The sequence below is a fragment of the Panthera tigris genome, chromosome A3, assembly GCF_018350195.1.
Source record: "Panthera tigris isolate Pti1 chromosome A3, P.tigris_Pti1_mat1.1, whole genome shotgun sequence".
NCBI classification, from domain to species: Eukaryota; Metazoa; Chordata; class Mammalia; order Carnivora; family Felidae; genus Panthera; species Panthera tigris.
Genome location: NC_056662.1, coordinates 130,590,812 through 130,712,707, shown reverse-complemented (window position 1 = coordinate 130,712,707; position 121,896 = coordinate 130,590,812). Strand labels below are relative to the sequence as shown.

At 51.6% G+C, this 121,896-nt stretch overlaps 1 protein-coding gene across 3 annotated transcripts; it reads left to right on the top strand.

Moving 5' to 3' along the window:
- The first annotated feature begins 1,662 nt into the window (after positions 1-1,662).
- Positions 1,663-82,748, top strand: LPIN1 (lipin 1). Of its 3 annotated transcripts, none has more exons than XM_042982478.1 (21): positions 1,663-1,954; positions 30,044-30,244; positions 30,991-31,086; positions 34,464-34,771; positions 36,601-36,726; positions 39,073-39,180; positions 42,424-42,553; positions 43,852-44,161; positions 45,277-45,370; positions 46,006-46,196; positions 47,893-47,986; positions 48,648-48,717; positions 52,076-52,168; positions 55,217-55,296; positions 60,479-60,605; positions 61,604-61,752; positions 62,230-62,316; positions 72,131-72,283; positions 78,591-78,705; positions 79,488-79,591; positions 82,506-82,748. In XM_042982478.1, exons 1-21 carry the CDS (start codon positions 1,910-1,912, stop codon positions 82,663-82,665), a joined length of 2,841 nt encoding a protein of 946 aa, XP_042838412.1. In that variant the 5' UTR covers positions 1,663-1,909; the 3' UTR covers positions 82,666-82,748. The 3 variants fall into 3 exon arrangements, with proteins under 3 accessions (XP_042838412.1, XP_042838414.1, XP_042838413.1); XM_042982479.1 differs by lacking the exon at positions 1,663-1,954 and adding an exon at positions 13,964-13,985; XM_042982480.1 differs by lacking the exon at positions 39,073-39,180.
- The last annotated feature ends 39,148 nt before the right edge of the window (positions 82,749-121,896 follow it).

Here is a 121,896-nt window from a genome sequence, read left to right as displayed (position 1 = left end):
GGCTTTGGTAACACCCCTTCTGGTCTCAGAAGAGTACTGCACCCTGGAGTACACTTTGGAAGATGAGAATCACAACTCCAGGAGCAAGTGAATATTTTTTAGCCCCCAAATTTTCATTAAGGAAGAGTTGACAAGATCTGGAGAAACTATAGAAAAGGTTAGTAAAATAAAATACAATGGTTAAAAAAAAAGAAAGGAAAACTAGTATTTAGTTGAAAGGATTTGTAAATATTTTATGTACCACTGCTTTCCACTGCTTTCTCTTACCCAGGACAGCTGAACTTGCCACGTTTGCGCAATTCACTAAAAGGTGCTGCATGGCATAAGGACAAGTCAATAAAAGCGATGTGCAAATCCCAGGTGGTTACCAGAACCTACCACCCTTTTGACATTAGAACATTCTTTTTAGGACTCTGCGGTAACCACAAAGCTATCCAAGGCACCAAGAGCTGGAGGCGGAAGAAAAAAATTCTCTTCCTTGTAAGAACTCATCCTTCAAATGTGCCTTTTCCATTAAGATTCAAAAGCACCATCCAAAGAAGACGTGGGCAGGGAGAGGCAGGTTTCAGAGGCAGACGTCTGGGAGACTGAGAGGGCTGGCTCCCACTCTGGATTTTCCTGAAGAATGAGGTGGCCAGTGGTCCATGAATGGGTATTTTCAAATTTCACCTTCTACACTGATGTGTAACATTTGGTAGTAAGAACAGAGAACCCCACTTCTTTTTTTAAAAATTTTTAAAATTATGTTTATTTATTTTGAGAGACAGAGAGACAGAGCGCGAGTGGGGCAGAGTGCGGGAGGGCAGAATCCAAAGCGGACTCCAGGCTCCGAGCTGTCAGCCCAGAGCCTGACGCGGGGCTCGAACCCACAGACCTTGAGATCATGACCAGAGCCGAGGCTGGACACTCAACCGACTGAGCCACCCAGGCGCCCAGAGAACCCCACTTCTAATCTTAAAACTTTGGGCTCTCAGGGCCCCATCTGAGCAAAGACTTTTGATGCTTGCGTGGAAGTCATGTCTTAATTTCGAAGGATTCCATTCTGACTGTGGAATAACCTTACATTTTACCACCAGTTTAAAACTACCTTTAGTTGATTAGACAATAATTCAACACTTGTATCTTGCCACCATTCATAATTCCCCCCATGAGTTAGGCTTCATATGACTTAAGAGTTCTTACATAGCCTTAAATTTCTAGGGAATTGATTTTTTTCCCCCTGCAACAGTATCTAATACAAAAATCTCTTTTCATAGATGTACTAGATAACTCCAAATTTTTCCACGCTTGGTAAAAAAGGGGTGAGTTATTTTCCTCCTTCAGAATATCCTCAATTTGTTGGAGGACTGCTTTTTTGCAAGTCCCCTCCCGTTAGCCCGTTGTGAACTCAGAAATCGGCAAGGCAAAATCCGATTCCGTGAAAAAAAATTGGGTGATGCTATGCTCCCAGCTTCCTATCCGCCCCAGTGTGGACCAGGCTCTGCTCTGAATCCAGGGCTGGGCTCAAACCTGCCCCATGGAGCAGCCCTACTTCGTCCTCATTCATCTCTCTTATCTCTCTCCTCATCTGGGCACCCCCAAGTACTGACATCATAGCCCCAGCGGTGTCATCATAGTGGGCCACCTAACAATGAGCTTTTCCTGGAGCCCTTACAAAGGAAAGGATGATGAAGAAGAAGAGAAAATAGGAGGGAGGAGGGCTTCGGGGCAAGATGAGGAGGAAGGAGAGAGAAGCGCAAGACCAGGGAGGAGCCAGCCATGCCTATTCTAACGAAGGCCAGTAAGGGGCGGCCATGCCAGCTGAGAACTAGACAACAAGGAGAATGAGGAAGGTTGACCAGCAGGCCAAAGCTCCCATGAGCAGGGACCTCCGTGCGAAGTTAACGAAGTTGAATGATGTCCTGCCAATATGTCCTTCAACTTGGAGAGAGAAGGCTTTTTTCTAGCAGCTAAGGTAAATGTCAGGGAGGGAGGGTGGGGCACAATGAGGTTTTAACGGTTTGCCTATATTATATGTCAAAATCTACCCCATGCTGGCTTCTCGGGCCCAGAGCCCGAGCCCGGAGGATGGAATCAGTTGACTGACATTCAGGGACCCTAAAGCCTATACCAAGGCTCTTGGCATTTCAACTCTACCTTCCGTTAGTTGGTTTGCTCCGGGGTTTTATACAAATCCCATCATCTATTAAGTGTAAATGCCTTCTCATGGAGTCCTTTTTTCTAAAAAACATTTTTTTAAAATGTTTATTTATCTTTGAGAGAGAGAGAGACAGAGTGCGAGCGGGGGAGGGCAGAGAGAGAGGGAGACACAGAATCCGAAGCAGGCTGAAGTCACATTCTACATGTTCTTGAACTCTGGCCCAGTTTATTATGGGGTAAGCCCAGTCATTTAAAATCAGAATGGAATTTGTAAAAAAATTCGGGCAAAGCCTAACTTAATTCTTTTTTTTAATGTTTATTTATTTTTCAGAGAGAGAGTCAGAGAGAGGGGGAGCGAGACAGAGCACAAGTGAGGGAGGGGTTGAAAGAGAGGGAGGCACAGAATCCAAAGCAGGCTCCAGGCTCTGAGCTGTCAGCACAGAGCCCAACATGGGGCTGGAACTCAGGGACTGCGAGATCATGACCTGAGCCGAAGTCGGACCCTTAACCGACTGAGCCACCCAAGCGCCCTCTCATGGAGTCCTAAGAAGGATAAACCATGGCCATATTATAAAATTCTAATTTATAAAAATGATCTTTCCAATATTTTATCTTATTAACATGGGAAATGCAAAGGAAATGCCATTTAGATCTATGTACTGGCATCTGACATGGAGTGTATTTTCAGGAAGTTCTCCATGTCGGTGCCCAGCTCTTTCTCACAGACTCCTTGGGGCTTTGGGTCTTTACTAACCATTTTATATTAAAAACATGTGGCAATGTTGGACGAGCGATCCATTTTTTAAAAACAAAGCTGCAGAATGTATTCAAATTTCACCAGTTTTTCTACCAGCTGCTTTTCCTGTTCCAGGATTGAACCCCAGATCCTCAATGGCACTGAGTCGTCCCGTCCCCTTGGTCCCCCTCAAGTCTGTGACAAATCCTCAATCCCCGTTCTTTCCTGAGCTCGACTCTTTTGAAGAGTTGCCTCAGTTGCTTTGTTAGAAGGTCCCTCAATTTGGGCTTGTCTAATGTTTTATTCCATGATCGTGTTGAAGTTGTCGTGTTATTGGGAAAAAGGTAACAGAGATTACGTACCACCCCAGTGCGTCCTACTGGGGGACACGTGACGTCACTGCTCATCGCCGAGATGTTAGCCTCAATAGCCTGGTCGACGCGGTGTAGGCCAGGACTTTGCACGCCGAGTTCCCTTTGTAATTACTAAGTATTCTGAAACCTTGTAAATATTCTCTTCCTGCTTTTACCTTTGCGCACCAGCCTTAGCTTCCATTGGTGGGTCCTGCCCATGGCAGTCATTACTGGGGTTTTATAATGGTGGTTTTCCTACTTCCCCCATTTTTCTAAACTTATTAATTGGAATTCTTCTTTAAGGAAGAGTTACATCATCATCATTCACCTTTTAATTCAGTTATTACTTATATCCGTATGGATTCGTAAACTTTTTCGAGTTATTTGGGTTGTAATCTAATAGTGTTATCTTGTTGAACAAGGTCCAGCTTCGGCCATCGGGAGGTCTTCTGGGTCGGTTCCTGTACTCTTCCGACATGCTTGCCCATCTTCTTTCTTTTTCTTTCTTTTTTTCTTTTTCTTTTTCGTTTTCGTTTTCTTTTTCGTTTTCCTTTTCCTTTTCCTTTTCCTTTTCCTTTTCCTTTTCCTCTTCCTTCCTTCCTTCTTTCTTTCTTCCTTTCTTTCTTGGCACTTCCTTACTTTGTGGTCTCACAAGACTCTCTAGGAGCTTTTGCTATTTCCCCTGCTTAGGCCCTGGAATCAGTTCTCCAACAAACCCTAGTTTCTTTGATTGGAAATGGTATTTACTTATTTTTTTAACTTTTTTTTAGTGTTTATCTATTTTTGAGAGAGAGAGTGAGAGACAGAGTGAGAGCACGGGGAGGGGCAGAAAGAGAGAGAGAGGGAGACACAGAATCCGAAGGAGGTTCCAGGCTCCGAGCTGTCAGCAGAGAGCCCAACATGGGGCTCAAACTCACAAACCGTGAGGTCATGACCTGAGCCGAAGTCAGACACTTAACTGACTGAGCCACCCGGGCGCCCCTGGAAAATGGTATTGAAAAACCAAGACCTGGGTGTGTGTGTGTGTGTGTGTGTGTGTGTGTGTGTGTGTGTGTGTGTTCATTGCTACTGGAGGGTCACTGCTTCTAGTCCCTCTCAGTGGAAAGAGATAAAAATATTTGCATGTATAGTAACCCATGCTTAGACCACATGCACATTGATCGATTAGTCAATCGGTCATCTATCCATCCATCTATCCATGCATACATCCATACATCAAATAACAAATGAGTTCAGATCTGTAACTCTTACCTTGTTTCTCTGTGTAATTTGTCTTTTCTCTGGCTGTCTTTGCGATTTTCTCTGCTTTTATTTTCACGAGTTCAAGTACGGCATGCCTGTGTGCACATGTGTGTGATATTTATCTTGCTGGCTTGCTTGGTGTTCTTTGAGGATCTTGGATCTGTGGTTTGCCGTCTGTCACTAATCTGGAAAATCCTAGGTCATTATATCCTTACATATTTCTTCTGCCCTGCTCTCTCCCTGTCTTCTCCTGCGATTCCATTAGATGAAGGTTAGACCGTTTGATATTGACTCAAGCTCTCAGATGCCCTGTTCTCCATTTTCATTACGGTATGTTTTCATTTCTAGCGTTTCCATCGGATTCCCACAGTTTCCATCTCTCCAATGAAATCACTCATCTGACCTTGCGTAACGTTTACCTTACGCATTACAGACTTTCACCTGTTTGTTCGTTTTAGAAAAAAAAATCCACATCAGATAGTTCGAACATCTATGTCATACCTGACTGGCTCTTACTATCGCTGTCTCTTGGGAGCGTATTGTTGTTGTCATTGTTTTCCTTACCTTTTCATTTGCTTCATGATTTTGTCCTTGGAAGCTGGACATCTTGGTAGAACCGTAGAGACTTAGACGAGTTTTGTTTTTATCTCCAGAGAGGGACCTGCTCTCCCTCCTGGTGGGCCTTCGGTGTGGAGGCATGAGCTACTGTGGTGGTCACCCTCAGTTCCCCACCTGTCTGGTTCCTTTTGGCACACTTTGTGTTGCAGGGTAGGGGTGGGTTTATCGGAGATATATGCTTTAGACCTTCCCTTTGCGCTGAACTTCAGAGAGGGTTCCTTGGCATGTTATTTTTTTCTCTCCTTGGCTCTTCTCGTTGCCCTGCGGTTCCCGTTGGCCTGACGGTGTCGGGTGGTGAGGGTAGAGGGTCTCTGTTGTTTTGACTAAACCTCTGTGGAGGCCGGCCGCCTGTCTCCGGGTCTTGGACACCTGACTTCCTCGTGTCTCCTGTCCCCGAGCAGCAGATCCAATAGCAACCGTAATCTTGGAGTAGTAAGGAGCGTCCACGATATTTTGCGGTGTCTGCCCCCGCTCTGACGTGGCACGAAGATGTCCGTGAGGTTTTTTTGCGGGTGTGGGCGTTGGTCACAGGCACGGTTAATACGACCGCGTTTGTTGCAGACCCTCACAATGCAAGGAGATGCGAGTAAATTTGAGTTAGAAGTCAGTGAGACGAAGACTGAATTTGTTACCACGATAAGTTCATGGCTTTGTGCTTTCTATCTGTGGACCCTTTGGACTCCTACCTAGTACCCTTTGAGGGAGAATTCACGGGATGAGGCATGGAAGACAGTAATCACAACTCGACCTTGACCTGTGACCACAATCAGGTGGGCACCTCATCTCTCTTGAATTAACATTAGCTACCCTGTACTGTCAGCCTCGACCAAAATCTCCCCCTCCCCCAGAAAACCTCACCACGAAGCGAGAGAGAGAGAAAAAAAAAGAAGTGTGCCGAATAAGCATCAAACCGGAACAGGATGCGCATCACAGGCGACCGGCTGAGAGATTACGGTGAGGGGAAGAAGTCTCATCCCTCTGTCTAGTCAGGCTGATACAACGCGCCGCACAGTGTTGTCACTTGAAATGACAAGTGGTTGTCAAGCAGGAGCATTGACAGCACCGTTTGTCACCCGCACCTGGTCCCAGCTTACCTGGTAATGGGGCGGCCATCTTGTCGGCTCATGGCCTCCACCCAAAGGCAGAAGGAAACTTCTGGTATCCTGTGCGACAGGGGCTAGTTCTGCACCCCAGAGCGAGGCAAGGCCAAAGTCAGGTGCTCACCCTCTTTTGAGCCCTGGGAGAGACCCAACGCGCTTCTGAGTTGCACAGGTGCTCAGAGGTTTATCTCCCTTTTAAGGAGATTTACTCACATCCCAAAGGGGCAGAGAAGGAATTTATAATAAGTGTTGTATAGTTAGGGCTCTAAGGAAAGGGGGGAAAGGAAATGTTTCTTTCTCTCTGAGTGCACCAGGGAGGACTGCATTTTTTTTCTTGATTCGTATTGACCCTTATGCCGTTGGAGCTGCGATTGGACAGTGCCCTTCACCAGACTTGGGAGGGATGACGGCTGGAGAGAGAGGCTGGAAGGATACTGAGGAAGTGTTCCCCTGGACGCTGAGGCAAGGGAATAGTGCTCTGTCATCTTTGATATCCCTTACAGGGGCCTGCCGTCTTACTTCTGTGTGATATGAGTGCTCTGCCTTGGGTGAAAGGAAAATTTAGCTCGGCTCTCCTGAGTCCAAGGAACCTGTGCGTCAATCCAGGAAATCGACTTTCACTTTCTTGAGGGATTCCTTCCTGGGCTAACTGAACCCAGCCCATCATTTGGGCGTTTACTCAGCATGTCTTCTGAGGCCTCCCTCTGGGCCCAGCACTCACTGGACACTGGGGGAAAAGAGGAGAAGAATATGAGTGTCTTCTCACACTCAAACTGAGGAGGCGACCCCACATTTGCAGCACAGGACGTTCAGAGCTCCCCATCCCCCCCACGCCTTTATTGTGCCTTCCCGCGGGACCCGTCGTCTGCCAAAAGTCTTCCCCATCCTGAGGCCCCAAACCTGATACTGTGTTTGTCAGCAGGCTCCTGAGGGTTCATCGCAAATAAAAATAATAGTGATTATCATCGTTATTACCGCAAAGCTCACAGAGTGGACCGTGTAGGGTGAATCAGACATCACACTAAGTGCTCTAGATCATTTATTCCTCCAAACAGCCCCGAGAAACAGGTGTTTTGAGCCCAGTTTAGTAGAAAAGGAGACTGAGGGTCAGGGAGGGCAAATGTGCCTTCCCTGAGATCAAATACCTAGCAAGAGGTGAAGCAGTCCCGGCTCAGCTTGGAACCACGCCCAGGGCGCCTCCTATCGGCCTCCTGGTGGACCCTGCCTTCTCTGCTTTTCGCTAGCGCCTCTCTGTGGCTCCTTTGAACATGTCTTGCTGCACACACACACACACACACACACACACTCATGCATACATGTGCGCGCGCACACACACACACACACACACACACACACTCACTCACTTTGCTTGAGCTGGCTTGTATGGGTTTCACTGTATGGACAATTGGAAGAAATGTACGTTATGCGGTGGCCCTCGGCATGGGGGGCTGGGAGAGGGGAGGATGGGCTTTGCTAGAGACTGGCCGTGGCCAGGATACGGGATGAAGGGAAGTAGATTCTTAGAGCACGAGTTCTTACAAGTGATTGGACCGGAGAATCTCATGGGGGAGTTTTGCAACATAACCGATGCTGGGTTCTACCCTCAGAAACTGTGGTTAATGCATGTGGACTGTAGTCTGGGCATTCAGAGAGTTTTTAAAAAAATTTTTTTTTAGGTTTATTTATTTATTTTGAGAGAGAGAGAGAGAGCGTGGCAAGAGACAGGGAAAGAGAATCCCAAGCCCGATGTGGGGCTCAATCCCATGACCCGGGGAATCATGACCTGAGTTGAAATCAAGAGTGGGACACTTAACTGACGGAGCCACCCAGGCACCCCCCACCGGGGGGGCACCGAGAATTTTAATAGTTTCCCGGGTGATGCCAATATGTGGCGAGTTTTGGTGGGAAACATTGCTTCAGCATATTAGGTGCGGGTTAGAATATCCAATTCTAGCAGGACGTTGTTTATTCTATGAACAAGAGACGAGATGAATGGCTTTTCATGACTTGAAATCCTCAGAGTGTAGAGCTACTTTCCTCAAAGAACCCCAGGTTCTAGGTCAACAATTAAAGAGGTTGTATTTAGGCTCGAGGCAACAAGCAGGTGCCAGTGTGGGTGACTGTAGGCCGAGCAGCAGCGTTTGAATTCTGTGTGTTGACAGATGTTATCAATTATTGGCAAATCTAGTCAGTCCTTGTCTGCTTTGCTAACTGTTTGTTTAGAGCTGACAAAGGATTGTATTCACTTAGCATCACAGATTTTATCTTAACTGGTAGCAAAGTCCCATGCACTGAAAAGCCCAGTAGGCGAGCAATTAACCCTGAGGTTGGCCCTGACCTCACCCCACTGTAACTAATTGGCTTGCACAGTGTCTTCTTGGAGGGAACCTGATTTCTTCTGGAGCCATCTGGATGTCACGGAAGTCAGTCGCTGAGGTCAGAGGCTGAATCGCTGTGCTTAGCTGTGTGGTCTGGGTTCCTGGAGGGGATCTACCTTCACCACTTCCCCTGAGCCTAACTACACCACCCGCCCCCCCATCTCCAAATGCCATCCCGCTGGGAATTAGGGCTTCAACATAGAAATTTGTGGGAAGGGGAGGTGAACATTCAGTCCACAGCAAATGCATCTCTCAGTGGAACTCCAAATACGTTTCCTTCTTGGGTAGATGCACCTCGGACACACTCATATGGCCTTGCCAGTGGTTAAAATGTTGGAAGTTCCGAAATACTGATTATTGGTCATTGTCCCCAGTTCCCTAAGTGGCCTTGTTTTATTCCTGCCACCTCAACTGCCCGCTCCCTTCCCCTCCTCACCTCCCTAATCCAGCTGGACTCTGCTCTGCCGCGCCTGGTGTCCATTGTGTTTGGCACATGTTCGGGCCATTCCAAATAGTGTGACGATCATTCCCGGGGACTGGCAGAGACTGTTCACCGTAAGGCTGGGGAAGAGCCGGGAAGGGTGAAGTCCGTAAAAGTCCGCTCAGACATACTCACCTGGAGTTTCCGTCGCAGGCCACGACTTCCAAGGTGTGTGGGCTACTTTGTAGAGGTCAAAAAACCAAAATTCAACGGAGTGCATTGGAAGATCTAATTGGCCTTATGAAGCCATTCCCGTCTAGCAGGTAGAGAGGGGCCACACAAAATACTGTGGTTTTAACGGGGAGGAGGGTTGGGGCAAGAAATTAGCAAAAGAAAGGAAAGGATCGGTTCAGGCTAGGCCACCTTCCCTTGGGGGAAGGACGGGGAGCTTTTAGTAGGTGGCTGATCTCCTCTTCCCTTAGGGGGTGGAGAGGGTCTGTCTGTCTGACAGATCACCTCTTTGGTGCTGACCAGAAAATTCCAAATTTATTGGCTTAAAATTTCCACTCCTGGAGAGGTTGAAAGTGCAGTTTCCTTTTGCTCTGCTGTTCTGGGGGCAAGGGATTCCATCTTGGTCTGGTGGCTTTCTTTTTAGCAATAGAGACCTGGGTCCTGGGTCCTGCAGGCCTCGAGGGGACCGGGAAGAGGGAAGAACAAGGTACTAGTCCCGGCAAAAGTATCTTTCTGGCCCTAGCCTGGCTCATTAGGAATCATCCCCATTTGGCTAGAGGAGAAAGGATGTCCCAGCCCCTGTTGATAGCAGGGGACACAGGCCAGGAGCTCTGCCAGGCCAGTCATGGGACTTGCTGTGGCCCCCCTCACCCAAGGGAGGCCAGTCAGGAACTTCCTTCACCCCTGCACACACCAGCCTGTCCTGCACACGCGGTTCCCACGCCCACAGTTCTGTGCCTCCACACCTGGCCTAGATTAGCCCACGTGAGCGCCTGCTCAGGTCACCAAGGTCAGTTGAACCCTCTTCCTCCGCGTTCGAGCAGGTCAAATCCCGTGGCAATGTACCACCCTTCAGTTCCTGGCAGCCCTGAGCCCGGCGACAGTGTTTCATGGGTTTTTGTGCCATTGGCCGTGATCACTACCCCAGACCGTGCGCGCACCGGGGACGGCGGCTCCGTCTGGCCTTGCGCCCCCGTGGAAGCCCCAGCACTCCACACACGGCCTGGCGCAGGGTGGACGCTCAAGAAATGAGCGTGCGTGTGCGTGGGTGGTGGCTGCTGTAGAGGGAGTGGGTGCGGGCCCCGCGGGCGGGCGGGCGCATCTCCCTCTGCCCCAAGCCCTGGGTTTTCCTTGCCTTGCTCTGTGTGCCTGGGTCCTGCGACCCCTTCAACCGCTGAGCGCCTGCCTGCCTGCCAGCCCAGGGCCGGTACTGGATGCTGCCCAATTCCTGTATCTGTTAGGGTGAACTGGGGGGCGTGGCCTCCAACGTCCAGGCGTGGCCAGCTGTCAGCCTCTCCCCTTTCTCTCCCTGAGACTTCTTTTGCTCTCTTGGGTGCCTCAGCCCTAATCTGTGACCCTCACTCCAGTTTGGGGGGGGGTGGGCCTTTGTGATTTGGTTGTAGACATTTGCTCCCCTGGTTCACCATCCCCCTCCTCCTCCTCCTCCTCCTTGTGGGACCCGGGGCCTCTCCCGCCTGCCTCTTCCCCCATGAAACTTGCTGTGGTCGGTCTGCCCACCTACACCCAGGGGACCCACTCGGTCTCCGGTGGATTTCCAGGCTGCTCAGTCTCCCGCCCTTTGAGGGGGTGATGTGCCACTGGGTGGTTCATGATTCCCTCCTGATTCTTGAGGCCCCCACAAGGGAAAGTCCATGAAGCCCCCTACCTCATCAGGGCCCCCCCAGCCAAGGACTGCCCTTGGATCCCGAGGAGGTCCCCTCCCTTCCTGAGAGCCCAAGTCGGCCCTCTGGGGGGAAAATGCATTGTTCTCTCTTTAGTATCCCTTTTGCCCTGGGCACTTACTGAGCTAACTGACCGATGCTATTCTCAGTGCTGTCAGGAGACCAGTCATCTGTATACCTACTGACACTGTTTCCTGGGGTCCCGTGAAGAGGGGCATTCACCCCTCCTGCCACCCCCCCCCCCCCATCCCCTGTGCAGAGCCCTTTCCGTTGTGTGGGTAACAAATCTGGAAAAGTTCAGAATTCCCAGGACAATACAGTTGTTATCACTGGCTAAACGCCCGGAGGTTTCCAGCTAGAACAGGGCCGATTTGATCCCTCTCCTCGCAGACTGCACAGCGAAACTGCACCATTTGAGGAACTGTCCTTCTTTGGTGCTCTCTGCCTGTCCCTTCTAGGAGGGAGCCCAGCAGCCTGCTGAGTCCTGGAGCTGAGTGAGCTGGGCATTTTCTCTGGATCACAGAGGGGCCGAGCGAACACATCCTTCGGGGCGTCGCCACTCCCTAATGTATGGGGTCTTCAGAATTTAAGAATGTTTTGGGTCAGCAACTGCCCTCTGAATTTTACACGATGGACTTTGCCATCCTCAAAGTGGATCTGCTTCCCATTTTCCAGATTTTGAAACTGAGTCTTTAGAATCAAGGATGTGTATGTGTGTGTGTGTGTGTGTGTGTGCGCGCTGTTTGCCCTGGCTTCACTCAGCCCTTCCTTCTTCTTCCTCATCCCTGTGGTTCCTTCTTATCTTCCGAGTTGGGCTGAAGACGGTAGGTGCTGGGATTGGCCAGGGGGATCACCTCAGCTCTCCTGGCTGAGTCACAGCTGGGTCACCAGCCCCAGGAGCTGACAACACAGCAAGGGCCCTCCCAGGGGGACTCCAGACAGGGCACGATTGCAAAGTGAACCGTGAAATGGGATCCAGTGCGTAATCCTCTCTTCTGGAGGGCTTGTCTGAGAAGACTCCCCCCTTAGGCATTTGGCTGTTTAGATGTTGTGGCAGTAATGGGAATAGCAGGGGAAGTTCCAGGGCTCACTTGGGGTGACTTGGGGTGAACCCCAACCCCACTCTGCCTCCAAGTCCCTCATTTGCAAAATGAGTGCTTTGGACTCGATTTTGTTAGGCTTTCAGACCTCTAAGCCTCTAAATTTTAATAATTCAAGATTTATTTTAAGCAAGCTCTTCACTGAAGTGGCTTGGAGTTGGGCCTTCCTTCCAGAAAGCCTTTCCAAGTAGCCTTGCTTCTTGACCCCAAGGCCAGAAGCTCTGGGAGGGTGGGGAGTATACGAATGCTTCCTCCTGGGGGTCTGCCTGCCGCGGTGTGCATTCCTAACCGCCGTCTCCGAGACACATCCCTGTGGAGGAATCTCATGTGTAATCGATGATCCCCTTCGTAGCCCCCTCCTCCCAAATGCCCCTGGCAAGGGGTCACCTGCTTTCCTGGGGACAGGCTGCCTAGATGGGAGTCCCCCCGAAGGCCAGCAAGAATGTATCCACAGGTGGCCAGCTGGAAGAAGACACATCACCTGGGCAAAGCTTCCAGGGCAGAGGACCCCATCTTCCATCTAGAGCCAGCCTGACTTCTGCAGTGATGCCTTCCCGACACCTCCCCTGGGATGGCTGAAAAGCGTCTCAAGCTTCGAGTGGCCAAAAGCGCAGCCCTGAATTTCCTCCCAAGGCTGCTGCTGCTTCTTCCTTCTGCACCTCAGTAAAAAGCAGCATCATCCCTCGGTTGTTCAAGACCCAAATGGGGATTTCACCCTTGACTTGCCACACCCACCCCACCCATACATCGGTGGATCCACGAGTTTTACCTCCCAAATATATCTGAAGTCTTTCCACTTCTCATAACCACCCCACCCCTCACATCAGTCTCAGCCACATCATCTCCTCTGGTTTCCTGTAGTTGTGTGCCCGCTTCTACTCTGGTCCTGTACACTCTATTTTCCATAGAGCAGAGAAGCAGTTTTAAAAAATGTAAATTAGATCATATAATTCACAGGTTTAAAGCCCTTCTTGGACTACCTAAACTTCTTAGTTGGGCAACAAAATCCTAAATGTTTGGTCTCTGCTATCCCTCCAGCCTCTCACAGAGGGCTGCCTCAGGACCTTTGCACTTGCTGCTTCTGATCTCTAGAAAGCTCTGCCTCCACATCTTTGTAGGACACCGGTGTTTCTTGTCGTTTACGATTTCTGTTTAAGTGAGCCAGCCTGTGATCATCTGATCTACCTCTTTTTGCCACCCGATTATTTATTTATTTTTCTCATTATTTGTTCCTTGCTTTGTCTCCTTGTTGGAGAATGGAAGTTCCAAAGGGGCAGCGTCCTGTCTCTTGTTCTGAGCAACATTTCACGGTGTTTGGAACAGAGCTTGACAAGTATGCTTAGTGAATGGACGCAGCAGGGGTGCTTGTTCATTGGGAGAAAGGATGAAGGTGAACTTAGGTTGAAGAGCTAAGTATAAATTGCAGTATGGTCAGTAAGGCTGACTGCCGCGACATGGTTGTAGAAACTAAGGATCTGGGTCAGAACAGTTAAGGGACTTGCTTAAAGAGTAGGTCCGAGATGGCAGCCGCCAGGCCCTGGAGGTTTTTGGAACGCTTTACCTGGCTACCGCGACAGCTGATGCACGCCCCCTGAATTCCGAGGCTTCGGGAACAGGTCAGTCTAGCCCGGTGAATTAAAATATGGGACTGTGGCTTTGGGGAGGATCATCAGAAACGTGGCCTAAAGTGCCGTGCCCACAGGAAAGCTAAGGTGGGCGGCGCAGGAGGGGCTGGCGGGTGCCAGCCTTCTTCCGAGGGAGGAGGCTCGGATCCCCGAGGCCAGAGGGGCCCTGAAAGCAGCAGAGCCGCTCGCGCGTCACGAGGGCCCTCGCGCGGCCCCCTTCGCCCCGCCCCGTCCCTCGCTCCGCCCCCGCCCCGCCCCTCGTCCCGCCCCCGCCGCCGCGGGCAGTCCTCGGTGACAGCGAGCGCGCGGCAGACAGAGAGTGTTTGCATACAAAGAAGGCCACGCGCGCGGCGCCGCAAGGTGAGTAGACGCCTCCGCGCCGCCCGCCGCTCGCCCAGCCCCAGGCCGAGCCTCGGAGGAGCTCGGGCCGCTACCGGGAGGGGCCGCACCCTCGGCCGGCCGGGCCGGGCGGGGCGGAGCCCGGCGGAGAGTGGGCGCGCGGCGACGCCGGAGCCGGCCGGGGGACGGTGGTGACCCGATGCCGGAGGACCGTGCTCGGTCCCCGCGGCCCTTTCTGGGGGACGTGGTTCGGGGCGAGAGGCGGAGAAACAGGCCCGGGGCCCGGCGGCCTCGGGAGCATCCCTCGGGCCTTCCCTTTGGGTCGCCCGCAGGGCTGACCTTGACCCGCCTGGCGGACCCCAGGGGCGGCCGGACCTCGCTCTGTCCAGCGACGACGGGTGGGTTCCATCCGTGTAGTGGGCAGCCCTGCCGTGCGCCCGGAACTTTTACGAAAATGTCCCCTGGGGCTTCGGATTCTTGCTCTGCAGTTGAGGAAACTGAGGCTCAGGGAAGTTGACCTACGTGCCCAAGGTCACACAGCTGCTAGGTGGCAGGTTGAACGGGGCTGGAATCTGGTTCTCGGATTACAGTTTGGTTCCTCCTCTGCCCGGCCTCTGTGCATTTTTCCTGCAGCCTATGGGTGCTAGGCCCAGTCGGCTCTATCACATGCCCCTGCGAATAATTTTATTTTGGGGAAGGCCAGGAACATGTAGGATGCAAAGTAGTGGCTTAGACATAACTCTAAGTGCCATAGGCTAGAGTGTAGACAGCTGGCACGTAATTTATGTGCAGAGTAGTCGCTGAAGAAACCAGATGTCAACCCAGTGTTTGACCACCAAACAGGAAACTTGAATTAAAAACAACGGATTAAGTCGGACAGTTTTTAGAACCTAATAGTTTCCCCAGGATAGTAGGAAGTATCTTGGAAAAGATGAGCTTGTAAAAGTTTTTTTTTTTTTTTTTTTTTTTTTTTTTAAATCAGAGAAATGGCATGATGCATGCAAAATTTACAGTTTATCTTTTGTTCTATAATTTGGGTCTTAGGAATAAAAGTAAGTGAGGAATGGATAGTAATTGAGAAATTAAACACACAGTTTTTTTTTTTTCTTTTTTACCCCACGTTGGAAGATCTGTTTGTTTTACAGTTCTGTATTTTGATAATTCTTCATGTTTGTCAACATTTGTATCCTTATCAAGCACATTTGCTTATGGATGTGTGTTTTGGAGCTTTTATTCCTGTTTGGATGTAGGGCTGTGTGGTGTTGGGGAGGCGAGCCAGGCCGCTGGCAGAACTTTGTGGATCTGGAGGCACAGGGTGCCCGTGAGGAGGGCTGTTTGTAGGGTTGAGACACTTGGGCCCGATGCTGGCCTCTGGGCTGCAAATCATCACTCTGGGCCCCCCCCCCTCCCGCTCGGCCACCCCTCTCCTGTTGTGAGTTGGCATCTCCTGGCTTCTCCGTCTTCTGGGTTCAAGGTCGCAAAGGAACCCACAGGGGACAGACTGATTTGGGCCAGCATTCAGATGGGGGGACAGGGGAGGGTTGTAGGGAGCTTTTTCCGGGGGAGACCTGGTGGGGCGGGCGGGGGTTGCATCATTTGGGGCCACTTTTGGAACACTTTCGAGAAACACCGAGAAGGCCGCAATCCAACTGGGACACTGAGGCTAGTGCCTTGACCTGTTTGTACCTCCGCATGACCAGGGCAGAAGAGTTTGGAGCTGTTGAGGTACTGATGAGGAACACACGAGGTCCAGGTGGATCCGTGGTGCACTGTCAGCACTGGGGCGAGCCCCCTGGGAAGGGTGAAGTCCCACTCTACATGTTCTTGAACTCTGACCTGGTTTATTATGGCGTAAGCCCACTCACTTAACATCAGAATGGAATTTGTGAAACAATTCGGGCAAAGCCTAACTTAATTCTTTTTTTTTTTTTAAAGGTTTATTTATTTATTTTTTAAAATTTTCTTTTTTAAGTTTATTTTTGAGACAGAGAGAGACAGAGCATGAACGGGGGAGGGGCAGAGAGAGAGGGAGACACAGAATTGGAAGCAGGCTCTAGGCTCTGAGCCATCAGCCAGAGCCCGACGTGGGGCTCGAACTCACGAACCCCAACCGCGAGATCATGACTTGAGCTGAAGTTGGATGCTTAAGCGACTGAGCCACCCAGCCGCCCCAACCTAACTTAATTCTTAATTTATGGAAGCCTCCAAGGGCCCATTTGCTGGCCATTTCTGAAATGGGAGCTTTCTAAGCTGTGAGTGGAAGGTCTGGTGAGTGAGGGGCCCAGCGTCTACTTTTGCACCTGGCAGCGGGTCCAGGGTCCAGTTCCCGGGACACCAGGGCCCAGGCCCCTTGATGAGGGGGGCACCAGGGCCCTGAAGGCAGCCCCAGCCTCCTGATGTGCCCTTGGCCGGGCCCCTCCTTCCTGCGTCCCCTACACTTCCCTGGGTGCCTCTTCCTCTTCCCTCCCCTCTCCCCCTCCCCACCTTTTATTCAGCAAATGAGAAGTGAGCCTGGGCTGGGGCTGGGCTGTGTGCAGCTGGGGTGTTGTGAAGAAGAGCTTCGGCCTCCCCAGAGCTCTGGGTCTGGGCATAGGCCAGTATTTGTCACACCACCGTTGGTGACCCACTGGTCCTAAAAATCAGTTTCGGTGGCCCACAGACATTGAAAAAAAGTGAAGTAGGACAGAAAAGAAGATAGATACTGTTTTGTGGAACTTGTTTTAGCTGTGGGGTGTGTGTGTGTGTGTGTGTGTGTGTGTGTGTGTTTGCGGTCCAGTGGAGAGAGGGAAGATGGGGGTGTGGGTGTGGTTGTGTGTGGGGGGGGAGGGACCGCACCACCCAGCACTGGCTTCCTCCTGGCCCACAGAAGTCCCTGCTTGGGGGGCGGGGAGGATGTGCCCAGGGTGGCCGTGCTTGTGCACTGCCCCGCTGAGACGTGGGGAGGAAGGAAGGGAGCAGGCCGGCCCAATCTGGAGAGGAGCAGGGAGCTTTTCATGCCGGTGATCATGGCCACATCTCTCAACCCACCGACCAAGTTTTGTGATTCTTCCGAGAACTTAGAACTTCTTGCTGGTACTGAATGCTGGGGTTTCCAGAGCAAAGCAACAGGCGGTTAGAACGGTCGTGGCTCTGTGTCAACTGCTCCCCGAGTGTGAGGTACTCTGCATTGCTCACAAAGCCGACCACAGACCCTATGATCGAGACACGCCTGTTTGCTGGCTGCTTCTGGGACACCGTGAGCGCATTTACACCGCGCGCCTTGTTCCCGCAGGTCCCGCCCTCTCCTTGGATACGTGTACTTTCTCTTTTTTGGTGAAATCTTTGTCCGCATTCCTGGATCTCCCTAGGCATACCCTTTGGTTTACAAACGACAGGATACAGTCAGTCAAGATCATGGGATAACAGGGCACAACCGCCCAACGAGACGTTCTCCTTGGCCACTGTTCTTGCCAAGGATTCTTGCCAGTGAATTCTACCTAATCACAGAACGCTGCTGCCCAACCCTGGGGTTGCCTTTGTGCTCAGAGTTGTGGACAGACAGAAATGTACTACCACCCTAGAGTAATACCCTTCTAATAGATCTGTGTGGATCTTAATCTACCACATTCTTTGGCCCGGTCTTTTTTGGGAAGGTGCGATGTAAATCGTTAAGGCATGAGCCTTAATTCAGAGTCCAGGAATACTTTGTGGCCACAGGATTAGCGCCTGGCTTTCATTCGGTGTATGCGCTTTGCAAAGTACTTTAACGTGTACCGAGGACGACTAATCCCGTGAGGCAGACGACGTCAGTCCCTTTTTACAGATACGAAACTGAGGCTGGCAGAGAGGTTAGTAATTGGCCCGTGGGCACAGGTTCGTAGGACCCGGGATCTAACTGACACCAAGCACCTGCCTCCAGGACGCCTGCATTCTTATCCCCTGAGCTGTCGACGGCACATTTGAACGTCAGGTGATACTTAGCCCTTCCCGAACTGCTGGGGTGGAGTGGGTGGGTGTCCTACAGGGATAGAAGTCGCAAAGGCAGGACGTCCTTTTTGACCAACACACAGATGTAGACGGAGAGCATTTGGAGGTGCGTCAGGAGAGGATGCGAGCCCCGTGCTTGGTCAGTGAGTCGAATGGTTAAGAGCCAGAGGATCAGGGTCTACGCCTGGAGCCGTCTTGCCCGGCACATGGGCCGCCCTGTAGTTTAGATGTCTCCGTCCCCTACTGTCTGGGCCTTTTGTGCTCCTTGGCAAGGACCCGCAAACACTCATCACATGGGTTATAAGATCCGGGTGTTGCAAAATCCCAGCTGGGGAGGAGGAGCTGAGTGGTCGCCCTGTGACCTTTCTGACCAAAGCAGCTCCCCCCCGCCCCACTCACTCCCTCATGTCTCAGCAGGTTCACTGACTGGGAGACCCTGACATTGAGTGGGCCAGGCTTTTCCATCCCTCACCCAGTTCTCTGACGTCATTAAGAATTAACGTCAAAGTAATACCTATGCGTTTAAAGAACACCCCCCAGAGGTGAGCCTGTGAACCTTATTTGGTGTGTAAATCCATCCAGAGTTTCTTTGGTTGTGTGCATCTCAGAATATGTAGGAATGTAATTCTTAAAAAAGCGGATTCATGTTATAAATGTTTTTGTCCTCTTTCACTCAGTTTATACCTTTTCATGTTAGTATTTGGGGAACTGCTCCCTTTGTGTGTGCATGTGTGTGGTTTTTGTTTGTTTGTTTGTTTTTAAGCAGTCGTAATGATCTTCTGATACATGGTTTATTTAACCAGAGTCCTAGAGATATTTAAGTGGTTTCTGATTTTCTAGATTACAGTCAACACTGCCATGACCGTTTGGTACATGGACCTTACAGAAGTAGGGTTGCTGGGGAAGTATGTGCATAAAATGGCAGATGGGGCCCCAATGTTCACCCCGCTTATTACCCACCAGCAGTCGGTGATCACTTGGTTTCCCCTGCTCTCACCAACCCTGGGGTTTTTACGAAATGCTCGAATTTTATACCATCTGAAAGACCTCCTTTGCATATCTTAAATTATGAATGGGGTTGAGGATCTTCTCATGTGTCATTGACCAGACGGATCTCTTTCTCTGTGAACCCTCTCTGTATTTTGTCCATTTGTTTTTCTATACAGTTAGCGTGAGGCCACCTTCAACGGACATTAAGATTCTAGAGATGGGTGGTTATGAATGGGTGTGGCCAGGGGTTTTGCATTTTGGCAGACGTTCCAAGAAAGCAGAGTGTCTTGGCAAAGTTGTGCGGTCCGGAGAAAGATTCTGTCGATTGTGGGTGAAACGTTGATTTTCCTGATGTAATAACTAGGCAAGAAGTTCCGAGACCTCCTGCTGACCACGCGTTAGCAACGGCTGCTTTTCTGGAACCACGTGAGACGGGCTGACTGATGCTTATGGGCATCTGTTGCGTGCCAGGAATTGTACAGAGTAGCTCCAGTGGGGGGCGCACCTGCCCGTGGTGGGGGGCATCAGAGGAGGAGAAAACTTCCCGGGCCTTTGCTCTATTTCCTGCAGGGTATTAGCACCCTCAATCCAGACACGCTCCGCACACGTGCCCCTCCCGCTGCGCCCTCCTTCCCGTGGGATCGCCTGGGAGCCGTCTCTCCCCTCCCTCTGGTCCTGCAGCTGAGCTGTGATGATCGAGGGCTCCGAATGATCCGCCTTAATTCAGAAAGGGTCCTGGTGGGGGGACGCTCGGGCCAGCTGGCTTTTCCGCCTCATCACTTTTGTCAGCAGGTACTCGTGGTCCGACCTGCAAGCTTTTTAGAAGCATCTCCAGCTTTTCTGGCGAGTTTTCTTTCTGTGGTGGGGAGTGTTTCCTGATGGATGCTGGCATGCCAGTAAAGGCCCCGATTCGCCTTTCATCAGTATGGACACACACAGGACTTGACGCTTGTTCAAGAAGCTTCTCGCAGTGCCAGGCTCAGTCCAGGACTGGCAAGGAGGGAAGAGGTTGGCCGTGGAGAGTGCTGCCAGAGTGGTGGGGCAGGGGTGAAACATACGGATCTCGACCTTGGGGCTGGTATTCTTTTCTCTGCCTCTTTTTTTTTTTTTTTAATTTTTTAAAATATTTATTTATTTTTGAGACAGAGAGACAGAGCATGAACGGGGGAGGGTCAGAGAGAGGGAGACACAGAATCCGAAGCAGGCTCCAGGCTCTGAGCCATTAGCACAGAGCCCGATGCAGGGCTCGAACCCAGGGACCGGACTGCGAGATCATGACCTGAGCCGAAGTCGGACGCTTAACCGACTGAGCCACCCAGGCGCCCCCTTTTTCTCTGCCTCTTGACCTTGGGGCTGGTATTCTTTTCTCTGCGTCACACTGCCACCCAGTCACACCTTCCTTTTTGTCGTTTATGTGTAACTTATCACTCCTGCTGATTGATAAATATCAATTCACCAGGCTCTGAAAAAAGACTTCTGTGTGGTTAATATAAATCACAAGAGGCAGACACGCTATTTATAAGCCAGTGTCATTTTCTTGCAAGCCTTATTAGTCATGAGACCGTTTTTAGGATTTCTTAGAAATTGTCTTTTTTTTTTTCCCCCTTTTTTAATGCTTTGGGTGAAAATGCGCCCTCAGCTCCTAACCTCCCAGGTGAATGTGATCTTGGGCAGCCCCAGCTGCAGCACAATGTTTGTGTTTTCACAACGAGCTGGTCAGGTTTGGATCCTGGACATGGAGACAGAATGTGCTCAGAGAACAGCCCGGGTGGTGAATGGAGGCCCCCCGACTCCTCTGAGACCCGGCTGGGGTGCTGACAGCACCTTCCTCGCCTGTTAGGTGCAGGGGGCGCAGGGGGGTAGTCACGTAGCTGTCCTCACATGGCCTCAGGACAATGAAGAATGAGACATCCCCAGGCTTCAAGGACCTGTGGGGGAGAGAGCCCCAGGGAAGCACATTTGACTGTATCTTTGAGGAACCGCAGTCCTAACTAAAAGCCACATGACTTAAATACTACACAAGGGTGCTCACTCTCCAAGGCAAATTCTGCAGTTTTCAGAAAAGTCCTAAATGGGCATCCATATTCAGTTGTTAATTACTGAGCCAATTAAGATCTAAGACTTCCAGCTTCTCGGGGTTCCCCGGGTGGCTCAGTCGGTTAAGCATCCGACTCTTGGTTTCGGCTCAGGTCATGATCTCGCGGTTTGTGGGTTCGAGCCCCGTGGTGCTGACAGTGTGGAGCCTGCTTGGGATTCTCTCTCTCTCTGCCCCTTTCCTGCTCACACACATGGTCACATTCGGAGAGCAAATAAACTTCAAAAAAAAAAAAAAAAAAAGAAGGACTTCCAGCTTCTCAAGGACAGGGCTTAATCTTACCTGGTGTCAAACCCAGAGCCAGGTACACGGCGAGCATCTGCATCCTCTCTGCCTCGTGACAGGAGGAATGATCCGTGTGTGTGGGGGGGGCGGTATTGGTTGGTCACTCACCTGTCCTCAGGGACACCTTTCTGACATTTAAGGTGGATCAGGATAAAAGGAGGAGGGGGCGATTTTATCCGTGGGTATTCAGACTTGACCAGTAAAATCTTGCCCCTTTTCTCCTTGAACTCAAACGGAAGGAACCCCTTTCTGGGCTCCCGCTTCACCTGTGTGCCCCCCACCCCCGCCACCGCCCCGGGACATGGCAGAGGGTGAGGCTGGCCTGCTGCTCCTGGACCGACTGGGAAGCACAGGTATATCTGTGGAGCAAGCGGACCAGTCTCCCAACCGGGCACCAGCTTAGGAGAAGGCAGTGACCTACTAGGACGGACCGCCGTGGGGAGCTCTGGCCTCACCATTGGAGAAGCGGACATATTTGCATCTACTGCGCCTTATAACTTCCTGCATATGTCCCTTGAAGTCTGCGTGTGCGTCTCTGTACAGAGATACGACTGTCCAGTGTTTTGGGAGGGTTGTATGGTGGTCCCAAAGTTGGATACAGACTTCTCCTGGATTCGAATGCTCCTTCCGCCCCTTACCTGCATCGGGACCCAGAGCAACTTACATACATAAACTCCACAGTTCAGTTTCCTTCTCTGCAAGATGGGAAAACTCTTGTTTCGCACCATTGTGAGGAAGGGATACGTAGTTTAAACTCTGTTATTATCGCCGTCTGGACAGCGTACCAGCCTTCATGGTAGGTGACAATGGACTGTGGTTTGTGCCACGGCGGTTCACTGCTGTACTGTCTTTGCCTGGTGTCGCCAGTACATTCTGGGTATTTAGGAGCCTCTCAGGTGGTTCTCCTTTGGCCAAAGTAGCTGGCAGGCTGGGGGCTGATTAAATTGTCAGTGTCCGTTGGCCCTTGAGAGCAGCAGTTCTGTGTCCGGGTAGAACCTGCTGCTGCTCAGAGGAACAGGAGCCCGAGGCTTCACCCCAGGCTGATGCTGGGTCGGTTCCCAGTCACGAAGCTCCCGGATGTACCGTGAAGCCAGATTCCACAGGTGTTCCTTGGGCACCTGCCACGACGATGCGTGTTTGGCCTGTGTGCGCGGGCAGTGGGTCAGGGGCAGGCTGGTGCCAGGAAATGATGAATCATTCTGTGGGGGAAAATGCTAGAGAAGTCTTCCGACAGAAAGAAAGGTGTTTTGACCTTCTAGTCCTTGAGGGCCGTGGGGGAAGGCTTAGAATTTACCTCCCAGGAGACCCTGAGATGAGGTAGCTGAAGAGGGTGTGAATGGCGAAAATACCCCCTTGAGAGCCAACCGCAGAGTCCGACTGGTCTAGTGACTTACTCAGGGAGGTAGTGACAATGAGTCACGTTTGCCACCTGTCCTCTAATGGCAGAGGGTTTTCCTAAGTTATCTTGTTTCACGCTCATGATGGTGAGGTTCCATCAGAGATGTGGTGTTAATACCTCACTCCCAAGCACAGAGCTGACAAATTTTGCAGGGGGACAATCAAGTCCGACCATCTGACCCTATATTTTGTGCAGTTCCTATTTCTCAGACTTTTTCTTTTCTTTTTTTTTTTTTTAATTTGAGAGAGAGAGAGAGAGAGAATGTGAGCAAGACAGGGGCGGTGGGGGAGAGAGAGAATCCCAAGCAGGCCCCATGCTCCACGTGGAGCCCTACGCGGGGCTCGATCCCAGGAACCGTGAGATCCTGACCTGAGCCGAAATCAGGAGTCGAACGCTCAACTGATTGAGCCACCCAAGTGCCCTTGTTTTTCAGACTCTTCTCCTTCCTGTGTCATGGCCTGTTTGTGGACAAGAAATGTCTTAAGAGCCTGTTATTTGAATGCATTTGCAGTGAATTTTGTTTGCAGCATTGTCTTCATGAACTTTATGTACCTGGGAGCCCACAATTCTCATTCTTTATTTCTTCTTGTTTGTAAATTTTAGCACTTTCCCCCTCATTCCCAGGGTTGTCAGGCTGCTGCAGAGGCGATCTGCCCGGGTGGAATGTTTTTGTGATGGGACAAAATGAACAAACAAAAACAACCCAAACCCCTACCCCCCCCCCCCCCCCCACCCTTGGTTTCTTGCTTGGAGTGAAGACTTGATTTCATGGTGTTGCCGCGAGCAGGTCACAGAATCATCAGGTTAGAGCCCCATCAAATTCTTGAATTGTCTCCACAACGTTTTTGCCACCTGGTGGTTTAGACTCTTTGGTGAGACCACCACTGATGGTGAGCTCAGTCCCTCTAATGAGCCAGTTTCCTTAGAAGCCTGGTCTCACAGATTGTGCCCCCCGGCTCTGGAAAGTCCTGTCCGTAATTCTGACTTTAATTGCAATCTATGATCGTCCATACAGCACTGGGTACCCTGTCCACCGGGGCTGAATATTACGTGACATTTAGATCTGTTTTTCTAAAGCCACGCGGCCGATTTTCTTTAACTGGGCCTCACCCATTTATACCGGTTTCATGCACCGAGATTGGGAAGCAGCACTACGTGGAGGAGAGCAGGGGAGTCTTGGGGTTCAACTTGGGCTCCCGCCCTCACTCTGCTGCTGGCCGTGCTACTCTGAGCGTCTCACCCACCTGGTGCCCTGGGTTCTGCATTAGAAACGGGGTAACTGGTGTTACCCATTGTTGTTGTTGTTTTTTTTTTTTGTCTTTTCGCTTTAATTTTTTTTAATGTTTATTTATTTTTGAGACAGAGACCCCAAATGTGAGCGGGGGAGGGGCAGAGAGAGATGGAGACACAGAATCCGAAGCAGGCTCCAGGCTCCAGGCTCCGAGCTGTCAGCACAGAGCCCGACCCATGAGCCGTGAGATATGACCTGAGCGGAAGTCGGACGCTCAACCGACTGAGCCACCCAGGCGCCCCTATGCTTTTGGATTTTGTGTTTTATCTGTTTGGCTCTAATATAAGTACCACAGTAGTTTCTAATTTAGGGAAAACTGTCTGGAAAGACGTTATTCCCATAAGATGTCATAGCCTCAGAATATCTTCTGGAAAGCTAGAAGATGCCCTGTTTAAAAAAAAAAAAATATATATATATGTATATATATATACATATATATATATACACACACACATATATATAAAATATATATAAAATATATATAAATATAAAATATACAAATAACATTTAATATGTATTTATCTGTATTTATACATTTATGTGTATGACATCTTATATGTTTCTTAACCTCCGAAAACCCACAGAAGAGTCTGGAGAACCCTCGTTTGGCCAGACGATGTTTATGTGGGGTTTGGCTTACGTCTCCTCAAAATACCACTGAAACAGGCTGTGGGATCCTGTTTCACGTGATACACGAAGCCCTGTCGGGTGAAGCAGCTATCTGCCGAGTTTTGAGATGAAAACCACTAGACTTCACAGGGATTCGGTCTGGGGTGAGTAAGGAGCAGGTGTCTCCAGCGTGCCCCTCTGTCCCACTGGATGCGTAAGCATTTTGTTTTGTGTTTTTACAGGTGGTACTCGGGTTATGCTTGAGGTAGTTAAGATGCTTTGTTCTTCAAAGCGTTCCCCTCGCTGCCCGACCCGGAGTGGTAGTGACCGTGGGGAAGGAGGACGGTAATGAGATTGACGAGCCGGTGAAGGGACGGAGTCCATCTCAGGCTGGCTGGTCTGGCTTCCTATCTTGAGGGAAATCAATTTACCTTCTTCCTTGAGCCCTTTCACTTTGAACAGATCCGAGGAAGTGAGATTGGCGTCCAGCTCGTCTGTTCTTGGGTTCGCCCAGTATTTGCCCAGCGCTTATTTAGAGGAAATCCTGGAAGAGGAGAGATAAAGAGCCATGGACCTCCCCCCCCCCGCCCCCCGACTTGCCTGCACCCCTCACTCAGCCAAGCAGAAGCCGGGGGTGAACCGGGCGCCCCCCTCCTCCCCTGAAAGGCTGTCCCGTGCCTCCTGGGTCCAGGCAAACATTATTCATCTTCCTGAAATGACTTCTGGTTGGTACAGTGTTCTCGCTCACCCCCTTTTAAAATTGTGGTGACGTACACGTCACAGAAAACGGGACTGTCTCAGCCATTTGCAGGTGTGCAGTTCAGAACCTTCGTATGAGGACTTTCACCCCGTCGGCGCGTCCATCCCTCCCTCCAGCTCCAGCTTTTGTTTCTTACTGACTCCCCTTCCCTCCTCCCTGAAGCCGAGGGTAATAATCACTCTTCTACTTCCTGTTTCTAGGGATTTCCGCGCTCTAGGGACTTTATGTGGGCGGAATCGTACATAAGGCATTTGACCTTATGTGATTGGCTTATTTCACTTAGCGTGACGTCCTCAAGGTGTATCCACGTTGTAGCGAATATCAGAATTGCCTTCCTTTCTAAGGCTAATACCCCATTGGGTGTATACACCACATCTTGTTTATCTGTTCATCATCCATCAAGGGACACTTGGGTGGTTTCCACCTCGTGGAACCATCGAGATAACGCGTCTGGGAACGTGGGCGTGCAAGAATCTCTCTGAGACCCTGCTTTTGGTTTTTGGGGATCTGTACGTAGAAGTGGAATGGCGGGGTCATACGGTAATTCTGTTTTTAATGTTCTGAGGAACTGTGTTCTGTACTGTTTCATACACCGCGCCGCACCGTTTCGCATTCTGACCAACAACACACATAGATTCCAGTTTCTTCCCAGCCTTGCCAACCCGTGTTTTTCCCGTGTTTCAGATAGTATTCGTCCAAGCAGTCCCCTTCCTAAAAGATTCTCCGTGGTTGGTTAACACAGTCCCTGTAGACACTGAGGAGCATATTCCCAGGTGGGGCCACGAACCTGTCATTTGGAACAGGCTCCCTGCTTCCAAATGGAGATATTTTCCGATCGGCAAATACGTTATTCAATAGAAGGGGCAGCTGAAGATAGCAAAGTAACTTCCAGTTGTTTGTGGTGGGAAAATTACACCACGCACGAAGGGAAGATCGCAGGACCAGGAATCAGGCTGTCGGGGTCCCGCTCCGTCTCTTGGAGACGGGGAGCGCTGCCTGTCACCTTCCGTGTCTGGGCTTCTTTTCTGTCAAACGAGGTGTCGGAATAACAACCCAGGGTCCTGCCACCTTCGAAATCTTCGGATTCTGCACAACAGCCTTGAGTTTGCTCGCTGACACGGGGGAGGGAAGGTTTGTTCTTGAGGTCGGGAGAGCAGAGCACCATTTAGTCTGAATTATTGAAGATGCCCTTTCAGGCTTTATCTTCAGGCCCTTGGACCTCGCAGTCCTCGGACCTCGCAGGTCACCCAGGCGGATGTCCTCGTCTCACAGATGAGGAGCTGGGATGCCGACATGTGGGAGTACCATCCAGTTACGAGCATTCTCTTTGTTGGGAATACGGCATGCTGGCCAGTGGGTCCCCGGCCGCGTGAGCAGGGGCAGGGGCTGGGGCGCGGGTTGGGGGCCTCGATGCAGGGAGGCAGTCGCCTGTCCCTCAGGGACCAGCAGGGCCCACGGCTGAGGGTGATGAAGCCGGAAGGGGCCAGGGAGAAGGGAGGGGGACTGACAGAACCAAATCAGAGGTCGCCTCCGAACCCAGGCCTGTGACCTTGGGCGTTTGCCTCGTTGCACCTTTGCTTGTCCTTAAGTTTCCTTGTCTGAAAGGCCTCGTGTCTACGGCGCTGTTGTGAGAATCACTCGAGCACCTGGTCATGTGAGAGAAATCGTACAAAAATGTTCATGCTGCTTACACTTGGCTATAGAGTTAGAGGTTTACCCCTCTCGGTGAGTCCTGTATGTTAAACTCTACATTGAACATCGAGGTGGTGCGTTTTTTTTTTTTTTTTTTTCGGTAAAATGATTCCCTAGAAGAAATATCAGGGTTCTTGGCCCTGGGTGGCTCCTGCGACTCTTGATCTCGGAGTCATGAGTTCGAGCCCCACCTTGGGCATAAGCCTTCCTTAAAAATAACCCTTTAAGAGAACAAAACAGATGAACCTAAGGGAAGGGAAACAAAAATAATATAAAAACAGGGAGGGGGGCAAAACAGAAGAGACTCTTAAATATGGAGGACAAACTGAGGGTTGCTGGAGGGGTTGTGGGAGGGGGGATGGGCTAAATGGGTCAGGGGCACTAAGGAATCCACTCCTGCAATCATTGTTGTACTATATGCTAACTAATTTGGATGTAAATTATAAAAAAAAAAATTAAAAAAAGTGAAAAAAATATAAATAAAATCTTTAAAAAACAAACAAATAAAAAAACCCTAAAACAAAACCAAGATGTATCAAGGTTCCAAGGAATCCTTTTTTTCCGCATTGTTCATCTCCAGGAACGGTCCCCTCTCCCCTGTTACACGAAGTCAGTTAGCTTGCACGGCTACACAGATTTAGAAATCATGCCGTTTTCTATTTTCGCGTCCACGTGACTTGCGTTAGCCGTGGGTGCCGGGCCGCGTCACGCAGACCCCGTCTAAGGGAGGCTGGCCCGAGCGCGTCTCCGCATGTGTGCACGGAAGGGTCTGCTCGTCTCTTTCTGGGGGAGACGGGTGGTGGCGATCGAGAGGGTGCCACTTAAAATTGTACAGTGAGCCAGTCGGGGCCTTCTTGCGCTCTTTTCTCTGGAGGTTTTGTTCATTGCTGTTGGGGTTCTGGCCTGTTCTAAGTTGGCCCTAAATCAACAGTTCGTGTTTGCCCCCTGCCTGCAGGGCGTTTGGCCAGCCAGCATTGAGCCTCGGTTTCCTCATTTGTAAAGCGGGGGGTTGGGGTGCTGCTCTCACTTCCACACGTCGCAGGAGTTGAGGTGAGGCTTATGAAAGGTAGTTTTTGGTTTTTTCACTTGAAAAGAGAAGGCTTGGTCCTTGGCCTCCGGGACAATCTGGCTTCGCCAAGTGACAGGAAAACCACAGGGCTAGGTCAGGGACACATCAGGGCGAGAAAGTTCATAGAACCGAACTGCGCAAACAGGTCAGGGACAGGCGTGCGTACTCAAGGTCGTGGTCGCCGGGATCATTGTCAGGGACCCGAAGATGGGTGGGCTCAGCGTGGTCCCTCACACCCCCATGGAGGGCGGGTGGTCACCTTGACGAATCGGGGCGTGATGGGTGGGAGGGAGGGTGAGGTCTTGGGGTCCAGCGATTGGAAGTCACAACGTGCAAACCCTCCGTGCTCAGGTGGTGAAGCCACGTGGCCTCAGGAGGCCCGGTCAAGTGCACAGAGAGGAGAGGGGAGTGCAGGTTTGACCGGGCCTTCGCTTGAGGTCAGCAAAGCCGGGGAAGAAGGGACCCGCAGGCTGGCAAGAAGGGAGCCCCAAGGGAGCTGCATCCTGAGGACAGGTACCCCGGGTGGGGGTGGGGGGGGGCGCAGTCACCTCTGAGAGCACGAGGCCCGGGGAGGCAGAGCCCAGGAGGAGTGGATGGCAGACGATGGCTGCAGGGTTGGCTCCCGAGGGCTGTGGGCCAGTCTGTGAGTCACATCGGGGCACGCGACGGGACCAGACCGTGGAACCGGAGGGTGGGCTTTGCCGAGGTGGGCAGGTGGGCCGCTGAGGACCAGCACTGAGGCGGCCGTGGAGCCCGAATATGGCACCAGCTCACGGCCGGGCCCCTGGACCCGAGCACGTCCGGCTGCCTCTTCGTGGCCTCCTTTCGGGCCGGAGTCTTGTCTGCACCATCATCAGCAGCCGCCACTTAGTCTTCCAGCCTCTGGCTTTTTCTGGCCAGTCTGCACGTCATTATCATGACACTCACTTGAAATCATGGATCGAATCATCGTTTTGTCGTTCCCAAATCTGCGGTGGCTTTGCGTTGCCACCTAGAAACGTCTGGACCTCCCAGTGGGGCTCAAACGCTCCATCTTTTCCCTGCATGTCCTCTGTCACGGGCACAGCACCCCCTGCAGGGCTCTGGTCCACCTTTTCCCACCTCCCTGCCCTGGCGTGGCCCCTCCGCCTCCCTGGGTCATGGCCCTTAGCGTCTGCCTAGAACAGACATAGCAGTGACATATTCTAGTTCCTTGTGTTTTACTTCTGTCGCCCCCATGAGCCTGTGGGTCCCTTCAGGGGACAGGGACTTGGTCTTTTTTATCTCTGCGTCCCCGCCACCAGGCCCCTTGTAGAGGAGACGCCCGGGTGTTTGCTGACCGGACTTCAGTTGATCAGCTGGGCAGACAAACCAAAGTGGTTCGGATGAATGTCTCCTGGAGTCATGGGCCAGAGTCAGACGGGCCAAGACCGGGATGGAGGTTGTTCTAAATAAAAGTCATTGTTTTTCCTTCTCGAGTGAAAACAGCCACTTTTTTCAACTCATATTGTTGAATATCTGTTCTCTTTGGCATGGGGGGGGGGGCGGATAGATACGAAGAGGTAGCAAATACAGTCTCTTCTCGAGAGTCTTAAGATTTCGTGTGTGAAACCTACGTGTGACGACAGAGTGAGGCTGGCAGGGGCCGTAAGGGTGCCGTAAGCAAGAACCGTAGGCCCAGAGGGGAAGAGCCCAGTGCTACCAGTTGGGGTTCCTGGGGCCGCTGCCGTGGAGGTTTGTGGGCTTGCTGACCGGGTCGGGGGTAGACGGATAGCGGGCTCATTCCGGTGGACCGAGATGATGTGAACAAGCTGTGAAAGTCCCACGTGCAAACACATGTGTTTGACGTGACCATGAGCCCGTTTGGACTGACTCTAGAGAGATAGCCTTCTCTGAATTAATTGTTTGTGCGTCTGTGTGTGTGTTTGTGTCTCTGTTTTCCAGACTCAAACCATGAATTACGTTGGGCAGTTGGCGGGCCAGGTGTTCGTCACCGTGAAGGAACTCTACAAGGGCTTGAATCCTGCCACCCTGTCTGGATGTATTGATATCATCGTCGTCCGCCAACCCAACGGGAGCCTTCAGTGTTCCCCTTTCCACGTGCGCTTTGGGAAGATGGGGGTCCTGCGCTCCCGAGAGAAAGTGGTAAGAGCGTAGGACCCGGTGACCTGGGGTACAGTTTCTTTCTTCAGAGAAAAATCATCGTATTTCTGTCTGTACACAGAGCTTTGGACCTCTGGGATCGTGGCTTCACACTGCAAGGGGCTGGTCACTGAATTGACAAGTATATTATCTCCAACTGTGGTGTTAAATTGCTCCAAAACGTAGTGGCAAAAACCAGCTACTTATTAAGCTCGTGGGTTCTGTGAGTCAGGAATTCAGACCGAGCGTGGCCAGGCTGGGGTTTCTCTGCCCTCTGCCTTCTGGAGCCTCAGTTGGAGGACCCACTCCAAAGATGCGGTCACTCACATGGCTGGTGGCCCCTCGGCTGGGCTCTCAGCTGAGAGCGTTGGCCAGAATGCCCACATGTGGCCTCTCCATGTGGCCTGGGTGGCCGCACGACACGGCGGCTGGATATAGGGTGAGCATCTCCAGAGGAAAGGAGCCAGGTGGACCCTGCCTTCTTCTGACCCGGCCTCGGGAGTTTCACAGAGCCACTTCTGTTGTGCTCTGCTTACTGGGCACAATCGCAAGCCTTCCCGGGCTCAGGGTGGGGGGGTGGGGGGTCAAATAGACTCCACTTCCGATGGCGGAGAGCACGTCTGGATGGATTGATTGAGGTTTGGAATTGTGAGATCCTTCGGGGATGTATGTGATTCAAATATGTGTATGTAGAGACACGGCATCCCCCATGAGGTTTCCTGTGGCGGTGGGGTGTGTTTTTCCTTCAGGTTGACATAGAAATCAACGGGGAATCCGTGGATTTGCACATGAAGTTGGGAGACAATGGAGAAGCGTTTTTTGTTCAAGAGACTGAGAGTGATCAGGTAAGGAAGGCTGGGCGGTCAGTGTTACTTCCTAGTTTTGAATTTCGAGCAGTGCTTATCTAGAGGACGCAGCGGAAGTTTGTGTGGCGAAGTAATGCTCGTGCTGGGCGGTGTAGACCATCACGGCAGAGAAGGGCGGCTGTTTCCCTGTACCAGGGGTTTTTGCGCCAGACGGGTGGGTGTGTGCTATGTCCACACAAGGCTCACTGGTCCTGCTTCCGCGTGCCCACCGTGTCCAAGGAGACGGGAACCAAAGCACATGCAAGCTGTTGTCCAAAGCATACAGCTTTGACACTGGTGTGTCAAATCCCAGAGGGCTGACTGTTCTAATTTCTGTTTAGTGAGTGACCGAATCCCTTGCATTTTTTATTAAAGACTTTAACAGCTCTGTTAAGATACAGTTTGGGTACCAGATGATCTATCCATTTCTAGGATACGAGTCCGTGGCTTTTCAGTATTGTCTCTTGTAAGGTACGTGCAACTGTCACCAGTCAATTTCAGGACATTTTCATCACCCCACAAAGAAACCCTGTACCCGTTAGCCACTACCTGCCTATTCTCAAGCCCCCATTCCTGCCTGAGCTCTAAGCAACCACCCTGCCTTCTGCTGGTATAGGTTTTCCTCTTCTGGACTTCACACGAATTCAGTCTTACAACATGTTGTCTTTTGTGCCTGTCTTCGTCCACTTGGCATGTGTTCCGAGTTCATCCATTCTGTAGCCCGTATTGGCAAGATAACAGCCCGTTGTATCCATGTCCCCCATTTTGTGTATCCCTTCGTGCGCTCAGGGACACGTGGGATGTTTCTACCTTTTGGCTGTGATGAGTAATGTTGCACCTTCGTGTGGACATACGTTATCATTTCTCTCGGGTGTGTACCCAGGAGTAAAATTGCTGCGTCACGTAGCAACTCCGTGGTTAGTGTTTGAGGAACTCCCAGACCGTTGTCCAAAGCTCTGCGCCGTTTTACATTCCCACCAGAAGTGCAGGAGAGTCTTGATTTGTCCACATCCTCAGCAACACTTGCCGGCTGACCGATTCCAGCCGCCCTGGGGGGTGTGGAGGGGTGCCTCGATGTGGTTTGCATCTCCCTGATGACTAATGATGTTGAGCATCTTTTCACGTGCTTATTGGCCGTCTGTATATTTCCTTTAATGTCGATTTTCTAAGTTTACTTATTTATTTGGAGAGAGACGGAGACAGCGCAAGTCGGGGAGGGGCAGAGAGAGAGGAAGAGAGAGAATCTCAAGCAGGCTCCGCACTGTCCACGCAGAGCCCGATGCAGGGCTCGTACCCACAGACCGTGAGATCATGACCTGAGCCGAAACCAAGAGTCGGACGCTTAACCGACCGAGCCACCCAGGTGCCCCTGTATATCTTCTTTAGAGAAATGTCTACTCAGATCTTTTTTAAATTGGGTTTTGGTCTTTTTATTATTGAGTTGTTGAGAGTTCCTTATATGTGCCTATTCGCTTCCTTGATGGTGTCCTTTGGAGCACAAAACTTAAATGTTGATGAAATCCAGTTTATCTCTTTCCGTTTCCTTTTGTTACTCCTGCTTTCGGCGTCCTAGCTAAGCATCCTTTGCCAAATCCAAGGTCATGACGATTTACCGCTACGCTTTCTTCTAAGACAGACCACTTTTCAACGCTTTCCTTCATCGAGAAAGCCACCTTGAGGGATCCTGTCGTGATTCCTCAGTGCAATCCACCTAGACGAGTTCCTTTACAGGAAGATAGCAGCTTTATGGGAAAGGAGCAGATCTCAACAGCTCCAGGCTTTAACGCGAATGCCCGTAATTTCAGTTTCAGAGTAAAACCGTCCCAGGCTCTGTCCCCACCCAAAGGTGTGACATGAAAGGAGGACCAGCGTCCTCATCCCATACCCTTCATCCCTTAATAACCCCAGGCGGCGGGGGAGGGGGGGGGTTGGGAGGAGGGGCAGGAGGGGGGAGTCCCTGCCAATCTTTACCTTCCTATTCAAAGGGAAGGCTCTGAGAAGCATTAATTCGGAATTACCGATTCTTTCCATCTCAGATGGATACTTGCATTTTACATTTCTGTTGTCCCTTAGCTCTGGACATATTTTACACTGTGAGAGTTGAAGACGCGTTTGGGGCGAGGCTGTCATGGAAGGTGCAGACCCGGGGGCCTGCTGTGCTGGCCTTGAGGGTGCCTGTGGGTGGGACGGGGCTTCAGAGGCCAGAGTGCGTTCTGCCCCTTATGCCTGCCTCTGGCGACCCCTAGAAGGCCGCCGGAAGTCCGGGAAGCCTGCGTCCCTCATCTCCGGATTGCCCCAGGATGCGGTCTCCCCCCTCAACCTGCGGCAATCTTCCTCTCCCCTATCCAGCCTGTGGACCCTTCTTTGCTCTTAACCCCATCTCAAGGCCGTCCACATTTCCACTTTGGCCCACTGCGCGGCTGACTGAGATGACCTCTCCCCTCCCAGCCTGAGGCTTCGGCCCTGAGATGTTCATTGTATAGGTGCAGCACATCGGATGTTCTCTAAACCTCTTTGAGAGAGAGAGAGAGAGACAGAATCTGAAGCGGGCTCCAGGCTGTCAGCTCAGAGCTGGAGGTGGGGCTCGAACTCACCAGCTGTGAGATCATGACCTGAGCTGAAGTCTGATGCTTAACCGACTGAGCAACCCAGGCGCCCCTGTGTATGTTCTTTACTTCTTGTTACCGAGTGTCGCATAATAAATAAGTCATTCGTTAATACAGTGATCTTTACAGTTTTTTAAAAACTGCCAAATCATTGTTAAACGACTGTTAAATTGACAGGCTGTGTGTTTTTCCCTTTTGCTTTTAAGAAGAGAGTCAGTATCGAATCATCAGCTATGTGCCAGGATGTGCTCTCTTTGTCGGCAGGTTTGGGGATGGCGGCTGTCAGGTGTTTTTTTCCTTTTTTTTTTTTTAATTACTGTCATCTTAATTCAGTGCGTATGAAAAAATACATACACATTCTTTCTCCCTTTTGCACACAAGCATGCACGCACACACTTACCCACACTGAAATACAAAATTGAGTCCAGATCTCAGGGTAATATAAATGCCTCAAAGCCCCTTTTCTCCTCTTTGCTTTAGATATTTCAAACACAGCCGGCTTTTGGTGGCCTGAAGTCACTAAGTACCTTGCTTTGTTACAATTAGGAAAACGCAGGATTCAGTACAAATGGCATTTAATGCCTCGTTGACTTTGTGGTCGGCTATCAGGTCTGGCCGCCGCACCCCCCAGACGTGGGGTCCAGCCGGCCTGCCCCGCGCGGCCCTCGCCAGGGGCGCTCAGGCTCCTACAGGGACCCTGGCCGGCCTTTGGCAGCATCCTGCTCCTTATGCCCAAATTCATGAGACTCTGAAAACGATTTTGTCCCGTAGGAAGTGATCCCCATGTACCTGGCCACCTCCCCTATCCTGTCGGACGGAGCCGCCCACATGGAGTGCCAGCTGAAAAGGAGCTCGGTAGATCGGCTCCGAACCCTGGACCCCAGCACGTCAGCCCAGGCCTCACCTCCCAGTGAGACCCCTTCGAGCAGCTCTTTAGTGAAGAAGAGAAGAAAAAGGAGGAGAAAGTCCCAGCTGGACACCCTGAAAAGAGACGACAACATGAACACATCTGAGGACGAAGACATGTTTCCCATAGAGATGAGCTCCGACGAGGAGGCCGACCCGCCAGACGGTAGTAGGTAAGTGCTCTCAAGAGGCAGGACCTGTGTTCGAGTTGGGCGCATTGACTTTTTAAGATGATTCTTACAAACTCTTTTTTTCTCCAGAATTCCTTATTCTTATGGTAATGTATTTTAGATGGAGTTTAAAACACATTTTTGTTTCAATGTTTTTTAATTCGTTTTTGAGAGAGAGAGAGACAGAACGTGAGCAGGGCAGGGGCAGAGAGCGAGGAGGAGACACAGAATCCGAGGCAGGCTCCAGGCCCTGAGCTGTCAGCACAGAGCCCGACGCGGGGCTTGAACTCGTGAACCGTGAGATTGTGACCTGAGCTGAAGTCGGCCGTTTAACCGGCTGAGCCACCCAGGAGCCCCATTTTAGATGGAGTTTTAGAATTCTGTGGACCCAGCCTTAAAGTAGCATAGAGATTTGAGGCAGCTGGTAATATCAGACCTCCTCCCTTGTCTGGTAACTTCGACCTCTAGGACAGAGCCAAGGAACAGAGAACTGAGCAAACTGATACTTCCTGCACCAAACCATAGTTTCAGAACCTGACCTGTGTACTCTTTATTTTTTTTAGTTTTTAAATTTTTTTAGCGAGAGAGAGAGAGAGAGAGAGAGAGGCTGAGAGAAAGGGAGAGAGAATCCCAAGCAGGCTCTGTGCTGTCGACGTGAGATCATGACCTGAGCCGAAATCAAGAGTCGGACACTTAACCAACTGAGCCACCCAGATACCCCAGAACCTGCCTGCTCTTATCTGGATGCCGGTTGTGTTCCCGGCAGTCGGACTGGCTTCTAGCTAGGGCCTGATCTGTGATAGACTTCAGGTTACAAGTACGTGTAGAACATGGCCAGTTTTCCCTCCAGACAAACTTCCCCGTTTTCAATTTTGATTAGGCCCAAGGTTTAACGGTCATCTTGTTTGGCTTTGCTTTTGACAGTGCAGTGACATTGTGCTTCTGTGTGTTACTATGTTGGTGACGACCGCCAGTTTTCAAAGAGAAAAACTCCTTTGTAAGGGAGCTTGATGGTTCAGACTTTTATGTCATTCGGTATCATTTTTGATGACTGTTTTTGTGTCTTGTTAGCATCAACAAGGGATAAGGGACATCAGGCGTATCCCTCTGCTTCATTATTCAAAATAGGACGTTATTTTTTTTCTTGGCTAAAAATACAGGCAAATTGGCAATGTCCCTTTTCCTAACTATAGCCTCTAATCTGCTGCAGGCTCAGAAACTGATGGCTGGGCTTATTATAGTTGCCATGCCTGTGTGGCTTTTCATTCCAGAACTTGGTTGGTGATAGATACCTCAGGGAACAGCAAACATACGGACAGATGGCCTCCGCGTGAGGGAAATAGTGCATCCTATTTTTTTAATGAAGGCATTCTACCTGAAACGAGACAGATCTGCAATCATTTTGCAGTTACAAGATTCCTTTGGTCTCTATCACGTATTTGTTCTGCTGGATGAAGCATCATCTGTGTGTGGTCATTCAGTTATTCGGCAGCCCCACCCGTGCACAGCGAGACCTTGACAGCCTCCTGGGTCTCGTTTTGGTGTCACAGTGTATACAGCAGGCTGTGTAACCATCACACACGTCCGTCAGTCCAGGTGCTTGAATACAGTCACTTTACATTTGCAATTCGGCCAACGCACGAAACACATTTATATGTGTCTCTGTCTCACTTTTTCCCTCTCTACTGCCCGCAGTATACCCGGGTGGTAGAAGGAGGTCATGTTACTCCATAAACAATTTAGAGATAATTGGTATGAAATGGAAACTTGCCTTTAGTGTGAATCTATCACTTATAGTTCCTTGACTTTCGTCTTTTCTTTTTTTCCTCCAGAACTCTCCCTAATGATCTATCTGCATTCCAAGAAGAGGTTTCTAAGGAAAACCCTTCCCCCATCGTGACTTACCCTCAGTCAGCATCGTACCCTAATTCTGATAGAGAGTGGTCCCCCAGCGCAAGGTAGGTTGCTGGGGGAAAGCGTGTGCATTCGCGCACCCTCGTCCAGAGGATTTGAAGTCAGTTATAGGAGGTGTGTTTAATAAAAGAGTGAAGTAGACGTAAACAGTGAAAAAATGCAGTTTAGAGTAGGAGGTACGGATCAGGACCGAAAAAGGCCATGGGCAGACCATCAACTTCTATCCGATATCCCAGTCAAACTGCCATCGTGGCTCTGGGGTCCCCATAGGTGACGTTGAAGGAAAGACCACGTAAGTTACTCAGTGCTATGTGTCAGTGGGAGAGAACAGGTGACAGCCTTTCCTGACACTTAGCTCTCAGATAAGGTTCAGGAGCACAGCTGTCGCTCCAGGAGCCCCCGAGGTGGTTCTGGGCTGTTAGAATGATGCCCTGTCCTCATGCTTAATGCCTTCTGCCGAATTCAAGGGTATTTATTTCCCTGAGGAGAAGTCTGAAGTCACCCTAGAATCCGGTATAAACTTGGAGGACCAGACCTGCTCCCTGTGCAGGTTGCCCTCCCGAAGACTCCAGAGACTTCTGTCAGTGCCAACTCGGAGAGCACGTGAGCCCATCTGAGCACTTTTCAGAAGAACTGGGGAGGGGACAGATGGAAACCGTGTGTCCTCAGCAGGGATGGTCTCACCCCCACTGAGACCAAAAAATTGGCTCCTGGGCAGCAAAGACTTCTTAGATGTTATAACGGCTCGTGGCCTCTGAAGGGCCACAGCACATAAGCAGTTGCACAGTCTGGCCATGGGGCTGAAATTTCACGGTGGAGGGAGGGCCACTGGGGGAAAAAAGTCTCAAATGTGCGAACTGATGGCTTCCTTGGATCGTTCTTGTTCCTAATGTGTTGGAGGTACTTCTCGTTTCTAGTGAAAGTGTAGGAGCCCCTGTCACAAAGGCTTCCTGCCTCCCTGCCTTCCAGAGTCTGCCAAACACACTCCTGGTTCAAGTTTGACTAGAGTGACCTTGCTGATGCCACAGCACGGTCAGCAGCATGCACTGGGGTCGAAGTCACAGAAAAATAGATGTGTCCCATACCTGGTTTCCAGCCAGGATCGTGACAGTGAGTGTTAGTCACCAGGGTGGGGCTGGGGGGCCTGTGAGGCGTCCCTGTGGGGGTCTGTCTGCAGACCAGCCCCGTGCAGTAGAAGCATAAGGCCAGCTCCGAATGTCATTTATAATAATCTAGGAGCCATCCTTAAAAGGTTAAAAGAAACTGATGAAGTTACTTTTTGTGTATTTCCTTTGACCCAGCATATCCAAAACATCATCAAATAACTAGTTTTCAGAAAGTTATTGACGAGGTATTTCGCAATGTGTAAGATCATTGTGAATTTCACATGTGTGGACCATCTCAGTTGGGACGGGTCCTATTTCAAGCGCTAGGTAGCCACGCGTGGCTTGTGGCTGTCGTGATGGACAGTGCAGATGTTAGACCTTTCTGGAACCTCCTCCATTGTCCCCCTAGATCTGTGGAGATGAACCCTAAGGGAAAAGCATGGTACTTTAGAAAGAAAACTATGTGGAAACCACTAAGGTTTCTAAACTTTAGAAACCACTAAGGGGTTGAAAAATCTGTTGAAACGCTCTACATTCATTTTAAGAATTTAAAAGAAGTGTTTTATTTTATTTTTTGTTTATTTTTGAGAGAGTGAGTGAGCGGGGGAGGGATTGAGAGGGAGGGAGACAGAGGATCCAAAGCAGGCTCCAGGCTCTGTGTTCATAGCAGCGAGCATAATGCGGGGGCTTGAACTCACGAACCATGAAATCGTGACCTGAGCCGAAGTCGGTCGCTCAACCGACTGAGCCATCCAGGCGTCCCAAAACAAATGTTTTAAACTCAACCCTGGGTATGTTTCTCTGTCTCTCATGTTTTCCTGTCTGAATCCAGAACAGCGACCATGTCAGATCATGTGGGTCTGACTGCTGTCAAATGCAATTACAAATTAGGATAAATAGATACATTTCCATACTTGGAATTATGCATTTTCTTTTCTTTAAAGAGACAGCTGGCAGCAGAGATGATCAAGTCTTTGGTGTATGCAGCTCGATCAAGCACTAAATTCTGACCAGAGAAAAACAATCTTTTATGGGCAGAAGGATGAAAGAGAAAGTGAAATGAGTCTTTTGGCAGTTTCCTGTTCTTGTGGTGCAAAAAATTCGTGTTGATTTCCTAGTGATTTCAACAGCCAGTCCCCTAGTCCTCTGCGGTAGTCGGATGCCTAAGCATGTTCGTTTTCTTACAAATGTTATTGTGGAGAGTTAGTCAAAGAATTTATATGAAATGTAATTTAATTGACCTATGATTTTTCTTTCTTTTAATGTCTATCACGTGGTATCCAGCAGCCTGATAGATTGCCAAGGGACTGCCCCCCGCCTGGCAGTTGTGGCCGAGGGAGGCCTTTCTAGCTCTTGTCCTTCACAGCCTTCCCACTTCTATGCTTCGGAAAGGTAGAGGGGCTTTTTTCCCCACTCGGATGTCTTCCCTAATAAAAATTGTGCTCTAACTCTTACGTAAAAGTCTGTTCACCATTGACCAAATTACTTATGCAGAAAACCCGTAGAGGTCACGCAAGTGAAAAGTTTGATCTAACGCTTACAAATCTATCCGACTAACCGAATTACTTATGAAGCAAATACGCAGAGATGATTATTTTCCTTCGATGTTTTTAAGCATTTGTAGATTATTAGATGTTTTCTTCGCTACTAAATTTGATTCTCTGCGCGTTAGTAGTGATTAAGCAGAGAGTCCTTCCTAATTTTTGTGGAGTGCTGTGCAAAACAGAATAATGAAATAAAAGTTGGGAATATGATCCTTCTTTTGTCTCGAGGGTTGTTCAGCAAATAAGTTTATAAGATCTTTAGTATAGGGGAAGTTATTATAACTCCTTTAAATAGCTTTTTAGACTTCCTGAATAATGGAGTCATGTTTCCACAACATTTCTAGAATGGAATTTCAGAGACTAGCACAGGGGGATCTTAAGGTTTCGGATTTTATAGGTTTGTATATTCCTCGGATGCCGTGGTCTGCGATTTCGGCCTCCTTCCCTCCGTGTCGCCCATACTCGAAGCTACATGGTGGACCTACATGGCTTACTTTATAACCTTGAACGGCGAAGCTATGATTAAGTTCTATGTGGGAAACTGTTTTTCTTCGTGATTAAAGAATCAGGTCTCAGGAGGTGCTTTATTTGGGGGTTACACGTGCGGAGGAGAGACCATTTTAAAAAGAGTACGCTAAGCGGTGAACGGTTAAAACTGACTTGCCTAACTGGGGCTGCCAGAATCCTGAAAACTATTAACGTGGCTAATAAATAAATGCATTACTTACGAAGATCAGTCACTGACCTTGTAAGCCTCCTGCTTTGAACAACCCTTGATCTTGAAAGCCCAGTATGTGGTGGTGGGAAACTTTGGAGCCACCGTTCTTCTCATCAGTCACCCTCGGCGTTGGGAGTCTTCTCCCCGGTTCACCTTCTGGGAGCCTGGATCCCAATGCTTTGGACAAAGGCCGGTGGTGCCTACGTGCCGCCATTTGTGTGGCGTGTTGAGCGGGAGAGACGGGACTCCTAGCTTACGGCTTCCACGCCCGGTTTGGTTCTCTGTGAATGCGAATCTGCAGCCCTGGATACTTCTCGGGAAACCTATGGCTTGTGGCGTCCATCAGAGGATCAGAATATCAGGGATTCGGGAGTTGGTGCCGCGAGAGAACGGTGGTCAGCATCTGCCTTCTTCCTAGCACAGGGGTTGGCAGACTGCAGCTGGTGGGGCCACCCGCGGCCCTCCATCCGTCCTCGGGGTGTTGTGGGCACGCGGCCAGTTCGTTCCCGCGTCGTCCGGGGCCGGTTTGGTGCCACGGTGGCAAGATTGTGCAGTTGTGACAGAGACCGCGTAACCCACAAAGCTTGAGCCGTTTGCTCTCTGGCCTTTCCCAGACAAAATTTGCTGGCCCCCTCCTCCTCTAGGGCAAGTTCAGTGGCAAGGGCTTCACTTCGTTGAGCGCAGCGGGTAAGACAGTTCCGTGTTCCACGGACTTTGTAACAAAATAGAGATCATATTTTGTGTGACAGAATCGAACAGCAGGAGCTTGTTACGCAGACGATGTGAGATTTGGGTGCAGTGGTGTTGAGGACAGGGAGCCGATCGCAGCGCGCTGTTTCTGTGATGACGATTGTGTAGGTACGCTGGCGGCCACGACATCCCCTCCGCAGATCTCACGTACGCTGAATACGTAATTGTGGACACACCGGTGCCCGAAGACCATTGGCCCTTCGGAGAAAAACGTAATTGTAGGACCAGAGGGAAGCAAGAGAGGTAGGAGGGCGATGAGCACGTTACCCCTCAGATGTAGGGAGCGCTCCGGCTTCCTCTTGTGGGACCACTTCCCAGAGGGCAGAAGAGGGTGTGTTGGTGTGTTGGGAGACGTGTCCCGTTGTATACACTCGTCCAGTACACATGCCGCTGAAATAGAGCGTGAGGGCTGATGGTTTGCTGGGTAGTGGGTGCCATGGGCGACGAACCAGCCTATGAGCTCCTCAGTGTGAAATGGAGGAGGGAGAGAGAGTGGTTAGTCTGGTCCAGATGGCTTGATGACAGAGCTGGGGACCGATTTGGCCATGAAGGGTCCCTGTTGGTTTGATACAAGTTGGGTTTCGTCCACGACCGCTCCTCGTCCTGACGGGAAGGTGTATTCGGTTGGAGTTGAACTCGAGCTCAGGTCCGCGAGGCCAAGCATGGCTGTGAGTGGTGGCTCACAAGACTAGAAGGTCTGGGGAAGAGGGTCATCCCCTGCTTCGTGCAGTATCATCGTTTAACGCTGGGGGAAATGATGTGGGAGAATAAAGGCAGGGAATGATTAAGTGAGTTATGTTTTTCTCCTCCGGATGTTGTTCAGGATGCTGTGAGAAGTTTATAGATTAAGGTGATTACTCTTGGCCGGTCACTCTTGGCTGGACAGAGGGAAGGCTTCGTTCCTGTCCAAAGAGTAGAGATACAGAAAATAGAGGGATGAGAACACAAGTTCTAGCCACTTAAAAGCTGGCCTGAGAATTCAGCCTCAGGCTGTGTTGTTACAGAACGAGCCTTAGCCAACGGGTGGGTCTTTGACGGATTCCTGGAAGATCCCGTATTTTGTAAAAATCTCCACGTAGAGGCTCCTGCCACGCTACGCGAGTGTATTTTTGGCATCCGGCATTTGTGGCAAAGTTGGCACGCGAAACAGGTCCCTGTTTTCGAAGCCAGCGCGGATTCGTAAATGTGTTAAATGTAGAATCCGATGGGGGCGTGTCTGAGAGAGGCGGGACCCCTCCGCAGCCGAGAGCTACCAGACTTGGTTTGGACGTAGAGAACGAACGCAGGGGAGGTGAGCTCAGGGCGAGGTGGGGAAAGACGGGTGGTTGCGAGGTGAGAACCAACTCTTTTTTCCCCCTTTCTATTGTCATCTGCCTTTTCCTCAGTTCTCCTTTCTAAATGCCCCTTCTCCTCTTGGAATTCGCCAGCAGGGCGGGCAGGTGGCCCACGTTGGGAGGCGCCTTCCACCTGCCGCGCGTTCTGTGGCCCCCTGGTGGCCACAGGTGGGAATGTCATGAAGCTTGTGTGCATTCTCTGGGCTGTTGGAACTGTAGAATTGTGGACCGAAAACATCTAAGAAAAGTGTCTCTTCCCAGTCTAATCGTGGATTTGTGTTTCCTTAAGTCCTTCAGGCTCCCGACCTTCAACACCTAAAAGTGATTCGGAATTGGTCAGTAAGGCCGTGGATAGGACGGTGCAGAAGAATAACCTAGAAATGCTCTGGCTCTGGGGAGAATTGCCCCAGGCTGCAAAGGTAAGTTTCTCCCCCTGCCTCTGTTCTGCCATACACCGAAGGTGGTTTCTAAGAACGTGAAATGGGCATCATAATCCTTTCTTTCGAAAAATTTTGTTTCATATTCTAGTCTACTAAAAGAATCTTGAGAATATTCTTACAAATTTTTAAAAAAGATCGTAAAGCCTTTAGAACGTGCTAGAGCGTCTTGTAACCCCAGTAAATATTTGTCATATGAACGAATGAAAGAACGAATGAATGAGTGAACATTGAAAGCACTCCTGTGAAGAATCCAGACCAACAACCCTTTGCAGGAAAGGTCTATTGGGGCAAAGTTGTGGATTCTTTCCTTTTCTGGGTTTATATTTAGCTCTCACAGAAAAATGCTGATTTCACTGCCCACAGGCTATAGTGCTGACCTAGCCAAGCATCTTTACAAACTCGTGTCATTTGTTGCTGGAGAAACGGCGTGAAAATGCTAACCCATCACTTCTTCTGGCAAAACGCTTCCAACCACAGACGTGCTGTAGTGTTGTTTTCATTTGTGCTAGAAGCTTGTGAGATCGGGTCCAGAAACGAATACCCTCCCTTCTCTCTCTAACCCATAAATTGCATTTTGGTTTTTGTTTGGATAAATCTTTTCCAGAACTAGAAACTCCTTGGAGAAGTAGAATCAAATGTTAGTTTCCCACTCAGGCGAACCGACCGCCAAATCTTTACTTATTCACTCACATTTTGGGGGTAAAACGTCATTAAAATATAACCTGCATCCAGAGAAACGCCCAGATCATAAGTGCGCAGAAAATAAACTTTCACACTACGAATGTATCCACGGGACTTGCACCCAGACGGAGAAGCGGGGCTTAACCAGCAACTTGGAAGCCCCACCCTTTGTAGTTACTATTCAGATTGACCCCCCAGAAGGATCAACAGCCCCCTGCTCTAACAGCAGAGGTTGGTTTGACAGCCCTCATCATGTTGTTGTGTGTAGTTGTAATTCATCTCTTGTCATTGCTGCGAAATACCCGCCGTATGAATATACTTCCTGTTCCTGTACTAATCCCACTTACTTCTCTTTGGCAGCTGATGTTATATATGAAAGTTCATTTGCTACGGATAGTCTGGTTTTTCTAGAATCTTTTGGCAGGTATGGAAATCGCCGGGTGGCTCCCGAGGCTTAAATGTCCGTCAAACGGGCAGACAGTTCTGCAGATCTTTAATTGGTTGATCGTTTTTCCCCAGCTGACTCTGTTTTCCTGTTTGCCCACGCTCTGACCATTGTGTCCGTCTGTCTGTCTCTCTCTGCCCTTCTGATCTAGTCTCCACACAAGGTGAAAGACTGCAGTCCATTGAACGGTAGGAAAGTCTGTGATAAGACACACTTTCAGACTGTTCAGAGTGAATCTTCAGATGCGTTCAGTGACCAGTCGCCGACGCTGGCCAGGCCTCCCGTGCCGCCCGGTTTAGAGTCGAGCAAGCCTCCAACGGACATGCAGTGTGTGAACGAAGAAGATGTCGAGGCCTTAGGAGCCGCGGCCCCGCCTTTAGCCGCGATTGAAGACCCCAAGCCCCTGTCTGCCACCGTGGCCCCGATGGCGAGCAAGACAGATTCTCCTTCCAGGAAAAAAGGTGGGAAGGCCCGCGTGTGCTGGCTCCTTGTGCGTGAACTTGGTGTTCTGTCTGCACGCTTGGGTTCCTTCTCTCGGTTGTTCCGAATACGTCAAGGTGGGTGCTGGACCGGGACAGCCGTCGCGTTCAGTTTGTGCCCTTTTGCTGAAGGTGTTAAAGTATCAGAATTGAGTTATAGACAATCAGACGAAAGGATCCGTTGGGGGCGGTGCAGTGAGCCCCCTCACTTTGTAGATCGGGGTGCTGGGATCCACAGGGATGCAGTCTTTTTCACACACTTGGGGCTACGTAGGAAGTTGATTAGGGAGCTCATCCTGGTCCCCTCTCCCCCTGCCCTGGGTTTCGGTCTAGCACGTTGCCCTGGTTTCATTGCCGCGAGCGCCGTGTTATCCCTGCATCCGATGAGCATTTGGGTGTTGGCCCGTTTTTGCTGGGAACGCCCCTCCTCGCGTATACGTGCTCCGTGAGACCAAGACTCTTCTGGTCTGGTTTCCTTTTGTGTCCCCTGCGCTCAGAATGGCGGCTGGCACACAGTCGGTGCTCCATAATTGCTCTCTTAAGACACACCCAGCTGCCTACCCGGAGGCGCTGACGTCACGCCTGATCTGGTAACCGCGCAGCCTTGTGCGGTTTTCCGGACGTGTGTGAGCTGGTGACGTGACGCCCTGGCAGAGGTGGGCAGGGGGTCTGCGGCCCTGGTGCGCCGCGACCGGCCCTGCACCGTTTTGGCTGCCGTCCCCGGGAGTCCTGGCCCAGAGAAGGGCCTGCTTCATGAGTGCCTTCATCATGTGATGCTAAGGAGGATGATGACAGGAATCGCTTCAACACTCGGAGCACCTAGTACCCTTCAGGCGCTTCGCACGCGGGGGGACAGAGACGCCGCAGGGCGACAGAACTTGGTCAGGGTCGCACGCCTGGCGGTGATGGGGTCACGTGCGCACTGGGGTCGCTCAGCGTCTGGAGTCGGGCCGCTGACTTCTGACCCTTGTGCTCTTGGGCCAGGGGGCCGCTTGTGAGCACAGTTGCACACTGCGCCTTAAGTGCCATCTCGTGCGCCTCAGAAGTCCGCGCTTCTGGAAGGTCGCTGTTCTGACTTGGCCCGTTTGCTCTTGCAGACAAACGAAGCCGACACCTTGGTGCCGACGGCGTCTACTTGGACGACCTCACCGATATGGACCCGGAAGTGGCTGCGCTGTATTTTCCCAAAAAGTAAGATTTATTTTCACTCCTCTTACCGTTGTCTAGGTGACTCTGTGTGAGTCTGGTTTCCTCCTTCATGGCTGACTAAGGAGCGAGGGAGAAAAAGGCAGCGGGAGGCTCAGATTTTACTGTGAGAAGCAACCGGTAACGACAGTGGGCTTCCCCTGGAGACGCGCGTGGGGGTCTCCGTGCGGCTGGCTTCCCACCTTCGGAACAGGAACGCAAGCTCGCGGCTGGCTCCCGCGGTGACACCCACGGTCGTGTCGCAGCGGGCAGTGTGGCCCACACCCTGAACCGGTGGCCAAGAGCGGGTAGCCGCCCCCTCGGAGAGGTTCCCTGCCCAGGAGAGGTTCTCCCGTGGCCCTCGGGGCCCCTGTTCGGTTCTGGGATTTGCAGGGAGGGCTGGCCCCTGGGCGGTCCCGTGGCCTCTTAGGACAGCGTGCCTTCTCCTCAGTTCATTTCCCATGGGTTTGGGAGGGGACCCCAGGAGGCTAAAATAATTGTTTCCCTCCGAAGGTGATTCGTTGAGCCTGGCTTTCTCTGTCGTGGTCCTGAGGTGACCTCCCGTGCTCTTTCGAGGGCTGTCGTGTGGCGGGAGTCGTTTGATGGCCTCGATGTCACAGCCTCTCCCCCTGTCCTTCCAGCGGAGAGCCTTCCGGGCTGGCCAGACACACCAGCGACAACGGCGCCCGGTCGGCCAACCAGTCCCCGCAGTCCGTGGGCAGCTCTGGCATCGACAGCGGCGTGGAGAGCACCTCGGACAGCCCGAGGGACCTGCCGTCCATCGCCATCTCCCTCTGCGGAGGCCTCAGCGACAACAGGGAGATAACCAAAGGTAGCGCGGCCCCAGAGCCTGGCCTCGGAGCCCGTCTTTGAGCCACGGGCGCCCCCTGGTGGCCACCGGCCGCAACGTCCGGAAGCTTGGGCTTCTCTAGTTCCGTCCAAGGTCGCCTTCCGCTTGGCTGCCTCAGGGGTAGGGCAAGTGACTCATTGTCGCTCAAGGCCCAAATGTTGCCGGCTTGCAGTTGGCCGACCGGAGGGCTCTGTCGTTCACGCCACTCCTCCTACCTCCACTGTTCTTCTTCATCACGCCCCACCCCGCCCCCCTCCCCGGGGGTGGTGCTTTCCGGCAGGTGAGGGTGTGCACTTCAACCCTTGGCGCTCAGAAGCCATCATCTTCCCTTCCTGCCCCGAGAAGCCATCCTAGACTCCTGTCTCCGTCCTCACGTCCCTTCAGGGCTTCGTGAGTTTCTCCGCGAGGCTGGGGCCCTTTATTCTGGAACCTGAACCAGCGGATCCGGCAGCTGGTGATGGACTGAAAGAAGTTGCTCAATGTGACCCAGCTGGTCGGGTCCATTACAGGAAGTCTTTCTCAGGCCCCCTCCCCCTCTAATAACCAGCCACACTGTGTTTCCGAATCTCGGGCACCGGCCACTCTGAAGCCCCGAAGCGGGGAGCACTCTGTGGGCGGGGAAGGAGTGGGAGGAGGCTGGTGTCGGTGGTACCCCCTCTCTGGTACACTCGCCCCCACCGTCATCTCACGGGGGTCCGTACAGATGAGGCCAGATTCCCATGGCCGGGAGTCCCCGAGGAGAGTAGCTGGTGGTATGAATCAGGATTCCAAAGATCCGGGTCGTGGGCACTCCGAGTTGGCATCATGACCAGGGTTTTTTTTTTTTTTTTCTGCTGGACAGGGGTGACTCTCAGTGTCCTGGGTCTCCTGGGTCCTGGTTTCGTTCAGGGGATACGGGACCCCCCCGAGGGAAAGGGTAGGAACAAATTAGGGTTACAGAGGTGGTCAGAGCCCTCATCTAGGCTCAAGACATGGCCCAGCTGAATGGGGGACCTCGAGTGGAAGCCAGGGCTTTGGGTCAGAGCTCGTTCTAGAAGCCGGAGTCAGGGCTGAGGTCCAGGGCCTCCTGACCCGGTGGCCTTCCCGCCTCTCGGAGCGCGGTGGGCCTGGGCGGGCGGGTCTCACGCCGCCTCCGGCACTTGCAACAGGTGACAGGGATCAGCACCGGGGCCCTGACTCTGAGTGAGCCCTTCAGGACGCCGTGCTTTCCGTGCACGACCTTGTCCCGCCTCATAGCCCCCGAGGAAGCAGGCGTGGTTCCGATCCCCACGTTACAGACGAGGGAACCGAGGTTTGGGGGGGTGAAGTACGAGCTCACCACAAGCTCACGCCAATAAGCGTGACTGATAAGCTGAGTGGCCTGGTTTCCGAGCCCGCTTACCGTTCAGCTGCTTCCTCGGATGCGTATATAAAGCGTCTTTTCCACACACCTGCTCCCAGCCGCGCTGCCCGCGGGTACGCTTCCCCGACCCCTCCGACTGCTCCCAGCCTCCCTTCGTTTCCGCACAGGCCCCGTCCCCAGAACTAACTGAAGCCCCTTTCCAAGCGCAGTGGAAGAATTGTCTGTACGGCTGGAAGACACTTGCAAGCGAGCGAGCGAGTGAGTGAAAAGCGAGCCTACTTGCCTTAACGAACGTTCCTTATATTTTCTCCTTATTCCCTACGATTGCCTTCACAGATGCATTTCTGGAACAAGCCGTGTCGTATCAGCAGTTTGTGGACAACCCAGCTCTCATTGATGACCCCAATCTTGTGGTGAAGATCGGGAATAAGTAGGTTCCTCTGGGAGGTCATTCTGACTGTCACGCCACGCTGATGGAAATGCACTTTTTCAGATGCAGAGATGGTGACGGCGTATAAACCTCAGCGATGTAAAACGAGGTCTTCGTTCCAGTTTATTATTAGCTCCTCACTAGCGGCACAGTCCTGTGGTGTTACCTAGTTTTATTACGGAACGTGTCCAGTCTCAGCACTTGGCCCCTGGGCCTCAGGCCTGTGTAGTACGTAGGCGGGAACAGAATAGACCGCGTACCTCCCCCGGCTTGGGTGTCTGAGGTCACGGGACGTGCAGGTGTTTTTGTAGCCAGTTGGCAAGCTTTCCTCCCTGAGGGGAAGTCAAGGGTGTTTAGGTATTAAGTTGGGGTACCTGGTTGCCTTTTTTATGAAACGTGGCAAGAAATGCCACAGGCACGTTGGTGGCACCGTGGCCACCGCGCCTGCCTGGCTGTGCTTGGCCCCTGGGACTGGCTGCTGTGGGGTCAGCAGGACGAGGGGCCCTGCCGGGGAGGGGCGTGTGGGGGAGGGCTAGGGTGTTGGCCTGTTGGGGACCCAGCTGGAGTTCCAGAACTTTCCATGACTGTTTTCTCATGACGCTCGTAAGACCTTGCAGCGTGAGCCTTGGTCTTTGACATCTGTTTCATTTTCTCCCGTCAGGTATTATAACTGGACAACGGCGGCCCCTCTGCTCCTGGCGATGCAGGCCTTCCAGAAGCCTTTGCCAAAGGTGAGCTTTAACACGAGGAAGAAGAGGCGGCCCTGCAAGTGACGGGGAGACTCCTCTGGGTGGTTGGAACGTAACCGTTCTCGTAGCACCACAAAGTTCATCACATGACGTCCTTTTGGAGCTCGTGGAGTCCGCCTCTCTCGCACGCTGAATGGCCTTCCCCTCCTTTATCAGGGCGAGACCTCCCAGTCCTGCCGGTTCCAGATCAAATCCTGTCCCCAGGGTTCCTCTCCCGACACCTGCCGCGCTAGGGACACAGCGGAGGGTGGGCAGGTGGATGCCCGGATGTCAGAGCCCAGGGATGACGAGGGGACGAGAGAGAAGGGCTGGAGCAGGTGGCAGTTTGGGTGCAGGGAGACGGCGCATCAGACGCTGGGGGTGTCGGTGCTGCTCAGCCAGGAAGCAGGCCCCGGGGCCGAGCGGCCCAAGCGGGGAGCGGGCAGGGTCTGGCAGTTCCTAAGCCACCCGAGGCAGCGTGATGGCCGCAAGGAGGAGGCAGGGTTAGAAGGGCTGGTGGCCTGCCGTGGCCCAGCATGCTCTCACGCTCCCCTCGGGACCCGCTGCACACTGGGCTTGGAATTGTTCAGTTTTCCAGCGTTGCGTCTTCCTGCTGGATTATACATTCTTCGTGCTGCCAAGACCGTGCCTCCCCTTGTCTCCCTCGTCCGCTTAGCAAGTGCTTTGTGCCATTTGGTGTTGTAGCAGATCAGCTAGTTCTGATATCTGAGGTTCTCGAAAAGTCTCCTCTGACTTTGTTGAGTCCGTGCCCACCCCTTCCTGCACACGCACGTGCCTGCGTGGGGAGGCGTTTTGGGATTTGGAGACTGCGACCTCGTCGGTGGTGGTACTTTGTCTGAGGTCACGTTTCCCTTGCTGGTTTTGTTTTGTCCCCGCCCAGTTCCTTGGTATCCGTGGCCCAGGATACATTAAAAAAAAAAAAAATTTTTTTTTTTTTTTTTTTACATTTATTTATTTTTGAGAGACAGGGAGAGACTGAGTGCGAGGAGGGCAGGGGCAGAGAGAGAGGGAGACACAGAATCCAAAACAGGCTTCAGGTTCCGAGCTGTCAGCACGGAGCCCGATGCGGGGTGCGAACCCACGAACCGTGAGATCATGACCTGAGCCAAAGTCGGACGGACACTCGACCGACTGAGCCACCCAGGAGCCCCGGCCCAGGATACGTTTTTATGTTACATTTCTCAGCTCTTGCACAGCAGTAAGAAAAAGGACCAATGCAATCGAAGTTTCCTTTACCTTGAAGGAGTTAGCTCACAGGAGGAGTGCACGTGGCCCCTAAACTTAGTCTTTGTGATACACATCCTAAGTCTTTTTACGAGCTGTCAGTAAGTTTTCCGCCCTGCTTATTGTGTTTGTTAATATAGAATTCATTTTACATGTAGACTTTGTCTGTCTTTTATGGTCTCGTATCACCCTCGAATGGCCCTGCTTTCTCATTTGCAAAACTTGGGAAAATAGACCATCTTGTTTCCTAGTACTTTCTTAAATCTTTGACCGGGCTGGGTTTTATTCTGAGAGTGAGAGGGGTATCGGGAACCCAAATCAGTTTTTTTGCTTTTTGTTTTTTCCAGTGGGTTATCGCATCAGGATGCTTTGCTTGTAGAAAACAGAATGACTACAAGTAGCTTAAATAATAGGCGTTTCTTATCCGACTCAGTAAGAGTCTTAGAGGTTGGTAGTTTCAGGCTTGATGAATTTGGGTTAGCTTCTCTGTGATTTTCTTGGCTTTCCCTTTATGTTCACAAGGCGACCGTCCCCCCACATCGTCTTCTCAAACGGCCACGTCCCAAACAGGAAGGATGGAGACAGATTTCTCACTTTCCACTGGCTACCACTTGGTCACGGGATCACCTCCAAAGCAGTTGCGGGCAAAACAGTGACAATGACTGACGTAGGCCAGCCGAGGTCAGAACATACTGCACCTGATTCTCGAACAGGGTTTTAGATTTGTTGGCAAGAAAGAAAGGGGATGATGTGCCCAGAGCATCAAGTCACCGGGTCTGGCGTAGCTACCTAAGTATCTCAGTACCTTTTGTTAGAGGACTCTTTCCCCCACTGCTAGGCAGTTACGGCTACAAGCATGTATTCCGTTTGTTTATGGATTTAGGTTCATTTCCGGACTCTGTCTTCTGTTCCATCTATATGTGTACTCACGTACCAACGTAACACTCTTTTAATTACTGTAGCTTTTAAACATATTTTAACATCCAGTGCGGCTTGGACCTACTTAATGCTCTTCTGTCTACGAATTTTCTGGGATCTTTTTGTTTTATAAACGAACTTTAGAATCGCTTTGTCTAGGTATGAAGATAATCCTGGTAGTTTGTTTTTTTGTTTTAATTGGGATTTTGTTACATTTATGGATGAATTTAGGAGGAATGGGGAAATCAACATCTGTACGAATTATCCTCTTTGTGACTAGGTTATGAAGGATTTGCTTTTTGGTATATTAGGAGTTTCTTTTGTATCAGGTAGGGATCTTTAAGTGACCGAAAGAAGCACGCTTCAGGCGAAACATGTGAATGATTTCTCTTTCTGCTTACCTGCAGTCTGTTTGGCTGAAAGACGTAAACTGTTTTTTCATTACTAGCGGGGGTGATGATTCCCTGATAGTTCTGTGAACCCTTTCCCTGGTGCTGGGATTTGCCTCAAGGTTGATATTTTCTTCTTTGCAAATACTTACAAAATTATGAATTATTATTTGATCTTCCCCCATTAAATGCTCATTTCTTTCGGGCAAGAGTATGAGTTTTCTTGTTAATACGTGAGGTTTTGACCCCAGTGCATCTACTCAGGTTCAGTCGGTCAAAATTTGGCAACTTACATTCACTAAAGAGATCCTGTGCCTTTTATTTATTTATTTTTGTTTGTTTAAAAACGGTTTTTTACCCTATACGTCATGTCGGTCATTTCATTTTTTATTTTATACTCATCATGTTGAGAGTAACGGTATGTTAACCCGTAGATCACTTTAATTTGCAAACTTCTGGTCGTACTAATCACTAATGATTTTCAATGCTTTCTTTTTTTTTGTTGTTGTCGTCATGTTTTTTATTTTCATTTGTTGTTTGTTTATCCCTTCACCATCTTCTTAAGTCTTCGTGCTTAAGTTATCTTCATGTAATTTTGGACGCCATTAGGTTTTGCTTCTCGGAAATTTTTCAGCCACGAAGAGTATGTCGTGTTTTCTCTGATTTTCTTTCTTCTTCTTCTTCTTCTTTTTTTTTTTTTTTTTAATCTTCCTTTGGTTTGCATGCGTGCGTCTTTTGGTTTGACTGTGCTGAGTGGATCTTTTTTTTTTTTTGGTTCCATTATTTATGTTCCCATCCGTTTAAAACAGGCCACTGTGGAAGCTCTCGTGAGGGATAAGATGCCCAGAAAGGGCGGAAGGTGGTGGTTTTCATGGAGGGGAAGAAACACCACGATCAAAGAGGTAAGCACGGGCCACCAAAGGGTGCTTCTACTTAGCCCAGACGACTTTGGGTCTGTGGAGTGCGTTTTCGTGCTCCGGACGGGAGCGGAATGTGCCCAAGGCGCAGTACTGGGTTTCTGGGAGCCAGCCCTGCCGAGAAGCAGCGAGAGGCCTCCCAGGGTGTGGGGGGAAGGGGCCGAGGAAGGGGTGGTGTGGCCAGAGAGCCTCGGTTCACCTCCTGGCCCTGCGACCTGGCTGGCGGGGGGATACTGCGGGCAGGTCACTGCCCCTCTGGGATTTCTGCATCTGTGAAAAGAAGGGGTTTGGTCTGAGAGTTTACGTTTCTGTTTAAAGTTAAGCAGCCCTCTGCTGCTTGTGAGTCTAGTTTGAAAGGGGCCACACTCCTCGTGGTAGACCGATTCCCGTTAGTCATGTCACTGAAAGGGCGCGTCTCAATATGCATGGCTTTCGTTTCCCTTTCTGTAGATGCCTATGCTTTTTTCCCAGCTCTCTGTCAACCTCTCAACCTATTTCTTGAAGGTTCCATGCCTCTGTGTCCACCCGACTTCCTTCCTCCTAAGGCTGTCCCCGCTCTGGCTCCACGACCGTGAGGGCGGCCGGCGGGGGGCGGGGGCGGTCATCGAGGGTTGTCTTAGGGCCTCCTTTTCCCCGGGCAGCCCCACCCATGCCCGTGCGATGCCTCCTCTTATTTGCAAACCAGACGTTGTTTTGTGTTCCATGGTCGCTTACCAAGTAGCCGAGTACGTGGCTATTCCATGTGAATGTTCCGAGACACTTCAAAGCTGGTCATTTCGAAGACTGGCCTCACAGCTTGCTTGTGAATTCTTCCTTTGCCGGACCCCGGTCGGAAAAACGGTGCCGGTGCCCCTCCATAGGCTAGACCCTTCCTTTTTCCTCACGTCTCACATTTAATTCATCGTCAGGTCCCACCAATTTCCATCTTAAATATTTCTCACATGTACCCACCTCGCTCCAGTCCCACCCCCACAAACGTAGGCTGGCGCCGTCCCTCCCAGGATTGCTTCCAGTGGTCGACTGGTCTCTCCTCGCCCTCTCTTCTTCATTGTCTGTACCGTAGGTGCATTGGTCGACTTAGGAGACGGGTCCAATTTATATTATTCCTTGCTTAAAACCTTCTGGGATCCCAGGTCTCTCCATGGTTGAGACCAATATTCTTAACATGGCTTACGACACTTGTACCCTAGCCCCTGCGTCCCTCTTTAAACTTTTTTTTTGTCATTCTCCCCCTGCTTTCTCTACTGTAGCTTCACTGGCTGAACATACACTCTACCCCAGGACTTTTGCATATGCCATTTACACTGCCTGGTGTTCCTGGGACCCCTCTCACTCCCCTTCACTTAATTGACTAGTGTCTCAAAAAGCCCTTTCTTGGCAGACTAGTCTGGGCTGCTGTTCTCTGCTCTCATAGTCCTGCCTGTGAAACTTTGCCTTCATAAATTTTGTCAAGAGTTTGTAGTCATATTAGTGACTATTAACATCTCTTTCTCCTCTAAATCCTGAACTCCATGAAGGCGGAGACCCTGTCTGGCTCTGATCCCTGGGTATCCTGGGTGCCCACATTGGACTCAGAGCAGGGGTTTGGCAAATATTTGAGGGAATGCTGATTACTTTTGGAATATAGTGTAGAGAAACCCCAAGGACAGTAGTCAAGTCGGTTGTTACAATACTGACAGAAACCCCAGTGATCTCAATTTGTTTATTCCATGAGTTCAAAGGGAAAAAGTCTGATGGAAGGTTTTGTCAAGAGGAAATTGTTCTTTGACATTTTCTTTCAGCATACCTGAGTGGTGGTGATTATTCCGTTATCTCCAAGGGTATGAACAGATTAGAGCAAACATATACTTTACTTTAGGTGACTTAAAACATAAAGGGCCTTTCTAGTTCCCTTCCTAGAGAGTAGAATGTTCTAGAATTTAGGCAGAGGGCTGGTTGCTATTTCAAAGGCCTATTTATTGTAGAGTATTCCCATTGGCACCAGTTTGAATTAAGGGGAATGCCAGCGTGAAGGAAATCATGAAGTTGTGAAATTAAGTATTTCTTAAAAAAACTGAAATACATTTTTTTCAGGTAGTTAACGTATTTTTGAACTAGTCTAATAAAGGATTGTTGGCAGTGGTGGCCATGTTACCTCAATAAATAGATTAAAAGTTACTGGGCATGTTATCACATCAATTTTATAAAGAGCTAACGAATATTTGGATATAGTTTGTACTCATCTGATGATACGACGGTCACCCTGATGTTTACGTTGCTCATTTTCTTATTAACACTGAAGCCACTAACCTGCCTCCTGACCAGATGATCGCAAATAGTGGGATTCAATTGTACACCCTTTGCCCTGGGTCCTCCCATCTGATGACTCCTGTGACGTGTGTGGGGGCTGGTGGATGTCTTCTGGTCCCTTGCCTGCTGCAGGCCAGGCTCTGTGTGGGCACAGCATCTCTGTGGACCGCACGGCAGCGTTAGGACGTAGATGTTATCATCCCCCCCCTTTTACCGGTGAGGAGACAAGGCTCTGGAAGCTTCCATGACTTCCCCCAGCTTCCCAAGCAAGAGAAGCAGAACTGAGCCCAGATCTCTTTAGAGTCCCAGAGCTCTTTCTGGTACATCGGAGGAGCATTTTCTATGAGGAGTGTGTGGTGTTGAGAAGGAGAGAAGCATTTTCCCAAGCAAAATGTGGTGTGAAAATATTTTCAAGCATTTCTATCAGCAATTATAAGAAAATATTTTGAAAATATTCGGGTATCCAAGCAGCCCTTGATAAAGCATTTGCATAAGCTCCGGCGATTATGAAGTTTGGTTTGGTGCCACCAGCACTTCTGGAAAACAGACTCATTTCTGTCAAACAGTTTTTCTCAGCTTCACTCAAGGCATCCAAGCAAAGCACTAATCAGCACCTGCCATGCGTGGGGCGCGTATCACTGGGGACGGCATTCGGGGCTCTGCCCTGGGCTCCGGGGAGCCCGTCGTGGCACACCGGCCCTTCTCTCTGGTACTCCCCTGACTCCTTCTCGTCTCCTTCTCCAGGAAAGTAAGCCAGAGCAGTGCTTGGCTGGCAAGAGCCACAGCCCCGGGGAGCAGCCGTCACAGCTCGGCATGGCCACCAGGTACGGGGCGCGTTGGCGGGGGCCCTTGCGGCCCCTTTCTGTGTCCAAGGGCATGACGTGTGGCCGTTGGGGGCTGCTGGGGCTCACCGAGCATACAGGCCTGGGACCCAGGCGGACCGGGGTTGCAGCCGTGGGCGAACTGGAACAGTTAACTGCGTTTCCCATGAATCAAATGGTGGCAGTGGTGCCCTTAGATACCTACCTTGCGAAGTGAACGTGAGACTCCGGGCACGTCCTGTAACTAGAGCCCTTCTCGTGGTCTCGGTGTTTGATGGCCCTGGATGTGCAGAAAACAGCAGCGGTGGCGATGATGGTGGCCAGCACCAGCATTAACAGTAACGTGGAAATCAGTTTCCTTCGGAAGGAAATTGCTTTTCCCTATCATCTAAATACTTCCTGGGACTTTTGCTGATACTTTCCTAAGTACGGACGGGGGTTCGTATTGGCAACTCACACGTACTGTGAATGTTCGCCGTCAGGTTAATCTGTTCTTACGGGATTTGAGGGCAACTCTGATCTGAGGGCAATGCCATCGTGCACCAGTTAGGATGTCGATAACGTACGTAGATAGCGAATGAGCCAACCTAACGCCCTTTACGCGTCACCTTACCTTTAGAGTAATCCCGTGCTTAAGAAACTCAGGATTGCATGTTCCTCATTTAGCAGGAAGAAAAAAGCGAACAAATTAATGGAAGGCAAGACGCAGATCTTCATCATTTTTGTATCCTGGGGGCTAAGCTGATGCCTGACACACAGCAGGCGTTTCATAAATGTTGCGGAGCTATTGCTGACTTGATAAGTTTTACCCAATATATTGTTGATTCATAGGAGGGGCAGGCTTAGATCTCAGGTTCTCAGCCTCCCGGCCGTCGCTCTGCATCGTAAACTATCTTGTTTCTAGAATTCGCTGTGGGAAATAGAAAATATAGGCGGAAGTAGGAAAACCTCCCCGGAAGGGAGAAGGCAGGTGTGCTCAAGGTGCAGCGCAGGCCGAGAACGTGCTGGCCTCTGAAGGGATAGAAGCCGGTGGACTTTCAGCGGGTCGTTGCTTACGCCTGCGAGTGGCCAGCCGCGGGCTGCGAACGGCAGACCTGGAGTCGGGCGGGCCTGGTTTGGGGTCCTGGCTTCGGGCAAACTGGTCTCCATATCCGAGCAAAGGGGCAGGTGTCGTGTCCAGAGCAGCGGGGGAGGCAGCCCGGGAGGCAGCACGGTGACAGGGGACACAGACGGAGCGCTGGCTCTCCTGCCTTGAGCATTTAAACCAGTGATTTAGCTCCACCAGAAACTTCCTGCTCTCCCGTTCTTTCGAAGAACCTTCTCTGTCCTAGCCATGGTTTCCGAACACGAGAGGCAGCGTGAGCAGGACGGAGAGCCGAGGCTGTGTCGGCCTGCCGTGCGATCCTTGGTGAATCGTCAGCCCCGCGGTGTCTCCTTTCCGTCTGTGAAATGGGGAGAATGATGCCAACCCCACATACATCGGCTCGGGCGGTTCCCTCCATGAGGAGGGAGGTCCAGAACGCAACCCCCACAGGGCCGCACGGCTGGGGGCGGGGGGTGCAGCTGTAGCAGGACAGTCGGGGGGTAGCTCTGGGGTGGGCCCGGCCGGAGGGTCCAAGGCACAGAGCGTGACGACCGCGGGCAGTGTGGCATGCAGCGGCTCTGATACTGTTCCTCTCTGCTTCCCAGGGGCCGCGTGGAGGACTGGGGACGGAGCTGGGGGGCGCAGGGGGCAATGGGGGCCCGAGGGGGGCGCAGGGGGCCGGTGGGGGCTCAGGGGGCCGAGGGGGACCAAGGGCGATGAGCAGCGTGACCCTAGGGTGGCTCCTGCCCGCTAAGCCGGAGCCTCAGCTGGTACGGTTTCTCGGAATCGTTGCAGGTTTTCTCACCGCCTGACACAGTCCTCTTTGGACGTTGCCGAAAATGCTGTTCGCGGCCAAACAGAACCCATTTAAGAGCCCGCAGCGCTCTGAGTTCATCACGCTACGCTCGTTTATTAACCCTGAAAAACGAAGCGCTGACTCTTGCGAGAAGGGATCGGGAGTTTGAAAGTTCGTTCGAGAAGGGGAAACGTCTTAGGCCTTCAGCCTCCCCGCTCGATTCGTGCCGTTGACTCAGAGAAGGCGTTGGCGCCTTGCCGTAACTGACAGACTTGATTGACAGAACAGGCCCCGAAGCCGCCTCATTGAGCAAGCTGCTTGTCGCCATACGAGTCGTGAAACTTCCGCTTGCAGAATGTACGCGGCGACGGGCGCTAACCCGGGTGTTGTTCACAGCTGCTCCGCGAACACAGACTCTCCAGCGGGCTGAGCCCTTTTGTGGCGTCGCTTCTGGCCGGTGCTGGGAAGCGGCCCTGCTCCCGGGCCCTCGTGAGCCCCAGCGGACTGTGGCGGGACCCCCGTTGCGCGGGGTGGCGTCCTCGCCCCCGGCCGCTCTACCGGCAGCCAACTGGATAGCTGCGTTCCAGAGTCTGTGTCTGTTTTCCCTCCAGCACGGCCAGCCGCACGGATTTAGTGGGTTTTTTGCTGTTCGGTTGCAAAGCGGCAGATGGAAATGAACGGTGATTCCGCCTCATTCGTGTTTCCACACCCCACGGGCAGAGGCGCACATCAGTCTGGTGTCGTGCGAGCTTTGGTTCGCGTTTGGATCTCATTTCCCTCCAGGCTGCTGGGCTGGAGCGTAAACAGTCTCCGATTCAGCGAGGGGCCTGCAGCTCGTCTCTTTCTGGGTTGCCAGCTGGGTGCTCCGGGACTGTGCCTGACCCATCTGGAAATCTGCGGGCCGGTGGTTCAGAAGAACCAGCGTTGTTCACGGGACCCACGGGGGCCGGGACTGGAAAGGGCTGTTGTCAGAACATGTCACTTTACAGACGAGCCAGGGGCCCAGAGAGGGGATTCTCCAGTTGTGAGGCCTCATCGGGGCTTGTGTCTCCTGGGCTGGTTCTGTCTGTCTGTCGTCTGCCTGCATCTTGAGTGTTTTGGTGGGGGTGGGGGGGGGGGGGATGCTGTTTGTTCCTCTACATGTGGTGATGAGGAGATCAGGACTGAAAGAAAACGAAGCGATTTGTGCAAACGGCCTGATTCCCGTGGACTTCCAACACGGACTTCTCCGGTTCTAACCCCAGTGCCGTCTGCACTTTACCTAGAAACCGGCCACAGATGTCACTGGTTAGATTCATCTGCACGTAGCCCAGCCCTGCCGTGGACTAGCCTGGAGTCTAGCCTCCATGCTCTGTCCTTCTAAAATTTTTTTTAAATGTTTATTTACTTTTGAGAGAGAGAGAGAGAGAGAGAGAGCAAGCGGGGGAGGAGCAGAGAGAGAGGGAGACACAGAATTCGAACCAGGCTCTGGGCTCTGAGCTGTCCGCGCAGAGCCTGACGCGGGGCTCGAACCCACGGACTGTGAGATCATGACCTGAGCCAAAGTCGGACGCCCAACCGACTGAGCCACCCAGGCGCCCCCACGCTCTGTCGTCCTTTGTGGACCCAGTGGCCCGTTCCCATGGCTTATTCCCCACGGTCCCGGTGTCCTGGAGATGGCCAAGTCTGCTTTCCGATCATAGCACTTAAAGCCATGCTGTGTTGTGACTGTTGAGACAGAAAGCCCCGGGAGTGCGGGGGCCAGGCTGTTTGCCGAAGCGACAGCCGTCGGTCGCAAGCACTGGATGGATGAGCTCCAGCCCCCCAGCCCCGAAGCCCTCAGGCTCCCTCTTGTGGGGTCAGGGCGTCAGGTGCTCACGGAAGCGCAGCTCATTCTAGCTGCGGAAGGAGGCTCCTCCCCACGAAGAGGTAGCGGAAGTAACAGAAGAAGTAACAGCACAGCTGGGTCCGGTGACCTCCCTCAGGTCTCTCCAGTTCGGGGCAGCCGTGGATTGTAGGCGTTGCTCTGGGATGCACACACGGGGTGGGAAAGCAACAGGCCACACAGGAGTGGGAGGGGAGGCGGGGAGAGTGGGGGGCCAGAGGACAAGGGGGCGTTAGCGAGGTCCGAGCCCTTGGAGATAAAGAGAGAAGACGGAGCTCCCAAGTGTATGAGTCTTGTTCCCAAGCGTATCAGGCTTGTTCCCGAGCGTACCAGTCTTGCATAAAGGGATGTCCCGAGCAGGAAGCTCTGGAGGCAGGCATGAGGATGGGACCTGCCTGCTTGGGGCCACTCAGCCTTTCCCACTTAGCCTTAGCCAACATTTGTTAACTTCGTACAGTGTTAGGACGTTTTTGGAGATAATGGTCCCCGGATGCAGGAAGCGGCGGGAAGCCGCTGGGTTGGGGATTATGCCATAGCGGGATTTTAATCCAGGGAACAAGTAATTACTGATAGGCTTTACATGAGCTGTTTAAAGAAAACGAGCCTGCTTCCCACCCGCACCTCCCAGCCCTTCACCAGACGGAGAAGTCTGGAAGAGTCAGGAGCATTGGCCTGTGGGTTCTGCGCAGGCAGACGAGGTGTGTAGGACAGCCGGCTCGGGGGGTTCTGGAGAAGGACTGATGTCTTCCCTGTCTTCACCGGCACCTGCTGGGTTATTTGGGAATGTGTGTTTGGTGGGGCGCCTGGGTGGCTCATTCGGTTGAGCGTCTGACTTCGGCTCAGCTCATGATCTCACGGTCCGTGAGTTCGAGCCCCGCGTCGGGCTCTGTGCTGATCGCTCAGAGCCTGGATCCTGCTTCGGACTCTGTGGCTCCCTCTCTCTCTGCCCCTCCCCCGCTCATGCTCTCTCTCTCTCTCTCTCTCTCTCTCTCAAAAATAAATAAACACTGAAAAAAAAAAAAAGAAACGTGTGTTTGGAGAGGTGTGAACACAGAACTGATCCGTCAGGGTGTGTGGAAATTCAGAGTTCTCGTGCTTGGCCAGCAGCCTCGGGGAACAGAAGAGAATGTTTCCCTCGGCAAGGACGGAGCTTAACCCTGTTTATCGGGAAGAGGAGAGTTGGTGGAAAGTGGTGTGACGATAGCGAGTGAGTAGGGACGTGAACGAGGAGAGGCAGCCCCGGATGAATAATGCAGGAGGCGTATGAATGGGAGTTAGCGGGCCTTCACGGGGAAATGTCATGGCATATGGTAAATGACCCCCCGAGAGACGGCACTGGGGAGAGACCCGATCGACTCAGCCATTGATTCTGGCCTAATGCATTTTTCACGGCTGCCCAGATGCATGTCCTAAGTGGTGGTTACGTCACTGTGTGTTCCAGGATAAAGCATGAGTCATCCTCCAGTGATGACGAACACGCAGCTTCCAAGCCCCCAAGTGCGGGCCACCTCCCCCTGTTGTCCAGCGTCAGCTACAAGAAGACCCTCCGGCTCACTTCGGAGCAGCTGGTGAGTGTGTCCTTCCTTCGTGTTCGTGCGCCCGGCCGAGGCGTGGCCGCCCAGACTCAGCGTCTGGCTTGGGCGTCTGGGTGCCCCTCCGGCTCCTGTTGCCAAGTGTCGGAGGAGGGAAGCCTGACAAAGCCAACTGATCCTCAGGTTTCAGTGACTGATAGACTCGACTCTCCCAGGCTCTTTCCACTTTGCGAGAGCTGTGCGTCTCCTAACCTGGGGGAGGTCAAGCAGTTGCGAGGGCCGGGGGGGGCGGTTCTCGAGAGCTTCGGGTGGCAGGGGGCCGTCACGGTCACAGTGTCGTCTTCGGGTTTCACCAGACCCTTCCTTCCCTGCCCCTTGTTTCCCACGAACAGCCAGCGAGCCAGTGTCCCCACTCTTTCGCTTCTGTCCCGAGAGTTAGCGGGGGGCCGGGCGTGGTGCTTCATGGGAAATAGCAGGCCCAGACTCCCGCTCAATGCCACCAGCTCGCCTGGCAGTCTCTTGTGCAGTGGTGTGGCACCGGGCTCGGGCCAGCGATGCCGGGGGGACCCTGAGTCTCCACCAGCTGGTGTGCACCTGAGGGTCCCAGCACTGAGATCAAAACCTGCAAAGGGTAACCGTGCTTTCTGAGCCTGCTGTGAAGTCCTGGGATCTGTGGTTATTCCGGGAAACGTCTCCCCACTTGGCTTCGTGTCCCCTTTCATATTTAGTCGCGGAGTAGTGAGTGGGTCCTATTCTGAAGTTGGAACGATGAGGGCAAGGCTTCCTGCCCGTCACTTCCCGCCCCCTGCAGAGAGTGGGTGAGCTGCCTTTCAGGTGGGCCTGGGGTTCGGGATGGCCGGACCCCGGGAGGAACCGTCCTCACGGAGAGCGGGACAGCGAAAGGAGGAGTTGTACGGTGGCCTAGGGCAGAGAGCTCGAAAAGCGATCCTGACGTCGCCCCTCCTGGAAGAGGGGCCAAATAGCCCTCAGTCTGGGCTTTCCCCTCAAGCGGCCCCGCGGCTCATGTTTTTCAGAAAAGCTTGAAGTTGAAGAACGGCCCCAACGACGTGGTCTTTAGCGTGACCACACAGTACCAAGGCACGTGCCGCTGCGAGGGCACCATCTACCTGTGGGACTGGGACGACAAAGTCATCATTTCGGACATCGACGGGACCATCACCAGGTGGGCCCGGCTGTGTCGGGGCCCTGGGGCCTGCAGCCGGCATTTCTGCTCGCGGTCTGTGGCACCGTGTGGGGCCCGTACGGTTCGGTTCCCGGCGTGGTCCTGGGGTCTTCGCCCCTCGCCTTAAACAGCCGCAGTCCGGGCTCGGTGCTCGTCTCCATCGGGGCTCCCGCCTCCCTGGTTTTGTTGTTCTCGTGGGTGTTTCCGAAGCGCGACTTTCCGAACGGCCTTTTTGCTTTGACTTAGCGAGTCACGGCCTTGAGGCGTGATAGTTGGAAGGTGCCCTTTCGTGTGTTAACGTATCCCTCCGTGAGCGTCCTCATGTGATTTCTTTCGTTTTGGGCTTTTCCGGAAAGTAAGTCGCGGGTCCTGTTGGCGCCCCTCGTGAGGTATTTCTGGTACAGTGAGCTGGAATGGGCTTTTGCCCCCCCTTTCGGCATGCCCTTTTTATTTTCTTTTTCTCGTTTCTCTGTTTAGGTCAGATACTCTTGGCCACATTCTGCCCACCCTCGGGAAGGATTGGACCCACCAGGGCATTGCTAAGCTGTACCATAAAGTGAGCCAGTAAGTACCGGGCCCTCGCCCCCATCACATCATGGCACGGGCCATGACTGTGAGAGTGGCTGTGAAGAGGGGTGCGGGCGGCTCAGGCGGGCGGGGTCCGGGCGGGGGGGGGGCGGGTGGAGGATTCTGAGTACACAAGTGAGTCCCCATCCCGCCGGCTCCCAAGTGTGAGTTCGGTACCCAGAGACGAGAAAGGAAGTGATAGGAGGCTCGAAAATCGTTGGCGGAAGGAGGGTGCTTGCGTTGGCGGGGGGGGGGGGGGGGGGGGGACGACCTGCCGTCCTGTGTCGGGCACGCGTCACTTCACTTACTAGCCTTTCAGAGTTACTGTAAGAATTGATAGCATTAATTCACCGAGAGAGAAACTCGGAGGGTTGAAGTGGTTTATCCACAGGCCCCCGGCCGCTAACAGGAGGTTCAGCCGCCCCGGTCTGCTCTGGTCTGTCTCCAGGGTCAGGGCCCGTCGGGGTCTCTCCCTCCCCACACGGCTCGTCGCTTTCTCCATCTTTCTGTGGACTAGAGTCTCCCTCATCAGTGAAACCTCTCCCTCCAAGGCTTTCTGTTCTCCAGCCTCTTAAAAAAGATTTTTCTTAATGTTTATTTATTTTTGAGAGAGAGAGAGAGAGAGAGAGACAGAGACAGAGCGCAAACAGGGAAGAGGCAGAGAGAGAGGGAGACGTAGAATCCCAAGCAGGCTCCAGGCTCCGAGCTGTCAACACAGAGCCCGACGTGGGGCTTGAACTCACAAACCGCGAGATCATGACCTGAGCCGAAGTCGGACGCTTAACCCGCTGAGCCACCCAGGCGCCCCTGTTCTCCAGCCTCTCAGAGCTGGAAGGTGCCTTAGGCCAACCCAGGACAGCCCCACCTTGCCATGGTGGTGGAAGGTGAGGAATCACAGAGTTAGGAGATGTCAGGCCGGAGAACCAGGCCGTGATTCCCAGGCTGAGCCGCTCACCTGTGGCCCGTTGTAGGTGACGATGGGGTGGGGGGATGGGCACTCAAAGCCATGCCGGTGCTCTGAGCACAGATGAATGGAGTAGCCTTTCCTGCCCCTCATTCATTCGTTCGTCCAGCATTTACTGAGTGCCTGTTGTGTGCTTAGCCCAGGGACAGGCACGGGGGATGTCATGAGGCGGACACGATCTCTGGCCTCCTGAGCCTGACGCCGCGGTGAGGGCGGGGTGGCTGGGAGGCGGCCCTCAGCCCCTGGTGGGTTGGAGAACTCAGATTTCTCGGATGCCCGGCTCATCGGTTTGAGCTTACTTCTCCAGATGTCACCCCCCGCAAAAAATCACAAAAGTAATACATGGGTCTTTAAAAAATGCAGAGAAGTAAGAAAAGTGAGAGAAATTGGAGAGTACAGAGCTTGTGTCTTCTTCCTCTCTGCTCCGCACCGAGCTGATCCGCTCCCCAGAAACGGAGCCACCGTGACCGGTTTTGTTCTGTCCCGCTGTCCTCAAAATCCACGCGCGCTGTCCCCAGGCCCCTGAGACGCACGCGTGCGTGCGTCGTTTAGTAATACATCTTTCCGTCTCATGACCTGTGAGATCTGCCTCATTCTCCACTGCTGCACGAATCGTGTAACATGGGTCAACCGTTCTGTGTGTAACTAGCCCTCTGTTGACGAACCTCGGAGGTAGTTACCAGTCTTTTCGCCATTTCCCACGGTGACGCACAAAGCACTCAAACGCAGTGTTCGTTGTGTGTGATGAGCCTATAAATAAATAAGGACGGCACACACGGGGGGCGGGGCTGGCGTGAAGTGGATTCCCGGAAGCGGAATTTCTGGTAGGAGGGCGAGCACATGAGCAGATCTGCTCAGTGGGGCCAGATCGCCCTCCGCAAAGGTAGGCCCAGCCCGCAGTCTGGCAGACAGCATGTGTGTTGGCCCCTTTCCCCACGGCCTCACCACAGCTGACCTCTCGCTCGGAAGGATTAATCCACCGAGGACCTGCCTCGACTCGCATGACGCCGAAAATTACATCTATTTTTAGTTGGAAGAAACTCTCCCGCGTCAGGATACCGGGAAGCTCACGGCCTGAATCGTTTCGGGCTTTGGAACATAAATCCACTCCTTTCCTCACTGGACATTACAACATAAAAGGGCACAGTTGCATTTTTGTTTGTCCCCCAGAAAAGAGATCTCCGTGCAAAGTCAAGTAGGGTAGCTTAGCAGAGAACACCTGAGCATTTTTTACGTTGGTTGCCTAGCGTGAGGTGAGTGAGGGCTGTGGGTGGTGGTCCAAAATGAGTACAGAATGCTTCCTGTATTTTCTTTTTTTTTTTTTATTATTATTTTTTTTAATGTTTATTTATTTTTGAGACAGAGAGAGACAGAGCATGAATGGGGGAGGGTCAGAGAGAGAGGGAGACACAGAATCGGAAGCAGGCTCCAGGCTCTAAGCTGTCAGCACAGAGCCTGATGCAGGGCTTGAACCCACAGACCGCGAGATCATGACCTGAGCCAAAGTCGGACGCTTAACCGACTGAGCCACCCAGGCGCCCCTGCTTCCTGTATTTTCATTTGGGCCAAGAGGAAGGGGCTTGACGTTTGTTCATTCGCTGAGTTTGATGTGTGTCCTCAGCGGCTCCCACACAGTTAGGTTTCCGGAACAGTCTGCACACACAGCTCGGACATGGCCTCCGGGGTTCTGCACGGAGCACCTCCCCGGGGGCTCCTTGGCGTGGCTTTCCCCGCCTTCTGCGAGGCCCTTCTTTTCCAAGTTTCTCCCCAGACCTTCCTGTTCTAATCCAGGCCGCATCCCACACTCCATGCTTCGTTTTCCCATTTTCCCGCCTACGCTCAAACGATGGCTTCTGCCCGGCATGCTCGTACCTCTGATTTTTGTCTCCACGCTTTTCAGCTTGTTGTGCCCAGCTCAGACGCCATAGTCCTCACGATGCCTTTCCAGGCCAGAGTCGGCGACCCCGGGTGGCTCTTACCTCCTTACTGAGCTCTTTACTGACACCCAGGGGCCCGGGTTGGCTTGTTGGCATCCTGGCGCAGGTCGGGCTCGGTGCGACATTCCCTTAGCTGACTGCTGGTTAGAGTGAACCCGCATGCTGGCCACGCCCCGCATGCTTCCTCCTCTGGGGTCCTGGGCAGCCGCAGCGGGACAAGTGTGGGGACTGAGGACTGGTGAGGGTGGCGGTGACCCCGTCTTCTCATGAATCCGTGCTATTCTTGTGATGTCCTCCTGTGATTACCCACGGGCCTAGTGAGAGAGCTCTTTGGCATGCTCTAGGGTTCCAGGAAGGTGATGCTGTTTACTTTAGGATTTGGGGACGGATCACTCTGTCCTCACTCTGCTTTCTTGGAATGTAGGCTGCGCTTAAAATTCCTGCACTGCAGTATCTATCTAACGGGAGAACCAGTCTCCCCGATAGCCGCTTGCCTGACAACCACAGAAAATGAGGGCAATTTTATTTTATTTCATTTTATTTTTGCCAAATGTAATTACTTTTTCGAATACGGTCAGCTGTGAGAAATTGTCTGTGGAGCTGAGTGTTACCTTGTTCAGCGAGGGGGTGTAAGGGAGCCGGCGTGGTTATTGATTAAGAAGAACGCCAGCCGATAGAAACGGAAGACGGGAGACTCTCCCCTCCCGTTCAAGTATCGGTCAGCTTGCACGAGGAAAGTAAAAGACTCTTCCCTAAAATATCCAGCTCACTGAGCCCGTGGGTCTTTTAGGGGCTAGACGTGGGCAATAACCGCTCTGATTTTCCGCCTTCCTTGATGGGTATTTTTATAGTGATGGAAGCAGAAAGCAACGTGTGTGTGATTTAGCGAGCATGAATGCTCCCGTGTTTTCGTGGGTGGATGGGTTCGTCTGCGGCGTGGAGACTGCTGTGTGAAGCCAGGATTCTGAAAGCGGAAAGCATCATTAGCAGACGCGTTAGGGTCTTTCTTTTCTCCTTTTCGCCGATGTTTTTTTTCTCCCACTCCGGGTCTTAGGGGACTGCACTCGTTAACGTCTGACAGTAAGGGTGGAGAGTCTGATGGGGAGTCGGGGGGACGGCCGGAATCTGAAGGGGACGGCCCTTCGCTCGCCCTGGCCGCTTAGACCTCGTCCCCCACTCCCAGCGTTGGTTTCCTCATCTCTAAAAGGGGAAAATTCGGCCGGGCGGTCCCTGAGGTCACCGCCAGCCCAGAAATGCCGTGCCCGCACGTTGTGGGGTTGCTGTCACAAGTGTGTGTGTCGTGCAGCTGGGCGTTCTTTTCCACGCCCGGCCTCTGCGAGGACCCCCCGGGTTTAGCGGACTCTGATTGGGAATCTGCTGCACACCAGGGGCTGTGCCGGTGCCTCTCCGTAAGGGAGCTCGGGATCCTGTAGCAGCGGGTGATGGGGACCCTGCAAGGATGCAGGGAAGGGGACGCGCGGTGAGATGCAGGTTTCTCAGACGGAAGTGAGGGAGAGATGAAATCTGATCGGAGGGGCGAGAAATCCAAGACGGTTTCAGCGAGAAGGAGGCCCGGAGCCGAGGCTTGTTGGGTGGGCAGGGTTTCAGGGTTTGAGAGAAGGGCACTCGTCACAGGGGGAGGCAGGGCGAGAGGAGGTGGGGCTGAGAGCCAGGCCGGAGTGAGCACGGTGGGCGCGGAAGGGAGGCTCTGGGCAGGGGTCCTCGGAGGCCGGGCTGAGGACAAGTCTGAGCTTGGCCTACAGCCTTCCATCCTTAAGGGAGCGAGCGGTTATCCTCTCTCTGGGCCTGCAGACGGGGCTACAGGGGCCCCTTTTTTCTGCAAGAGTGCTCTCCACAGAGGGCGATTTTGGCCCCCAGGGACCCATGACAATGCCCGGAGCCCCTTTCTGGTCGCCATGCCTGGGGTGTGTCGAGGACCCCTAGCAGGTGGAGGCCAGGGATGCTGCTAGACGTCCAACAGGGCGGCCTTGTCGGGGCTTCTGCCCGGCCCCCCCTGCAATGATTTATCCAGGCCAAGATGTCAGTGGTGGAGAAACGTCCGCCTAGACGCTTCTCTTGGCAAATAGCCCCAGGGGTGATCTTTCCAAGCTATTTTAATACCTGCCTGGGCCAAGTGTTTTCAGAGAGATACAAGAGGCTGAGACATACGGAGAAACCGTCAGTGGGACGCCGGGACGTGGAATCCTCTTTCTTTTTGGCTCTGGTATCTCCCGAGTCCTGTTGTAGTTGCCGAGATCTCAGAGGGGTAAGTGTGACCCACGTGTGTGTTGCACGTCTGTGCGCACGCTCGCCTCGGGCAGGCTTCGCCCTTCCCTCCCGGGGAGCCCACAAGTCCACCTTTTTTGCAGTCAAGGGTAGGTCTCCCCACCTGCCCATTCCCGAAGGGCAGGGCTGTGCCGGCCCCGGGTGCACCCGGAGCCCAGGCGAGGTGTTGGTGGGAGCAGCGCGTCCTGCCCTTCTGAGCGCGGAGTGAGCAGTCTTACCCCCCAGGGGCTCCCTTGAGAGTAAGCTTTGGTGACTCGGCGTCACCGGGGCATTTGATGGGAGCGCTTGGTATTTCAGGCGGCTTTCGTGGGGGCGAAGCCTCTGCCATCAACAAGCCATTCCCCCCGCCCCCCCCCCCCCCCCCCCCAGCTCCTCCAGGAGTCTTGGCGCTGATCTTCCAGCCAAGTTTAGTAATGGCCTTTGAAGCAGAATACTTGCCTGGTGAGAAGGAGGCAGTGAGTGGCCTGATCAAACCCTGAAATGTATTAGGAAATCAGGTTTTGAATAAAATTAGCATCTCAAACCCCTGCAGGTGGCCGCTTTTAGGACTCCGATGTGAAGAGCTATATACAGAAAGAGTGGGTATTTTTTTTAAAGACTGCATTAATCAGAGAGCTAAAATACAAAGATGTTTGAGTAAAAAGGTTGCTTGATTTTAAGACGCATCCCTGGATTCCAGACAAGCTGGTATTTCTGGATTCTCTCCCTCTTAAAAGTTTCCTGTTTCTTGGTTTTAAAGGACGTATTTATTTATTTAAATATGAAATGTCTTGTCAGATTGGTTTCCATACAATAGCCAGTGCACGTCCCAACAGGTGCCCTCCTCAATGCCCATCACCCACCCCCGCCTCCCTCCCACCCCCCATCAACCCTCAGTTTACTCTCAGTATTTAAGAGTCTCTTATGGTTTGCCTCCCTCCCTCTCTAACCTTCTTTGTTTTTTTCCTTCCCCTCCCCCGTGGTCTTCTGTTAAGTTTCTCAGGATCCACATAAGAGTGAAAACATGGGATCTGTCTTTCTCTGTAGGACTTATTTCACTTAGCATAACATTCTCCGGTTCCGTCCACGTTGCTACAAAAGGCCAGATTTATTCATAAGCAAGTCTAGAGATGAACCCCTTAACCAGCATCAAATCTTCATGCTGGAGGACTAAGTCAGGGAGAAGTGGGCAGTTTGTATTCTCTCATTCAGCAAATATTTACTAAGTGTCTGTGGCTTGCCAGGCACTGTTTTTGGCCCTGGGGTTACAGCGAGGCATGAGACCAAGTCCCCGCCCTCAGGGGGCTTATGGATTAACAAGAGATCACCTTCAAACCAGGAACTATACTGTAACATTAGTGATGGGTGCCATTAGGAAGACTAAAGCAGAGCAAAGGTTTTGTCGCTGAAGTGGGGATAGGGGAGTGTGTGTTTTACTTTTTTTTTTTTTATTTTAACGTTTATTTATTATTGAGAAACAGAGACAGACAGAGCATGAGCAGGGGAGGGGCAGAGAGAAGGGGAGACACAGAATCCAAAGCAGGCTCCAGGCTCCGAGCTGTCAGCACAGAGCCCGACACGGGGCTCGAACGCAACGAACCTTCAAACTGTAAAATCATGACCTGAGCTGAAGTCGGCCGCCCACCCAACTGAGCCACCCAGGCAGCCCCCCTTTTTTTTTAAACAATTTTTAAAAAAGTTTTGTCGATGCTTATTTATTTTTGAGAGAGAGGGAGAGAGACAAACAGAGCAAGAGCAGGGGAGGGGCAGAGAGAAGGGGAGACACAGAATCCAAAGCAGGCTCCAGGCTCCGAGCTGTCAGCACAGAGCCCGACGTGGGGCTTGAACTTATAAACCGCGAGATCATGAGCCGAGCCGAAGTCGGATGCTTAACCGACTGAGCCACCCAGGCACCCCGGGAGTGTGTGTTTTATTAAATAGGGGGACAAGGGAAGGGCCCTCTGAGGAGGTGATGTCTGAGCAGAGACCTAGGTGAGGTGAGGGAGTAAGCCTGGGGTGTGGGGAACAGTGTTCCAGGCAGAAGGAACAGCATGTGCAGGTGCCCAGTGCAGGAATGAGCATGGTGCCTCGGAAGACTGGCAAGGGCATCTTTCTGGTGAGTGGGAGTGAGGGAGTATATGGGGTTGGAGAGAGCGATGGGGACCAGGTCTCACTGGCCTTGTGGAGTTTGGATTGTGTCTGAGAGAGATGTCGAGGCTCTTCAGGGTGTTGAGCACGCCGTGAGTGTGTTTTGAGGTTTCTTTCTGTGTCCAGACTTGGTGTGGGGGGGGGGGGGTTGGGAGCCGATTCAAGCTGCCGCGGGAATAGAGGTGAGAGGCCCCGTCCTGGTAGCAGGGGACTCGGGGGTGGTTTGGGGTCCTTGCTGGGGTGGAGTTGAGGCAGTGGGGGCGGGGGGGGGCAGTGGTCATGAGAAGTAGACTCCCAGGTGGCCCTGAGGTTTGACCTTTCACCTGGGCCAGCGAGAGCCACTTGCTCAGCGAGGACGCGCCCCGAGCGCCCGTGCACATATTTGACTGTGGGCGCACCGCGTCGGGGGTACGTCGTCTGTCTCATTAGTGACGGGGTGGTTTGTGGTTGCACGTATTGGCCTGGAGCTTAAGAGAGGCGTCTGGACTGGAAGTATAAATCTGGAAGGATGCCAGGTACAGATCGTGTTTAAAAAACGTTTAGTGTATTTTATTTAGCCCAATACGTACATGGAAACCGTTACCGTTTAAAATCAATATAAAAATTACTAACGGGAGATAGCTTCTGTTTTTTTACAGTAAGCCTTTGAAACGTGGCATACCTTTGATCTTAACAGCACATCTCGTTTTGGTCACTAAGCTTTCAAGGGTTAAAACGAGGGGAATGCAGTCCTGCTCAGGCAGTAAGGTTGTATGTCATCGAAGAGTTGGCCTGCGATCTGTGTTTCATTCCCAACACTGCTGGCACCCAACGTGTGGGCTGTGTTCTGAAATTCCCTACAGGCGCGACCTGGGTGTCCCAACAATTCAGTCCACTTCTGACACCAGCTGCGCAGGGGTAGGGTAGACCCCACAGGTTAGGGGCCCGGTCCAAAGACACCTCCCACCGCAGATGCCAGCCGCGAATAGGAGGTCCCCAGTTTATCCCCGCTTGTGCCCAACTTGGCTACAGATCAGGGGTCCCCACAACCGCCTCTCGGGTTTAATAATGTGCTATAAAGGCTCACAGAACTTAGGCAAATGCTCGGGTTTATTCTACAGGATACAAATGAACAGCCGGGTGCAGAGGCACATAGAACGATGTCTGGAAGGGTCTCGTCTCCACGGGGTGGGGGTGTGTCCCAGCACGTGGAGGCACTCAACCTGCCTCTCCCAACCCTGAACCCCATTGTTGAGGAGTTTTGTGTAGGCACGATTGATTAGATCATTGACTGTTGGTGATTGAATTCCATCTCCAGCCCCTCTGCCTTGCCCAGAATTTGTGTGCGTGGGGCAGGGGGGGATGGGTGGGGGAGGGGTTGGTGGGGATGAAAGTTCCAGCCCTCCGATTGCATGGCTGGTTCCTATGGCAACCGTGGCCTCCCTCATCAGCATAAACTCAGGGGTGTGTGGAGGAAGGGGCTTGTGTTGGATAATAGGTGCCTGGTCACTCAGAAAGTCCAAGGGTCTGGAAGCTCTGTGCTGGGACCCGGGGATGAGGACCACAGAGATCTGTATCGTATCACAACATCACAAATAGCGCACGCCCCTCTGGTTTGTTTGTGGCATTCAGGGCCGTCGGGGAGTGGGTGTGATCCCGCGGGGAGTGAGGCAGTGAGGACCGCAGGACTCGGGCACCTAGAGCCTGGGTGGAGACGGGGCCCAGGCCTATCTGGGAAGAGCCGGCTGCTGCTGGAAGCAGACTGGGGACGGTGGGGACCGGAAGCCGGGGGACGGAGGCGCTCCAGAGGGAGGGACTGTCACACGTGCTGGGTGTGCCACGAAGTCTGTTCCTATGCGGCGTCGCAGGGACCTGGGGGGGCTAGCAAGGCAGGGGACCGAGTCTGCTTGGAGTGGGGTGACGCGGGTGGAGAAGTGTGGTCAGTGCAGACACAAGGCCGAGGGAGCGGGGCGACGGGGATCGGTGCGGAGAAGGAAAACCCAAGGCGGTGGTTGTGTTTAGGACGAGATGAGAGGGGGCGGGTACGTATTTATGTGCTTTCGGGAATCATCCCGCCGACGGGAGGATTTGATGGCGTGTGTCGGGGGGGGGGGGACGGGCTCCGTGCTGCGGTGCACCTGCAGGGACCCTGTGCGCTGGTGGCTGGGTGGCCTTTCCGGGGAGCAGGGACCCGGAAGCTGAGCAGTGCAGGGGCAGGTAGCCCGGCCAGTTTGCATAGAGCCTCAGCGTCTCCAGCATGAAGCGGAGGGAAAAGCCCTACCGAACAGACTTGCCATGAGGATTAAACCAAGTGAGGGACGTGGGCTCAGTGAGGGACAGCGAAAAGCATTCAGGCTTCCCTCTCAGTGCCAAATAGTGTTGTATAGGAGGTGGCCTTCTGCTGGTGAGGAAGCTTGCAGCAATGCCTTTCTTCGAGAAGCACAGGTCAGGGTGTGTGAACGCAGAGCGGTTCGGTCGCGGGATGCCATGACACCCGAATGCTTTGTCTCTTTTGCAGAAACGGATATAAGTTTCTCTACTGTTCTGCACGTGCCATCGGGATGGCGGACATGACGAGGGGCTATTTGCACTGGGTCAACGAGAGGGGCACGGTGCTGCCTCAGGGGCCCCTGCTGCTGAGCCCAAGCAGTCTCTTCTCGGCCTTGCACAGGTATGGCGCTCGCTTACACACCTCCCGCCCCACATCTGCCGGCCAGTTCCGCCCCCGCCCCTCTTCCCTGCAAGGTTTTGCAAGCATAGCCTCTTAACCGGTCTGCCCTGGCCCATCTCCTGAGCCACAGCAGGCACCAGCAGATTCGTCCTAAGATGCAGGTCTCGTTCTGTCACCTCCTCCACACCCTTCTTCAGCTCATCGTGGCTCTCAGGATCAAGTCCACATTCATGAGCTTGGGTCACGTGACTCTTCCTGACTCGCCCCTGCCCTGCTTTGCAGTTTTTGAAACTCGTTCTCCAGAACAGAGTTCTCTACTTGAAGCCTCCAGTGTGCGCACATGCTGTTCCATCGGTGTGGGCAGCTGTCTCTCCACCGTGGCCGGTCTGAGTCTTAAGGATTCTGAGAATCAACTTGCATTCTGTCTAATCGGGGGCCTGGACCGGGTTAAGTGGCCCCTCGACCAGCCGCCGCCTGGCCTTGGTCTCCCAGAACACTCACCCTTTCTGGGAGTTCTGGTTACGCCGTTTGTTTTGTTTTGTTTTTAATTTTTTAAATTTATTTTGACAGGGAGGGAGAGCGAGTGAGCAGGGGAGGGGCAGAGAGAGAGGGAGAGAGAGAGAAGCCCAAGCAGGCTCTGTGCTGGGAGTTGCGAAGCCCGACGTGAGGCTCAGTCTCACAAACTGTGAGATCATGACCTGAGCCGAAACCAAGAGTCAGACGCTCAACTGACTCAACCATCCAGGCGCCCAACACTGTTTTAATGGCCCTCTAACGTCGCTAGCCAGCCTCTGATTACCCTTCTCCCTACACCACCCCCTTCCCCGCCACAGCCGCGTTCAGAGAAGCCGGGCCAAACTGAGTCTGGCCTCCTGGCGTTGGAGAGGAGAACACTGGGCTTCCCGGTAGCTTGAGGCCCAGGACAGCCTCCCTGACTGCTCTCAAAGCACAATCTACTGTGGTCGTAATAGGACGTTGGTCCTGTCAAAGGCTGGTTCTAAGTATTAGAGAATTCTGTCTTCAAGACCCAGTGACAGGCTTTGGTATGATTCTGCCTCAGTTTGACGACCCGATAAGCTGCTTGCTGCTGCTAACCATGCAAACGACAGAAACATCCAGATGGGCCCAAAGCGCCATATTGGCTCCTCCTGGGGTATTTGTTCTTCAGCTCTGTGGATCCCTTTTCTTTAAAAAAAAAAAAAAAAATTTTTTTTTGTATTTATTTATTTTTGAGAGAGAGACAGGGCACAAGTGGGGAGGGGCAGAGAGAGAAGGAGACAGAATCCGAAGCAGGGTTCAGGCTCTGAGCTGTCGGCACAGAGCCCGATGTGGGACTCGAACTCATGGACCGTGAGACCGTGACCTGAGCCGAAGTCAGATGCTTAACCCACTGAGCCACCCAGGCACCCCATCTGTGGATCCCTTTTCTATCACAGCTTTGCTTTGTGTGATTTGTAATTTTTTTTTTTTTTTTTTTCCCTGTAGTAAAAGATCTCGCATTGAAACTTGTAGTTTCTGGGCAAGAAATTTGGGCAAAACTTATGGATACCATAGTGCATTTCAGATCCTGAGAGCTGTCCTGACAGTGTAGGTCTGGGTACAAATCCAGACTTGAGTGAAATGAGGTCCCTGACTTATGTCGACACTTTGTAGCAAGCTACTCATTATCAGGTATTAAGTACTGAGGATTTGCAAGGCAAGGCAGAATGTTGACATTATTACTCTGATATCCAACCACTAAATACATGTTTAAGGTAATCCTTTTCATTTTTTCCTCTTATTTAAATAGCACTGTCCAAGATCTATTGCCTTTTCCTTGTGAGGACTTACTAAACCAAACCAGGAAACCTCACAATGTGTGTGCCCTCTCAGAGGTCGGAGGTGATGGTCACAGCCAACAGCCTGTTCCTTCTAATACTACTTTCCAGCCCGAGCTGTTCTGGGTATTAGCTGCCCTGCAGATTTTCTAGAATTGACGGGCAAGTCTGTGGGAGCCAGAATGACCTTCCCTAGCAAGATGCTTTCATTGGGTGTTCTTTTTTTTTTTTTTTTTTTTTTTAATTAAAAAAATTTTTTTTTGACATTTATTTATTTTTGAGAGACCGAGAGAGACAGAGCATGAGCAGGGTAGGGGCAGAGAGAGAGGGAGACACAGAATGGGAAACAGGCTCCAGGCTCCGAGCTGTCAGCACAGAGCCCGATGCGGGGCTCGAACCCACAAACCGCGAGATCGTGACCTGAGCCTCAGTCGGACGCTTAACTGACTGAACCACCCAGGTGCCCCGGGGGCAGTTTTGATTGTACCGCCTGGGTCTAAATTGGAATGAAGGAAAATAAACATTGTGGGCAGAGCACGGTCTGTAGGGACAGCAGAGAGGGTTCTGAAGTGAGGACGGAGACCCCCCCCCCAAAGCGGACCCCCCTTCTCCGCGCCCCCCCCCCCCAAGCTCTGATGCTGCCTGGAGACTGACTGGTGGTGTGGCAAGCGGTGCTTCCCCTTCCTGGGTCTGTTTCCTCACCTGCCAGATGGGAGTGTTCTGTTCGATGATCTCAAGTGTCCCTTCCAGCCCTGAAATGCTATGATTCGAGGAAACGTGTCTGAAAAAAAGAAGCCGATGGAATCTGTTTCACACACCTGATCTTTTGGTTCAGGAGCTTCTTCTTTTAAAGTAGAAATTGGCTTTGAGTCATGTGATTCTTTTTAGTCAGCTGGCCTTTTTTTTTGTTGTGGCGTCAGGGCATTTTAGATCATTTTCATAAGCCCTCTGTGAACACAGGGCACATTCCTAGTAAGGCACGGCGCATCTCATGGCGGGGGGATCTCGCTGATGACAGGCAGGTTGGACAGATTAGCCTTGGCCAAGTCCCAAGACGGGGTTCCTGGGCAGATGTGACCTTCCTGGAGTTTGGCAGAGACAGAGGCTGGCCTCTGTCTCTGGGAAACGAGAAGCTGTTTCAACAGCGACCACGTTTTCCCTTCGGGGTTTGCTGAGGTGCTCGGAGACTTGGATAAATGACACGTAATTGTTTCCTGGAGGAAGATTACCTCAAGGGTGAGTTGAGTGACCAGGGACTAATTGCAAATGCAGATCACTGAAGACAGGCTGTGCTAGGGAGCATTCTGGACAGGAGCCCTCACCGCTTCTTCCCGGGTCACCTTAGTGCCCACGAGGAGCCTTGCACTAGTGGCGTGGGGCCACGGCGTATTTTCTTAGTGTGTATTTTTTTTACCCGGTATGTGCGCGTGGAGACACCTTCCTCCCCACCTGCCACTTACCCACACCCTCAAGCACACAGGCTGTGGGTATGTGCGTGCATGAGAGAGGGAGAGAGAGAGGGAGAGAGAGAGAGAGAGAGATTGAAGCAGGAAGCCGAATTTGGATGGTGTCCTCCAGGTGGATTGAAGTTTGAGACTCATAATCAGACCTCAGCCATGTTTCTACCCATAAGGGTCCTAAGATATAGAATATAAAACTCTTTAGTGTTAAGGTTAAGAAGGGCTCTGGAGTCCACAGAAGTCAGTACAGAGCCAGGACCAGCCTTTGGGGTTTTTGACACTCAGGTTAAAGCTATGTCACCACCACCACCACCACCATCAGCAGCAGCAGCATCTAAATTGCATTTTTAAAAAATGCTTGTTTATTTTTGAGAGAGAGAGAGAGCACGCACGAGCAGGGGAGGGGTAGAGAGGGAGGGAGGGAGGGAGACAGAGGATCCGAAGCAGGCTCCGTGCTGACAGCACAGAGCCCGACGTGGAGCTCGAACTCACGAACCCCAAGATCATGACCTGAGCCGTAGTCAGATGCTCAACCTACTGAGCCACCCAGGCACGCCTAAATTACATTTTGAGCAGATACAGAAGACTATTTCTAAGATATACGCGGGGTATAAACGATAATCAAAGAGTGAACACCAGCATACCCACCATCCAGTGAAAGCAAAGGGACAGACCATTCCTTTTGAAATCCTAGTAGTGACATTAGCCACTGTCCCTGAATCTTTGTGAAACATCCCTTGCTTTTCTAAGCTGTGTTATCACATACATTTGTGACCCTAACCGATACGTTTAATTGTGCACGCGTGTGAACTTTATGTAAACCTACCGTGTGTTCTGTGGGGCTGGCTGTTTTCGCTCAACAATATGTTCCCGTGACTGTTGAGTAGACCTGTAACCCATTCATTTTGCGTCTGTCTGCGCTCCTGTTGTAGGACCTACCACGGTTCATCCGTGCCACTACGGATGGAGACTTGGGTCACTTCCAGCTTTTCACCATTGAGAGCTGCACTTCTTGTGTGTGCCCGCTGGGGGCGCACTCACTAGCTGCTTTAGCGTGAACACTTAGGAGCGGGATTTCTGGCCACAGAGCATAGGCACACATTCAGCGTTACGAGTTTGTTCCAAACTGTTTTCCAAAGTGGTCGAACCCATTTATGCACCATCAGTGGTGTGGAAATGCCCCCCCCCCCCCCCCCCCCCCCCGCTCTACTTTCTTGCCAGCACGTCAGCTGTTTACATTTTTGCTCGTCCGGTGGGTGTGAAATGTCTGTCTGCGTGTGTGTGTTGTCCGTTTGGGCCTCATCTTCTGTGAGGTGCCTGTTCACGTTTCTTTCTCAATTTCCTTTTTGGTTCGTAAGTGTGTGTTACAGATTGTATATATGTAGCCTTTGTTATGAGCGCTGCAGACAGCTGTCCCCCGGTCTATCGCTTGTGATGAACATAAATTCTCAGTTTCATGTACTTGAACATATCATCTCCCCTGTAGTTTGTGCTATTTGTGTGTTAAAAAAGGGCTTCCCTGGCCGAGGGCATGAAGGTAGCCTCCTGTATTTTATCTAAAGGTGTTGCCTTTCAGGTTTCGGCGTGTAATCCACCAGGAATTGATTTTTGCGTGTGGAGTGCGGGAGAGTCCATTTCCCTTCTTTTTTTTTTGTCTTCCTTAAAGGGATGTTCAGTTGTCCCAGCACCATTTACTGAAATGATTGCCCATTTCCTCTTGCTCTGAACTGTCGTCGTGCTCGTGAATCAAGTGTCCATCAATGTGTGGTTTGGTTTCTGGCCTTTGCTCTTGTGTGTAACTGACTATCAAGTCTTACAAGAGCGTACAGACAAAATCCTGTCGAGAGTTTGACTGAAATGACAGTGAATCTGTAGCTCAATTTCGGGAGAATTAGTATCTCCTTACGATATTGAATCTCCCAGTTCACTTACATGGTGTATTTCATTTAGGTCTTCCCTATTATGTTTCAATAACATTTATAATTTTATCCATAAAAGTCTGGCACATCTTTCTAGTAGGTTTATTCCTAGACCTTTGAGATTTTAGAGTTCTGTGTACAGAATTACATGTTTACCTGTTTGTTTCTTCTGATGCGTGAAAATGCAATTGATTTTTGTACATTAATTTTTTTTCTATACCAATTTTATAGCCAGCATCGGATCGATCTCTTATCAATAATGGTAATTCGTCTGTGGATTAGTTTTTTAATCAATTATTATTATTATTTTTGTGTGTGTGAATAGTGAGAGCTTCTATTCTCTCCTTCCCTATCCTGATAACTTTTATGTTTTCCTTACATCACCGCGCCAACGAGGACCCGCAGCGCATTGTCGGGGCGAAATGGCCACAGGGGCCACCTGTTGTTCCACTCTTACCGGGGCACTTGCCGTGCGTGTGGACCATTCCCTGCTATTCCGGGTTTAAGATGTTTCATCTTGGGTAGATACCACATTGTATCAAATGCCCTGCCTGTGTCTATTGACCCGGTATATTTTCTGGTACTTGAATCTGTTACCCTGTTATACTGCGTTACTTGGTTTAGCGTATCGAATTACTCTTGCATTCCTGGAATAAAACTCCTGCGCAAAAAGTTGTTGCAGTCAGTTTGCACGTCCATACTTAGTTAGGACGTTTGCACTGACGTCTCACGAGTGAGGTTGGCCCCCGCTTCGCTCATATTTTTCTCCTCTGAGTCTCGTGTTTGAGGTGACACTAGCCTCATAAAATGAGCGTCGAGACGTTCTCCCTTCTTGTGTGTCTGGAATTCTTTGTAACTCGGGTGCCTGGTGGAGGTCTTTGGTAAAATCACTTGTCCTCAGCGTTTGCTCTGTGGGAAGACTGGAAAGTACAGATTCTCCGCCTTCTCTCTCGTGCTTTTCGGGGACCGCCGCCTGACTTACGCATGGTTGCCTTTTGAAGATACGGGAATGTTCTTGGCGTCACGGCATCTTCGGCGTCTAAAAGTAGTTTGATGCTCCTGAAGCCCCTCCTCTCAGGCTGATCCGTTGATTATTTATTTGTTTTCACAGAGAAGTGATTGAAAAGAAGCCCGAGAAGTTTAAAGTCCAGTGTCTGACAGACATCAAAAATCTGTTTTTTCCAAACACGGAACCCTTTTACGCTGCTTTTGGAAACCGACCGGCCGTAAGTAACAGACGGGCTACGTGAGAGCTCTTGAAACTTACTGTCTTTCCTGACAGCGGTCATCGGAAGGGTGGGCCTGGGTGACAGTGTGGTGCCAGCATCCCCTCCCACCAGCAGTAGTTGTAAGGAGAGACTGCACATTATTTCGTGGCCTTTTGTTTCCTTGGAAGCTCGGCTAGTGGATTTCCATCTGAAGCTTGCAGTGTCGGACTAGAAACTTCAGATTCCAAATGACTTGCTGAATTAGTAAAACAAGAACATCGAATAGGCTTGGCCCCTTTCTACCAGGAGGGTACCACAAAGCCAAGCCTTAACGCCACGGTGAATTTGGCATCGCAGGTTTTAAGAGCACTGTTGCCTACGGTAAAAGATTTTAATGTGTACTACCCACATTTTTGCTGGAGAGTTTAGCAGTCTGGAAAATACAGTTGGGTACTAACTTCCCGGGAAGAGACTTCCCCTTTTGAAACTTATGCCTGAGAAAACGGGTCAGAGAATAAAACAGCCTCAAGGGGTGTGAGAATTGCAGGGGACGAGGGGACGAGGTAGGCTGTTTACTCATTAGCTCAGTTCTTGCATGGATGAGCGAACCGAGGCCCAGGGGGGAAATCTGATTTAATAATTTCACATCCAGAGATATTCTTCCTCTACACTCCTTGGAAGTATAGTTGTGGTTAATGAGAGTTTTATAAGACTGCATCAGATCCGGAATATTGCGTATTCGTATTTACAATGAACTCTTTTTTTTTTTTTTTTTCTAATTTGTACTTCACCAAATACAGGATGTGTATTCGTATAAGCAAGTAGGAGTGTCTTTGAACAGAATATTTACTGTCAATCCCAAAGGAGAACTTGTACAGGAGCACGCAAAGACCAACACCTCCTCGTGAGTATTGCGCACGTTTTGTGGGATTCCTGGGTCATTACGTTGTCGTTGCGGTCTCCATCTTGGAATGATGTTTTAAGGTTCACAGTATGCCTTTTTATCCTTTGTTTCCTGTATTTTAATCTTCAGTTCCTGCCAAGAAAATGTATTTTAACTCCTTGTATTTTGTCCAAAACCTCACTTTTGGACCGTCTGCATGAACTCAGATCCCCTCTGGATCCCCACAGTCTAAACTTCGTGGACAGGTTCTGCCACCGAGTGGAACGGAACGAGTTTCAAAACTAGTGGTTTAGATTTGCCAAGCTAGGCTCAAAAAGCCTAGCATGCAAACGGGAAATGTAACCAGACTGAACTAGCCTGTGAAGCTGTATTTACAGGCGAGACACTCTAGGTGTTTTCACACACGGACCTGAGATGACGCTTACCAGAAATGTAAGAATTCTTCTCGTCCCCTTGGTCGGAGCCCCGTCCGCCTGAGGCAGGGGGCTGACTTGGGCTCCCGTTTGAAACGAGGCGTCCTGGCCGGCTGCAGGATCTCTCTGGACCCTGGGGTGCTTCACCCTGGCCTCCTAGCTCCTCAGAGTGGGAAGCCTTTCCTTGGCCCTCGTGGTGGTGAGCTTTGACCACCGGGCGACCCCGGGCACACGGTTGCCCTCCTGCTTGGCCTGTTCCAGAGGCTGCAGGGTGTGTTCAGACCTAGAAAAGCGCCCGGGGCCCGAGTGACCCCACGGGGGCCTGTGGGACCCTTCTCACGGGGAGGAGGGGAGCTGGGGGGTTGGTGTTCTGCAGATACCTCCAGTGGTTTTAGGTAGAGGAGAGATTTAGGTTCCCCCCAGAGCACATTTTTACTTCCAAGATGATCCTTTTACCTGCTCAGGCTTCGTGGAGCCCAAACGGGGGCCAGCTTCAGGCTGGAGGGAGCCCTGGGGCCTGCCCCCCTCAGCTGCCTCCCCCAGTCGTGCCTGCTTCTAGGCAGTTTGCAAGACACGTGGGGAGAAAGGACAATGGAGCCAGGGGCCTCCTCCGTCCTTGGAACGTGAGGCTGCCTCCCGACTGGCGACTGGCGGGACGAGAGTGGGGACGGACTGCCTCCTTCCCACCAGCCGTGCAGGGTCTCTCTGCCCGCCGCGCTCGGCCTGGCCCTGACAGCACCCACCTGGGTCTCCCGTCTCCCATGTTCCCCAGCACAGCGCCCTCCATGTGCAAGGGTTTCCTGGTCTGGAGAAGGTCTAAGAAGAAGTCTCTTTTTCAGGGTCACAAAGAACTTGAACTGATGGGACGCTGCACGTAGCAGGTCCGTCACAAGGGGGCGTGGGAGGAGGGTTCGCCCCGGAGGCCTGTGAGGTTGTCACATTCGCTGAATCTCTGGGCCCAGGGTGGGCGGCTGCGTGGGCTGCGCGGGAGGGACTCTGTCCATTGTCATCCCCACGCTGGGTGGGGGCCGCAGCCCTCCCTGTGCGGGAGCACCTCTCCTTCCTGTCTCTGGCACTGAACTTGGGGCCGTCACCTCGGATTCCGGGACGCTGTCCCTGAGAAACCCCTGAGCCGCCTTCCGATGGAGCCTTGCCGGTCCGCGGGGCCCGGGGTAGAGTGCCAGTGGAGCGCAGACGGGCCCAGCCTGTACCCGGAGCACTCCACAGTTTGGATCTGAGGCCTGCCACCGAGGGGCTGTTCCCGCGGGGGCCGGGGGGGGGCGCCTCCCACAGCCACAGAGCTCAAATGGGTCTTAAAGCCGGGAGGCGTTTTAAAAATCTGTTTCACTCCCCAGGAAACGCATCATTCTCGCTCATTAGAGGAGATTCTGTGCAAGCACGAGGTTCCGCATGAGCCCTTCGGGGGTCCTTTATTAAATACACACTCTTGTCCTTATGGAATAAGTTATTTGACGCCTGAGAACATGCGAATTCCCGGAGTTTGTGTCGAAAGCCCATTTTGGTTTTTAGAAAATTGGAACCGGAGGGGGACCCAGTGACTGTCGGGGAGGACTCTGGGGAGGTGCGGAGAGGTCTGGGCCTGTCGGAGTTTCTAGTTGGAGGCGCCCGGAGGTCTGAAAATGCATATTCAGTGTAGCAACTTCCTTTTTGTAGCATAGGCCACAGAGACTAACACGCGGCGTCTTGAGAATACACACAAAATGGCATGGGAGACTAACGCAGGGAATGTTGAGAAACACTGATCTAGCCCCAACTCCATATTCTGTAAAGATGAAGGGCCTGAGGCCCAGAGAGGGCAAGACACTTGCCTAAGGTTGCACAGCAAATAAGGTGGGAGGCTTTTTCCCTAAGGCTGATGATTAGCGAGGGCTGATTATTTCCTAATGTTAATAATGTATGTTGAAGAAATTCCTCGAGCACTGAATCTGCATTATTTTATTGTCACATTTGGTATTTTATTTAATTCTCATGCGAACACTGGGGCAGTTTTCTTTTCCTTTCCCTTTCGGTTGAGGACGTTACGGCTTAGAAGGATGAAGCCCTTTGCCCAGGGTCACTCAGCAGAGCTGCAGGTCACGTCTGTGTCCCCTTGACCCAAGGCCCAGGCTCTTTTCCTTGCACAGTGGCAGCAGTCTCTGTTTGATGCTCCAGAGATGGGCTTTATCTGAGATTCTTCTCCCTGTGCTCGTCCCTGAGCTCCACAGCGATTCCCGCTTGTCCCCCTTCTTCTGTCCTTCCTGCCAAGTCAGGTTCCACCCGCCTTGCCCAGGGGGCCTTCTCCACGCCTCTTGCCATCCTCACTGACTGCCTGTGAATTGGTGAGGAATTGTTCTAGAACAACTGCCATAGCGTTAGCAGGTGGCTTGTGTCCCCGGGTTGGTGGATGTCTCCTAACTTCCAAGCCCCGCGCAGGGTACAGGCAGGTGTCCCCGCGGCTGGGTGTCCCTCGGGGGCAGTGACGCTGTCCGTTTTCCTTCCAGGTACGTGCGACTCTGCGAAGTGGTTGACCACGTTTTCCCGCTGCTGAAAAGAAGCCATTCTTCGGACTTCCCCTGCTCGGATACTTTCAGTAATTTCACCTTTTGGAGAGAGCCACCGCCACCTTTCGAAAACCAGGATGTTCATTCTTCCTCCGCATGAAACGTCCCAAGCAGCCTCCTGACGTCGTGTGAAGACCCGGCGCCCCCGATTAAAGGATAGGTTTTGGGAGCCGTGGAGCAGGAGCCCAGGAGCCTGACGTGCCGTCATTTGCTTAAGAGCAGAGAAATCGGAGGGGCGTCTCTCCCCCTTCCCGGTGCCCCGGGGTTGGCGTTTCTGAGTGAAGTGTGAAGGGGGTGCTTTGCAGGCTTGGGGGGCGGGGGGATCAGGTGCGTTTAAAGCGTGGGAGGCATGTCTCGGTCATGGCTGAAAGCCAGTGGCAACGTTGTCCGGTCCCGTCCGGTCCCGCCCGCTCCCGCAGCAGCTCGTTATGGGCTGACGGGCCATGTGGCACAGGTGGCTGCCTGGGGGGGCGGGGGGGGGGTGTCCCTGCCGATGACGGTTCGGCTGAGGAACGCCAGATGCGCAGGACTTCGGTAGAGGAGGGGCACGTGTCCATTGGTGGCCTGTGTGCCACACCTCCTGCTGGTGCAGGGAGGGCTGAGGGTCCCTGGCTGTGCGGGGTCTCCACCCTCACCCTGCTGGCTTGGCCCGCGGGGTCCCCCTGCAGGATTTGCCGACGGGTCTGATTGTTAGCTGAGGAGTTCTGGGGTTCCTTTGGTGAAAGGTAATCTAGGTCATGGGCGTCTTTCCCTCGCAGCCCCCCCTCCCCGCCTCCTCAGTTTCGTGGCCTGAGGCTGGAATATTTATGCCTTAATGCACCTGCGGCAGACGTTTTATTTAGAATGTGCTTTGTCCAGCTGTCTGTAACTTTGTAGCGCCTTAAGTTCGGATGACAGTAGACGTTACTAGGGCAGTGCTTGCCATCCGCTCGACTCCCTGCCAGCAGCCTCTATCCAGCCGGGCGGTGCCGTGGACGTGGACTTGAACTGAGCTCGTGCCACACGGGAACGATGGGGAGCTCTGTCGGGAGCTCTCAGAAGAAGCGAGGTGGTTTTATGAAAATAGTTCCAAGAAGTTATGTTCTTTGTAGGCACGGTTATTTATTACTTCACTCTGACTGGGTTATTGTTACGAGCATTTTAGCCATATCCCTCCTATTATAACTGTCGTTAATATATTAAAAAGATGTAGAGGTGAGACCATCCAAAGAGCCTTATTCTGTATGTCTCATGACACTGACCTTCTTTTGGAATTTCTGGGTAATACATTTTCCTTCACTTTTCCCCCTCGAATTAAGGGCAAGGGGATAAATAATAATTTGAGTGACATTCTTTAAGCCGGCGGAAGAGAATTCCATTCCCTGTTTGTGAAATTGGCTTGTGGAGAGAACAGTTCGAAAAGTGAAAGAATTATTTTGGTAAAAGATTTTGCTTTACTTTTTGAAGTATTATTTTTTTAAAGAGTGTTTTACTCCAATGACTGAAGTGCTTTCCTATTTAAATCGCATATTGTTAGAGTCCTAGGGGGCAGAAAAGGCAACAGCTGAATGACGTTTTACTCTTTCTGTGAAAGAAAATCCAGGCGTGTGGCCTTCATTGTGACCGGGGTGGGGGTGGGGGGGCTCTGTTAGCAAGGGGTGCCTTTACTGAACGGTTCGCGTGGCCGCACAGAGAAAGGCAAACACGTGCGTGTTGTGGATCCCGGATTTGCCTAGCGACGTGAACGTGCATGTGCAGATTCCCTTTTACAAATGATTAAAAATTGTTCTGCCTTAACTGCTCCAGGCTTGTTTATTAGTGACCTCTCGAAGCTACGTGACTTCCGTCATGAGGGTATCTTGGGGTGAGCTCGAAGTGTTGTGAACCACGTGTGAGGTCGCGGGCCTGCGGAGGCTGACGTGGTTTGTCCCTTGTGCTGGGAGGGATTGGGCTTTGAGGACACGTAGCGTGTCCCGCGTCGTGCCGTCCCGTGCGCCCTTCATCGGGATGACCAGCTGCAGTCGTTCTCTAGGTAGGAGGGCACGCAACTCTGTGTTCCTGATTCTGATGCACCTTACACCTCCACCCCCCCGCACTCCGGAACAGAGCATGGCTTCCAGAAGGTCGCACGCTCGGATGTGCGTCAAGTTCAGGGCGTGACCCCTCGCGGGTTCCGAAGATGGGATTTGTACACGGCCGCACACGTGTGTGTGTGTGTGTGTGTGTGTGTGTGTGTGTGTTTCACCCGGCAACCCTGGGGTCACGTGCTGGAATGCCGTATTTGCCGCACACATTTCAAGGTCGCCCGGTGGAAATGAATCCCTCCCTAGTGGCGTCATCAGGTGATCATCCCGTGTGACGAGGGAGAACATATATACCCGGTGTATAGAAAACTATATACCTGGTGCACGGAGGGATGGCTGCACCTTCAGAGGGAGCTCCCTCTTTAGTTTTAGGCTTAGATTCCCACTTTAAATGTGTTTTCTCCACAAACTTGGGCCTGTGTTTGTACATGCTGGTACCACGATAACACCCCTGAGATGCTCCGCTGTGTTGTGCTGAATGCGAAGCTAGAAAACGTTAATAAATGAGACGGATGAGAGACTCCTCTGAAAGTCAGGCGTGTGAATTTTAAAGAGTTTTCTGGTAAGTTATTGAGTTGCTGACTTTCTAGTGTGTGAGATCAAGCATATTTTATTCTCAAAAAAAAAAAAAATCCTTGAGGTGATGAACTGCTCAATATTTGGAATAAAAGAGCCAGTCTTTTCTGATGCCTTTGGTGCAATACTGAGCCTCCGTGTGCACTTGGGAGGGAGTAGAGGGGAGGGGCCCGTGTCCGGGGCTCGCCCTACCCCGGTGGAGGGGACTCGAGAGCCGGGTGGGCTCGGTTAAATGTTGCATATGCACATCTTCCCGGGCCCGGCCCGTAACTGACGCTCAACACAAGCAGATCCTGGGATATTTAAGGATTATTAAGGTTATGCCTTCTGGGTGCATAGACCAGATAGAGGAGGGCGGGCTGTGGGTGGGTTAGTTTGCACGTTACAGGCAGGCTCTGCCTGGGCCCCTTGCTACCTCTCAGAAGTGGCTAAGCCGGTGTCTCCCCATCAGGAGGGGTTTTAAGATGTCAAAACACTAATAATATACAGAAAACAAATGTATAGACTATACAGGTTCCCTTGCCCGCATTCACCGTCCTCAATTTGGACGCTCGTCTGTGGTATACCTGATTCGTTTTTCATTTTGAGTGAGTCAGGCCGAGCCCTTGACTAGTTGACCCGAGCCCTTGACTAGTTGACCCAGATCCCTTGAAAGCCGTCGTTTTTCCTGATTGGATTTTGCGCATCGTTGGCATGCCTGAGACATCCCGCCGATTTGCCTGGGTCAGCCCGAGTGTTTGGGGACAAATGTTTACGAGTATTGGTCCCCACATGGGTAAGAGATGGATCCCCGGGGCCCCCCTGAGCTTCTCATGAAGCGAGAGCCAAGCGGGCCATCCGGGCGTCTTCGGGTTAATGCTTGTGTATCTTAAAAACACAACAGGCCCTCTCGTGCCCCGGAACATCACCGATTGATTTCCACCACTGATTTCAGACCGTGTAGGCTCTCTTATCGCATAGAATCAAAATCAGCGTGAACTGGAGTCTTTGGGCCCAGTGGCCCCCCACCTGCTCCCGCCCTGGGCCACTCTTCCCTCAGTGATATACCCCTAGGCCATTCTGTCGGCATGCAGGCCGCTCTCACACTTGTGCTGGAAAAACTCGTGGGCCGCTTGAATTTTCCCAGGGTCTCAGCTGTAATCACCTGGAAGATTTAAAATACTTTGTATCTTGTCAGTGCGAAATCGACACACCCGCCCAGGCCCATCGCCCTTTTCAACCCAGGCGGGAGGGGGCATTGACATGGGGGGGGGCAGTGCCCACCCACGTGAGGCCTCAAAGTGCCCTTTCCTACAAAAGGTCATGCGTGAGGCCCATGGTGCATCGCTGGGACGAGAGAACAGTCGTGGAGGGAAGGGAGGCGGGCCTCGTGAAAAACCACCGGAGTCTGAATCTCCTCGCAGCAGGAGCGTCCTTTGAACCGGCTGCTCCAGGAGCTGTGTCCTGTCACCTGGCACTCATTCCTCTTCCTCCCTTCGTACGTCTGTACTTTGTCTTCAGACCAGTGGGGGCGCTGAGTGGGAGCCGTACTGCCCTGCTTCTGTGGGCCTGGGCCTGGCGGGGCGGGTGGTGGAGAGGAGGGCATCCCCCGCCCCTGCCCTGAACAGAAGTGCTTAAAACACCATTAATGTCTCCCTCCTGCTTCGGATCCCTTTTCACACTCCGGCGACAACCAGAATTGGTGGTGAGGCCCCCATGCTCGGGCGGGAAAGCTTGGTGTCCACAGGAAGCCTGAACGTGACCTGATGGAAGTGATCGCCGGAAGTCAGCAGGCCCCGTATGGCCACCTGGGGGCACAATCAGGTTTGCTTTGGAGGCACAGCCTTTCAAAACCTGATCCCGGCGGCTTTGACAAAGGCCCCTCCGGCTGGTGCTTGTCTTGGAGACCAGCCAGGTGTGTTGATGGCCTGTGGGGAGGGGGGGGGGAGTGCCCCATGGGGAATGTTCAGGCACCGAGGTGCCTCCGGTCGGCACAGCCCAAGGTCAGACGTCAGCAACCAGCTCCTAGGAGGGAGCGGTTTGTGGCCGACCGTTGTCTGGGTCCAAGGACCGCGTAGATCGCGGTTCTTAAAGCCTGCAGCTCCAGCACCGGGAGGCTTGTCAGAAATGCAAGTTCTTGGGCCCTACCCTAGACCCACTGAACCACACCAGGGGCGTGGGTTCCACGTCCCGTGCTAGTGAGTCCGGCCCAGGGTTCTGATGCGTGCTCAAGTTCCGGAGGACGCAGCTGAGGAGCAGATCCTTTCCCGGGGGGGTGGGGGGGGCTGCTTGTGTAATGCACCAACCTGGCCTGGCCAGAGCGACAGAAGGGACCACCTGCAGGAGAGTGGCCCCTGGAAACCCAGTATGGGGGCTCGAGTGAGTCACAAGGTGTTGCGGTAACCCTTTGAGGCTCAGCCACCTCCCCCGGCATCTCTGTGGGCTGCTGGTGGCAGGCAGGGGACTCCGCCTGCCGAGCCGGCCCCGGGCCGCCGGGTGCGTGTGAACAGCAGACCCGGGCCGTGCCCAGATTTGCTGATGGCTCCCTTCCTCCCCCAAATGGTGGGAGCCTGGAGGGGCTGTCCTGATGCCAGCTCTCTTTTCACTGGTGCAGGAAGTCCATTCAGCCCTGCATTGCCTTTAATGAGTTTTGCAAGCAAGTGGCCTCTTCCGGTGACTCACTCTGCCTTTTGTGCCCCGGAGGTTGTGGTTTTAAGTTTCACTTTGGAAAGTAACCACCACCTCTGCTGCTTTCTCCGCTGCTGGAATCTGAACAAGTTACATTCATTTTGCAACAAAGAAATGTAAATGCAGGAGGGCCAGTCATATTTCTGCTCTGATTGTAAAAACATCCTTTTCCGAGACGGATGACAGAGCCAAGCTAAGAAGAAATGGTTTCTATGGTTCGCGAGTCGCACGTTCACTTTGGGAACTTCGTATTTTTCCTTCCAGACAAGCTTGATAGTTTTGTTTTTGTTCTTTGTCTCCTGGATGCATATTTCAGGGATATCCTAAAAATAAACAGCGCTTGCTGACTCAGTGAGGTGGTTAACCTCTGATTTATTGAGAGAGACTTAGTTCTGGACAAAAGTTTGTGTTCTCGCGTTCACGCAGGGCACAAAGCATGATGACTGATGGAGGTCATGTCTTCTACGGTAACGTTCTCGTCTGATTTTGCACAGAACTCAGTTTGTGGTATCTGAATAGAAGCATTTCTTAGGATTAGAGGGGGTGCTAAGCGGACAGACCCCCAGACAGTACTTTTTTTTTCTCTCCAAATAACACGGTCATCTTCAACACGTTGCAACAAACTATATTATTTTTGTGTAATTTAACGCAGATAGGTACAAACGTAAAACCGTAGCTCGTAAGTAACAATAAAACCAAAATGCAGTTAAAATGGCGTGCAGCTAAACTACAGCCGTAACACAAATCAACGTGAGTGTTGTATCATGGAAACTTGAGCCTAGCGGAATGATGTTGGATTCGGGCTTTTAAGAGAGGCATTTGTGTTTCTTTTTGATATTTCATTTGTCATCTTGAGTCTTTTCGACTCTTGAGCATGGTAGGTCACCATTCAAATCTTTGTTGACACTGACTTCCACCAAATACAGCAGTTGGAAAGTTCTTATCACATATTTCCGTCTACGCTGGCCGCCAGTGAACTGTTAGACATTTTTACATCAAGCGGGGGGTGGGGGGCCTTCGGTAAATCCTGTCCCGGGACAAATGGAGCACCGGCTTGGATTGAACCGCCCAGACTCCATTGTCCTAATTTTCTCTGACGTGCCACAAGAGCTCCGTGTAGACATCACTGCCATCATTTTGTGTGCTTCAAGCATCAGCACACTTGGGGATTGGGTGTGGGGCGCCCCTCACCCTTCTCCAAGATTCTGACCGATGGAGCGTGAGCCGACTCATGAGCACGCGTGGGTCAGCTTTGCTGTCCAAAGCGATGGGAGTTCCTGAAGTTGCCTGAAGCTAAGTTGAAGCTTTTAAATATCTCTTCACCCTCAAAGCTGGAGAATGCCTCCCCTCTCGGGCTCCCTGGAGGTGGGGGGGCTTCCCAAGTAGTCTTTTCCCGGGTTCAAGAGCCGCCTCCAGTGCCTGAGCACCTTGGAAAGGGAGAGAGCCCGCTTCCTGCTTCTGGGCACGGCTGGCCTGCGCTCTGGTCCCGTGGGCAGAGGCTCAGGAATCCCGCCGCCCAGACCTGCCCGTTCGTGGGGAGGAAGAAGGGGCCGCTGAGCGGAGACCCTGGGACGGCCGCTTCTAAACCTGCTTGTGTGTGGTCACTCTAACAATGTGGAGCCTCCTGTGGTCTCAGCGTGCACCTACACCCTTCAGGGCGGCCGGTTCTGCTTCTAGAGGGCCAAAGCTATTTTGGAACTTGGAAATGCGGTTTTGTTTGCTTCGGGAGCAAGTTGGGATGGTCAGGTGAGAGCCTTTGCACGGAGTTAGGGGGGACCCTGGGATGCGAGGTGGCTTTCTCTGGGGACTGGGGATGCTGGCCTGGCAGGAGCTGCAGCAGGGGACCTGGGGCGCTCCCCCGATGCCCCAGGGTCTGTCCCGATCGACTCAGCACCTGGAGAAAAGGTTGGGGGAGGGATCTTACCTTGACACTTTGAGATAGTGGGACCTTGGGTCTCCTCTGTCCCACCTGAGCCACCGCATCACCCAACCCCCGCAACACCGGGCCGATGAGAAAGCTCCAGACCTGGGGCTTCCTGAAGTACCCTTCCTGAGGTGCCCTTGCCATCCCCATGGAGGAGGAGGAGAGGACAGTGGCTTCGACTCGCGCTTCACAGGAGTCCTGGCTTCCTCTCCCGCAGCAGCGGCAGCACCTGGCGATTGGTAACATCTTGGCAGAGTTAAGTCCTCAGCCAATGTATAAAAATGGAAATCCGGACGTAAGGCGTGGTCTGGAGCTGTCCACGGACAACGGATGAAGACACGAGCTATGAAAAGGGCAAACGTCGAAACAGCGCGTCCCTACGTGTCCGGGGGAGCGTCTCATCCAGGCACGTGAGTAAAGCATGGCTGTTCGGAGCCAGTTTACAAACGGTTGAGATGCTTGTTCATATGTTCAGTGAAGCGGGCCCTGAGCCCTCCACCGGCGTGCCCGTGGACTGTATTTACACGAACGCACCCGAAGCGTGTCATCACAGTTTGCGGAGGCCTGAACGTTCTCTGGCGACTGGCCGGCCGCCTCTCCTCGCCGCGCGTCTCGAGCACGTCTTGGGCCTGGCCTCCCCTTCCCCAGGCTCTCTTGCAAACTGGCCCCCACGAGGCCCTCTGGTTGGCTGCAGAGTGGCACCTCATTCGGTGCATCCACACTCGCCGAGCCAGGCCTGGCCGGGCCAGGGAATGGGGATTGTCCAGTTGTCCTGCGTCATCCCCGGTCAACCCTGAGCCCCGTGTAAGGCCACGCTCTTATATTTCGTGGCAAAGCATCTGGCGCAGCGCCTGGCACCTTGTACGTTCCCAGAAAGGTTGACTTGAGACGATCTGGACTGTCTCCTATTCCGTTTGCAGTCTCTCCTCGTGGCCTCCAGTGTCCTCCCTGGGTATCGCTTTTCTCACCCGTGAAGTGGGAGATCATCGTGTTTCCTGCTGGTCCTATGGGGTTGCCACGAAGCAAATAACGGCATAATACAGCGGGGCGTGTGCTTTAGCTACTGGGAGATCTGGCACACCTCTGAGCTTTATTAATCATTGCTATTTCAGACCACTTTTTGCCGTCACGCACTCCTTTTTATTGAGGAGAAAACTGAAGTTCAGAGAGACGGTTGGAGGGCCTCTGACTCGGAAAAGGCAGAGCTGGAACTCAGGTCTCCAAGTCCAGTGCAATTTCAAGCATCATCAGCCTTCCCCTGCCCCCCCTGCCAGAATGGGGGGCGTAAGGGTGGCCACTGGGACGACCGAGGTGAAGTGTGCAAAGATCAGGGCGGTCGTCCCACCGTGTCCCATCACACGAGCCAGCCTCCGGGACTGTCCATGCAGGAGAGGCTCCAACGTCCCTGCCGGCTGAGCTGACGGCAGCAAGAGGACAAGAGCAGGGACCAGGCCGTGGAGAGACTTGAGGCAGCTGCCACATTGTCCCTCAGGGTCAAACCACTGTGTGTGCCACAGCGTACTCACTGCTTCTTAAAAAAGCTAACACGTTTCATAAGATGGGGGTAAGCACTTCCTGTTTTGGGCCAGAAACAGATGCAAACCAGACCCTCTTCCTCTCGCCGACCGATCTGGGCCTTTCAGCTCAGAAATACCCTCAAGGACCCATCATGCTTGGGTGGGGAGGTTGAGGCATATATAATGAAGCTCTTGCCAGAGGCACCCTCTTCCTGGCTGAGCCGGAAGATTTGCCAGGGTACCTGAAACCTACCGATCGGACCCATCAGCTGAGCTGAGGGCATGGTGTTTGGGGCACGGGACTAAAGGAGTTGTATTCTGTTCTTTGTTTGCCTCCGATGTACGACAACAGCATAACAACGCAAAGGAAGAGAACACTCGTGTGCTTGCTGAGGGTTTGGTGTATAATATCCTGGCAGAAACGTTCATTGGTCTGGGGCTTCCGGTGAAAATGGGGCAGGGACAGGGAGTTTGGAGACCCCGAGACTCAGGAGTGTGGCCGAGGTGGCCAGCTGCCCTCATCAGAGTCCCGCTTTCCTGTGGAGTTGTGGTAGAAGAGCGACTCCCTCCCAGGGACTCAGCTGCCCAGCCCCAGCCCCACCTCTAGGTGGGGTCACGCCGCACTACATCTTGGCAATGGGGATGTGATCGCCTCTGGGCCAAAGCAGTTAAAAAAAAAAAAATAGGTGTGCCTTTTTGACATTCTCCTCTCCATCCATCAACGGGAAGTCAGGGTCTCTAGGGCAGAGCCACCAGATCAAAGGAACCTGGGTCCCTGAATCACTATGTGGCTGCTAGGATTCCAGATACTGAAATGGATGCTGTGGGGTGAGAAATATGTTTCCATGGTGATAACCTCGGAGATTCAGAGGCTTATTTGTGACAGCAGCCAGCATACCCACCTGGAACGCGGGGTGAGGGGGCGGGTGAAGGAAGATTCTCACGGGAGAGGGACACGGTGGCCCAGCAGCCTCAGGGAGGGGGCTGGCGACGGGGAGGGTCAGTGTGCTTCAGCCTGAGTTTTACGGGGTGTTTTGGTTTTTTTTTTTCGTTTTTAAAAGGAGGGAAAAAAGGACATATAGGTTTGACAACATGCAAAATGCTTCTGGGAAGCTTTCTTGGGTACCGTGTTGTGGGGGGAGAGGGAGGTGTTAGCACTACTTTGAAAAGATGATGCACAATAAAAAAAAAAAAAATGGAGCGATCAGCCCCAAAAGAAGTCAAAAGTTATAGACATTAAAAATGTGTAATTAGGAGTTTGGGGGGATGGGAAAATCTACTGGAAGTCAGTGCGTAGTATCTAAATTGGACTAATCAAAATAGGACAGCATATTCATATCATTTAGAAATCTATACGCAAACAGCAGAATAAATAGCCAAACTCCGAGGAGAGGAGAGGGTTGGGGGGGGTGTGGGGTGGGGCTAAGGGGAGGGGGGAAGGCAGGGTTAGATTTTGTGCTGTGTCTTCCTGTCAATACTCGTTGACTTTTAGCACGATGTGACTATATTATTTTGGTTTGAAAAAAAGTCGAGTGAAAATTATAGAAGGATAAGGGTGCCGACAGAATAGATTGAAAAGGGAACCAAAGAACAATGGGAAAGAGGAGAAGGAAAGAAGGAAGAGGAGGAGAAAGGAACTAGCGGGAGGAACAGACCAGGACCTTGCCTCTCCTGTTCTCCATTCTTGAGTATTTTCTAAGGGACCAGCCTTCCTCACTAGTCAGTCTCTCCGAGGACAATCCCTTTTATTCCATCTAGTGGCCAGTTTTGAGAGTACCAATCCATTTATTCATAAGCTGCGTTATGTCTGGAGTGAGTGTGTCTGAAATGATCACCATTGTGGCTGAGTAGTGTCTTATACTGCAGGGCTAGGACTTGGGAGGAAAAAAAAAAGCATTTGAAGGGATAAAACACACTGAAGACCTACTATGTGACCAATGAAATGTCAGGAGCTCGTGGCCAGCGGAAGAAGGACATCTAAAGAAATCGTGCGCTGTTGTGGGGCAGGTACCGTGGCAGAAATGTGCCCTGGGAGGGGACCAGGGAGGGAGGGTCAAGTTCATCCGGGGGTGGGAATACAGTGGGTGTTATTAGGGGAGAGGAAGACCTTCTCTGGGGTTGGCGCGGGTGCCTGTACGGAGTCTGGAGAGATGACTGGACCTTTTCCAGCTGGGGAGCGTCCTGTGGTGAGCTGGAAGCAGCCATGAGCAGACAATGGTCAGAGGAGGGGTGTGGGGTGCCATGGAGGCCTGCCTGGAGGTGGCTGCAGCCAGCGGGGTCAGGCCGGGGCAGGAGGGGCACCGGGTTGGGCGGTGATTTAGAAATCTCACTCCGGAGGTGAGTGTGGACCCAGGGTCGGGCCGTCAGGGAGACTTCATGGAGATTGTTGGGGCAGCTCGGATGGGCAAGGCCGAGGGCCCAAACCTGGGCAGTGACATGGGGCAAAGGAGCAGCCGCAGAGGGGAGCCCAGGGGGAATCCGGCACAACTCCCAAGTAGCCATCATAGGACCTAGGTGCCCGGAACCAGCCAAGGGCACCGATGGGGCAGCTGTAGCGTCAGCTGCAGACATGCCGTGTAGTTGACCCCTGAGGAACCCCCACCTGGTGGCAGGAAGCAGCAGGTAAGGTGTCCGGGTTGGACATAACTTTGTTGTCTCCAGCAAGGTGGTCAGGAGAGATTGAGACATGGGTCCTGCCAGAGAAGTTCCATTCTGGTGAGTTCCAAGATGGCTCCTCTCTCAAAGCTGCTTTCCGCCCTTTCCCTGTACCGCCGTGATGCCTGGCTGCCTTTTCACAGGAAGAGGAAGGGCGGATACGCTTAGTGAGGCCTCCCCTGAGCCAGGACAGGTCTCACTTCTGGGTTGAGCAAGTGTTGGACCCTCTTAGAGTCCCCCCTGGGGCACAGCCCTGAAGGCCTGTGTGAGGCCCTCAGGCCTCTGTTCTCCTCTCCCTCGACATCTCAGCCCAAGCCTGATGGAGTGGCCCTGGCATCTTCACACCCGAGGAGAAATAGGTAGAGAGTCTCAGCTGGCCTCTGGTCCAGAGGTGCTCTCCATTCCTGCTCTCCTTTATTCTAGCTGCTTCTGTGATTTCCTTCCCAGCTTCTACGTCCTACATGCCTGTTAGTTCTCTGTGTGTATCCATATTATAATTGAGGGATTGAGTGGGGGTGGTAACTGATACATTTTTGGTGCATTTTGGCCAGGAATCTTCGAGAATAAACCTTACAAGTTTTACACGAAGCGGAGATTCTTGGTGGAGAGGCAGACTCTCTCTGTGGGCCTCGAGTCTCACTGGTCCTGAGGGGAGGCAGCAGCTGTGTCCTGCCATCAGAAAACAGCTGTAGCTGATGCTGGTGGGGGGTATTAGGAGTAGAGAACCTTCTAGATCTCACTAGCAGGGATTCTTAACCTTGGTTGTACATTAAAATTAATATGAAGGGGTTTTTAAAAAAATCACTGATGCCCAGGGGCGCCTGAGTGGCCCAGTCGGATAAGCATCCGAATTCAGCTCAGGTCATGATCTTGGGGTTCATGAGTTTGAGCCCCGCTTTGGGCTCTGTGTTGACAGCTCGGAGCCTGGAGCCTGCTTCGGATTCTGTGTCTCCCTCTCTCTCTGCCCCTCCCCTGCTAGCACTCTGTCTCTCTCTGTCTCTAAAATAAGTAAACATTAAAAAAAAAAAAAAATCACTGATGCCTGAGTCCTACCCCAGACCCAACGAATTTGAGGCTCTGAATCTCCACCCTCCAGTGGGGTCAGCTTGGCAGGGTACTGCTTGCATCATAAGCTCTCGATTGTTGTAGATTCGAAAGACCCAGACTGTGGGTTCAACCACAGCAGCATGATGGTGGGTTTTATCTATAAAAAGATGAAGACCTTTGTGACCCAGGGGAAGCAGTTGTTTTCTGAGGGATTTTCCATCTTCTTGGGTAATGCAGAGAAAAAAAAAAAAAAACCCCGAAATGGAATTATCAGGAAACAAGAAGCTAAAAATAAATGTGGCATGCTCGGTTGGCAGGAGGGAGAAGAGACAGATCCGATACTTGGTTCAGCATCAGGGTGCCAGAAACATCTGGGGAAACAGAAACGAAGAGGTTTTAAGAGGCAGAAGAGAGCCTCTAATAAGATATGGACGCTGCAAATTTCTCGAGGTTTCAGGAAGACAGAGGTGTCTCTAATGTCACTTTCTAGGGAACAATTTGCTACTATCACTGCGAAACTCCTCAAAGGTGAAGGCGTCCTGCTGGATTTGTGTTAATAGAAAAAAACATGTCAAACAACTGGCCAGACACGCTGGTATTCCGGTGAGGCTGAAACCAAGGATATGTAGCCTTTTCATGTATTTTCCACTTATTTTCCTTCTCCCAGCAATTATAAAGTCTCTGTTATGGTGTTTGGCTGAGCTCTGACCTCTACGGGGGCTGGTTCTGCCATCATAATCCTCTAGGGCTTGGAATTTGCCAGGGTTTTCTAACTTTCATGGGTGTGGGATTGGCGCTAAGATAATCTTGTGGCTGTTAATGGATCTTTGGGAAAATGGGACATATGAGAGATGGGCATTGGATTTCTGTCCCTTTGCAGGAGCTAAAAGAATCATACCCCTTCCACTGGAAGGAGTTTGGTAAGTGGCAGCTTCAGAACAAACCCATCTCAAATCCATTCCATCAGGACCTTCTCCCTCAGAGAGCAGAATGAAAATTTTTGTTTTTTTTTTTTAATTTTAAATTAAAAAATGTTAATTCTAATATAGTTAATTATAGTGTTATATTAGTTTCAGGTGTACAATAAAAATGAGAAATTGGAAAGAATCATTTTAGACTTCAATTTCTTTGGCCTTTAATTTCCATGTTGAGATTAAAAAATGGGAAATAATTTACCGTGTCCATATTTGGGATACAAAAGAATATATATATGTACACATATATTGTATATATAAAATATATACAATATATATGTACATATATAATATACAGAATATATATGTACATATATAATATATAGAATATATATGTACATATATATAATATATAGAATATATATACACACACACATACACATGTGTGTATATAGACACATATACACATATATGTGTGTGTCTACACACACATATATACGTGTGTGTGTATACATACATATATACACACATATTTGTGTGTATACAATTACATATATACATATGTATATGTGTGTGTGTGTGTGTGTGTATACATCTGTATACACATATATATGTGGCCAGACAGAGGACTGGTTCCAAACTCAGGTTCAGCTGATCGAAAGTCAACACACAAGAGACAGACATTGGTGGGAAAGGAAAGGTTGCTTTATTCAGGAAGCCAGCAGTCTGGGAAGACAGCAGACTAACGTCTCAAAGCCCATCTCCCCATCCAGGTGAAGCAGGAGGATTTTAAAGGGAAAGACTCAGGGGCTTCTGGGTGGCTCAGGGGGTTAAGTGTCCAACTTTTGATTTCGGCTCAGGTCATGATCTCACGGTTTGTGAGATCAAGCCCTGCGTGGAGCTCTGTGCTAACATTGCAGAGCCTGCTTGGGATTCTGCTCCTTCCCCCCACCTCTCTTACACACGTGTGCATCTTTTTTTTTCTCTCTCTCTCTCAAAATAAATACACTTTAAAGGGAAAAGCTCAGGAGATGGTGAGGGGGTTACGTTCAGGAGACGCCGGTGCTCCGTAGGTAACCATTTGTCCTTGTGATAGCTTCCAGATTCCTCTGCTCTGCCAGTTGTCAGCGCTCCCAGGTGTCTCTCAGTGAAGGGTACCCCTGCAGCCCAGCCAATAAGCCGCATCCCGGCAGCGCAGTCCAGACTCCTGATCCTGTACCAGGAGTCAAGGCTCCCAGGGATCTCTTGCCGAGGATCCCATGGTCCATGGTGGCTGTTTTCGCGTGCCATCAGGCCTTATCTTCTGGAAAGTCTGGTCCTTTGTTCCTCAAGGCCAGCGGTCTGCAGGATCTCAGGGGAAGTAGGTTAGTTCTGCTACAAACCATGAAGTTTGGGTAAGCAAGCAAGGAATGCATTAGCTTCAAGCAAGTTAACAATTAAGACCGGTTGGAGAGCTGTTATGTGTGTGTGTGTGTGTGCGCACGCCTCGATATATATTTGGGCTCACTGTATAATCTCTCCAGGACTGTATTAGACAATATGGACCGACTTCTTTACAACATGGAATCGAATGAGGGTGAATTTCAGAAGGAGGGAAATGTGACCTGGGGGTTAATTAATATCCTGTTCTTTCCCATTTCAAAACCTTTGGTGATACACATGATGCAGCAGTAGGCGTGGAGGGAGTGGCTTCGTGGCTCGGGGAGTGAGGGCCCCCTCGGGAGGACAGCTGCACACATAGACATGCTTGTACGGCTGACTCAGGTCCGGTGAATGCGTCCCATGTCCAGTGAACGCGTCCCATGTCCGGTGACCGCGGCCAGTCTGTTGGTTCTGGTCTGTGTTTGACCACGTAGAATCGCCCGGGGATCTGTGGGCACCATGAAACATTCAAATGCCTTCCAACAACATGCACACAAACTAACCTTCCTTGGGTTCGCGAAATGTCCCCCAAAGACATCGAGTTGTCATAAATCGTCTTTAATATTTTTAGTTGTGCAACATTTCGGGTGGGTTGTGGACTTGACACCCCCTTATCCCAGGCACATATCCACTCTGTGGGTGGACTGAGTTTCCTATTTATTCAGCCAAAGATGTAGACACTTACTGGAAGTGAGGTGGTCACACAGAGCCGAGGGCTACGATGCATTAGAGTTTCCTTGGCCCTTCATTTATCTGCAGGACACTAGCCAGGTAAGGCAGGCTCTTGCTGGGACTAGGAAAGTAAATTTCTTATTTCCCAACATCCCGGAAAACCCAGTTCTCTGCAGTCCACCCCCCGGATCATCATATAATAATTTTCTCTATCAGAGTTGGAGGAGAGATGAAGGGATCGGTTTCCACCGCTGTGGGAACTACAAGTCCGAAATTTGCAGCCAGCGTGGCTGGCTGGAGACCCGGGGAGAGGTGATGTTGAAGCTGCTGTCCAAAGGCAGTCAGCAGGCAGAAGTCCTTCTTCCTCAGGGGACCTCGGGCTTTTTCTCTTCAGGTCATCAGTTGATCGGATGAAGCCCACTCACGCTCTGGAGGGGCATCTGCTGTACTCAAAGTCTACGGATTTAAATGTTAATCGCGTCTAAAAATACCTTCACGGTGACATCTGGACTGGTGTTTGACCAAGCATCCGGACACCATAGTCTAGCCAAATTGATGCATAAAATTAACCAGCACAGAGGATAACGTTTAATCTCGAAGTATTGACTAGCGTAGCTAGGATGTGAGAGCTGTCTGACTCCAGAATTTGTTCCATTGAATCACCCTATCTTGTTAGTCTGTGTGTGTGTGTGTGTGTGTGTGTGTGTGTGTGTTGCACTGGGACTATTAGCCCGAGTCTGCTGATTGTAGCAGCCATTTTTTTCCTGCCGTGAAAAACTGCCTGTCACCTTATAGAAGAAGAAACCTGGGATTTTCCCAGGTAAGATACGGACACGGCAAATTTCTCAAGTTTTCCGGAAGACAGAGGTGTCTCTAATGTCGCTTTCTAGGGAACAGTCAATTTGCAACTATCACCACGCAACTCCTCAAAAGTGAAGGCGTCCTGCTGGATTTGTGTTTATAGAAAAGACTCAGTAGAGTATTTCTGGAAGACTGCTCTCCGGGACCTGGCATTGCGGGGAGGCAAAAGTATTCATGGATAGATGCAGGAAGCTAAGCTCAGGTCAATTCAGTTCAATTGCAGTTCAATCCAACCTGCCTTAGTTAGCTCTGATTATGTGCCAGTTTGCTCTGGGCCACAGTGTAGTTTAGGAAGAAAACAAACGAACACGCACGGCTCATGCCCTTTGGGTCTGCTGGAGCTGGAGGCAGGCAAGCAGAGAAAATTTTGGAACTAAAAGGACTGGAATTTGTGTGCGAAAGTAGGAATCCAGGGCTGTCACTGATGGATGGCCTGCCATAGTATTCAAGGCAGACATCACTGATTCAGTTCTTATGAGACAATATTGAAAAATACAGTTTTAAAAAGACCTATTTAAATTTGTATTGCTTTTATGTTTTAACAGAGCTTAGTTTGCCTTTGACAGAGAAGTTAATGATGAAGTACAGTGATGTGTGTGTGTGTGTGTGTGTGTGCACGCGCGTGTTTGTGTATAATTAATTGGAAAGAACCAACAGCCTCGGATTTGAATCCTAATTGGTGCTAAAATTGAAATAAGGTAAAATTATGACTCTCATGGAAATATATAATGAATACATGCCAAGGATTTTATTTCGCTCGTTAATTAATGAGGAAACCAGTAAAATGTAAAAACAGATTCAGTGAGGAATTGGGAGAACACAAACATATAGGCAGTCAGGCATCTGAAATGAATGTACAATTAGATGCAAGGCAGTTCAGTGTCCACAGGGCAATAATCAATTGTATCTCCAAGGACCAAACTTCATTTGCATTTCCGTGGACAAGAATTATTTGCATTACTGTCAGTTTTCTACAAATTACAGAGTTTGGAAAATAGCACGAAGATGTGCAGCGGGTGCAGATTTTTGCCAAGATGCTCTAGAAAGAACACCCAAGAATCCATTTTTTCCCATTTGATAGACTTACAAAATTGGCTTCTGACCCTGGGGAATCCTAGGATAAGAGCTTTGTGCAAGTTATTTAACTTCTCTGAGTCCCAGCTTCCCCATCTATAAAATAAGGCCTGATACTTCTTCCTGAGCTGTCTTGTGTATTAAAACATGATAAGATGCATAAAGTTTCTGATACAGAATATGTATTCAGTCAATATTAAATCTGTCTAATATTAGAATAAATATTAGAATAAGAATAAATCTTGCAATATGAGAAAGATTTAATATCGACTGAGTATTATACCTTTCCACTGTGTGTGTGTGTGTGTGTGTGTGTGTGTGTTTCAAACTGATGTGGGGGTTTGTTCCCAAGAAATCTCTTCAGGCACCTGTCCATTCAACATTTGCTAAAGGCCTGTCCCCCTGGGTGCAGGCCAAGCCAATGCATAGCTAATGACCACACAAAGAACGGATCATTGGCTTTGAGGAGGTTGTAGGCCGTTGGTAGGGGTGGTGGAAGAGACAGACCAACAAGTAAATCGGTGTGATTTCATGTGACATGTGCAGGGATAACTGGAACCCTGGGAGGGTGACCCCGTGCGTGTACGCAGCGATTGAAAACAATCACTCGGGAGCCAGGCTCCCCGGGCTCCTTTCTGTGTCCTTGGGCAAGTTACGTAACTTCCTTGTGCCTCAGCTCCTTCACCTTTAAAATGGGGATGGTACCCGGAGGTTGCTCGTGCAGGTTAAATGAGTTAATGTTCGGGAACATTTGGAGCACTACCCAGCACCTACTGAGTGGTTTCTGGGGACGCCTGGGTGGTTCTGTCGGTTAAGCATCTCACTCAGGTCATGATTTCATGGGTTTGTGGGTGTGAGCCCTGAGTCAAGCTCAGCATGGTGTCTGCTTGGGATTCTCTCTCTCTCTCTCTCTCTCTCTCTCTCTCTGCTCCTCTGTCCTGCTTGCATGCTCTCTCTCTTTCTCTCTCTCAAAATAAATAACTAAAAAAAAAAAAAGTATGTGCCTTCTGGCTCTCCTAGTCTACGAGACTCTGTGAAGAGGACAGATTGCAGCCCGAGAAGGGGCCGATCTGTTTCCACGGGAGGCCTTCCCGGCTCCTGTTGACAGGTTTGTCGTTCACCAAGTTCAGGTCCGCTTTCTCGCGCGCAGGTGCCTGGGACTGAGGCGGGAAGCGGTCATCTCAGGGCCTCGCGCGTAGTAGGTGTGGTGACGTCAACCGATGGCAACTTGAGGTTCATTGGGTTGTTTTCAAAAATTGCTTTGAGCCTCAGTTGGAATCCCAGAATCGATTCTGGGCAGCTCCGTATCTGCCTGGAGCCGTAGGAAGGGGCATGTGACATCAGACTCCTGCTCTCCCAAGCTCCTGTCTGATGGCAGAGCAGGGGAAGGAAATTACATTTTGCACCTGGCAGGCTCAATGGTTTTACCCCGTGACCATGTATTATGCTCTCCGCAGGATCGCCAGGTAGGAGTTGTTTCTAATTTCCAGATTAAAAATCTAGGGTCCACAGAATAAATATCCTGGCCAGAGTCACAGGAGACGTGTTAGAGTCAGGATACTAAATTTAGTTTCCCTTCCTGCGTACTTACTGTGAGGCCAATAATATACCCATTATATGATGGGTTCCTGTTTCTAATTATTCTGTATTTCGACTTCTTCTACCTACTTATTCCATCCACTCTGTGCATTTAACTCTACTTATTCTCCTAGTAACGCTTCACGTAGGTATTGTTGTCACTTTTCTATAGAGATGAGGAAACCGAGGCTCAGGGGGCTAGAAAGTAGCCAGGCTTGAATTGTCCCCCCACCATGGGTATTTGGCTGGGTGGTCAACATCAGGTCCTCCAGACGTATTCCTCTGGGGGAATTCCTCCCTGCCAGGGATTGTGTCTGAATTGTCACCACCAGCCGTTTTTAGGATTTACTTCCCTCCGCCTCTGATCCCAAGTGATCGGTTTTCTGTGAGAGTGTAGCTGTCCCTGAACGGGTGAGGTGCTCAGAGAGGCGCTGATATTATTACAAGGCAGGGTGATGAGTCTACAGTTCATCATGTAGGCTTTCCTTTGGCTGGAGGCACCTCTAGGAACCCGAGGACCCCTGGCACTTGGGCAGGAGGTGAGCATCTCACCAGGGAGAATTCCCGAGAGTGCACTAGAAGCTGAGAGAGACAACCTTCACTCCATTTGGCTCATGACGTGTTATGGTCTCCATCTTGCATGAAGAAATGGGCCCAGAGATGTTGGGGCCGAGATTTAGTTCAATTGGAGTCATTCATTCCGTGAGTCATTGACCCACAACGGAGTTATCCTGAGCACGCCTCCTCTGTGGCAAGGACTGTGCCTCCACGGTGGAAGATAGAGAGGAGACTGCGAGAGACCCTCCGTCAGGTGGCAGAGACACCCCAGCAGAGAGAGAGATTATCCTGGGGTATGCCATAACAGGAAAAGGACCGCAATTTGGGCCGAGTACCCTAATTTCCACGGGTACACGAATAGTGGAGACAACGCCGTTCTTGACTTCTGGATGACGGCGGTGAGTGTGCGTGTGGTCTGCGGTGACAAAGCGCATTTGCACGTGAGCCGTGGGCATTCGGTCTAGGGCTGGTGAGTGGGTTGGGACTACCCTGCAAGGGCACATTCTGCTGGTGAGACTAGGCTAGGCTCACACAACCCCGGGCATGGCAGAGCTGGGACCGGAGCCTGGCATCTGAGATTTGAAGTCTCGTGTGCCCTCCGGCCCCGGGGTAGGCGAGGGGCAGGGCTGGAGCAGGGAGACGCCTTATTTCCTCAGAATAACAGGCAGGTGAGGCATGAGGGCTAAGGCAGGCCGGGGCGGCACCGTCCCAGCCCACGTCCGTCAGAAGCCCCAGAACTTCAGCCCGGAGCCGGGAGCGGGAGGCGGGAGCAGAGCGGCCACACTGGTCTTCTCTTCCGGAACAAGTGTGCGACTTCTCGAGATGCCTTCGGGGGAAGGGCAAGGAGATGAGTTACTCTGGGCCCGCTCTCTGCAGAGTCCCTAGGGAGGCAGGGAGGGGAGGTGAAGAGGGGTGAACGATGCCTGGTCGGGTGCCACGTCTTTTCCCTACCTGGTCTTGCTTCACTGTCATGTGACACCGTGACACGGGCCCGTGACCTTGCTTAGAGGTGAAGGCAGGTCGGGGTGAGCCTACCTGGTTAAGCGTCAGAGGTGGTACTTGAACTCTGGGTCTGCCCGACTCCAAATCCGTTCTCTCCCCGCCCCCTGCCCCGCTACCACCTCCCGCTGCATTCTGTGTGTTCCTTGCCGTAGCATCCGTCTTAGCTGTCCTGTCCTGGCCGTGACCTTCCTATGCGGTGACACGTGGCCGATCGTACGCTATTAACACACGTTAGTGTTAGCGTTAGGGTCTTACAACCATCTAGTGGGGGTGAACTGGTATCTGTTGATCTAAGAGTCGATGTCAGCGGCCCAGGGGGGAAAGATACATTTAAAGGTGCAGCGCTGCCTCGGGAGCAGAAGAGCTTAATTCTAGAGAGGTGGGGAGAAGCGAAGCGAGCGATTCAGGTTGGGGGACGGGTGTAAGCAAAGCCCTAATGGGGGCTTGTGGGTGTCCTGAGGCTTGCGGCTGTGAGCCGGGGGTAGGACATGAGGCCCGAATGGGCAACCGGGGCCGGATCCGAGGACCTGTCGGTGAGAGGGAGCAGCTGAAGGATTCAGGGAGAAAAGCGAAACTGAACAATGAGAATTTTTTGTCCTGTGTGTTCAGGGACACGGGTGGAGAGAGAAGTCTTTGTGTTGGTGGGTCTCCCCTAAAGCCGAGGAGGGAGGATGCTTTCCAGGGAGGTGGCTGGAGATGTGCTTCCGGAGCATCTAAGATAGCTACAGCCAGGACTGACGCCTTCCCGAGACACCTGCGCCGAGCGGCCCGAGCCGGGTGATGCTGGGGCTTCCGAGGGCTGCGAATGTGTATTTGTCCAGGACGGTGCCGTGTGAGCATTCGGGGCCCATTGCTTCCATTCACGTCTCCTCACGATCCCTCTGCCTTCCTGTGGCTGCTTCAAGCCGTTCACGTGGCAGGAGCGATAGGAGCAAAGTCCCCGCCACCTTGGCATTGCCTCCGTGCTTGGAAGCATAGACAATCATACCACGCGCGAGAGGAAGCCGTGAAGGAAGCTATCTGGTGGGTGAGGCGGGATGATTTCAGGGGCTGGCGGTGGGCCACTTTAGCTAAGTCATCAGGTAAGGTCTGTGTTTGAGGGAAGCACTGAAGAAAGATTCATCCGTGAGATGAGCCGGAGAGAGAGCGTTCCAGACGGAAGGAAGGGCAGGTGCAGGGACCTGGGGCTGGGAGGGCCAGCTGTGTTCAGAGAAGTGAAGGACGGGCAGGAGAGGGGAGTCACGTGACAGGAGGTGGGACAAGAAGGCCGGTGGCAGATTACTCGGGGCCTTCCTAAGCTGTAGTGAGGAGGTGGGGCGGGGCAGTCACTGAGGTACTTTTGGGGGGTGGAAATGGTATGGGAAGAATAAGTAGCAAGGAGGCGGCGGGGGATGAAGGGATCAGTGGGGGACAGTGGAGACAGGGGGGAATAGGAGGATTTAGGAAATATTTTAGAGGTAGATCCAGGGGGGACTGTTTAGATGTGAGTTTAGATGTGAGTTTAGATGTTGACTATTTAGATGTGAGTCTTAAAGGACAGGGAGAAATCAAGGGTATCTCCTGTGTTTGGGGTTCAACTAGATGATGTTGGGGGAGACTAAGGGCAGAGCCCACTGAACATGGTTTGGGACATGTTAAGGTTTAAGATACCCAGTGGGTGGTTGGATGTGTGGGCCCACCGGGCCTGGTACCATGGGAGTCTTTAGAATCCCAACAAAAGCATTTTCAGGGGAACAGAAGTGGGGCAGTGGAACTGTAATGGGAGTTATTATTATCCCATTATCCAATGGGAGACCCTTTGGATGAGTTCAGCGGCCAAGAAGAGTGAATGGATGGGTGTGGTGTGGTCAAGGGGAGTTTTTGTTTGTTTTTTAAAGAAAGCGGTTCAAATCTTTCCTGGACTCCCGCGCAAATATCCAAGGGGATCCAATCCGAAATGCTCAACCCATTTCCGGACATTGTTTCGTTCTTCGTTATTTCTGCTTTTTATTTTGGAAAATTCAAAGTTCCAGAAAAGTTGAAAGAACGATACAGTTCAGGACCATGTGTCCTGTACCCAAGTGGCCTCTCTCCCTGTTGCTGAAGACAGGAGGTAGGTGGGCTTGCGTGATCACTGGAGGCAGTGACCCCAGAGAAAGGGGGAGCATGGTGGGGAGGAGAGAGGAGGTCATAGAAAAGCAAAGTCCTTGAGAAGTTGAAGGGCGCCAGTTTTCAGCATACAGATGAAAGATCCGCCTTGGGCCCTTTTCCTCTGAATGGGGGGAGAAGAGGGCCAATGAAAGGATTTCTTTCTCGTGGCTTCCTCTGCTGGGAAGTTGGAGGGGAGGAGAGGAGGAGTTACACAGTGTCTCAGGGAGGGGAAGAGACAGCCGGGCAGCCGTGAGAACATGTTTGAGATTTGTGGTCATGAACTTGGAACCAACAGCGGGCGTTGGGTACATGGACTTTCTTCAGTAACGTTCCGGAACTTGGGTGGAGGCCCCGAGGAGGCGAATGGTTGTATTTAACGGGGTTTGGGGTCTATCCAGCGCAGAACCAGTGGAGGGCTGACGGGTGGGCGGGCCACGGACTGACTACAAGGAGGACCGCAGAAGCAAGGCTGGGTGACTGAGGGGCAGAAGGACAGGGAAGAAGAGATGGCCTGGGGGGAGAAGGGTGGGGTCACAGGATTGGCGGCCTCATCGCTGCAAGAGCCGTGCTCCATTGGGGACGCTCGGGCAGCCGGTTTGGAAATGAGGGGACAGTTAGGGGAAGTGGAAGTTGAGGGTGTGGTCCTTGTCAGGTACATGCCCAGAAGGCACTGGCGGCCGAATGGTTGAGGTTGACGGGGGCAAAGATGGTCCCCAGTGAGGACGGACACCAGCACAGAGGGTGGCTTGGCGACTGGTCGTCCCGTTAGGGCAGCAGCAGAGGTGAACAGGGACAAGGCGAGTGGTCGGGAGGCCGGAAGGCGTGCCTGGGATGATGCAGGCTGACGGAGGAGAGAGCCTGTGCCCCATCAGCCTACAGCACGCGCCCAGAGAAGGGGGACAGGAATGGTGCTGGCCCGGGAGCCTGGGACTTCCAGGCACGTGAGATGTCAGAGAAGAAGGGGGGGAGTCAGGTCAGGTGATGGGGCTGCCTATCGGAATTCAGGTCCTCACGCCGGGGAGCTCCCACCGTGCTGCTGAGGCACGAGAGTGCCGGAGTCACCACCACTTGTCCCTTATGAGATGCGTCATCTCGGGCAAGTCATTTCCCCTCTCCTCGTCCATAAAGCTGGGCTTCTGAGGGTTACTCTGAAGTTTAAACAAGAGAAGAGAATGCTCTTTGCACTCTACCTGGTGCATATAAGTGATCGCCAGATATTAGCTATTATTGTTAGAGTGGGAATCATATTTTCAGAACGTGAAGCGACCGTATTTTCAACCTCGGTACCCTCCAGAGCTAAGCCAGCCTCCATGGTCAACAGAGACCCAGGGTCCCACAGTAGAGACCTGGGCCCTCCTTGGTACAGGAGGAAGCCTGGAGTTCTGGGCAACTAGAAGAGTGTGTTCTAGAAGGCATCCCTTCCAGAGCCGAAGAGGAAGCGGACAGTCTGCCCTTTCTTGTCCAGAGGCCTGTGGTGGGGGGAGGGGGTTGGTGGGTCTTTCCGAACGCCCCTTTGGGCCAAGTGCGGGCAGTCGGCAGGTGTATTAGTTGTCCTGGGGTGAGAGACGACAGCAGAGGCGTGTAGTTGTTCTCCCCGTTTGCACCCCCCGGGAGGACCCAGCCTGGGGACAGGAGCGCGGGAGTCACCGTGGGAGGAGCGTGGGACCAGTGTGCCCGTGCTGGACTGGAACACACCTCACTTCAGAGAGCGAGCCCGTGACCCGGGGAGGGGGGAAGGCGTTTCTTAATGAGCTAGGGTTATGGGCCGGATTGTGTTCCCCCCGAATTCACATGTTGACGATGCGACCCTCGGTGCTCAGAATGTGACTGTATTTGGAGACGGGCCTTGAACGAAGGGATTTAGTTAAAATGAGGTCTTTGGGGGTGGACGCTAATCAGTATGACTGCTGTCTTCACAAGAAGAGGAGATTTGAATATGCAGAAACACCAAGGCCACACGTGCCCAGAGGAAAAGACCTTGTAGGCCGGAGGGAGAAAGTGGCCATCCATAAGTCAAACACACCAAACCTGCTGACATCTTCATGTTGAACATCCAGCCTCCAGAACCGTGAGAAAATAAATTTCTGCTGGTTAAGTCCGCATCTGTGGAATCGTGTTACAGCAGCCCAAGCTGACGATGACATTGGGCTGGCCAACACCCTCAAGGACAGCTGCCTGGTCGGGTGCCCCTGGGCCTTTCTCGCCCGAGTGGCGGGGCCCAACACTGACTCTCTGGTCACCCCTTCTGGGAAGCCTGCCTTTTCCTGTCCTCTCTCGGCAGCTCCTTGGGGGACAGGAAGGACGTTACTCACCCTGGTCTTCTCCGAGCCTCACACAACACTTGCCTGCGCGTTCGTTCCCCTCGCCCACTTGGTTGTGTCTTTTCCATGGTGCACATCGTCTCATGTTGCCTGTGACTCACTCCCCGGTTTCGTCTCTGTCTTCCTCCGCTGGTACGGAAGCTACATGTAGACAGGTGGTTTTGTCCACCTCGTCCCCACGGTATCTCTGGGGCCTGGGACGGTGCCCAGAACCTGGGAATCACACAGTGCGTTTTTGTTAATAAATGAATCAACCCTTTGTTCTCGCCGTGAGAGTCAGATCTCAGTGTTTTTCCTTGCCTCTGTGTTCCAAAAACGAGGCCGGTTTTGGCTTCTACGATGAGCGTTTCCGTCATGCTCTGTGACAATACAGAAAGGCTGAACAAGTGTTGCTAGCCTGAAACTTCCTTTCACATCCTGCAAAATTTGATCTCGCTTCTCTGCCTTTGCCAAGCTTAAGTAAAAAGTGGTGGCATGCCTGTTTGCAACCCAGAATTCGTGTTAGATTCCCGAAGCGTGAGGAACCGGCTTCCCAGACGAGGTATGGGCAGCTTGGTTGATCCACGGTGTGCCGTGGGTGGGCTGGCCTCGGCCCCTGGTCTGTCAGCCCAGCATCCATCGGCCGGTCCACACCTGGCCCATGACGGGCATGCGGTGCCCATGCTCGCTGAGCGAATACCGGCGGCTCAGGGGCTGCCTTCCTGCCTGCAGTTTCCCCTCCCAGTAGATGGAGGTTTCTCTTAAACCCTTTGTAGAGTTGATATCATCCCTGAGTGGGATAAAGATTTGCAAAGGGGTCATTTAGAGGACAAGCCCCGAAAGAAATCACTTGTCTTTGTTGCCTGGTCTCCAGCCCCCTGTATGCAGCAGGAGGCCGGTTCGTGCGGTGGGATGGGGCGGGGGTGGTACGGAAGTCAACCTCTTGGGATTGAGACCTGCTGTCCCACTGACATGCTGGGCACCCTTGGGGAAGTTTCTCTGTGTCTCTGAGCCTCTGTCCTCCAGAAGAGCATGGTGACATCTACCTTGAAGCCACTTTGCGTCGGTCAAGTAGCAAGGGCACAGTAGATGCTACTAAATGTTGACGTCCTTCTCCTTGCCTGGAAGGACCGTGGCAGTCTAGGACTCCGGGTCTTGGGATAGGGATGAAAATCTCAGATCAGTGCGTTCGCCGTTGGTTTTGGTCGTTTGTTTATCCTCTCATTTTTAAACCGTTCATTTAAGAAGTTAAGGTGTTGTTTTCCTAGCGTAGGCACCCTGGGAGTCACCTTTCCCAGGTACAAATCAAGAGAGCAGAGCCTGGGCACAAGAACCGAGTGCCCAGTGAGGCCAGACTTGTGCAGGGGCTGCGCGGGAGGCCTGGGAGGGCCTGTGCTGCCGACTGTAGGATCATGCTTCTCCTCGACTAGCTGTGCGTTGTTCCTGCAAAAGTTAGGGGCCTCCCACTCCCCCTTCCCCTCCAGTAAACCCAGCCGTACCTGTTGAGAGGCTCCAGACCAGACCACAATGTTGGGAGCGGCTTGTGCCCAAATCTGGGATAGTAGTGGCTGGCGGCATGCAGGTTCCCTTTCAAGCCAGCTTTGACTCCTCCCCTCTCTTCTTAGGGGGAGAAGCCTGCGCTCATTCATTCATTCATTTATTCGTTCAGTGAACACTTTCTGAGTATCTACTTCTATCTAGGGCAGGCACAGATGAAGACGATGCTTTATGTGTTGTAGCAAAACATGAAAAAAAATCTCTGGGCATTCAGAGGAGGGGATGACTAAATAGTGAATGGGGAGGTTTCGCAAGGGGGTAATGTTGGAGATGGGTCTTGAAGGTTGGATAGGAGTTTGTCCGAGGAGGGCAGTCATCCCAGCCAGAGAGAATAAGAGAAATAAAAGTATTATAAAGATTCAAAGATGTGACGGATCCCAGTGTGTTTGGGGATGTTGAGGCTGACTGTGCTACAGTCCATGACTGGTGTGGTTTTTGCCTGTATATGGGAGTATGGGTGCATAGGTGCGTTTCTGTGTGTGTGTGTGTGTGTGTGTGTGTGCACGCTCGTAACGGTGGTTAGGAGAAGACGGATGGAAGGGTAGGTGGGGCCCAGCATGAACAGACTTGATGTACCCGAATATCGCTAGACATTTGGGAGGAAGGAGGGTCCCAGTGTGGACAGGACACAAGGGGGTGTCTGGAGCAAAACTGTCACAGTAGCGAATGGTTTTTCAGAACCCTCCATGTGGCCTGCTACCTGTCACCTTGACCTCTCCGAGTCTCTGAAATCTGGCACTTGCCTGTGTAGCTCAGCGTCCCCGATTCTTCCTTCTGTGGCCTCTCCAGGACAGCGCAGTGCTAGGAAGAGGTCAACAAGCAACACAACCCATCCCAGGCTTTCCAGTAGTTTGTGATCCCGGAGGGTGGTAAGGGGCACAGGCAATGCCCTGGGCGGTTCCCGAGTGCCCTCTGCAGAGACAGCCCCCATTCTCAGCTTCGTATTTACGTTCTCCTGTTCTGCAGACAAATGACAAAAAGACAGGCTGCTCAGGCCTTATGCAGTCATTCCCTCAGCGAGCATTTACACTCCAGGAACTGTTCAGCTCTCGTGCGCTCAGAACGAGGAACGATTCTCCCAGGAGAACAAATCGGTCAGTTCCAGCCCTCGGTGAAATCAGTCATCTCCCCGAACCTCAGTGGGCCATCTTCTAAAACTAGCATAGCAGTCCTCACCGAACAGGAATGTAACATCCGAAGGAGGTGAAAGGTATGTGGAAGCATCTGGCTCATCATAGGTGGAAATGTGTTTTTTGTTCCTCTCTGGTTCAGATACCTTCTCTCAGAAACGTGGTTTTGTTACGTTTAGGCAGGGAGGTGGGTGTGGTTCCCCACACCACCAGCAGATGGCGCCCGACCATGCTGTGCCAGGACGGAGGCCACCCGGCCCAACCTCCCTGAGCTCCAGCCCCCTTTCCTGTCTTCCTCCCCTTCTCTGCGGGCCCCAGTCATTGCAGGACCCAGGCAGAAAGTCACACAGAACACTTTGTGTCTGTCAGCAGATTCCTGGAAGGTCACGCTGAATGATGAATGCTCCTGGGTAGGACTGGAGGGTTCTTTTTTTCTTATTTTCTTTTTCTTTCTTTTTTTGTCTACCGTGAATTGCATCACTGGGCCGCCTCGTGGCCTTATTCATCAGACTCCTGTGGTTTTTAGACCTTTCCCAATTGTTCTGAGTCTGCTTCCTTTCCAGGCCCCTTTTGGCCACGGCAGGATATTCACGGTTGGCTGTGGCCAGGGAGATTTCCATAGTCACCCGTCCGCCCATCCTGCCTCCGCTCCCAGAGCCAGAACAGATGTGGCCTGGGGACAGAGACCTGACATTGCTGTGACCCCTTTCAGCCCTGATTCCCACATCAGGGAGCCTTGCCTGGCAGGGAAACGGATCTCATCTTCCAAGTCTGATTTTCTCCAGGGTCAGAGCCCTTGGAAACCCTTGCCTTTGGCCATCTCCTTCCTTCTTCCAGACCACACAGACGCTGCTCATTGTATTTTTAACTTTGCTAGCTCTTTACGGCACTGCCCCCAAAACTGGATAGTCATTTGTTTTCAGGTATCCTGGGTTGTCCCAACTTAACATTCTGACCCACGGTCCCTGTGTTAGGTGTTAGGACCATCCTCTTGATACTCTGTGGGTGGAATATGAGTCAGCCCATCCAGAGGCATGATGTATATGGTATGAGAAAGCACTTTGCTCCTCTTCTCCCTGGGTAATGTGGGTTGTTGTATATACAGAGATCAAGAAAAACAGACCTGCCCTCAAGGAGCCGTTGGGCAAGGAGGCACGGGAAGACAGGTACAAGCGTAGCTTCTGGAACGAGTCAAGCTGTAGAATACATAGGACCCATGGGTCCAGCAGCTAGGAGACGAGAGTTCTGCTCAGCATCACCCCTCATGACCCGCTAAAGGAATTTGTGCTTCCTGTCCGCTCTGCAATTTCAGGCTCTGAGGGTCTAGAGGTCTTGGGTCCCACAGTGGAGACGTTACCACCGGGGAATATAGCAAAAGCCCGCTCGACTTGAAGCTACAGCCGTCGCTGCCATTTTGGTGTTTTGGTGCCAGTCACCATCAGGCGCCCGAAGGAGTTGCCATATTGGTAGCGGGAATTGGTTCTGACCCTGAGGCGGAAGTGGGGCTGCTGCTTCATAATGGGGACCGGGAGAAATGGGTTTGGCATTGAGGTGGTCCCCTGGGCATCTCTAAGGTACTCCCACACTCAGTTTTCACAGTAAATGGGCAAGCTGTGGCCTGATAAGGGCACAGTGATTAGGAGAAAGGCAAAGATGAAGGTCTCCCTCTCCCTCGGGAAAATCCACAGAGATCAGCAGAGGTGCCAGCTAAGAGGGAGAGAAACTTAGTGTGGGTGGAGGAGGAGGGAAGTGATGAGTTTCAGACATGACCTTGGCACCAATGCAACAGCCTCTCTCTTGTAAGCTTCCCCAGGAATTATGGCCAGTCAGAATCCTGAAGAAGCTAAATGGGGTGAACTTGATGTGAGTGGCAGGGGCGTTTGAGTGGTGCAGGCAGTGGACCCAGGCAGCCACTGTGGGCACCCGTCTAGATCCCTTTAGCTGATAGTTCGTTCTTAGCTGCGGCTGCTCCCTCCTCTTGCGTATTGCCTTGGATGGCGGGTGCAGCCCTGGAAGTGCTTTGAAGGTTATGCCCTGTCCCTGAGGATGGTTTCCAGCCAATGGGATACCGAAGACCAGACCGACGTTGTTTCGAGGCGAGACGACTCTGTGGTTTCAGCTATGTCCCACGTAGACTTCAGCTGAGCCCGCATCTTCATTTAGCTTTTCCCACTGTCCTCTCCTGCTTCCCGCTCCTCCTCAAGGGTTCTCGTGAGAACTCCTTAATAAAGCACATGTACACCATTCCTGTCTTAGTTCCTACTTCCAGAGACCCTGGCCTAAGACGAACAGCTCTGGAGGAACACATGGGAAGCAGACAGTTTTGTCCGGGAGCTCAGAGGAGTCTTCCTGGGGGCAGGTCTTGAAGGACGGCTAGGCGTTCGTCATAGGAAAAGATCTTGGAAGCAGAAGAACAAGGTAGGCAAGGTACGAGCGTAGGCAAGGTACAAGAGTCACGTGCTGTGTCTTGAGAACATCAAGCTATTTTATTTGGCTAAGCATATGGGTTGGGGTGGGCCGTGAGTGGCAGGAGAAATAGGTTGATGTCAGTCTGTGAAAGTCTAAGCTTTACATCTGGAATAACCCTGCCCCCAGCTCTTCCCTTGCTCCACTGCAATTGGCTCAGACGTGAGGGACCGCCACTTTGGAATTAATTGCATTAATTGATATAAAAGGCGTCCGATGCCATCTTCCAAGTCAGTGCAAGAGTTAGGATATAAAACTCACGTTCCCAAATTCCAGCCCAAGGCTTTATCCGTTGTTCGTAGTAATGAGCTCCTTTGGCTTGTAAAATAATATTTTTAACCCACTCCTAAGCCGTGGTGATGGATGGATCCTGATTCATCTATCCTTCGGGTTCCTTAATGCTTCTTTCCTCCTAATAGTTCCTAACAACTAATGGCAATTCAGAGTCGTTGCGTAATTATTTAGCCTTACCGTATGTCAGCTGCTTTCATGTACACTAATTCTTTTGATGGTCACAGCCACCCAGGGAAGCCTGTGGTACTGGCGTTATAGATTTGAGAAATGGAGTTACAGAGGGGTCAAATAATGCACCCAGTGGAGAAGCCCAGGGTTTTTCCATGTTACTACTAGAGTCTAGTTTTCTCCTGTTTCATTGAGTTTCTGTTGCATGACGAATAACCCCAAATCTTAGTGGACTAAAATGACAATGCATTCGATAATTCTCTGGGATGGCAGTCTGGGCTGGGTTCAGCTGGGTGGTTTTCTGCTGATGCTGGCGGGGCTCACTCATGCGCCTGTAGTCAGCTGCTTTGTTTCTGAAGTCTAGCTGGCTTATGAGCGGTGAGGGGTAGCCGGACCACGTGTCTCTCACCACACAACAGACTAATTCAGGATCTTTCATGCTGTCGTTGTCACAAAATTCCAAGACCAGCAAGTTGAGACAGGCTCCAGGCTATAAGCACCTTGCAATCTCTGTTTGCAACACGGTGGCCCGTGTCCTTCTGGCCAAGTTATGTGACTAAGCTCAGACTCAGTGGTAGGACACCCCCCAAGGGCATGGGTGCAGGGAGGGAATCATTTGTGACAAAATTTTCCATCTGTTCTATTCTGTTTACAAAAAATTCTGTATTATAAAATGTGTACGTATGTGTGTATGTATATAATGTTAGCCTGGGAGATTGGGGAAACGCGGAAAAATTTAAAGCAAGAAAGAAATCACCTGTAACGTACCATTCAGAGATAATGATCAGCATTTTAGTCCGTGTCTTCCTGTCTCATGAGCATACAAGTGAGTGTATGACTGTGTATGCGTTTGTTTATGGGATATTTTCTTTAAGGAGAATGGTGACAAGGTTTGCCTTTTAATTTATATTATATGATGAGCGTTTCCCCATGTCATCAAATAATTCTTTCCATACTCTTTTGCAGCCCCGCCATATTTTTATTTAACCTTCATCCACATTTTGATGACTTTCCCAAGACAGGTTCCCAGAAGTGAATTACTGGCTCAAAGACGAGAACATCCATAGGGCTTTTGATACATATTGCTAAATTGCTTTCCTGGAATTCACTCTCACACAGCACTTTCCACAGGGAAAGGGAAAGGGTGGGTGGGACCACTCTTCCCCCATTACGGCACTCTCTAGAGCACTAAGTATTATCTTAAAAAGCGAAAAAAGATCAATTAGGCCAAAAAAAATATGATACCTTATTTTAATTTGTATTCCCTCAAGGACAACCGTCCTAGAAATACTTATTGACCATTTAGAGTTCTTCAGTGAGTGTCCTTTTCCTTAAAAAAAAAAAATGTCCATTTTAAGTCAATTTGTATGAATTCCCCTGTATTAATGTAATTGACACATTATCATGTAAGTTACAAATATTTTCCCCTTACGGTTGTCATCTGCCTTTTGTTTGGGGGATTTTTTTTTTTTGACACGTAGAGATCTATTTAAAACTTTTCATTGTTGCATCTATTTTTCTTTCTTTTCCTGCAACAGCCTTTGCTTTGATGTTTACAATGTCATTTCTGATCCACGGCGTAAAAACCGTGAGGTGTAGTGGCTTTGTCGCTCAGCAGCGCGGTGCTCAGAAGGGCTGTCTGTCTCTGGAAGCGGAACTGACAGGTGGGGCTGATCTGTGTGCCGATTTCCCCTCCAGCTGAGCCTGTGTGAACTGCCTCCGGGGTCCCCGTTTAACTGACACAGGGATGATCAGCCAAGGCCCTCTGTCGCCCGGTGGTGTGGCTGCATAGCTCATCATGAAAACTGCACCTCACTTAAACCCACCGCTGTGCCTCCTACCCTTGGCCCCAACCCCCCACCTTCCTGACCAGGAAGCTCCGTCAAGCTCCTCTCGGAGTCTTTTATAATCCCAGGGGGACTTGTCTCCAGGTACTTCAAGGGCCCGTGGAACACAGGAGTTTGTGTTTTCCCCACGTGTGAATTTTAATCCCAGTGGTTTGAAGGCTCACGTGTGAGCATGAGCTGCTTAGCGGGTTGACGAGTGAAGCCATTCCTGTCCAGCGACCCTACTCCCTGGGGCTCCACGGTCCTACCTGCAACACTGGGCCAATACCTACAGCCGATACCGGGCTGTTTCTTGATGAAGTTCGTCCCCGCAAGAGAGCAAAGCCAAGATCCCATGCTAAGGATGGAAGGAAATGCATTTGGTGTTGCAGGTTTTGTTTTGTGTTGATGGGAATCCGAGCTGAGTGGTTGCAGTGGAATAAGCGGGGGGGATTCCGAGCCGTTCAGAGCGGGGTCCGCATTCCTGTTCGGCCACGTACTGTGTGGCTCGCACACGCCATCGACCTTCCTGAGCCTCTTATCATTAGTGGGAACCTCAGTCACGCTGTGCCTGCCGCACAGAACAGTTCTGAGCCGTGGAGAATGACTCAATGGAGATGATGTATGGAATCAGTCAATGAGCGAACGGCTGGCCTGGAGGAGTAGGTTCTCGGCAAATGTCAGCTAGGGTTTTTATTCAGGGAAAGAAAAACGGCCTGGGGAAGAAGATGAAGGTTTAGAGATTTGGGCAATTTGTGAAAATTCCAAGATTCGTCGTCAGGGATCTGTCACTCGGCTTTTCCAGGGGCATGGGGTGACAGGTGCGGGTGACGCAGGGACACGGGGTGAGCCCCGCACGCCTTTGCTAAGCTCCGACTTCGATGTTAAAACGCACAGTGCTGTGTGACGGGCCGGGAGGCAAAAGCCACATGAGCTTCTAGGGCGAAATCACAGGCTTCAGGGAAGCTGCACAGCAGGGGGGGACGACTGTGGTCTCAACCGCACAGGGGTGTGAGCTCCGCTTTCCCAGCCAGGAGGACTCCTTGGGCGGAAGTGCTTGGAAAGCTCCGAGTGAAGTCGACGAGCTTCCCAGAGGGGAGGAGAGCCTGCCGGGCGCCAGGCTGACCGTGCTCAGGGGGAGCAGCCCCCTTGGAAGAGAATCTCTGCCCCTCCCCCCCCAAGAGAGGTGGGCGGGATTGCGCTCCTCCCATCACGTGCGGTGTTTTACAGACTCCTTGTGGGGGTCACTCAAGCTGTCCACCGACTATCCCTTGTTCTTCTGGGTACCCGGGGGGATCACTCTTCCCTGGACCCTGGACATTAGGTGTGGCCACGTGACTTGCCATGGACAATACAACGCGGGCAGAGGTGACCTGTGCCGTGTCTGTGCAGAAGCCTCAAGAGCCGGCATTCACTTTGCCATTGTGCTCTGGCCGGTCTCAGCCATCCTGGGAACAGGGGTGGCGCTTCTAGGTCCCTGACAGAGGACGACGGACAGCGGACGCTCCCAGTCGGTCCTGGTGCCATGCACGTGACGGTGGATACTGAAAAGTAGATGGCGTCCTTTTGGCCACCCAGCCCTCACAGTGCTGCGCCCATGGCTGACGCTCAGATCTGCTTTATTTCAGACACTTGCTCAGCAGGTCACGTGCCTGGCCACGAAGATTCAGGTGTGAGAGTGGCCGAGCTGTACCCCTCGCATTGACACCTGCCCCCCACTGGTACCATGGCCCCAGCACTGGCTAATGAGGAGAACGAAGGGCGAGGACAAACCTTGGTTCAGTATCTCCGGTGTGGCAAGGACTCGACTAGGTGCCTTGTCTACATTCTTTCTAATGGTCATGGCAGCCCATGAAGCCTTTGTCATACCTTCCCTTTGGTAGATGAGAGGACAGTATCTCAAGGACGTAACTTATCCAAAGCCACCAAGCTCGTAGAGGTCCAAGCTGAGATGCAAAGTCGGGCTGAGAAGATGAACTGTGAAGACAGAATTGGTATCATTCCCACGTGTCACTTAGATTTCTCTGGAGTGCGAATGTCAGCGAATTAGAGCCAGGAAGCATTTTCTGACCGCTCCGTCTAAAAGGATCTTGTCTCTCCCCTGTGCATCATCAGTAGTTTGTGTTTTCCTTCATAGCTCTTGCTTAATACCCACCTCTCCCATTATGCTGAAATTCTAGCGCGGGAAGGACCACACTGTCTCATTAACTCCTGGGTGCCTAGGACCTGCTCAGGGCTGGTGCACACGAGTCATTTAGTAAACAGTTGCTATGTCGATACATAAACGTCTCTATGTTGCTGGAGGAACTGTCAAGGCAGAGCAATGTGGAGATTAAAAAGCACAGACTCTGAGGGCGCCTGGGTGACTCGGTTGAGCATCCGGCTCTTGGCTTCGGCTCGGGTCGCGATCTCACAGTTTGTGAGTTCGAGCCCCGCGTGGGGCTCTGCGCTGACAGCGTGAAGCCTGCTTGGGATTCTCTCTCTCCCTCCCTCTGTGCCCCACCCCAGGTTATGCTGTCTCTCTCTCTCTCTCTCTCTCTCTCTCTCTCTCTCTCAAAATAAATAAACATTAACAAAAGCACACTCTCTGGAGCCACACACCTGGATTTGAATTTCGACTTTCCTACTTCTAGCCGTGTGACCTCGAGAAAGTTACTTAACACCTTGGTGCCTCGTTTTCTCATCTGTCGAATGAGGGTAATATTAGTAACTTCCCTCGTTATCGTCATAAGGATCGAACGATGTGCAAACAGCCTGTAAAGGACTTAGAACAGTGCCTGGCACACAGTAAGTTCTCAATAAATACTACAATGCTACACATTGCAGTGTGTGAAATAGTTTGGTACAGTAGAAAAATCGTGGGATTTACATTCAGACAGACCTGGAATCTGACCTCAGCTCTATGACTTTCTAACCAGGTGTGATAGACTGAGTTTGTGTCCTTTCCCCCAAACCTTCAAATTTTTGTGTTGAAACCCATTTCCCAAGGTGATGGTATTAGGAGGTGGAGGGGGGTGGTCTTAGGAGGTGATTATGTTATGGAGGGTGGAGCCCTCATGAATAGGATTAGTGCCCTACTAAAAAAAAAAAAAAGCCACAGAGAGTTCCCTCCTCCCTGCCACGTGAGGACACAGCAAAAAGGCTATTGTCTAAGAATCAGGAAGCAAAGTCTTGCCAGACTTTGAACCTGCCGGCATCTTGACCTTGGACTTTCAGCCTCCGGGAATGCAAGAAATACATTTTTGTTGATTACCAGCTACCCTGCCTCCGTTTTTGTTGTTGTTGTTGTTGTTGTTGTTGTTATATCAGCCTGAACAGGTAAAGACAGCAGGTGATTTGGGCAAGTACATTACCCCCTCTGAGTCTGTTTTCCCCAGCCTCATTAGCAAGCACACGGATCCGCATTGCCGGAAGGGAGCGAAGATGTGGAAAATAATGATAAACCCAGGAATGACATACAGGGATGCATCGGTATGTGGACGAGATGAGATCTGGTCTGTGAAAACCTCCTGCACAGTGTGGGCAGAGCGCCTGTGAGTATCTATAAATGATGTCTGAAGAAATGTGTGAATGAAGGCAGCTTTTGCTCGAGAAATGCAGAGACGAGGTAGGCATCGCCCGTTCAGTTGAGGCCCGAACAAGCTCATCCCGGGGTGTGGGTAGGAGAGATTATGGAGGTGACAGGGATTTCTTGGGGATTGGGTGAAGTTCTGGCCCTGAGAATTGCGTTTTGATGATTTTGCCAGGCACACGGGGTTCATTTTTCCTCCCTTACGGGGCACGCCTGTGCGCGAACAGCTCTCCGCTCGACGTGCCGTAACATGGACCGATCACAAGATGAAGCCTTCCAGCTAACTACTGGCTTTGTAGGAACAAAGAAATCAAAACCGTCGTTCCTAAAGGATTCCCTAATAGCTGCAGCATTTTGGCTTACTGAACATAACTGAATTAATTCATGGTTCTCCTAGGATAGGAATTGAACCTATCAAATGAGGGCTTTGCCATGCTTGTTTTGGAGTCATGCCAACTGGTTACATTCGTTCTGGGAGGAAATAGTTGTGAGCCAGCCTTTTGCGCCTCACCTGCGCAGTTAAACCTTGGGTGGTCTTTCTCTCCAGTTGAATAGATTAATCTGTCCTTTGCATACAAGGGATCATGAGCTGAAACATGACATCAAACTGCCAGTCTGCCCCCGACACCATGAAATATCAGCTTTATTAGTTCCATTCTTCAAGACATTGGGAAGTAATGAAAAGCATATTGTGTAACCAAGAAATGGCAGATTCCGATGCATACATTTCCAAACAAGCTTCTTGGTCTTCTAACTAAGTGTAAATTAGTAACAATGGAGTTAACGGAACGATTATTCTCTCAAGACGACATTAGTATTATTCACTTGAGAAAAAGTCCACAAGATGCCCTCTAGTATATACAATACATTACGGGTAATTACGCGATCGCTAAACTTCTCGGAAGCATTGGTTTGGAAATTTAGGAAATGGAAGCCTCAGCAAATCTAGACTTTAACTAACTTCGATAGTGATCACAGTGAAACTCTTTTGGTGATTAAGGAGGGAAACACTTATTATTATCTGGAAGACAAGAGAGAAACAAACCTAAAAAGTTAGTAGCGTTGTCCAACTATCTGTCAGCCACTCTCGCATTGTAATCTGCTCCTTGCTTTAGAGAGATGGTGGGAAATTATGGACCCAATCTTGTGATACTCCTTGAGAAGGAGTGTGATACTTCTCCTTGAGAAGTGTGATACTCCTTGAGAAGACGAAGAAAGTGGTTTGAGGTTGTTTGGACTAGACAGTACGTTTTCTCTCCTGGCCAAGGTCATCCACGATAAACAAGGCAGAAGCTCCTTAGTAAAAACCTTACATGATTTTAAAGTTTTGCCTAATCTGAACTTTAACTCTAGTGCCATTCAAAATCAACAGGCATCTTCTCTTAGCTGCCAGGTAGGTAAATGCAAATACTTACTTTGGGAGAAGATGGAGGAGGAAAACTGGGGGAATAGTCCGAGATTAATTTTTAAAAATCCCTTCTGTATTTTTGCTTCTTTTTTTTTTTCATAAAATGTTGGAATATCAGAGTTAGAAGAAATGTTAAGTCACTGAATTCAACCTAACATTGGATTTCCTCTAGTCCATTCTTGACTCTTCTAATCTTGACTTGAAGTTCAATGCTGGGGAGCTCGGTAGACTTCATGGAAACCTTCCTTCCTAGTTCAGCTCTCTTTGGCTATCAGCTTCTTCCTTTCTTGTGTTAAAATTTAGCCAGAATCCATTTCCTTGTATCATCCCCTGATCCTAATTCTTTTTCCCTGTCCCCGACCCAATCCCTAGTGGTCTCACACTATTTCTAACTCTTCCATGGAATAGCTGTGTCTGATGTCTTCCCTCCAGACACTGCCCTCACCCTTCTTCACTCTGCTCTCTGCCCTGGGATGCTGACCTGGAACTTCATCTGTGGGGTCCTGCAGGCTCTTACTTCCGGGTGGATTTGGCCACAATGGTGTCTTAACAGCAAATTGACAGGAGAGAGAAGAATGAGTTTCAATGCCTATATTCCCTAGGCTCCTACTCCCGAGGTTGCCGTTGACTGGCTTGGCCCTTACTGTTCAACTGATGGTCACCATTTCCTTCAAGGACACCTTTCCTCTGCATGACTCTCTTCAGGCCTCAATGGCTACTTCGTGCCCACATCCTCTGTGTCTAGGAGAGATGTATCCTTTGGTATCAGCCTTATCCTTTTGACTCCCGTACATCAGTACTATTGCAAATAGTCCCAATGTACGCAGATCTTCTTCTGATTAACCTGATTTGATAAAGCCATCTGTTTCCAGTTGGGACCCTGGCTGATACAATAGCCCTTAAGATGATTCTGAAACATCTTAGGTACTTACCGTGTCCTCCCTTCTCCATGAGAGCGACCCGAGATGCCTCAGTTGTACCCAATATGACTTGGCTATAAAGATTCTCACCATCCTCCGAAATGTTCCAGTTGGGCAATTTTCCTTACGAAGTGTGGGGCCCAGAAGTGAAAGCCGTGGTCCTGAGGTGGTCAGCGCTCTCCTTCATTGCCTCTGGAGACCGCATTAGCCACGAACATCGCTGAATACATGTGTGCGGGGCTCCTTTGGACACCACAGCATGTGGTGGCGGTATACTGAGCCTGTGATCATGGTTGTATGATGTGTGGCTTGCTGTTGGTTAGACCTTGTTTGGAATCTTGGTTCCACCACTTACTAGATGTGTGGTCAACTCCTGAGTCCATAAAGGTGGGCTGAAATGCCTATCCCTGCCCCCCAGCTTTGTGCTGAGAGCTAAATGAGCCGATGTATATGGAGCCGCTCCATAAACTACAAAGGACTATACAGATATTATTATTATTATTATTATTGTTATTATTCGGTTTCTCTTCAACCTCCTGTCCCTCCCCTCCCCTCCCTCCCCACCTCCCCTTCTACTCCTCTTTAGCAGCAGTAGGGGTGTCATCTGTTTCCTTTACAAGAATGTCTCTCAGATCCGCCCACATCCTGGGTGTTCTGCAGAGACCAGCACAGGATTGCAGCCTTTCCAGCACTTGCCCGGATCAACCCAGGGAGAACCACTCTCCTCATGTCTGCTAGAACATTTGTTTCTCTCCTGGAACATTTTGCTATTCTGGACTCTTAGGAAGCTAGCGGTAGGAGGAATCTCAGTTATGATCTGGTTCTACTTTTTTGTTTGTTTGTCTTCGTAGAGTCAGTTTAGAGAGGAAGCGACTTTGTCCAAATGCATGGAGTAAATTAGGGGCGCAGAAGAGCCCACGTCCAGGACTCAGGTCTCCCAGCCCAGAGCTGCCCCAGGTCACCCCTGCACCCCTGAGGACTGTCTGCTCTGTCCTGTGGTGGGTCGTATGTCCTTTTCCTATTCACCTGTG

Excerpts from the sequence above, each read along its gene's own strand:
- LPIN1 (XM_042982478.1), top strand. The coding sequence starts at position 1,910 with ATGTCCTTCAACTTGGAGAGAGAAGGCTTTTTTCTAGCAGCTAAG. Across the intron at positions 60,606-61,603 it reads GGCTCACTTCGGAGCAGCTG|AAAAGCTTGAAGTTGAAGAA; the intron begins GTGAGTGTGTCC and ends CATGTTTTTCAG. Across the intron at positions 62,317-72,130 it reads CTGTACCATAAAGTGAGCCA|AAACGGATATAAGTTTCTCT; the intron begins GTAAGTACCGGG and ends TCTCTTTTGCAG.